This window comes from Ammodytes marinus (genome assembly GCF_949987685.1).
Source record: "Ammodytes marinus genome assembly, chromosome: 2".
NCBI lineage: Eukaryota > Metazoa > Chordata > Actinopteri > Uranoscopiformes > Ammodytidae > Ammodytes > Ammodytes marinus.
In genome coordinates, this window is record NC_137231.1 from 9680161 (window position 1) to 9800039 (window position 119879).

The window sequence follows — 119879 nt, forward strand, 5'->3', positions numbered from 1 at the left end:
AGCCAACCCAAACATTACATCTGGTGATTTGCAGACCTCTCTTGCAGCATCTGGGACAGATGTGCATGGTTCCACAATAAGAAGAAAACTCAGTCAACATGGCTTTCATGGGATGGTTGCTGAAGAAGCCTCTGCTCTCAAAAAAGAACAAAACTGCTTGTCACAACTTTGCCAGAGAGCACCTGGAGATACCTGAAGTCTTATTCTGTGGACAGATTAGTCAAAAATTGAACTGTTTGGTCATAACCAAAACCGCCATGTTTGGGCAAAAACGCAATTCTGCCTACCACCTAGAGAACCTTCTCCCAAGTGAATAATGGTGGTTTCAAATTGTCTGCAAATCTCCAGGTGTAATGTTTGGGTTGGCTTTTACCTGAAAAATCACTTTTCTTGTGGCGCTTGAGGATATTTTTGAAGGAAGTCCACTTCTAGGCAGATGTTAAGTCACTCTTAAAGCTCTCCATTTGTAGATGATTTGCCTCACGGTGGACCGATTGAGCTCAAAATTTTTTTTATGAATTTATAACTGTCCCCAGACAAATGTGTAACATCAAAACTCTATTCCTGAGATCCTCTGAGATTTGTTTCCCTTTTAGCATGTCTGACCTGTATGGGTTCACTTTGGTGAGCCTAAACTGACCTGGTTTTATCTCTGTTTTATCTAGTGCCACCCAATTTCTTTCCTAAAGATCTCTCATTACATTGGTCTATTTCATCAACCAATTTGGCCAACCTGATTGTGTCAACCTGCTCGATTTAAGCAATGCAGCTCAGGGTTCACAAACTTTTGCACATACAACATTCGTCAAATAATTTGTTTTATCTGTTTTAACAATTGATTTCTGGAAAATAAAAATGTTGAATTGATAAACAAACATCTGTTATTTCATATAAAAAATACTGGTATTGATAAAAATGAATTAATAATGGTTAAAATAAATAAAATTCCAAAAGGCTCAAGGGGTTCACAAACTTTCGCACTTGACTGTATATATATATATATATATATATATGGGCCACCCAAAGGCGCTATATTGTGTATATATTTATATATATTAACAGTATGTCTCGCAAATTTACATTCTACATATTGTCGCTTTCTCATAATAACCTTTTCTGTGATTTATTTTCTTTTTTTGTCTGTTTTGTACAAACGACATCTATTGTCTGACTTTCTATTGCTCTTCCTGAGGTTCCGCTATATCTTTGTGTGAAATATTCCATATCTGAATTGAGGCTCTGAGGACAGATGGTGTCGTATGCAGTGCAGATTGTAAAGCCCCCTGAAGCAAATGGTCATTTCTATTGTGCTACATAAATAATATTGATGCTCTGCACACAATCTATCCTCAGTTCCTGTTTCAAAGCTGTTTTTTCCTTTGAGCTTGTAAAACACTTGCTCAGTTGGAAAATAATAGTTTGGTTATAAAATAAAATCTTTTGTAGCTTTGGTTTTATTTTTGAATCAATGTCCTGCTGCATAAGGTGACTGTGTGCAAAGGACTAAGAGTCCCACACTGTTTAGGAGGGACATAACAAAATGAGAAGGCTGAATATTTGCAGTCCAAAACCATTACAGAGCTCAAAGGAAAATGGATCCCATTGTCAGCTACTATCAATCGTATCATCTGGCAGAGAGGGCAGAACACTGTGGAGTGTTTTTATATATTTTTTAGTCAGAGTATCCGTGTTCCATTTGACTTCAAGATAACGAGCCAGCTGAATCCAGATAAAATGACAGGAATGTACATCTCACTGTGATACTGTGTGTGGTATAGGGTTGTTTTGTTTTTTTCATTTTGTGACCTTTTGCTGCAGGCAGTCAAAAAGCGAGCTCCCTGACTGACGTCTGCTGAGACAACAAGCAGCGACTGAGTGACTTTGAAACTAAGCAGGGACTCTGCTGTCTCTTTCTATTATCAGCTATCTCTCTGTAGTCTGAAAACTATTTGTTCAAGCATTCTAAAGAGACACATTTCACTACATACGGTGGCACGGCACATACACTGTCATCCAAAATTAGCTATACTTGAAGAACAAAGAATACATGTATCAGTCCAGGTGCTGTATAGTCCCATGGCACACAGCTGGATGTGTAGCATCAGCTGCTGCTGTAGCTGAGGTTGTTATAGTCCTAGAACACTCAGGATCACTGGAGCTTTATTTCAGGGCCAGGAGTCTTTTCTTATTTTTATTTTACTTGGATAGGCAATTATAGAATGCTCACAAAAAATAACAATCCCTTGCTGAGGCTTTGGGAAATCTATGTGATATACCAAGCGCCCAAAACAGTGGGGGGAGTCCTTTTTTTTATTTTCTAAGTAATAAGTGTCATAAATAAATAAAAATAAAGTGAATACATCAGATGAATGACTTTTTTTTTATAGTGAAGACTCTCCGCTCTCACCCCTTTCGAAATGCATAACATGGGTTTCTCCAGTCAAGCGCTAAGACTCCTATCTGAACAGCTGAGTGATGAGCTCTAAAGTGCACGAAATAAAAATGAGCACAACGTATACAGTTAAGCATGGTCTTAACTATTGTTACCTGTTGTTCGGATTGAAGGCAGTCAGCCATTAAATGTATTTTGAAACATTTTTGCATTATTTATCCCGAATTTATCATAAATAAATCAGCATCATCATAGCTACGTAACGCACGGTTTAAGCCTTCCTAACGGCAGTATATTACTGTGCATTGGAGTGGCAATATTCATAAGTAGGCCTATGCAGCATTCTAAACAGCATTTGAGTGATTTCTATCAACCGATGTTGTGTGGCCGATCAAATTTGTGTTTTAAGACATTGTCGACTCGACATTCGATACTGGTTGTCATAGTAACAGTGCAGACGAGTGTTCAGCGACATAAAGCATGAGCCATGTCCAACACCTCTGGATGCAGATAGAAGCCAGAAACATACAGTATAGACATCTGGACCATTCTCTGGTGGATTCCAGATCAGAGCTGATTGTAAGAGAAAGAAAGCAGGAAACAATATTTTCTATACAGTATCAATTCAAAAGTGACAATGTTGTTTCTGTGTTTATCTGTATATATATTCTTACATCCATAACAGAACAGAGAAAAAGTATTTCATATATGCATCTGATTTATACTTTACTATTCTTTCAGAAAACTATACAAATCAAATGACAGTCTCAAAGAAGCCGAGTGCAGATAACGAAATATATAGGGGAGAGTGGCCTAAGTTGTGCAACTTTTCACTCAAAGTGACTTTAAAGTAAGGCCTTGACAGTAAAGTCTCCAACTCAAATATGTACATATATCTCAGGGTGTTGTGCATCCCTGGCAATAAAAACTTTGGATCTGGAATAAACTGTTGAAGAAATATAGCTTTCGGAAAAAAAGTTGTCTTGATGCACAACTTGCCCCCGGTGTGGTGTAAATTGTGCGGTTGGAGAGAATACCATGGGGTGAATTGTGCCATTGATATATATCTCATAAACTGTAATGCAAGACAAATCCATTAGACAATCACTTATTTAAGGTGTATTTAAAGTAAATAAAATAAATAGTTGACAAAGATTGAAGGACAATTTTCTTAAACAAGGCCTAGCAGATCTAATGGTTTTACCTGCAAAGCTCACAATGACAAAGTCACCATCATCATCTTTCTGGCCATCTGAACTCTCATCAGTGGTGTCGTTAAGTGGAATTGAGATGTCACTCTCTTCTGAGTTACTGTAGACAATCACTTTCTTTTGGTGACCAGCGTATACAGCCATGCCACTGGCACAACTCTCAGAAATGTACTTTGCACTAGTTGCTCCGTGCTTGTGGAACCAACTGCCACCTGACAAATGTGATTCCCTCTACATTTCTGCCTTTAAATCAAGGCTCAAAACCCATATGTACACCCTGGTGTTTCCTCCCCATTAACTATCTTACCTCTGCACTACTATCTGTGTTTATGTGGATGTATGGGCTTTACGTCTTTTATTTTGGTTATTGTTATTTTACCTTCATTGTTTACCTACTGAATGCACTATGTACAGCACTTTGGACAGTGCAAACTGTCATAAATGTGCTTTTATAAATATATTTTACTTACTTACTTACTTACTTACATACTTACTTATAACTCACCCAGGCCCTTTGGCACAAATCACCCCAATCCCAGACATTTGGATAATAAGCATGATGCAGCAATTTAGGGCTGGCATCGTGCTAACTGTATATGTTAGGAAAAATAACTCTAATTTTAATGATATTATGCCCCCCCCCCTCATTTAATTTGCATTTACCAATATATAATCATTTAAACAATTGATATATTCTTCACATTTGACTTTAATAAATGTTCTCACTCCATTCTTGGTGCTTTGGAGACGAGGAAGTAGAACAGCAATAAATCTTGTTGTAAAACTTTACGATGTTTTCCCCATAAGATAAGCCTAGAGGGCAAGGCGATGTATCTGTTTAATAACAACGGCCTTCTCCAGTCAAGCTTTGGATACATTCAAGGCTGGGAAGCTTGACTCTACTTTCGCATAGGTTCATGAAGAGGACAGCCAGGATGTACAAGGGGATGATCCCTGAAACCAGATGACAGCAATAAAAACCAATCATTGTCCTTTGTTTAGGGAGGTTAAAATGCCTTGCTGTCGAGAAGGACTTCACTTTTTTCACTCTTTGCTGTCTCTGAAACCTGCATAAGCTGTCCTGTGATATCACTTCATTAAAACATCCTCTGAGAACTTGGAAACTTTTCTCCAGTCATCCTTTATTTTTGCCTTCCATATTTCCGAATAAACGAACACGTAATTTAACTTGCTGTTATATAGACTCAAAATGTAGCATACCAAAGCACTAAAACATGTGTCAAATGTTTTCAAACTTGTCTATAATTGTTCAGACACAATAATCAAAAAAACTTGATCATGGACATTTTACTTTGAAAGGCAAAATGCAGTTTTTTGAGCTTAAATGTGCTTATATCTTATTCCTTGTGTCTCCCTTCTTTACAGGATGAGTCAAATGGATGTCTCTTCTTAAATATGTGGTCACATTTCCAATTTCTTCCACGGTTTTCTAGAAACAAGGGGTGGCACAACTTCCAAAATGCACAACTTAGGCCACTCTCCCCTACTGTATATATATATATATATATATATATATATATATATATATATATATATATGTATACTGTGACTTTATTTCTGTGTGAAGAGATGTTCCTTAACATGTTTAAAATGTGATGCATGGCCATGATGCATGACTCAGTGCGTTTACATGCAGACTCATAATCGGGTAACTAAACGAATAAGACTTCAACAGGACTTTTAAACTGCATGTAAACACCTTTATCCGATCTACTTCGCACACAAATCGGCACGATAACGGACAAGAGATGTCGGATAAGAACACCTAGATAAGTCGTTCGTTGTCGGCATTCTCTCTGCATGTAAACAGGGATCGGACATCTCATATCGGACTTCTCGTTCTGTGCTTGTGTGCCTGCGCGTAATAGGCTACACCATGGGTTGTTGCCGGAAGAGAACCGGACGTGGCTCTTTCAACACTTGTTGAAAGCATGGTTGAAAGGGCTACAGCGCCACCTAGCATAGTGGAGACAGCCATGCATTGGACTTTTATCCGATATCTTAAAGGCCATGTATACTCAGACAAGTGACACGGTCCGTTCGAGTGTCTTGTTCGATATATGTGATAATCCAATCTAGTTGTGCCATGTAACCGCACTGACTGTTATCGTTGCCCAATCTCCAAGTTTGGTGATCTTGAATTTTTCAGATGCATGGATTTGAAAGCCCACTGGATTACCAAGAACAATGCATTGTCGCAAAGCCAAAAGCAGTGCTGTTTCGCTTGGTTTATGAAAAGTTGTTTTTTTAGAGATAGTTGATTTTTCATTGGAGAGGGAAGCTGTACACGTACTGTTTTAGAAGTCCCATGAGGCAAATTTGTGATATGTGATACTGGGCTGTATAAATAAAATTGACCTAGTTTGGTTTAATTAGACTTGGCAGTATGCAGGTATAATCTCTACAAAAAATAATGAAGTTTTTCGCCAGACTGTGTCAAATGGGATATAAAACTGTATCTTTTTAATAAATCAACAGCACCCACTTAAGTCTACAGCTGTAAATCACCTGCGCAACACTTCAAGTTACCAAGGTGGTTATACACCCAGTAAGTACAATTTGAGGTGTCCGAGATGTGTGGAGTGCAGCAGTATCGTTGTTTGAGGACAATACATGTGTTGATGGGGTTTCTAAAAAAAACATATTATGTAGGGGAGAACGGGGTAATCTGAGCCACTTTTTTCATTTGCTCCCCTCTAAGCAAGCTAAAATGATTTATCACTCAAATGTACACATTTCCCATTAATTCAGGATGTTTCCTAGAAATGGGCATTAGCAGAATTTTTAGCAGAAAAGACTAAGGGCAGTGAAAATATGATTGTTTTAAAAAAAGTTGTCATGTGGCTCACTTTACCCCAGCTGTGGGGTAAACTGATCCACTTACTTTTTCCACTCTGAAACTACCATAACAACACATATTGTAACAGTAAGAATCCTGAAAGCTAGCCACACATTCCAGAACTAATGTCGGACTAGTAAAAGAATGATGGGGTGTGGTCAATTAAGCAAAGCAAATTTTCTAAACACTTGAAAGTAACTCTGAACAAAATCAAATACAACATATTATAATTCAAAAGGTTTTAATAAGATTCAAATGAAAGATAGAACCAGTTAGATTAGAACACAGTCTGGGGGACAGAACACATGACCCTTAGAGCCAGCTAGTGTCTGGGGGTCAAAGCATAGGAAAATCAGAACCAGCGAGAAGACCAAACTGGATTATAACATCAGCATACTCTACAACTAGGCCTACTCTACATTCCAGCCCTGAAGGTTACAGGGAAAGATGAGAAGGTGCTCTTTCCGTGTGGTTGCCCCAGGTCGTCTTCCTGGTGTATTTCCTTGGTATGATGGCTTTTCTACAATGTGTATGACATTAAAATAAAACATATGTCATGTAATATTACATTAAAATATGTTTTAGACTAAACTTAACTTGTGCCTCATGGTCGGGGAAAGTGAGACAGTGACTCACTTCCCCCCACAGCATTTGGCTCACCTTCCCCCACCACCACAATTTGAGAAAAAACTACCTCTCTTAGCATTTCAGGCTAATCTTCAGTTATCAGCGTCACATGGTTTCATATGTTGGTAGTTCATCAACACGTATGATAGAAGTTTTTCTACGTGAATACATTTGCTTTGGCACAACAATCGATTAAGTTGACAGCAAGAAAATTTACTTTTACATGCAAAATACCTATTTTGGTGAACAAAACATGCTTACGACAGCACCATGAGGTCCTCTCTTTCAGGGCCATGGGGAAATGAGAGGGGCTTGAAAACATATATCTTACATGACCACAAATGTTTTCCGTTGCCTAGATACAGGGGGTGGCTCACATTACCCGATGCCTCAGATTCCCCCGTTCTCCCCTATTACTATAAATGATATTGATTAATAAACTGCAGGGGGAAAAAATGCATTATCGTAAAAAACAAAACAAAAAAAGATTCACACTGTATTGCTGATGATAACAGGCCACAGCTCTATTGATTTTGAGATAGACTAGGCCTTCTGTGTAAGAAACGCTGTCACCTTGCAGGTTGTGTGATGCACCGTAATGTGGAGGCGGCCAGTTATTTTGGGTCATGGCTGTGAATCAGTGACCAACTGAGTCATTTTACAAAAAAGGAAAAATTTAAAAAGTAAAGTAGTAAAAGTAAAAGTTTGGTTTAATTGAACCATAAATCCTATTCATTACTATGACTGGATCCTCCATGGTTTCAAATCAATAATCATGGACCAGCTGACGTATGAGAGATGCCACACGAAGGCGGAAAGAAAACAGGAGGAATGGGGTCTTGTGTCAGTGAGCATTGAAATCTCAAGATGGAAGAGGCAAGCAACGCCGTCCTTTGAAGCTCCTGTCCCGAAGGTCATTGGGCTGCGTGAGTCGTGTTCAGCCTCTACAAAGCACCACTGCCCATGCAAAGGTCCTATATGCTATAAGACTACCACAAAGCCAGTGTGTCATCGTCCTTTAATTGCAATGACACATCTGGTCCGGGAGAGTTTTTAAAGCAGTTATCCTCAAATGATTTGAATCGTTTTATTTAAGTTTGAGGTTACACCGTCACTTGTCAAACAGAGTTAATGGTTATTTCTGAGGATGGTCCATATCTATGTGGTGAATGGCACAGTTTGAGGTAAAAATAGGCCTACCTGTTTCTTGTGCCATGATGATAAAGTGACTCAACGGATGATAAAGTCAGCCTGCCAGTCAGTCCATCATCTTGGTGCAAACTGAAATACCTCCAATACTTCCATCCTGCGGGATAAATTGAGAATAATATTTTGGACGGACAATCATGGTCTGAAGAGGATGATCCCTGAACCTTTCCCCTAGCGCCACCGTGAGCTCAAATTACATTTTCTTTATTCATATACTATAGGTTTATGAACAAATACCTACAAACTAATGGTGTTCGCTTAAGCTCCAGCTGTGTTTTGCATATTTTTAATTAGCAAATGTTAGCTTTCTCACATGCTGACCATGGTAATCCTAACATGCCATATTAACATTGTCATTGGAAGGATGCTGACGAAGCATTTTGCTCAAAGCACCATGTTCAACAGCCTGTCTACACAGAAAACGTTCCATAGCATCATTTTAGACACCTAGTCCTGTTATCGAACCAGAAACTGAGATCTAAGTGTTTAAAACTGCAAATATACACTCAAACACAATGCTACAATCATGACTGCATTTTTTTTAAGAACCATAGGCAATCAGGGGGTTATTTCTTCAAGCTTTAAATGTACTATTCAGCACATACTGTAATCAGAGGTTTGATGTAGAGGAGGTCCTTTTACAAAGTTGTTGTTCATCATCCCTGGCACCACAGCTGGGTGACTGTGAGACTGTGCACCAGTGGGAGTCGACAGGAGCAAACAGAGCTGAGATTTGAGAGCAGTCGGACAAGATGTCAGGATGACAAATCCTTGCACCGGCTCATCCTTACAGATCAGCAACAATGTGCAGTGACAAGAGGCGGCGGCAGATTGACTGCTGCTGTAACTGGCTCAGACAGTGCAGGAACACCTGAGTGTACTTGAGTCTAAACTCACAGACCAATTCCTGTCAGTCCTCACTCGGCACCCTGCTGCACTGCCAGAGCCCTAACAAACGGACATAGGCAAGCTGTGCCATTTAGTTCTTGCCTCACCCACGCTTCATCACTTTACTCAAGTCTCAGGCTGCCTTTGCACACACACACACACATGCATGCACACACACACACACACACACACACACACACACACACGCACACGCACACGCACACGCACACACACACACACACACACATAAACATAAATAGAGTAAAGTAAGTAAGTATGTACTGTTGTGCAGTTAGTGGCCGTTGAAGATTTTCGATTAATATTGTTTCGGACTTAAAGAGGAGACTGAAGAGAGTAATCCCCAAAAACAAACAACAACTGAAAGAGGGTGTGGTGAGAGCCTGATAAAGCATCACAAAAGAAGAATGCAAAAGTTGTGTGATGTCAATGGGTCACAGGCTTGATGCAGTTATTGCAAGCGAAGGATTTGCAACAACATATTAAGTATTATTCACTTTAATTTATTTTAAGTGTATCTGTTCCAATACTTTTGCTCACCTAAAAATGTGATGTTCCTTTACAAATAATGCTATGTTCTCAGTTATGTTTCAGATCCAGATGTAAATACCTGGAAATGAAAGCTGAAATGTTGATATATTGTCTCATATTCATCATTTAGTGTGAAACCCAAATGTTTCCAGTCCACAGTAACCTACCAAATAAAATAATTGGTCTCACTGTTCCAATACTTTTGGAGGGGACTGTAGGTATACAAGTTTGCTGGTTGGGTATGACAAAACAAAATTATGTTATGTTTATCATTACACAGTACATTGCGGTCTGTTCATATGAACTTGCTTTGAAAAGTCTTTGAGAAGTATACAAATTGTAACAAGAAAATAGGTTAGTTAAACTTCACAGCAACGTACAAACTTTCTCCTCAATTTATGCTACTTTAGTTCAAATAATTCCCACTGTCCTCCTTTGTGAGGTTGTCGGCAGTGGCTTTAAAGTGACTACATAATATTGTAGTTTAAAGTATTAACAATTAAGTTAACTGAATCTCGCAAATAGGAATGTCAAATTAGTTCGAAGGAACAAAATCACATAATAGTGGAACACCACATAGCTTTCACAAAACTAATCTTTTGTACATTGTTATTCCTTGCTTCTTAACGTCCCTCCACATGATAAATGGTTTTTCTTTTTAACTCTTGTCTCTGGCAGACAATTGCTGACAAAGAATTCAATGACGTCAAATTATGTTCAGGTCGAAGCATTTACTTTCATGTCACACGCAGCGCATTGGAGGCTGCTGGGTGCAAAGGACAGTCCGTTATCTTCAATCTCTCTAAACAGTTGTTATCTTTTATTGTTCTCTTAAGGCAAGAAAACAGGCAATCAAGGTAGTTGAGCAGATAACAAGTAGATGGCCACAACTGACAACTAATGTCTACTGCAGTGCACAAGTTGTAAGGGAGCTCTCCACCAATTCTCTAAAATGAAGTTTAGACACATGAAGCTTGTGGAAAAACGTCGTAGAATGTCTTCTGTGGCTCTGGAGGGAGATTTCAAAATAATAAGAAAAAATTATATCATCCATGTTTTTGACTAGGGAATGAAAATCCAGATGACCTCTAATTGCTCTTTATTTTGACCAGTATTTTTTATAATTGGTCTCTGAGTAGTCCTGCAATAAGAGCAATGCTTTATTGCTCCAGTTCCCCTTCATGTCAGTTTGAAAAAAGGAAACACTAATTGGAATATTACTCAGAAACATCAGGAACAATGCTGCTTTGAATTTAGTTCGGATAAGCATCTATACAATCCTGAAATAATGGATGACAATACCTGTAAATCATAATTAATTGGTATGTGTTATGGAAGGAAGTGTGGATTATCCATCCTAGGTTTCTAGAAATATGGGCAGATTATATTTGAAGCAACCCTTATCAACCTCAACAGCTGGGCAGTTCCATCAAGTGTTTTTCAGACCAGTTCAGCGGCAGGAAGTGACTATGAATCCGTCTGACAAATAGGCTTAACAAGATGTCTTACATGCATTATTGAAATGGAAATAATGAAAACAGATCAGCGACACGGAGGGAGGATTTAAGAAGTGCAACTTCTTTGATATACCAAACGTTTATTAAGTGAATATGGCAAGAGCAGTAAGTAGAACATATGGGTGGCATTCCATCACACACTCCACGCACACACACACACACACACACACATGCGGATACACACACATTCACAGATCCGTATCAAAGATGCAGTGCAAAACAATGGAAGGACTCATCCCAAACACGTGTAGGAGGGCTTGGGTTCTTGGCAGTCTGCGCTGTGAACGTGGGAAAATACAAAGGGAGTAAACACGCAGATACTCCACAGAGGAAAAACACAAGCAGACATGGCTATGTAAATCAATAAAAGATATCTCCCTTGCTCACTTTGAAGCGGGCAGGGGCTTGTGGGCCCTGGTGTACACTTCCTTTGATGCCGGCAACCTTAAAAAGCATGCATTTACCTTGCAGCGTTATGATCAAACCTAATTATAGAATGCTGCCTCCAGAAAACTAGGGGGGAAAGACACTGTTTTGGCCCGTCACGTTGACACTTTGCAGATCATTTCTCTGCTGGCCCATCCCCTCAGGATGTGGCTTAGGCTAATAGCAGTTTCTCGCGTTGCCAGTGGTGACCGTGGGAGGAAGTTTATATCTGAGGACACACCAAATAAATAGGATTAACACATAATTGGCGTGTTTACTGGAGTATTTATAGCTTCCATCTGATTGTAAAGTGGGGTACAAGGCTAAATTCACGGTCCAATTACATTTGAGGATATAACTGCTTGGTACACATGTGCCCACGCTACCAAACAAATCTGATTTTAAGTCGGTCTGTGCTGGAAATTAGTAGATATATTTATCGCAGCCGCGGTTAGATGAATGACACATTTTATGTTATATGTAAAAATGGTGAAAGATTATAAAATAAAATAAATTACAATTATGTAAATATACAATCACAAAGTCACATGGTGGGGCTACGAGAGAAGAGCATTTGATTCAAATGAGACACTGATGGAGAGTCATGTAAGCCTAATTTACATTTTGTGTGTCAGTGCACGCAACAAATCAAAGACTTTACAGTAAAATACTAATGAACTACTCATAAAATACTACTAAGGACAGTCTCTGTGCTTTCTCTCTGTCTTTAGCCTCTGTCTTCCCTTTGGTATGAGGTGTCACGTACCAGCCTCATAGTTATGATCATATGCTATCTATGCTCAAAAGTTCCAAACAGCTCCTTACTGCTGCCATTCTCAGGCAGCTGTTGTGACATCTGATTCGCTAAGTGGTCGTTGTTTGTGTGCAGTCACTTGTCAGTTGCACAGTGTGGGATGGGTGGACAGTAATTTCATTTTGCCCAGATTTTCCGTATGTGTTCGGTGATTGTGTCCTGCCAGGGTGTCTTTGTACTTCCCAGTTGTTCTCCTACTTCTTTCCAGGCAATTAATTCAAACGGGGCACAAGAACTGACTTCCTGTTGTGCAAAGAAAATGGAAAAGCTTTTAGCCATTGTGGAATCTCCTTAAGGTTTCTACATTGAGTTAGACCAGCAGTGCTGTGGAGGAAAATTGTGTTTGTACGAAGCAGTGCTCAACTCTGTAACTCCTTTCATGCTATTCGACTGCTAGTGTCACTAGCTAAACCTTTGCAAAGGAAGGAAGGAAATCCATTCAACCCGTGTATTAGATCCCAAGGATACACAATGCATTTTGTAAGAAACACTGCATTTACACATAATATTTGTGCATTTGCTGGAAATCTCTTACATTTATATACAATAAGATATGTTATTGCATCCCCTCATCATGGGTTGCATACTTACACGTTGTGAGGTGTCCAACCACTGAGATTTCTCTCTCAAACTGTTTCTGAATTTTTAGGACGCCTAAAAAAGATTCAACTACAGTTTTACACACACTGTAAAATTTGATAAGTTGACCTTACTAAAACTCGGAAACAGATTGCCTTGGAAAAGTTAAGTAAATATATTAGTATTAGCAGGGCTGTACAGTGCGACAGTTTTGATCGCATTTGCCACTGAAATTGATCACGTGCGATGATGAATACAATTCCTCTCGCACGAGTGCTAATGAGGAGAGGCTGTCTTTGAAACACAGAGGAGTGATGCACAACACTGCTTAGAGGGCTCTACATTAACACTCGCCAAATGCGGGTGAATGTAGTCTTAGGCGAGTAAGTTATTAAGTCTACCCTCCACTTTGGCTGGTGGAAGATGTGTGCTCGGGATCTGTGCTCGGCGATTATAGCGTCTAACTTCACCAACGGTAAAAACCGGAAGGACACGGCTCTTAACGCAGTTAAGTTAGCGCGTGTGGAAACGGAACATTTCCTGTGCCCCTTCACAATAAAAGCCTGTTACTAGCCAAATGCGAGTTGACTTTTATTTTGAAGCAGGTAAGAACAGGAAGTTAGCGCTTCACAGCCCTGCAGTGCGCTAGCAAGAAAATCAACTGCTTCAGCTGCAGAGAGCAGTCAACAGTAGTCTATTTAAACAAAGTTTGACACAACCTATTTAACTTGGCCTAAATTGTATAAATATGTTTACTAATTTATTTAATAGGCTATTATGTTCAATGTTTTAAAGTTTGGTTTTCATTAAAAGAATGAAATGTTCTAAAAATGTTTGTTATTATTAGCCTACTATAATAATTATATTTTTATTTAAAAAATATATAGATATAGACATTATTTTTATAGTTCTATTGGGGGAAATAATTCTGAATCAGCAAACAAATTGCCATTGGCAGGTTAGACTCTTTTGTCTAAATTCCAATCAGTGCACCCCTATTCATTCTTCTATAAGTATTACTGCACACACTAGGATATTCATTGAGAATCTCAAATAAAACCAAGATGACATGCTCAAAGGTAAGTAGAGCGAAATGCAAGGGTTAGGGTCATGCAAATTTTCGATCATACTTTGTGTGCTACCAAATTTATTTTTGTGCTACTGAATTTTTTTGCTTGCTAGCACCAGTGCTACGACTTTAAAAAATAAGCGTACAGCCCTGATTAGGTTTGTTTACTTTATATCCTCTAGTTAAGTTTACTAGAGGGTATAGTTGAGTTATATTTACTTGGAAATGGAAAGTGCGATTTACTTGTCTCTAAGGGATGGCTACTTAATTAAACCAAATTAGTCTGACTTAACTGAATAGTTGTGTTTACTCAGTATAATTAAGGAAACGGATTGCCTTAGATGAATCAAGTAAGCACAACAAAGTATATTGTAGAGACGCCCCCTTTCCCACAATGCGTTGCACATGGACTAAGCGTTAGTTATGTTGCTGTTTGCTGTGTGAACTAACCATCAGTTCTCTATCGTGTCAAGACTATCTCTCCACCCTACATATTCCATATGTACGGGGACTGCCCCCGTGGGGGTCAGTCCCCGTACATATGGAATATGTAGGGTGGAGAGATAGTCTCTCCACTCAGAGAACCTGGGTTACAACGTAACCAACCGTTCACACAGTAATTTTTTCTTTGAACAAAATGTATAGTGGACAAAGCCAAATCCCCAGTTCAACGTTGAGAACATTTACAAGACAAATTAAACATTCCATTGAACTAAATATATTGTTACCAACAGAGGCTGCTCTCAATGTCTAGCCTTTTATTTGAACAAATAGGGGACATAGTGAACTTATAAATGCAAAGAAACACATCTGGCCCAATAAAATGGAACATTCTCTTCACTCACAGTGCAAACAGCAACATATCAAACATATAATCCAGTGCAAGGCATTTGCCCTCCTGAAGGCCTATTGCTCTACTGCGCATGCTTAGGGCCGTTTACTTCACTTCCACTCCATGAACTAAAAGTTACAAGTAAAGCTTAGTCGGTTGATCTTAGTTTTATACCTCTTGCGGGCGAAACAGGTACATACTAACATTGCATGAGTTGAATCAATAGGATTGTGAGAAATGAGTAAAGTACACTGAATGTTAAAACAAAAAAGGTTAAAACATAATTCTTATTTTCTTTCATTTGAAAAAAAATTGCCATGACCCATCCTCTGCCGATATCCAGGTTCAAAACCACTACTCTATGCTACAAAATAAGTAATATACACAGACTCTCTCATACACATTGCAAACAAGATCAGACTTACAAATGTTTTGTATGAATATCTCATGATTTGTGGGGGGTTTTTACGCCTGCCATCTAATGTTAAACATGGTCCATTTGTGTTGTTTGTGCCGTATGCAATACACACAGGAAATTAAAGCAAGCAAGTGTGAATTTGAACGAAAGCTGTATCATATATGCAAGATAGACAAATAGTGTGCTCCCATAAGCCAACTTTATAAATTATTCAGATTACAGCGTATGGTTTGTCCATATGAGGAGATTGTTCAATACTCTATACTAGTCTAGAGGAGAGATTCAGATTATGGAAAATCATTTGTATATTGTATTCTTTCCTTCAGTTTCCGGTCATTATCTCACTGCTGTCGGGACAGGCAAAGTCTTTACATACTGTAAGGTGGTGTAAGGACACTTTGCCAGATAGCAAAATTGTGCCTCTTCTGATTTCTTTCTCCATACATAAAACAACTTCAAAGCTTCCACACTTAATTACTGGGGCAGATTAAAATAGCAATGCCTTCTTGTATCTTCCCCCATCCGCTCCAACGTCTGGGTTGGCAACTGAGCCCGTGGGCAGCATGTGTGAAAGAATCATCTGCTACTATCCTTTCCCCCTTTCATAAATATACTACATTCGACGTAAACATTTCACCCTCTCCTCTCGCTCACTGACTGCAATGACACACATCGGGAGCCTGCGCAGGAGGCAGAGAGAGCAGGCAAAACGCTGCTCATTACCCGAGAGTAACGCCTGTTGACATGGCTGCTGGGAGAGTGGACAGCTCAGGGGTGACACGTTAAGTCCACAAGCGCTGCCTGCTATTTCTCGTGCTGAAACAAAATGTCAACATGCTGGCCGGGGCCATCTTCCTGCTCTTTATTCAGGTAGTTTTTAAACATATTTTATGTCGCACTGCCCCAAATTAGGCAACTAAGCCCTATCTAAATAGATCTTCGACTCTGCCATGGGTTTTTTCTTAATGTTGAGTGAGTGCTGAATTATGTTAACAGTGGATTTGGAGAGATATACATGGTGTAAATAAAAAGTATGGTAAGGAAATGCTCTAGGAACAGTCACATCCAATTATTTGACAGACGGCAACATGCAAGAATTGGCCAAATGTACTGCCAACCCAAATAAGCAGATGCTTTTTTGGAATATTATTTTATGACACATTAAAAAAATATTAAAACACCAGTGGATATTTGAACTTTTTTCAAATTTTGACCCTATTTAACAGGATAAAAGTTGGTTTGGTCCATTGCATTGATTACCATATAAAGAAATATTCTCGGCCCCCAGGGTTTAAATAGTAATCACTTCGGTGGTGCCTCAAGCAACATGTGCTGGATAAAAAATTGACTTTGACCAAATCCCCTCAAAACTAATGACACTCCCGTTGCCCTCAGCTGTACTTTGTGTTTAGTGCACTACCTGCCAAGCGGTAGACAAAAAAAGACAGCTACTAACCTGTGAACCTAATGGAGCGTTTGCTTCAGTCAGATAGTTCACTCAGTACCAAAACAGAGCTTAAAGGTGAGTCAAAATTGGACTGTTTGTTACCCACTTGGACCGGAAGTTGACTCCGGCCCAGCTTACGTCCAGGACATGTTTAAACTTTACAAATTAGCCCATCCATTCCACCTTGCATCTGCCAATTGGTTAACTGCTCCATCATTGCGAGGGACACCTAATCACTCAACAAAATTACAACTGTCTGCTGTCCTGGCTTCCAAATGGTGGAACGAGTTCCCCATTGACATCAGGACAGCAGAAAGTCTACACTTATCTTCCACCGCAGGCTAAAAACAAATCTCTACCGAGTGAACCTTGGCTATGAAGATAGTGATGGTTTAAAAAGATTTAAAAAAAATAGCACCTAAGTGTTGCACTTCGCAGTTTTGCATATTTTGCTGTTCTGGGTTTGTATCCTCATGGTTGAATTACTTATTAGAAGACGCTTTGCATAAAAGTGTTAGCCAAATGAAATGTAATGTTATATATTGTGTAATATATTTACACCTGAATTCAGTCGTATTTTTGCTTCTAAAGACCAAATGTAACTTATTACTTATGGTTTCTAGTATTTGAACTATACACCTTCTGTCCACAAGACTCAACACAGTAACACTCTGCCTCGGCCTTGTGTCTGTAAAGGACTGTTCCAGTCATTAAAGCAAGCAGACAGCCTGTAACCCAGAGTCTGAATAAAAGATGTTGCTCCACTTTACAGAGAATAAAGGCGTCTTTTTTTGGATCAATATCCTAGTACTTGCAATAACATGACAGCCATGCTATGAATGTTTTAAAGGCCTGTAAAAGGTGTGTTTTTATTCCTCAAGAGATGGACCTATTAATCTGGTCAGGGAGGATAATGAAATTTTGTCTGACAACTTGTGCTTGCATCAGGCCTTTGATGAGGAAATGCTCTCTAGGGCTAGAAAGCAAGGACACCGGTGTGGATTCTCTTCTGTTTGAAAATAAAACATGAAAGTCTCAGTGCGAAGGAGAAGAACTTAACCCATAGATGTGTAAGTGAACATATATCATCTGAGGTTACCGATGTACGGCCACGGTGACATTTTAACCAAGTGTTTTTTATTTACAAAGTGATGAAATGCTTTGCCACCTCCCCAGCTCGTTTCTGAAGGTATTGACAAAGCAGTCTGACAGAGCAATCACAGCAGTTGAAGACAGGTCAATATAACACCATATAAAATAGTTAATTTACAAAATGATGCAAGACAGCGGTACATCTGTTATCTGGAAATGTACAGCAGTCTCAAAAATTGAGGTAGAAAAACGCACACATTGTTTTACTGATGACATTTGACACAGGTTCATGAAGGCAAAATAACAAGAGTGAAAGAAGTCCGAAGCGTCCTGGTTTTCTGACACAAAGAATGGAGTACATTTCAACATGTTTGGGTGAAAAATTGAAAAGCCATGCCAAACTGTCTTCCACTATTCAAAATCTCTCCATATACTGTACACAGTGGCATGAAGGAGAAATGTGTTTAATGCAGACACTAAAAAAAATACTTTCAAGTTTCTTTTTTAGCAACGTAACACTGAGATTTCATGAATGGAAAATGTTCCCTTCATCTTGCATTTTAACAGCATTTTCCTTCCACCTCCTTTCCCTTGACATCGCCACATTTAAAACACGTGTGAAACATTTAAGGTGACCCTGTTAAATTTATTCAGAACACCAAACTGAAAGATGTGACTGGGGACGAGGTGATATAAATAATATATTAATATACTGGCACAATATATCTCTAAGTGACTGTCTGTTTGGTATAATTCTCAAATATCCTCAAGTGCATGTTTAGATGAAGATGTTCAGAAGACACTTTGCCACAAAACAAATGTTTTTCCTGCGAACATCAATTTTGTTAATGTACAGAAATCTGTTTGCTTTCTGTTCCCTTCAAAAGCCCTCGGATAATTGATTGTGTTTACATGTCATTCCCTCTGTCACTGAAATATCCTACCATAAATCCGGAGCCAGGTCGGAATTGTGGCATATGCACAAAAGCAGTGTCGACTTGAATAGCTCATCAAGTACGCTCTATGATTTCCTTTCCCAAAATAGAATCACTGAGTCACACATACAGTGAAGCAATCGTGCCGTCTCTTTGCATTTGCGGTGGGGCCGGTGACTCCCATCTTGTCAGTCGTTGTCTTATCTACAGGCCTGCTGTGTACATATCACCCGTTAAGCACCAAGTGTACAAGCACATGCCACCCTACCCCACCATTTGAGAGTCAATGCTTTTAAAATACCCTCCATTAAACCTTGAGCGCCTCGTGCACGCCCACAGCAGACAGTCGGCGGTTGATGTTGCGATAACGACAGCGGAGGAGGTCACGATAGGTGGAGCGCAGGTCTCGGTTGAAGAAGGCGTAGATGAAGGGGTTCATTAAGGAGTTGGCGTAGCCTAACCAGAGCAGCGTGCGCTCCAGCCAGATGGGCACACAGCTACACTCCCGCCCACAGATAAAGGGTCTGGCAGTGGACAGGATGAAGAACGGCAGCCAGCACACCGCAAAGACCCCCACGATCACCCCCAGTGTCGTCGCTGCTTTCTGCTCTCGTTTGAAGATGGAGATGTTTCTGCGCTCACGGTTCAGGAGGCGGGACAAGGCGGCACACTCCTCGGCCACACCGGGAGGCTTAAGGCCGTGCATTCGCAGCGCCTCATTAGCCACAGTATCCAGGCGCTCACGGCGCGAATGGTCGGTGAAACGGTGCTTGGCGCAGCTCTTGCGAGCTGCCCTGAAGATCTTGTAGTACATGACCAGCATGACCAACATAGGGATGTAGAAGGCGACAGCTGTGGAGTAGATGGTGTAGCCAAAGTCTTGGCTAATGAGGCACACGCCGGCTGTGTGGACGTTCTTGGCCCACCCGCAGAAAGGTGGCAGGGTGATGGATGCCGACACCAGCCACACTCCCAGGATCATCTTTGCCATCAGCTCACCATTCTGGCGGGCGGGGTAGGTTAGGGGCCGAGTGATCCCCAGGTATCTGTGAGGAAATGGAACAAAATAAGTATCAGTACTAGCCTCCAGGCAGCTTTTCAACATAGGACTAAGGGCAGTTTCAGCTACCTTGATATTTGCTCAGAAAATCTTTAATATCTTGTGCTGTACAGTAGCTTTCCCTTAGCAGAAACATGGATGGTGTTTCACTGAATCAAACTACAGCGTAGTAGCATCAAAGATATATGTCCACTCATTTCAAAGACAGACATTTCAATGAGAGGTCATAAGCTCTGTTATTGCCTGGAGGGCCATTAGCTGCTTTTCTTTGGCTTTGGAGGAGCTTAGCAGGTGGAGAGGGAGCTATCCATCAGACAGGCAGCTCAGTGCTTTCAAATAGCAGCTGGTGGTGTCAGAAGAATAAAGTGAGGTGTGAAAGTCTTGAGTTTGTACAAAAATGGGGAAATAGCAGCTATTCTCCCAAAATGATAAATCTGTGTTGTTTTTTTGTCTGTATGCCCACAGCCATCATCAGCATCAAGTGCGTCATTGATGAAAGCTGTATATTTGACACTCCCCGGCTGTTTTTCTGGTTTCCGCATCATGATTGTTAATCAAGATAAAAAGCTTTAGGGAGCACCGGCCAATTCGTCCACCGGTGATGCTATCAGCAGCACTGTGGACATCAAATTCAGCTCTGTCAGCCTTGGCGGGATTGTTCACTTTATCAGCGCGGTGAGTCATATAAGTCAGGTCCGTTCTAAAAGTGTTACTTTATCCTTTCAAATCAGCCTTAGCGTTTCTAAAGCACTGTTACTTTGCTTGTTAAACTTGCCATGGCACTGTGTACAAATCTGCCCTTAATATTCTGTTGCATTCCAATCTGAGGACAGGCATTAATTAAACAACTACACAGAAGCTTGCAACATCACAACACACAGCGCAAGTGGTAAGCCTATCGGTCTAGATCAGAACCACTTGGAAAGGACGATAAGGCTACAACCGCACTGCGCCTGAAAGCACTCAATTATCTACACCCACACACACACACACACACACACACACGCACACACACACTCATATCTGACACATCTGATGTTTTTTAATCAGCTTAAAACCGCTTTCACCACAAATATAATTTGACGGGTACACAAGGCATGCGAACTGCACACAACTCAAATCAGGATTTGTCAGCGTTGCCATGACAGCGAATGTAACGTCTATCATTCATCTAAGACAGGTGTCATTATTTTGTTGCCCGTGGCAGCTCGAGTGGACAGCTGGCGGCATAGACGACCACGAGACACAAGAACGGGAAAGAAAAGCCAAACACACAAGTTTCCCTCGTGTCAGTCAAACAAAAACTCACAATTTTTTGTTGCTTTGCCGTGATAACATTTGTCATTGTGTATGAGGTACGTCAACATTGGAATAAAGGCCATTCCTGAAAAGTCATGTATCAGAAGCCTAGCCAGTAACTTTAATGGTAATATTTAAACACTGGTGCAACATGTTACTACAGTGTAGCTGTGCTCATTCATCCAACAATCACTCCAACCATTGCTCTGCCTATCTCACACAACCCTCACTAAAAAATGTATTAAAGCTTTACAGGGGGGACCGAACACATCCAGGCGAGCATTGTCAAATAGACACAACACGGATCCAGAGACGGGTAGGCTACACTCCATGCTGAGGGAACTTCTTACAATGCATAATGGAAAGCCCACTAATGCAACACTCCTCTCTAAATGCATTATTCATTAATGATGAATAGGGGTGGGCTTATTTTGATGGTGGTTATTTGTGAGTCATTGAGGGGTATGGAGGACAGTTCTTCACAGAGCTAAGACTCTTCTTCAGCCCTTAAGACGGCAGAGCAGTTTTCAGAAAGAAAAAAAACATAGAATCCTCCCACCATCCTTTCAGTGACAAACTAGTGCCAGGTTGGATAAAATAGAGCGCATTTTAACACATCATTACACGGCTTCCTGCATGTCTTTTTTGCAGGATGAGCTGATGCAAATAGCTGTGGGACTCAGGTGGATTGTATCTAGTGTGTTCTGACATAAATGGATTAAACGTGGATTAAAGACAGTGACAAGATACAGCATACGTGAATGTGATATAATAAGGATTATTACATTTAAATGAGGGTTTTATAGACAGAGACAGCCATTAAGGACATCACTACAACCAAGTACCAAGTAAACACATCATTTGTACTATATGCAAATGAAAATGTAACATAATCATGTATAGTAAATGTAACATGCAAGCTAAATCAGCGAAGAATTATTGAAACTGCAAATAACTGATTTATGTGTGGAGGCAGTGAAGTCGAGCCATAGATGCAACGTTGACCTCACATTGCTAATATAAGAACATTGTTGACAGCGGCTTTTAAGGAACATTACTTTACAATATGGTATCTGCAATTTGTAACTACAGTCAAATGCCAAAAAATATTTTTGAAATTGTATCAAATTATACAAAATGCATAACATATTTAAAACCATATGGGATTGGTTAGGCTCACACCTCAGGGGAAGTACATAAACATGTTTTTAAAAAAAACAGTGGCATCAGGTTGTGAACACATCCCTAAAATCACCATATGATAAACAGTACACAGTCACACATACACTGTTACTGGAGTTTTTTTTTTTTTGTTTTTTATCTCTGGAGGATTTGGAACAGCGGCAGTGGCCCTCTAGGGATTACCCGGGCAAACAGTGTGCCTGAGCTAATGGACAGTTCCATTACTTCCGCTAGGCTACTAGCTAGGGCACACTCAAGTGAACTATATTCTGCACAGAAACACTGAAACAGGCCCTAGGTAGAAGTCGTCGGTCATCTCCAGGAGCACCGTTCAAACCATTTTATGTCTGAGAGAAGGGATACACGGTGAAATATTTACTAAGCTGCAGTTGGTTTGGGCGATGGGATGAGGAGTGGTACATTTAGAGCTGGTTCTCCTAGAAAGTAAGTAACAGGATAGCGAAGAAGTCTGTCAAAATCCATTCACATGCTTACTGTGCCAAGTAGCAAGTTTTAATTTGCTGCCTGTTTTATTGAAAAAAACATCTGTCTCTGTCAAGTATGAGAACAAAGATGCGGATGGCGCCCAAAAATCCAAGCATGGTTAAGAACTGGTTCTCTAAGAGCTGAACAGTGCAGTGCCTACTTTCTATCCTGCAGTCAGTAGCGTGTGTTCACTGCTTCCATGCTTGGTTTGTTTGAAGTGAATGAAAGTGCCGAAGAAGAGGGGGGGGGGGGGGTATCTGAAAACATACAATCGTTAATTCTGAAAATCAGATATCTGCAAAACATTTCAATGAAAATCTTGTTTTCTTATTGATTCATTTTGGTGTACACTTTTCTAATAATAGGAATTCTCAGCTGGAACAATAAGGGTTATGTTTAGGTAAGAAAATAAACCAGAACAAAAATAAAAACCTATTTATAAAAAAAAAAGGATCATCACATAGTATATTCTGAGCTGCCCCAGACTGAAGACCACTGAATCTGTCTGTGAGAGTACTGGGATTATTCTGACATCAGACAGAAACCTCAGTCCTCGAGGAATGCTTCAGCTCTCCTATTCTATTTGAGGAACTTCCATCAGACAGAAATTGAGCTACTTTTCTCGCAGAGCACACTGCATAAAATGAATAGAGCTGTAATTTAAAAGCGGCGAACCCATCTGTTTCATTCTTCGGACCCACTCTTTTTAGTTTGAATGTACCTTCACCTCAGTGTTCTTTTCAGGTGAAGGTAAAGCGAGGAAAATAGCAGCAGTATTTTTTCTAATCTCATTTATACTCTTACATAAACTAAAATGAGTCATCCCTGGACAGACGTGCTTTTTCACTCACATTTATTTCTTAGCTCCAGCCACAAGGCTGCCAGCTTAGGTCAGACTGGTGTCAAATACTCTGTGAATAACTATTGGCGCTTATTGTAGCCTTTGTGTAGAAGAACATGCGCTGGAATTGAGACAAAAGAAATGTCTTTTAGATAGTGTCTAGGTCGGGGGGGGGCGGTCGTGGTGTAGTGGTTGGAGCTAGGTCAGAATTGTCTAATGCTTGACAAATCTCTATGATAAATAACATCATCACACACCAAGAGTGTCTGATGTTGAAGACGTGAAGTGACAGGATTTTGGGTGAGGGACTGCTCTTGCCTGAGGAAACTATGACATTAAAAAAGTTCAGTCCACCCAAATTACGAAAACATATTTGGCCACTCATCATTAGTAACATGTAGCCATGGAGTTAGCTGCTAATTTTACCCTTTAATATCTTTATCATCAGAGCAATCGCGTGACATAATGTTGTATGGGCTGCTAATTCCAAGGTTTATATATAATTATATAATGTATATATGTATATAATGTACATATAATTACATATGTTTGTGAAGGTACTGTATTTTAGCTGCTAAAGTATTTTAGTATGTGGTTACAGTTTTGGACTGATAACAGCAACTATTAAGGGGAACGTCGTCTGCATAAAAATTATCTACAACTCTTAGGATGTTCCAGGATCCCTGGCCAGCTGTGGGCTCCTTAAATAATCTTGATACTGACTACTCTTTAAGCATTACCAAGCTTTGCTTTAGACTGTTAATTATGTTGCACTCGTAAGCTTTCCTCATTGATGTGCTATTAAGAGGATCGGTGTGTGTACTTTGGAGACACACCTTGAAACGCTTCCACTCCCCGCAATTTAAGTGGTGACACCTTTACGATGTGTGTTTTACTTCCTCCTAATTGTTGTAAAGCAGCGTTGTGGATATTTTATGGCCTTCAGCGTGCAGCATACCACCTGTCCCTATCGGAGGTTTACTGGCTCTCACAGCAATAGGGATGATGGGCAGCTATTAGTGCCACAGTGATAAATGGATTATCCTTCCCACAGTCAGCGTGTCCATCCCTGTCAGTGCTGGGTGTCCTTGGACTACAAAGCAAATAACTTACAGGCTCCACAGAGCAGGGTAGAGTGTGGTAGAGAATATAGTGGTCTGGTAGAGGTAGGGCAGCTAACAAACTAGACAGAAACTCAGCAACACGCCAAAAGGTGATTCAGTTACTCCAAATAGGGGTACATTACAGACGCTTGCAACAGTTAAAGGTGAAGTTAGCGATGCTGGACCACACTTGTCGAAAACATTACTTTTCTGTCAAAATCAGTGAATATTTCCTCCGGATCCACTGATTTTGACATATATTGATTTTGACAACAGGCATTCTCCAGAATTGATGACTCCACCTTTAAAGGGGATTCATCTAGCAAGGTAAGGTAAGGTAACTTTATTTGTACCCGAGGGTAGATTTGGTTGCAGTTAAAAATAATTGGCTGCTTACACACACACGCAGACAACATTAACAACATCGACAAACAGTGACATAAAAGCGACAACAGTGCTCCAGACATAGGAACACAGATTAAAAGCATACAAAAAGGTATTACTATCAAAAGATAAATAAATACTGAATACAAGCCATCATGGCAGATACAAAAAACAAGGTCAGAATAAATAAATAAATAAATAAATATAAATAAATATGCTAGACAAGAGAATAGCATTCTCTCGTCTAGCATATCAGATGCAGCAAGGCAACTTAACAGAGGTAAATAAATATTTGAAATAAACTGGTTATGAGTGGCATTCAAAGTGACCCCTGATTACTTGCACTTCCACACACCTGGCCAATCTCTGACTGACGTGGGCCTGATTGACGGTTTCGGGAATTACAAAAATGTTCCGATTCAGTTTGGTGGAGGTAGACAGCCAGACATAGAAAGGCCCCCAGTTTCAAGTCTTTATGCTAAGCTAAGCTAACCAACTTCTGGAATTACAGTAGGTTTGTATTTACCTCTATAGACTTTATATTTATCTTTGTGTAATTTTTGTTAAACAAAATTTTTTTAAGGTCACAGATTAACCCTTTTGCTCATCATTAATATGCCCTAAAGTAGTCGTATTTTTACTCTCTTGTTGTCTTATCTTTTCACTGGCCAGTGGCTGTCATGCTCTACGAGGCTAACCTAAACCCCCAAACCTTCGATGTTAAGCTACTGATGCAGCTATTTTATATTGGTGCTGAGTGCAGTTTGGCGGTAGAACAGAAGTCACTGATGCATTACATGCTGATACACACTACTGACATCCTGCCTTTATCTATACATTACTTAATTCCACTGCAAAGCTCTGCAGTTAATTTTAAGTTTTGAGGGGGGAAAAAATACAACGGAGCAATTCCTATTACACACATAATTAAACATCTTTTTTTCCCTTTTTTGGCTCTCTCTCCGGGGCTCCCTGTCCCTCTGACAACATTATCTGGTCCTGATCTTTTACTCGAGTTTCGATCTGTTCATTCTGATAAGTGAGATTTTCTTCCAGCTATTACGTGCCTAAAGATTCTTCAAAAGCATTCACACATATCTCCTGATCTGTGATTCACAGCTGATTGGTAATTCTATCGTGCATTGGACAGCCGTGGCATGTATGGCTCCACTCATTCCAGCACTCATTCTTAATGTTTTTTTTTCTTTTTCTCTTCTTCCCCAGTATTGGACGGATTTAGGATCGGATGAGGAAAGCTGCCAGTAAACAGAATCCTTATACTATATTGTCTATAATCAGCATGACGATGATGTTTCTGACTCAAGATTAAGGTTAAGCTGTGAAGTATTTGGTGAAGGTTAAGCAAGGCTTTGGTTTCATCGTGAATAAATGAGAACATGATAAACGAAAAATACTCTTTTTTTCCCTCTTTGTTTTCCTCCCTCTTTCACAAATGCCAACCCATATTGTGGCAGAGAAAAAGGAAATACGCTGTCAGGAAATATGTAACTCATGAGTTCAGTATCAACATTTTGTGACTTGCTAGATATGTTTCCTGCTAAAGGTATTTGCTATTGCAAATACCTTATATATCAACATAATTTCTATGACAGGGTTGCTCTGAACAAGTTAAAGTGAAGTTGACACACTGGCAAGCATTACCTTATAGTCAGCATTGAGGAATAATACCCAGTTTATTAACTTAAAAATATTTCTGCAGGAAACGGGGTTAATACCGCAATAAAAGGTTACCATTTCTTATTGAACCACCTGTTTTATTTTCTGTCTTTCTATGTCTTGCAGTCGATATTCTGGAGCAGAAGCAAATTGGTACCAAACCCTAATATGCATGGCCTCACCTAAAAATAGCTATTATGTACGCCTAAGCAAAATAACGAGGTTAACAGGAGAAGAAAAAAATGAACATATGCATAAGAATAAGGAGGCTTTTCTTTTCAACCCGCACAGTCCAAAAAAACTTGTAGTGTTACATTTTGCCTCTGGTCCTCTACTGCTGTAGCATGTGGTCTTTTGAATCTGGGACATCATTTTTTTCAGTAGCGATGAGACAATAAGATGAACAAGACAGTTTCCTGTGGTCTAATCAGTCCGACTCGTCACATCATTTACTTTGACTTTTCCGGATGTTGTTTTTCTTGCCTGCTTGTTATGCTATCACCTATTAACTTGTTTGTTCCCTGTCAATTATTTAATGGATTTCCATTATGAGTGCAGACATGGTGACCAGATTTGTGTTACTCCATGGACCTCTCTCCTCTTACCAAGAAAATTGAACATGTACATGTACAATTACACATGTACAGTACATACATGCCTACTGCCTCGGTGGGATATGCAGAGACAGTATTTTTAATGTGTCATGTGAAATGCTATTACTGCCGGCAACAAATGTACATTCACTGCATTCCACCAACGGCCACAAATCTTGCCACCTTAGCGAGATACAAAAATGCTATCTCTCTCTCCATTAACCATAGACCATGAATAAACGTAAGTCTGCTAGTAGAAGGTTTGAATGAGTATGTGCCAGCTAGTTCAGCTTCCCCCCTTTCATGATGATATAAGAGAGTGAGTGTGAAGAGCACCTCCGTCACCTTCCCTTTGGTTCTGCCACTCACCCCCTCAAAGGACACATCTCCTAAACTAAATAAGCTTGGAGGAAGACTCAGATGTGGGGGAGGAATCTAATTCTCTGCCCCCTCCCGGTGTACGGCTGACCTTTTTCAAGGAAAAAAAAGGGAAAACATTTTTTAACACTTTTAGTTACCAAGGATACCACAGCTCCTCTTTTGAGCTGACTCACTTTCTCCCCAATTTGGCATCTCGCCAGCGGTTCGTATAGCTGAAGTAGCTGCGCTGGCCCATTACATGTCATCACTTTAGTGGCTCGGTGAGGAGGAGTTGCATCCAACCTTCTCTACTACCGCCACTAGACGCTACCATGTCATGTAAAGGCAAATGTTAAGGACTGTGCGCTTTTTCCACCTCCTAGTCTCAAACCGACTTTTTTTTTTGAGACATGAAAATATGCCAGATATAAAAAAAACTCAGCTCAGAGCAAGAGGATACTACCCATACCGCTAGGCCTACTATTCCCAATGCTGGCATTTTATCCCCCAGATTTCTTTTGCACACACGTTGAAAACATGAGTCTCTTTGATGTGGCTCTTCAGATACATTTCCGTTCAAGGACCATGTCGTCTTTCAGGAATTGTTAAAGGGCAAACGTCATATTTTCAATTTCATATCAACCATATAATCTTTTTTGAAGAGGCAAAATTCAAGTGCCAAGTTTCATTACAAAGCACTTCTTTTGAACCTCTCTTCAAATAGGAGGTAAAACATGGCGTACTCTTTAGCACTTTCCTGCACTTATAGCATTTATCTTATGGTGATGTCAAATACTTTGAATTGTCTTGTTTTTTCTTGGCTTGCCTTACCTAAGGCCTCTCCCTTTAGATTAACCTACAGTTAAAGGGCAAGATTTGCCTCATCACTGTGTTTAAATAGTAGGTCGTACATCATTGTCAATGATCATCTCCTCTAGACATTTTGTAGACTTTTTAAGTTTTTGTTCATATTAAATACTCTCCTGTATTCTCAGCCTTCTTAATGATTAATTGGATGTGCCGTCAGGTTTCAGCCAGATGTTGTTTGTGACATTTCAATGGAAAATATGTGCCCCATAAATCAATCAGTGAGGTAGCATTCTATTAAGAAACAAATGAAAAAAGGAAATCCTGTATGTACTGTGGTGTATGACATAACCATTCAAGGGAAAATAATTGATATATGCTTATACCAAGACTAATATCAGTGTTTTTCAGTAAATTGAATATAATTTGATTTTGCACCAGATGATAAGATCAGCACGCAAGATACAGAGATGAACTATATGTTTGTGTCTGAGTACAGTGGGCACTAACCAGATCAAACTATGACTGATGACAGGAAAATTCATTACAAGAGCAATTTTACTGTTTATCTCGCCTACGAGCAGTGAGAAAGGGGAAATAATTCTATGTTATTCAGCCTCTTGCTACTGGCAGAGCACATTTACATGTACAGTATCACATCTGTACATTTCCAGGAGACATCTTCACGCAGGCTAATCTGAATAGACAAACAAAATACCATTAAAGGTGAGCAAACACAGCTGTGTTCTACTGATCCAGTGAAACCAGAGTCACTGGTGTGTTGCCAGAACAGTGCACATAATGATGGGTAAGTCCATCTGGTAATAATGCCTTATCAGCTAAATGCCCTTATTATGAACAAAGAACATGAAGGTGTGTAATTCTTAACAGCTCCAGGGTATTTAGTCTACTGTGGACTTAATATCATCAGCCAAGTGGCTCAGAAACACAAAAGCATTCATCTGAGAGTGTTTACACCAGGTGTTGGAGGGGATACGTGATACTTAAGTCATCCATCTGTGCCTCCTGCCAGATCACTGGCTCCACATTCACATAGCCTACACAAGATTATGTTGAGCACATTGCTTTATCAGGTAAGCTAAAAATAAAAAATACACACAACTCTTTTTAAGAGGTGTCTCAAATTGACACAAAAAAACCCACACAGTTTTGAATTTGCACGGAAAGTTAAATATAATACACACACTCGTCTCACTGCGGCTAATCATCTGTGTACATCTTGACAGACACACAATACACCAACACACAGGCAAACTGTTATATTTGCTTACTTTGATGGCAATGTCAATTAAAGTTGGATCATCTGATTGCCTGTGTGTTCACAGTGACTGTAACAGGTTAACTGACCAACATGCAAGTGTCCCTAAAACTCGCTGTGGTTTTCAGATGGTCAGCATATGTGCATTGGGTTCAAAGATGCCGATACAACTCATCACAAGGTCCATTCGCAGCTGTACAAATCCATAATCACCTTGTGGTGACACAATTTTAATTTTTTATGTTCTATGTTAATGCATTGGATTACACTGTATGCTGCTTGTGACTGGAATTTTGCGATATTCCCAACATGTCACAGGCGTACACACTTAAAGGCATTTCAAGCATGAAGGCTGCCTACGGTGACCCAGTTAGTGCTTATTTCTGGTGTTCAGTGTTACTCAAGGGCAGTGTGGCAGTGATTGGTTGCCATCACATTTTCTATTCCATGGCTGCAATAGAGTTTGTGATCCAGCTGTTCAGTGCTGGGTGTGAAATCACAAACTTCTCAGCATGTACCTGACCTCAAAAGGGTACGAATTTATATGGTACAATACTCTGTATAATGACTTCAAAATTAACTACAACAAATTCATGCACAGCAGTGAACAAATATGAAGAGTGAAGTGTCAGCCAGAAAAAGATAGGCTAAATAATTAATGTCTGCATGTCTAAAGGGATTGCCTTTGGTAGAATTACAGAATATTTTAAAATAGGTACTCTTATGTGTTATATTCTCAGTCAGAGCATAAATACATATGAATGCACAAGATTGGTCACTGGTTTAAAAAAGGTTATTTTCCCAGTAATTATACATTGGATCATTCACACTGCCAGGTTAAATAGACCATATAAATATTCAGTTCATGTGCACTGATGAAGCGAATGCCAAAACTTGAGCTGCAGAGTTATTCTGCAACAGCAGCAATATGCTAAATACTCCAAACATATTATCTGCAATCACAGCGTGATGGTGTGTGTTTGTGTGTTTGTGTGTGTGTGTGTGTGTGTGTGTGTGTGTGTGTGTGTGTGTGTGTGTGTGTGTGTGTGTGTGTGTGTGTGTGTGTGTGTGTGTGTGTGTGTGTGTGTGTGTTCTGGAGTGTCTGCAGTCTCTCAGCTCCATCAACAGTGATATTCATTATCTCACTGCCTAGTAAATGCTTGTTGGACCCTTGTTCAATGTTGATGAATAATGGACCCCACCCTTGTTATGCCAAACTTAAGTCACTCAGCACTTTGCCCTTTTCTTCTTCCTGCCCTCAGTTATTGCTGGGTAAATAGGGTGACAAGCTGGGAGTAGCAAAATAGAACTTGGATCTCTATCTGAGAACTGTTTGCCTATCTATCATGCTCCTTGTTAAATTGGACAGGGAGGGGACACATGCCAGTAGTGCTGCTGACGTATGCAAGTTAGATATGCACAGCATTTTAGGAAATAAGACTATACCAGTTGTAATCAAGTTTTATAGGGTCATAACAATCCCCAAAAATATCAATCATTGTGAACAATATCAGCACAAGGAAGTAAAACAGAAACATTAGAATGGAGTCAGAGGTTTGTTGCCCAAAAGAAGCGTCAAACAGCCTAAAACAACCCCCTTAATAACGTTATATTAACTTGTGAAAGTACGTTGGATATTTTCTTTCTAGTCTTCGATCCATCAATACCATTTCTTCTACAATTCTAATATGATACAGGGGATCTGATTCAAGAGCTTACTTAATGTAGGCACATCTGATCTGAAGTTTACAGATACAACCCATAAATTCCATGCGTCAGTGAAACGTTAATATCTGCGCCATTTAAAATGTGTAGCGTTTCCTTTTTTATTAAAAAAATATCTTTCTCTAACAAGATTCTCAACCAAGTCCCTAGTAAGGGCAAGGCCTGCATAAGCCTTTGTCTTAATTCTGCCCGCTAACCCCTTCCTCTTACTTTTAAGTGCCCTAATTAAAGCTATACTCTCTAAGATTCTCCACAGAGCTGCAAGGGCAGAAGTCAAACTAAAAAACTATTCTTTGAACTGCAATATTTATCAAAACTCGAAGCCCACAACAGGGCAAAAACTGTGGTCCAGTCTAGTGCAATATTCAAACAACTGTTGCTAAAACTAATGTTAACAGACTAACACGCTTAACTAAGATGAACATGGCACACACTATACCTGCTACACAACAGCATGTTGCTATGTCATTGCGTGCGTGTTAGCATGCTGACGTTAGCATTCAGCTCAAAACACTTCTTTAAAGGTGCTATGAGGAACTTTTCAATATTTCTTAACCAATCTAATTTTTCCTCTGATGATCATAAATTACATTAAACAGCAAACGAGGCCATCAGTGCAAAGAATGCTATTTTTATATAGTTTGTCCAAATGCGGTGCAAGAATGAACAAAAACTGAAAGTTCCTCGGAGCACCTTTGAGTACAGCCCAACAGAGCCTCTCTGTCTTTAGACTCTCAGACTTGTTTTCTTTCTCGTTTTCTTGTTGTTGTGTTGTTCATTGAATCACATTCAATTTAATGTTGCATTATTGCCCCTTCACTGAACATTACTTTTCTGGAGTAATTCCCAAATTAGGGGGGTCACTTCACAGAGAGCAAGCCAGAATGCAACAAGAACAAGGGTGAGATAAAGGTCAACGGAAAAATGGGGTGAACGATAACCCTACCACGCACAGTGTCCACTATGTTAACATTTAGTTTATAGTTTAGTTTAGTTTAGTTTAGTTTAGTTTAGTTTAGTTTAGTTTAGTTTAGTTTAGTTTAGTTTAGTTTAGTTTAGTTTAGTTTAGTTTAGTTTAGTTTAGTTTATAGTTTAGTTTAGTTTACCTCTAGGAGCTTTACCATACCTGTTATCAATTATAAAGGAAATATGATCAAATATGTTGGCTAAGCAAAATCAAATGTCCTATGGGAAGCAGGGACGGGGAATATTTGGTTATGATGTGCAGACGTTATGCCATTTGACAGCTCAAGACAGTGATTAAGAGTGTCCTATACACAGAGGTGGAAAGAGTACAAAAATATTCTACTCAAGTAAAAGTATGATTACTTGGATGAAATTTTACTTAAAGGCCTACTTCACCGGTTTGAATATGAAGGTGTATTGAATTCTGAGATCCTATGTAGTATAAATGTGCAAAAAAAATTAAAATCGGTTCATCCTAGCCTGAGAAAAGGCAGAACGAGTGTTTTTTTAACCCTATATTTCTCTTTCTCGTGACATCACAGAAAGATAAATATAGGGTTAAAAAAAAACGTACTTTGTAAATATTACTGTGATGTCACAGTAAAAGACATCATATTTACAAAGTAAGTTTTTTTTCAGTCGGTGTATTTTGGAACAAACCTTCAAATCCCCCCTTTTTCGAAATAAGTGTCCCAGAAGAAACTGACATATTTGTCTTTTTGAAGCTTGTGTGTGCTGGTAGGGACGCCAATAACCTAAACAGTGTGCCCAAACACCGGCAATGTTTGGTTTTTCATAATATGTCCCCTTTAAGTATCACGTATCCCCTCCAACACCTGGTGTAAACACTCTCAGATGAATGCTTTAGTGTTTCTGAGCCACTTGGCTGGTGATATTAAGTCCACAGTAGACTAAATACCCTGGAGCTGTTAAGAATTACACACCTTCATGTTCTTTGTTCATAATAAGGGCATTTAGCTGATAAGGCATTATTACCAGATGGACTTACCCATCATTATGTGCACTGCTCTGGCAACACACCAGTGACTCTGGTTTCACTGGATCAGTAGAACACAGCTGTGTTTGCTCACCTTTAATGGTATTTTGTTTGTCTATTCAGATTAGCCTGCGTGAAGATGTCTCCTGGAAATGTACAGATGTGATACTGTACATGTAAATGTGCTCTGCCAGTAGCAAGAGGCTGAATAACATAGAATTATTTCCCCTTTCTCACTGCTCGTAGGCGAGATAAACAGTAAAATTGCTCTTGTAATGAATTTACCTGTCATCAGTCATAGTTTGATCTGGTTAGTGCCCACTGTACTCAGACACAAACATATAGTTCATCTCTGTATCTTGCGTGCTGATCTTATCATCTGGTGCGAAATCTAATTATATTCAATTTACTGAAAAACACTGATATTAGTCTTGGTATAAGCATATATCAATTATTTTCCCTTGAATGGTTATGTCATACACCACAGTACATACAGGATTTCCTTTTTTCATTTGTTTCTTAATAGAATGCTACCTCACTGATTGATTTATGGGGCACATATTTTCCATTGAAATGTCACAAACAACATCTGGCTGAAACCTGACGGCACATCCAATTAATCATTAAGAAGGCTGAGAATACAGGATTAATATGAACAAAAACTTCAAAAGTCTACAAAATGTTTAGAGGAGATGATCATTGACAATGATGTACGACCTACTATTTAAACACAGTGATGAGGCAAATCTAATGATAATGAAAACCGACCGATTTCGTCATCAGTCGGTGTATTTTGGAACAAACCTTCAAATCCCCCCTTTTTCGAAATAAGTGTCCCAGAAGAAACTGACATATTTGTCTTTTTGAAGCTTGTGTGTGCTGGTAGGGACGCCAATAACCTAAACAGTGTGCCCAAACATCGGCAATGTTTGGTTTTTCATGATATGTCCCCTTTAACTATCAGGTGAGGGAGGGGCCGATCGCATGGCTGGATGAAAGGTTTGCTGCATTTAAAAGCCTTCACGTGCGGTACAATGATAGTTTAACTGGGATTATTTTGTTTTAATGATAGAGGGAAGCAATGTTTGTTGTTATCATTTAGTCGCAATGTGTTCTCCTCCTGTCGATCATTCACTGTGTTAGTTAGTTTCCGGTATTGTGCCGTAAAAATATCTATTTTTTTTACTCAGTAACGCAGGTGATATAAAATGTAGCGAAGTACAATACTTCAAAATAAACATACTCAAAGTAAAAGTAAAAGTATAGGTTTTAAAGGTCACATATTATGCTAAATGCACTTTTTAAATGTGTTCTATATCCATGGGTCCACGGTGTGCCTAGAGACTGCCAAAATATTTTAAAAAATAACAATCTCTCCTTTTCTCACTCTCCCCCTTTCTGAAACCCCCACCCCTCCCCCCCAATATACTCCAGTCAGAATTCTCCTCGTTTCTGACCTCAAAAACTGGAAAGCCAGAAGCTTCCACTGTGCAGCCCACACCCCTATTTCTTATTGGTCCACGGCCCTGACAGACAGAGGGCGAGGCGTATCTGGCTTCGCTTCCGGACAGGGGGCGGGGGGAGCTCAAAGATTGTATATTTACGAGGGGAGCTGCAGCTCTTTTTAAAAAATAGGCCATTGTGAGATTAGCTGAACATCAGCATAGTACAATAAATTATCTGAAAGTTTTTTTCAGCAAACAATTAAAGAAAAACGTATTAGGGACCACTAAGACCATATAATATGGTGTATAATAGAACCGAAAAGTGTATAATATGGGAGCTTTAAAAATCACTTAAAAAATTACAAGTACACGAAAAAACTACTCAATTACAGGAACGCGAGTAAATGTAATTCGCTACTTTACACCCCTGCCTATACATTATTAATGAGTGCTGCCCATTTACTCAATAATGTTCCCTTTTCCAAATGAGTACTCTATCAGGGTCCACTTTTCTCAAATAATGGGTTGCTTTATGATTCTGCGCAAAGTCAAAGATGATGAAGTATGATATCTCAAAAATAAATTCCATTTAATTATACACGCTTTGTTGTCCTAAGTGTTTTTTGTGTCTTTTTTATTCTATTTCTTGTCTCATCAGGAGGTAGCAGAAAACAAGCAGTCTCTTATTCATTGCAATGCAAAGTTGAAATCGCAAGTGAACTGTCACTTACAAACCTTTGTATGCTCTCATGACTTTGGTGTCACTCTGGTAAAGAACACTAAAAAAGGAACTGTTTTCAGATAGCACTGCACTCTCGCTTCATGTGCTCCCGAAACAAAAGTCAAGCTGACAGCAGAACAGGAAGGAAACCGAGCTGTGGTTAATAATACAAACAACACATTTAAATGATTCACTTGCCCAGATGCCTTCTTCCAGCATTTTTATTTCATGCTGTTTGAAATATTTCCTGTAGAAGTGCATTTTTTACAGGACGTGGGCAGTATTCAAATAATGTTTCCTCTTTAAAGATGAGAGTGATTTGTCTTATTCCCATGAACCGTTGTGTGGTGGGTGTAACAATACATGTGTCTCTTGTGGTTTATAAAACCTCCTAAACGTAGTGATCCCTCTAAACTGGTTGTGATCACAGAATTTAGGAATTCAGAGTAACAGCCTATAGCACAGCCACAAGCTCTCCATCTCTCCTTTTATACGCAAAAATGTAGTAGCATGATGAACAGCAGGAGATGTCCAATCCTCCGCATTTCAACTTTCGGTGACCGACAAATGGAAAGTGAATAGTGCCAGAGAGAGCAGATCTCAGGCGTCACATCACATTACCTGAGGACGCGTCAGTCAGGTCAAGCCATCTGTGTCTGCCGCTGCGGGTTGATGTTCCCCGCCTAGAGTCCCATCTCCTGGGATGAACTAAGGCGCAGCACATCAAAGAAATATTATCGAATTCGGAGGGCTGGTTCCACTCGGGAGCTAGGTGCGAACTCTCCTCATCATTGACACACCAGTGGGCAGAGAGAGGATGTGAAGGCTGTGGCTTGTCTTGCTGTCATCTAAGAGCCCTGGCCATATAGCGTGATATCCTCCTTTCAAATCCTCTGCAGAAGCTTACAGGTGTGATCACACCTTCAGTGTATGTTCTTTAGACTGACCCGTGCTGGGAAAGTTTACCTTTTTGCAGTTATGTGATAGGTTGCCTCGGCCTACATCGTGTCCAGCTCCCACAAGTTCACTGATGGTTAAACCGGGTTGTATTTTGACTTGCTGCAAATTTAACTAGCGTCTGTCTCTTGCTATACCATTGCACACTGCCAAAAGAGATACTAATGCTTAGCGAAGTGGGCACACCAAAGCAACTTATCCTCTGCTGAAAGTGCATGCTGTGATATTGTGTATGAGAGTAGAACTACATTAACTACATCAAGGCCTTAGGTATAGTATAACTTAATTCATGTCACAGCACTCAGACTGTGGTGTGTTAAGTGCAACTTGCAAGGTTGGATCTCCACTTAAAGAGTCTGTAGGTGATTAATGTGTACTCATCCTTAAGCATGGCTTTCACAGCCATAAATCAGCAATTGCACATACAGACTAAAATCAATACTGCTGAAGAGTGTTCTGCAGGTATTTTGATTTGACCACAGGACCGGTAAGCTTTTCTTCAAATATTCAGAAAGCTTGCGATTATTGGTGAAGGAAGTTTACTTATCTATGTTTTATAAGGACAATTATTGCTATAGAAGGTGAGATAGAAGTTGCAGATAGCACTCACTCCCCTAATATGGCTGATACCTCTTCACACCCAAACCACAGTAGGAATGTTATTTTCGCAAGGTGTTTTCTGAGACCGGAAATATGACTTTGCTCATATAACCACTGTTACCTTTAGACTCATCAGAGAGCATACACTTTCTTTTTAAAGGTATCTAAACATTTGTTTGAATATTTCAAATGTACAACTTAATTACTGTGCAAATTTAACCACAATGAGACTTTAAAATGAAACCACTTATCATCACAGTAAGTCCTAATTTAGTATGTGAAAAAAAGTATGTTTTAGTGCTATAGGGCAGCTTTCTAAAGGCATGAAGTTTGAAAGATTTTAGGCATATACCAAACAGGGGGGTTTAACAAAAGTAATCTTAAGAGAATTTCTTGTAAATTATAAAGGGTTAGGGTTAAATAGATAAATGTGCCACATATATTTTTAATCTATAGGACCTCTGACCCAAACATGGCGGAATCCTTAGCTGGGCTTGTGCGGATGGTGAATGTCAGAGATACCCTCGCCCACCACTATGACAGCTGTCTGTTTCACAGCATCCATCCAAGCCTGACAAGTCCCTGCAGGATTATAAATTCAATGGCCTCCATAAACTAGGGACCTGTCCTCTAGTACCACATTGCCCATATTGGCATATACAATGCAGCATCTCCCCCTGATAACCTAAAGCAGCTCTGAGAGGTAATCGATCGCCCTCTGTGCATTAGAGCACAGAGTATTCAGAGACTATAGAACTCCCACAAATAAACCTGTCCAGTCCTGAGCCTATACTCTTCAGCTTCACTTTACAGTGCATGCCTTGTGAAATCCTAAATGACAGCCAGAGTGCCCTAATTACCGCTAATCATGTGTCTAACTGGCAATTCCCCTTTTAATGAATTACCTCTGTGATTCCCATTGTGAATCGTGTGCCAAACACACTCTGCAGTGTTACATTAAAAACAGAACCGACATCCCATTTTCGTCATTTCTAAGTTCATCTTTTGGCCGAGAGAGGCAGGAAGACATGGAAAAGATCCACTGGAATGGTGCGGTTTGGCAGCTGTGTGCACTTTCAATTTCATAGTAAGAGATTTCAACTACTCTACTCTATCTGTTCTTTAGACATGCTCTCTCACAGGTTGGTCCATTTGTCCTTTCTAAGTATATACACTATGAGCAATTCCCCTCTCTAATCACTGAGCAATAGCCATGAGACCAGACAGCTCCGGTTTGCCACACTCCCACTCCTCCTCCTCCACCGGAATGCAAAGAGAGGGCCTGGTGTAACACGTTAACCGTCTTTGTTTCTTGACGCAGGTTGGCTGTATTGAATGATGTCGTCCTTGTATATCTGCTGGGTTCAAGATGGGCGTGATGATTATTCATAGTGTAGTGTTATGTTGTGTTACTGGTTGCATGCTGACTGAAAAGGACCAGCAGCGCATGACCTGCCTGGTGAGAGTGAGTGGCCCCAGATTGCAAATCACACACTTGTCCATCCATCTTCCATGTACCCTTTGTGACCTGTGTGTGACCTCTTCTAAGCCCCTACCCAACTCATCCTGTCATAAGTCCCAGCACACAGGACACTTATACATCTGTCGGCATTACCACAGCTGAATGGAGCGAACACACTGTATGGTAGAGCATGGTATCTGTCATCCAATTCCTCCGTTTATATTGTTAGCTCTCTGCATATTCACTTCTGTTGTGCTCAGCGCATCCACAATAAAGAAACATGCTTAATAATTGGCCTTAATGCACTGAGGTGATAACCCCAGATAGGCAAGCGGGAGGAAGAAGTCAGATAGTCAATACCACAATGAGCTTCCGTCTTCATTATGGTTATAGGGTCACAGCAGTGACGCAGATCACTTGACTTTTATTTCATTGTGTGGGTTATAGTTGGAGTAGAGGACATGTCTCATTTGTCACAAGCTATCAGGCTCAGCTCCGAAGATATGAGCAGCGACTCCAAAGGGCTGCAGTAGCCTATAGCTGAGACGCAGAGTGGATCTTGATGGATCTTGATTGGTGGGAATGAGTGCTCCGGCTTTACTGTTGCCCATTTTGAATGTGGAATTTTAAGCATCTCACGGAGGGGCATTTGGGGACTCACTTACATGAATAATGGAACAATGTGTTGATGCAAAACACCAGCCTCATAATTATGCATGTCGTGAGAAACAGTATGTGTAGTAGATGTAGTTGTGGTTGTGTCATGTTGTTGTTGTTGTTTTTCACCAACTGCACTATTTGTGTGATGATGGTACAGGCGTGTAAAAACAGAGAGCACGTTTGACCTATACGTATATGTGCCCTTAAGCGAAAATAAGACCATGGTTAAACACACCTTTAAGACATAACAGCTTATCATTTAATGAGTAATTAGCCTACGGGAAATACTGCACATGGTCGGCTCAAGCTAATTAATTAAGCGTCCTATAAATGAATCCCACTCTGCCTGTTGTACATTTTTTGATTCAGTGGGTTTCACCACACACATAGGCTACGGTGCAATTTGTCTGGAATTGGGCACTGGCGCAAAAACGCTCAATTATTTCTTGCTTTTAGCCCTACGGTGCATTACTTCATTTGGCACTTGCCCCTCTCCTGCTGTCCCCAGAGTGGTTTCGAGCAGCGTATGAAAAGCCTTATGTTCTTCCCGTCATTTTAGTCGCAGGGCGCACAGCATGCGTAATTTTGGTGCCAGTGAAAAAAAAAAGTAGATACTCTAAAATAACAGCGGCTGTAGTTGCTATAACTTTGTAAACTTAACTTACCTATCGACGCTGATCACACACAGGGTCATGATGGAGGCAGTGCAGCACATTACATCCATGCCGATGAAGATGTTACAGAACACCTCCCCAAAGAGCCACTTGCCCCCGGTGAGGTCCGTCACTATTACGAACGGCATCACAACTATGGCCACGGACAGGTCGGCCACGGCCAGGGACACCAGCAGGTAGTTGGACGGCTGCCTCAGCTTCTTCACCACGCACACCGCGATCACCACCAGCGTGTTCCCCATGACGGTGACCGCTGTGATGATCGCCAACATCACGCCGATGATGATCTTCTCCGGCCGGCCGAAATCCTGCAGCTGCTCACCGCACGACTCGTTCCACATGGTGGTGGGACTGATGTTGACGAAGACGAGGTTGTACAGCAGCTGCAGGGTGCCATTGATAACTTCGGAAACATCCTCATTCCTGTTGAAAGTGATGGGCTCAATTCCCGAAGTATTGAACATCACGACGACGTTATCTCGACAGGGGTGCAAGGGACGCCTCGCCAGTGCACTCCAATTACGCGCATAGTTGGATGTGTGCGTCCTGCTCTCGGCTCCTGTCCAGCGGTTTTAGGTCGAGGCAGTTGCAGCAGCTGCACCGCATCACACAGCTGACAACAGCCCACTCACTATAAGGTTCTTGACTGGTTTCCGTTTAAATATGATCCGTCTGAGGAAGTGCTCTACGTGCGCGTTCCATCCCTGGAAGGAAAAAAAGAACTTCTACTCTGAAAATAGTAAATGGAAAGAAAATAAAAGTTACAGACTCTAAACATAGCTGCTCCCGAAGTGCTCAGTGTACTAACAGGACAGATCTGTACCACTCGGGGAGTTGTGCTGCGTAAACCGCACCTATTCTTATGACGCATCACTTTGGACGCACAGAGAGCTCAGTAACTCAATTGGGAACATAAAGGGATACGGCATCTGTTTCGAAGTAGATTGAGAGAGATTCGACCGTGAAAAATCATGAATACTTTAGTGGCTTTTTGAGAACATGGTGCCCTCTCCATACTGTATAACACCACGACAGTCCATGTATATTATACTGATCAAAACCTAGGCTAAATATCTGCTCTATCATTATAATTAAATGGCTTTCTTATATCTGTCTGACATCATTTAATATCTCTCCATCAGTTCACATCTATTTACTGTATTTATTGTTAGAATGGTCAGAATGAGCTGCTAGTTCCCAGATCATTAAAACAATAGTGCGTAACTTCTGTCGCCACCATGAATAATTCTGAGTAATTAAAACAACACTGTGAGGTAAACCTTCGGTCATCGCACATGGATTTATATCTTCTGCTGTACGTCCAGGTTTTTTCTTACCAGTAGAATCAACATCTGAAACATTTCTTGGGTGCTTTTTTCGGAATTTAATGAGTTCCTGCTCTAGTGGCAGGGGGTGAAACCAGTTTTTAAACGCTCCCATACTGAGAAATAGAGAGTTTCGTAGAGTTAATAGGGTTAATCAACTTTGTGTCAACACTTTTGGCCATGGCTTGAATGTAACCGAGATTAATTTTTATGAAAAATGTACGCACTATAGCTTTAAAGGACATTTGAACCTTCTTTTACACAGTAAAATTTGCTTTAACAAATCCCTGCTTTTCCCACATGCTTTTTGAATTTGAAGAAGAGACTGTGAAGGAACCTAATGGCATTTTGCCAGTGCCCCCAACAAGCAAAAAATCAGCTGTTTATAAATAGAACATCTCAAACTCTCAAAATCAAATCCACTTCACGGAGGGCACATTTTCTCTTGTGCACAATGTGCTGGTGTTTTTTTGGCTGCCTCAGCTCCTAGAATTCAAGAACTGACGACAAATCAAGATGGGAAAGTCCATCCTCTTATGATGCTGGACGACAGTGCGGGAAAGCTTCCCAGGACTTTGGCTGCTAAACATCATCCGGCCGCAACATCTGTGCTGTGTCTGTGCCTCCAACTCTGGAGGGGCCAGCACTTGTTCCCACAATTCCCTCACAGCCCGTCATCACTGTGCCACTTGGATGCAAGCTGCCACAGCCACTAACCATGAACTACTACTCGAACCGACAGACAGGTTAGCAGTGATTGTCACATCGGATTATTCCCAGTGACCATTGCCCCATTTCTGCCAGACCTCTGTCTGCTGTCAAGTAAAATTAGCCCATGTATGCTAAGGATTGTAAGGCTTGTACAGATGCCTGGATGTCAGAGGAGATGGGTCATGTATTCAGGGTGGAAAGCCTCTGAGGCGAGTTCTCGGGGATTATGCAAAGCAACCTGTCCGAGGGTCTTGCTATGAGAGGGGCTAAATAGTTATGGATTACACCTGCTTAGGGAGCAATAATTAGAGCTATTAAGAAGAAAGCAATGCAAGAGAAATTCCAATTAAACAGCAGCAAATTGTAAAAAGTTAATGGAGCTGTTTCATGTTTGTGGAAGTGACCACACAGACCAGCATTCAAACATAGTACTTTGTGTCTCTTTCTGATAGTTGTATCTCCTTATTGTGTATTTTTCTTCATTTTGTGTTAATTATATATCTCTGCTGTCATTATGCCTCTTTGTGTGAGCATACAGACATTCAACAATTCCAAATACACAGTCCTCTACACTCAGTTACCCTTTTAAAGCTCTTGCACAATAGCTAAGTTTAACAGTTAATCTCACATGCAAAATGCAGAAATGCAACTAAAATACTTTTGATTCACACATCAGCATCCAGAGTCCTTCCTGCAGTCCAGATCAGTTATCTTGAATGCAGTAAAAAAAAACTTATATGTAAATATTGGCTAAATGGAGTGTAAATACACTGAGGTGTTATGACGGTTGAGTTTTTAAGTGAGAAATACATTTCATACAATTCACAAATATGTGTGTAAATTGAACTTTGAGTAGAGGCAGTACTGTGGAATGCCTTTAACCACTAGTAAACATCTAAGTAAGTAGTTTGTAATTTGAACCAATTTCAGGTAAATTACCTCAAAATGCAAAACTTGTTTTGTTTTGATGCCCCTTGCTGACAAAAGCAAGTTGGCCTGTTTGGATGTCAGGTTACTTAAGACTCTGTCCAATAAACCAGCCCCATGTGGCTCCACCTGACTCTTGCTCACAAGCCCCGGATTCCTTTTTAATTGGGCAGTAAGCACCTTAATGAAACCAAAATATAAAGCAGACGAGTCCTTTCAGGATGCAGGCTGCCATCCCAATTTGACCTGTAATTACACCGACATGCCAATCATTTCCTGGTGTTTAAATGTCAGCCCACACTGCCAAAAGCAGCCCTTCAGGGCTTATCTAAGTCCTGTTGCATTTGCCGTGTCAGGTAGGGCTTTTGAAGATGCCGGCTTGGAGCCCATCTGTGCCTCTGACATGAACAGGCATAATGTTATCAGCCAGTCAGTTGTAGTCAAAAAACTCTCTTCTTTAGATAGGTGTAGATCACAGCTTAAAGGCAGACAGGTGGACATCCTCCCTCTTCGTCGGCCAGTGGGAGAGGTAAACATTGATTATCTTGTTTTCATTGGCAGTAAATTGAGGATTTGCTGACATGCCCTTAATACAGTGACACATTCGGGCACAGAGTGGGAGATGTGCAACAAACATGTCAATTCATTATGGCAACAAAATGTAAGAGAGGAGCACAATGGAAAAAGGCATATGTTTAAGAAGTACCTGGCCATAGAAATGTTATGTTTGTCTTTGATCCAGTGCTGAGCACAGAAGGACGATCACTTCCAAATGACAATCATACAATGTTATGAAACCACAAGTATGTTGGGGGCAAGTCATTCTGTCCTTAGTTCATATAATTCATGTGACTTCAAATTCAAGCTCATGTCAATCATACCGTATAGTGTTGCCTGGAGGAGAAAAAAATATCTGAGAAGAATGTCTTCAAAAGCCCCCTCTCTGCTTGTTTTTGATTATTCCTCACAAATACTAAAAGAGGTCAGTCATGGCTTGGAGTGTAAAGATGCATATTCAAAACACACAGTGCAATGGAACAAAGAGAGAGTTCATGTCACCTTGTAAAAACACACACCAATAAGTCCAGAAGAATTTTTTTTGAAATACATTTGATAAAACGATGTGCTAAATCATTGCCATTGCGGAAAAATGTCTCAAAGTTGTGTATTAATAAATGTGTACTGGTTTTTCTCTCTTTCTCATAGCAGGTACCGGCAGGCAGCTTCCCTTGTGATGGAGACTTGGAGAATCCCAGCAAGGGTTTGCCCAGGTCTTCATTTTTCCTGCTTTTAAAAAATGAACTTGAAGCCAGTCACATGTTAGTCCTCACAGAGCTGCCAGCGTTGATATGAGTCAAAGTCATATGGACAGTTATATACACCTCCGGAAAAAAATTAAGAGACCACTCCAAATGTTCAGTGTATCTTGTTTTACTCTTTAGAGGCATATGTTTAGGTAAAATGACCATTTTGTTTTTTATAATATAAACTACTGACAACATTTCTACCAAATTCACAATGTAAATATTGTCATTAAGAGCATTTTCAATAAGTGATGTAGAGATGAAGATTTAAGAAAAATCCAGACTTGGTCTCCTAATTTTTTCCGGGGCTGTATAAAAAAATGAAAAGGTAAAGAACTAAAATCTTTTCAGCAGCTCACAATAACATATTCCGAGGCTCCTCTCTCCATGTTGGAGTGACCTTCGCCCAAGAACCACAAACGGAAATGAGTTTCAGATTCCTATATCGGGCGGCAATGAATGTATTGCATTGTCATCGTCTCTGTTCAACTATAAAATACAAATACATATGAGTATATACGGCCATTAACATTCATAATTATTTAAGTGACATCTTGGATGATTCAATTTATGATGTGTACATGAATTTTTACTTTCCTTTTTAAAAGTTTGATCCCTTTGCTTTTCTTGTCCACATATCGATACCCTGAGGTGCCTTATTAGATGTAAGAAACACAGCTTCAGAAAAACATTTGAGAACAGAACAACCACAGTGCATTTGATTTGAGTATTCTCAGAAAAAAAAGAAGGTTTCCATAGTGACGGAAACAGTAAAGTTGAAAGGGGGCCACCACTGATAATCCTACCTTAACCAAATTACTCCAGTTACAGGGAGTCTTAATACAACGCACCTCAAACAACTCTGGATCAATAAGTTCATTCTCAACAGGTAAAACTGATTGCTGATTAGCCCCTCATGAATCAGAAGCAATTGGCTTGCTCTAATCAAAACAAAATAAAACCTACTGTTAGTGTACAGAGCCCCAAGTCATGAGTACATTTACGGCATTAAAAAGTTCGTACTACCTGACATAAGTTACTGTAACATCTCACATGTATTGTTGTGATTGCTGAAGACAGATTGTGATTTTGGTGTGGCCTGATGGAGAAAGATTATGAGGTCAGTGTTTATGGAGGCCAATGGGATTGTGATATCAGTGGCAGTTTCCATTATATGTCAGTAGATGGCGTAAGCCTATGCAAGCCTCAGCAGAGTCCCTTTTACTTTGTGTGATTTTATCCTCCAAGGTCTAAGGATGAAATAGAATCAGTTTGAAAGTGACTTTTTAGCAATAGAAAAAAAGTGGGTACACGTTTGTTAATCTTAAAAAATAAATGTCTGTTCATAATAGTTCTTAAAAGTTGACTCTGTGAGAGTTTATCTGACAGTACAATCCCGTCTGGTCACTCCTCCCTAGTTAATAGAAAAGGGCCAGTGGTTACTCTCTGGAACAGTGATTAATTATCCCGGCAGAGACCAGCGGTGAGGTGAGCACCAAGTCATCACCTCAATACCTCTAGGGAGTATTTTTGTGATTATTTGAAAGAGTCTAAGACTAATTGCCAATATGCCTGACCGCTGACCTGAAAACCAAAGCTCTGTGGGCTTCTGGACTTAGGGGAATGTTTGTCCAACTCCTGACGGCATTGGTAGGCCTATTAAAAAAAAGGGGTTTCTGAATCACAAAGATACTCATATCTGCAAGCACGCATGTCAGCAGCTGGCCTTGAGTATGGGACACGAAGCATCTTTTCATCATGAGTATCTTAGCTGTGCCTTAAATAAATGCTTGTACAAGCCCAATTCTGAAAAAAGTGGGACGTTATGTATATGAAATAGAATGTGATATGTGTTAATTCTTTTTCACATACAATCAAGTTGATAACAATACAAAGGCAATATATTTTGTGTTTTACCCTATCTATTTGTCAATAAATGCTTATTCTGAATTTGATGCCAGCAACCCATTTAAAAAAAGTTGGGACAGGGGCATTAAAAGATTGGAAAAAGCTGTAGAATGATAATATAAATAGCTGTGTGGAACATTACTCACATAAACATGTTAACTGGTAACAGGTGATATTATCATGAATGGATATAAAGGGGCATCCCGTAAAGATTCAGTCTTCACAAGCAATAATGGAGTGAGGCTCACCACTTTGTGGAGAACTGCAGAGTAAAACAGTCCAACAGTTTAAAAACAACATTCCTGCAAATAATGTAAGGATTACACCATCTACAATCCATAATATAATTCAATTATTTAAAGAATCCACATAAATCTCTGCACATAAGAGGTAAATTCCTGAATTAAAATTAAATGCCCATGACCTCAGGTGGTCAACACTTCAGAAAATTATAGTGGGAGACACAGTTTGTCGCTACATCCACATGTAAGTTAAGACTCTAACATGCAAAATGAAAGCCATATATCAACAACATCCACAAATGCTGCAGACTTCTCCGGGCCTGGGCTAATCTGAGATGGACTGACCCAAAGTGGAACAGTGTGCTGTGGACTGATTAGTCTACATTTCAAATAGTTTTTGTAAATCATGGATGTTGTGTTCTCCAGACTGCAGAGGAAAAGGACCGTCCAGATTGTTACCAAAGTTGAAAAGCCAGCGTTTGTGTGGTATGGGGGTGAGTTAGTGCCCATGGTATGGGTAACTTGGACATCTGTGAAGGCATCATTAATGCTGAAAAGTACATGCAGCTATTGGAACAACATGCTGCTATCCAGACAATGTCTATTTCAGGGACGTCCCTCCTTATTTAAGCAAGACAATACCGAGCCACATTCTGCATGCCATTAAACAGCTTGGCTTCGTAGGAACAGAGTGCAGGTATAGTCTGCAGTCCATACTTGTCTCCCATTGAAAACAATTGGTGCAATATGAAGCACAAATTATCACAATGGAGACCCCGGAATGTTATACATCTGAAGTTGTATTTCAAGCTAGAATGGGAAATTATTTTGCTTTCAAAATGTCAACAATTAATGTCCTCAGTTCCCAAGCGCTTACTCAGTGTTGTTAAAAGAAAGGGTGATGTAAAACAATGGTAAACATGCCACTGTCCCAACTTTTTTGGAACGTGTTGCAGGCACCAAATTTAAAATGTGTGTAAATTTTCAAAAAACAATAAAGTTGATCAGTTTCAACAAATACATATGATGTGTTTGTACTGTTTTATATTGAATACACGGCGAAAAGGATTTGAAAATGATCACATTCTGTTTTATTCACATTTTATAACGTCCCAACATTTTTGGAATTGGGGTTGTAGATGACTGTAAATCGAGATTGATAAGACATTATTACTACTACCCCTTGATAGCATATAGCCTGAGCCAATTACAGAGTTTGGGTCATTTCCCAAAAGACAAGAAAACTGTTATGGCCTACATTTTCTGCAATTTTCAAGCATTTTACATATAGGCTAGACATTGTTCATGATTGATGCTTTTACATGTAGGTTCGAGTCAAAGCTTTTTTAAAGAAAAAAAGTCTTTAAGTGGGCACACTAATTGCCTATTGCAAACAGAGATCTGAGTAGTTGGTCAGTGATTGACCAGCCGCATAATTGGCTTAATTTTTGACAATAACAAAACAAAAAAAATCAAATGCAATTTTTAATGCTAGACAATCCATACAGCAGATGCAGTAGTTACAGAATATCATTTGACAGCAATCTGCTTAATCTGAGTTTGATAATCTGGACTGGCACCATTTTGCACGATAAATTGCATAATAGGCTATCATCAGGTGGTACAGCACCTGTCCACCAGAGGGCGGCAAATTAATATTCCACAGTGTTATGTACATTGACAATAAAAGATTGACAGGTCTAGTAAACCAATGCCGCGCTGTAGAATCTACTGGTTATCCAATAAGAGCGTCTGAGGGGATATGCCCCCCGTCGGTGCTTTGAATCCCTCTGGCGGACAAATTCTGTGAGGATTTGACAGCGTGCAAGGTTAGAGACTGGTTGGTGAGTCTTCGTGTTGTAGTGTTAATAACTAACAGTGCATTTTGGTTTGTTAAAAAATAAAAACGACGTAACACAGCGCTGAATTTGCTGGAAGTATTTCGCTTGCATTGAATATCTAGAGTTGGTCGCCGTCGTCAGTGTAATTTTCTTCAACACGTGTTTCATTTGGCTAGCTCTCGGTAATTTTTAGCTAACCGTTTGCCATGTTAAGACCAGAATTGTTCATTGATAGTTTCAGACAGCGAAGTAAACTACTTAATAGTAAGATAAGGGCAAGCTGGTCTAGTTAAGGCACCCTGTTGTCTAGCCAAATTAGTTGGTATAAGCATTTTTTATTTTCCAGACAACCCAATATTTAAAAAGCTAGCCGTCAATACTTACTAAAGTTTAGCTAGCGTATAAACCATGCGGTGTCATTAGCATTGTCTTTTTATATTTCTCCTACTCAACTATAGACCGTAGTGTACATAAAGTATGCCTACCCAGTTGTTTCTTATACATCAGCTGTTATAGACTAATTTCCTATCAATACATGTTTGTTTCATGTCTGTTCCTAAAGTGCAATAAGTTTGACATTTAAATTTACGCTCCTTTTCCCATCCACTTAAATATGATTAAACAAATTTTTTCTCACGCTTTGGTTATCTTTACTTCCAACAAAAACGGTGCCAGATTGAGCAGCAGGTTAGTAAAATCCATTTGGCGCCTTTCTAATAGTAGCCTATAGGCTATAGCCATGGACCTATTATAAGAGGCTATAGCCTACATATTAGATGGAGTAGGCCTACCTTGGGTGGGGTCATCCCATACACAGTCTAGGGGTCAAAGTTCCCATATTCAATGGCATCAAATGGGACGTTTATGTAGCCTACTAATCTAGTGGAATATGGTTTTGTGGATAAAATACAGTTTAAAGTATTCAACACTGACTTAATATACATGATACATTCATGATATGTTAAACTTCTCCTGAGTGAAAACTCTGTACCGCTGAGCTGAGGTGCAGAAGAGTATTAAGCCAAGATTTTTTCCTGGATATATTATCTGTGAGGTAATATGTCCCCAGTTTCTGCATACATTGATCTTCATGCTGTATGCTGAAACTTATTGTGAAGTCCACTTCCTTTTTGGTTGTCTGTACAATGTTCTCAATGAAAAATAAGAGATTAATGATGGTGTCATTTGTCAGTTTAAGTTAAGTTCCAACAACATCTTATGCTGCTTATGAACAGACTCACGTTTTTTTAATCTTGTTTCATCCTGCAGCTCACCCGTTACCCTGTCAACAAAATGGATCCAAACACGCCTCCTGACCTCAGCAGTATGACGGGTGTTCCGTATTTAGGACGCGGCAGAGCAATGCTGCAGCCTGAGGAGCTGGCTATAGGACGTAGTAGAGGGCTGTTGTTCTCTACAGAAGGGCCTGGTCTCGGACGAGCCAGAGGTTTCCCCCTTCCTGGCGATACCCTACATGGACGAGGAGTAACTCTACCCATGTCTGGACCTGTGGTGGGACGAGCTAGAGGGCTGCTGATGCAGCCAGAGGATGGAGTGTTTGGGCGAGCCAGAGGGCTTCTCTTCCCTTCAGCAGAACCAAAGGTAGGGGTGGCAAGAGGTGCTGTGCTGCCCTGCCTGGAGCCACCACACGGACAGACGCCTCCACGGGACGTAGCAGAGGAGACCTCTGCTCTGACAACAAAAGAGGTTGGAAAAAGAAATGTGTGGAAATGCATTTATATACTAACTATGTAAAAGTACCTCATAAGACCCCACTTCAAAAATACTGAACTACCTCTTTAAGAACTGCTTACGGTTTTTTCTGCTTACAGGTTGACGTGCCTGCCCCTGGTCAAACATCAGTCCTGGTCTCGATGTTTAGAGGAATGGGCATTGAGCCCTCAATGACTTCATGGGGAAGAGGAGCACCACCAGTTGGTCTGTATTAAAATCTTGTTATTATTATTTTTATTATTTATTATTCTTTCGGACAATTCCACACAATACACAATTTTCTCTTGCAAATATTCATACATCATACTTTGTGTTGTCCGAAGGGAGACGGAAGAAGCCAAAGGCTTATCAGGTCCCGCCCCCATTTTCATCAAATTCGGATTCAGATACACAGATTACTGTTACAGAAAATAAAAATAAAACAAACAAAAAACATTTTTATATATATATATATATATATATACATACACACCAGGGTTGCCGCGGATCTTGAAAAGCATTAAAAGTCATTAAATTTAAGTTTCAATATTCAAGGCCTTAAATGTCTTGAAAAGTCTGGAATTATTGGGTGGGCGGCATTAAATTTAATCAGGGGCAGAATTAATGAGCTTGCCTTATTTGTTTCTTTCTAGTTTTCTAGTTTAATTGTTAGATTTCTATGTTTTTATTTTATCGGTGTTTTATATACTTCAAAGATATTCGGCAAGTCCGACACCTACGCTAGAGGCAGTACGGCCGTGTTAGGCTGGGTACCGCGTTCAAAACGTAGAAGAAGAATGTGTGTTCCCTGCTTTCGAATTTGAAGTCGGCCGCGGTAGAGCAAAAAAGGAGAGAACGACGCGGCGAAATGCATGCCAAGCTATTATAAATTCAGTGAGAGGTGGAGGGAGGACGACAAATACCGTGGCTGGCTTTCACCCCGCGACCGCGACCACACGCTGCTTGTAGGTGCGCAACCACCCGCCCGCTGATGATATAGGTAGGCTACTGACGCAACTCACACAACACGTTGATTGTGTTTAGTAAACATTTTATTTATCTATATTTATAAATAGCTGCTCATCAGACGTTCATTCAACTCATTCAGGTCACTTTGACTTGGCGTGAGCTCATGGAGTGAGACGCGGGTCTCTATCTCACTGCTTTCTGTCACTTTCTTTCTCTCCACTCAGCACTCCCTTTCTGACAGCTAGATAAAAACTATTGCCGATCCTCCCATCAATCGCAGATAGTAGCCTACGTTTCCTTTGCCAATCGGTACAACCCTATTACCCGCGCTTTATTAACCTGAATGCCTGAAACAGTACTGTATGAAGAAAAAATTACTTTGCGCAAATTACCGCAGGTCTCGTGAGCATAGATGTAAATCTACATACAGGTGGCTAGGCCAACATACGATTTTGAAATTGCAAAAACCTCCCTTTACCTGTGGAACCAATTTTTAAATAGTTTCTCATAAGTTCTGAAAAAGAAAGTTAATGGACTAAGTTTGTTATTTATTGAATACGGAATTAAAATATGAACATTCGGATTATTCTTCCCCAAAAAATATCCCATTTTTAATTTAGCCTAATTAAAATATTGTATGCTGCACCTAACATATTTTCTAAATTGATTAAACTCTTCTTGTTACTCGATTAATCAGAAAATGTAAACCAATTGATACAGTTCTATAATTGGTTGAAAAGGTGGTAATGATGGGTTTTCAGGTTGCCTTTACAGTGATCTCTTAAGGTGAGAAGACACACCGGGCGCGTTGGCGCTTTGGGCCAAGGCGCCAACGCGCCCGATCTGGCGCTTGGTCATTTTGTGTCAAAAAGTGGTTCAACGCGTCGCTTCGCAGCTAGTCTCCCCCCCATATATTTATTCCCCTAATCAACCATGGCTGCGATCAGAACCGACCCGACACAACAGCGATCATGTCCGCACAAAAACAACAACAACACGGCCAACAATTGTGCCAAAAGACAAATAAACAGCAACTGAACGGAAAAAATAGCCTTAAAACAGATTCACGCCACTCGGAAATGAACACAAACAGCAAGGCAGCACCATACCAAACACATTTACAGCAGCATTGTGTGCAGGGCAGTAGAAAATAAAGGCAACTAGCCTACATTACCCTACCTGGCTGTGACAGGGGACCGTGGCTGGCGTAGATATAAACACCGGTGCTTCGCTGTACTCGTTGTGAAAGTTCCCCGGACTAAGCCGTTATGTTTGGCTTCATTATATGGAGGTGGTGGCCGCACACAACCGGGTGAGTTAACTAATGCTATCCGACCGGCGCTAACTTGGTTTATCGGCTAATGCACAGCCGCACATATTCACTGAATTAACCAGGAAGCCCATTCTCCTGGTTCACTTTACCCACTTTCCCCACGTCTTGTAACCCCGAGCTGCTTCATACAGCACCAGGCAGCCAGCCGTAAATACATTCCCTCCTCGGTGTTTGCCTGTGTTGTCCTCCGCCTCCGGTCCTCGTGTCTGTGACGTCGGGTCAAGCTCACCGCTGATTGGCCAACGCGGCTAAACGTCACGCAACGGAGCGTTGAAAGTTCAATTTTTTCATCTTTTTTCATGGCACGTTGACGCTTTGCTGGCGCGTTGACGCTTTGGTAACGCTTCCAAAGCGCCGCTTTGCCGTGGCCAACGGATCCTCGCGCCTAAACCAATGGTTCCCTATGCAAAAATAGGATTTTTCAACGCCGCCACCACACCCAACGCGCCCGGTGTGTTCTCACCTTTATACTATGTATTTGATGGTAAATGCAGGAGGACATTGTCTTCATTCAGACTGCTGAACATTTTTTATTTTCTGTAATTAGACAGCAGTTGTTAGCTAAAGTGCATTGAATATTTGTTAGTCAGATTTAATGCAACCCTTTACGGAGTATACTGTAGTTTAGTTTGTCGATTTCTGTTACCGCGGTATTGGTATTATTTTTTCATTTTAGAGGTCTTAAAAAGGTATTAAATGTCTTTAAATTTGAACTTTAAAAATGTGCAGATACCATGATACACACATACATACACATACACATATATATATACATACATATATATACATATACATACACACATATATACACATACACACACACATAAATTTTTTTTAATTTTTTTATTTTTAAGAATCTGCAGTCCAATACACAGTCAATTTTATGAGAATAAATTACTTGTAGGTAAGGTTGGGATCAATTATTGATTTTTAGTTAGTTGCATTACATAAACCTAGTTTAAACACAAAAAATAACATTGTGAAAGCTGCTCTGACAATGTATAAAACAAAAGTGTTATAACTATCATTTTAAGATGTACAGGTAGAATGATGTAGAGGTTAGATCCTCTGCCCGACCCAGAGCTGGGTAGTAACATGTTAAAAACAATTTGCAGGAAGAGGAGCGGCTGGAGATATGGGAGATGTCAAGCTGCAAGGTGCCCCTGTAGGTGTATTCAGCAGCCCGGAAAGCCAACCTGAAGACGTGATGGGCAGAGGCAGCAGGTAGATGGCAGAGGAGATCCACTGTATTGACTTACACACTTTAAATATGAGAAACATCTGTCAGTTTAACACAATAGGATACAACAGCACCACAAACGACAGTACTTGCTCCAACATCTCCCCATAAAACAGTTTGAAAAGAACTCAACATTGTAGGGTAGTTGTACTTAAGTGCATTATTTCTAGGTAAACAAATTTTACATGGAAAAGATGCATTCAAATATAATCAAACTGCTTGTTACATATACTGCAGCAATGAGTAGCTATGATTTGAAGCCTTTGCCTTGTCAATTGCCTTTAAACCCGTAAAAAATATTATGCATCAAAGGATTTCCTTATTTACTCAAAGCTGAATTTTAGAGCTATTGTTGATACAGCAATGCTGCAACCGACAAACTGATTTGCAACCCTCGCCTGTTATAGTTTCCAAGGCCGGGGTTTGTCCCCACAGACGATGTTGGGGCTTGGAAGAGCAGCGATGCCACAGCTTGGAGCAGGGAGAGGACGCGCTGCACTTCCCTCTTACCCTCCAGGTCCTGTCCAGTCCTTTTCTCCATCCTCTGAGCTACACTCTCAGGAGGCCCACACAGGTATTACTGAAATATTGGAGATAAAATTAAATATCCTCTTCAGAAAGGTTGAAATGGACATTTGGCCTTCATGAATGTTATAAAGTATTCATATTAAATTATTGACTGAAAATCTATGATTCAAACATTTTTGAATGCAGTACATTATGATTAATGACCACATGATTAATGTGGAAGTACTTATACATGAAAATGAGTGACAAGGACTTATGTAAAAGAACTACATTTAAAAGTGCCATTCATGTGAAGGAACCGTGACCCCAGTGCCCATCACTCAAGAGGTGCTGGAGCTGTCTGCTGTTGCAAAGCTGGAGCTGAAAATGGAGTCAGCCCAGTAAGTATACTTATCTTCTTTATAGTTGCGTCTTGTGGCTTTGACACAACAAGCTGACCTCCAGCTGACAGTATGTGTCTGTGGCAAATTATCAGCAGCTTAATTTGTGAACCACTACTTACATAAGCTTAACTGAAATCTAAAACTCATCATAGAAAAGTGTAACAGTCTGTATCTTGTGCTGAAATTAACTTTTTGTATTTATGTTCTCTTGTGGTCAGCGAACCACTTAAAAAGGTTGGAACAAAAGGAGCACCTATAAATATTGGCTCAAACCACATTGCCATTTGCTGCAAGAATGAAGCTGTTTATCAGTACCATGTAACATTCACGTAAGTAGTTTATATCCTTGTTTGTTCTTTTTAGCAACCATTCAACAGAACATACTGGTGTAAAGAAAATCGATCAAATGTGTGAAGATTTAGCCACATTTTTCAGTGTAACATGCATTGTTCTAATGTTTAGGTATTTGAGAAACTAAAGTGGACAAAGACAACCAAAGTTAAAATTACAGTAAAGCACGGCTGTTGATCAAATCTCAGAGGTGGCACGCTTGGTGCCACAAAGTCTTAAGGAACTGTTTTAGATCAATAATGTCAGTGGATTCTGGTGATCATGAAATGCTGTATAATGTCTCATACAAGTCATGTTTTTTTTTACATTATCTTTCAGTCCAAATGTTGAATCAATGGGAATGCGTTTTGGCATGATGAAAGATCACCGCCCGACCACAGGGGAAGTGGTAGCTTTTGATGGCTCCATACTCTACCTGCCTGTTAAGATGAATGACGTAGGTACCACAGTTATTAGTTGTGTGGCCAATTGACTGAATTGTGTTAACTGTTGTAGCACAGGTCCTGCCAGAAACGTTGCTTTGAAACCTTCCAAATTATTGTATTTTTGTAGTTAATGTTTAATGAAAGAGGTTGGTAATTTTTAATTGATTTAAATTAAATGATTGTGTTCATACAACGGTTTTAACTACCAAGAAGGAGCTGTTCGACAGTTATACATATATCGGACTTCACATTGACAAATCTGTCACAGTGCTGAACGTAACTTTTGGTTCCTCTTTTTGCTTTTTCTCATAATCTTTTGATGACTTACAGGTGGTTCTCCTCAAGAGTGAGAGACGGACCGATAATGCAGAAATACAAATCAAAATCCAGATGACGAAGGTTTTGCCACCCAATTCAGATCTATGCATCCCATTCTACAATGTGGTGCTCCGGAGGTATTTTTAAAAAGGCGCCTGCACTGAACACATTACATTGTTGACATGGAAAATTGTTTTATTGGAATTTAGAACGTTTTTAATCCAGTGTTGGATATTGTACACTTTTAAGCCATTATGCTACCATCATTTTACTATTACGATGTCAAATGACAGGACATGACCTTGTGGTGTTCTCCTTTATAAGGGTAATGAAAATCATTGGACTGAAGCTGGTGGGTCGGAATCACTACGATCCAGAAAGCGCAGTCATTCTTGGAAAACATCGGTTAGTACTAATTTAAAGCATCAGAGGGCAGACGCCAGCTACTATCAGGGCAATTATTGTCCATTAATTTTCTTATTTTTCTGTTCTTGTAGGTTGCAAGTGTGGCCGGGCTATTCAACCTGTATCAAGCGCACGGATGGAGGCATGTTCTTGTGTGTGGATGTGTCCCACAAAGTGTTGCGCAATGACTCCGTACTGAATGTTATGTGAGTTCACAAAGAAAATCAATAGTATGAATTTCACAGATACATTCATATTCAGATGACGTTTCAGTTATATGTATTTTTTTAAGCATACATAGCTGGATATTACTAAAATATGTCCGGCCTTTAAATTGTATTTTTCATAAAGCATTACATACTAGAGTTGCTGCAATATGGGGAAAGGAATAATTTCTTCTGTCCTTTTCTTACATATTTCTATCTTTGTTTTGAACCAAGAGCTTATTTTTATTCCATGTCTTCTGTATGTCTACTCAGACATGCGCATACAAGTTAAAAAAAATGTCATGACTGAGACGCACGGAGCTATGTAAAGTTCATACTCAGTGATATATTCATACATATTTAAATAGTAGTTGGAAAGATGTGGTGTTCTTAGTGCATCTGTCCTCTGAGACACAACTGTAAATACCATCAACCACTATAACCCTTCCCTCTGGGAATATGGTTGGATTAAGAGGTTAGATGGAGGGCAGTGAATTCCCAAATGAAACCGTTTTATTTCGTCTACAGATATTGTATAAATAGAAATATTCTTGCAGCTTTGCCCCATCAGTTAAAACAGAAAATGCCAAAATCAGGCACAGGGCTTTTCTGTTTAGACAAAAAGGGAATTAACAATGTCCTTTGACCCCTGCTCTCTGCCAGGAATGCACTGTACCAACAGACCAAAGAGAACTTCCAAGACGAATGCACCAAAGAACTCATTGGCAGCATTGTCATCACCCGCTACAACAACCGCACCTACCGCATTGACGCTATTGAGTGGAACAAGTCACCCAAAGACACCTTCACTTTGATGGATGGCACACAAACCACATTTGTGGAATACTACAGGTGAGGCTGCTCTGTCCACTAACTCTGAAACTGAGCATGGAAGGAAGAATAGCAAGTGTTTCTGTGTATTTAGGCATTGGAATAGTGTCAGCTATTTAATTCTGCAAAGAACTGCAAGTCTTTGTTTTATCAGGCCGTTTGCATCTTCTGTTTGTTTTACACCAGTAACACTTATTTTTGCATTGCATGGGCTTCCGCATTTTAACAGCAAGAACTATGGGATTACAATCAAAGAGATGGACCAACCTCTGCTCATGCATCGGCCGAAGGAGAGGGCCAAGCCAGGGGGCAAGGTAAAACCTCTCTTCAGCATTAGTTATTTTAAATAAATGACAAATACTCAAGACAGGGAAGGCAGCTGTATTTCTTTTTTAATAAAGTGAATTGACCTGAATTCTTGTCTAATAATGCCCCCTTGTGGTAAAAATGATGTCTTAAAATCTACACAATTTGTAAAACCGGAAAAATTAAGACAATTCATTCATAACAAAGGAATTATGTTCATCCAATCAAAATGTGCCATGTGAGAGACTTTCCGCTTTTGCCTGAACTTACTACTCAGGCATCAGTAATACCATATGTACCAATATACAGTATATACCTGTCCGTAATACAATTTGTATCAGAAAGGATGTGAGCGGTAAATGCATAACTGAGTAGATAATATTGTAGTGCTGATTTTATTTCAGCAAATCATTACCGGGGAGATCCTTCTGGTACCAGAGCTTTCCTTCATGACTGGAATCCCTGATAAAATGAGGAAGGACTTCAGAGCTATGAAGGTAAGAGTGTCGATCAGAGTTTAAACAAGACTTCTTCCACAGAGAATATATCTGCTTTTTTTTCCAGCATCATTAATTAAATTAAATTCCATTCATACAAAAAAGTACCGGACATGTTTGAAATATCTATACATTTAATCGAGTGCAAACTTCGTAGTTTTTTCACATGCTGTTGCTATAACTAGTAACGTTAGATAAACTACAACACCACACCGGATCTAGCGAGACCTGCAATAAAACAGGTACACCGCACACACTTCTTTGGGCTAGCGAGCCGGCCAAAGAGTAGGCTAACGTTACATTCCCCTTCGCCACTGTAGTCTACCGTTTATGCTCCGCTCAGAACGGGAGACGACAAAGTGCGCGCGTATGTTTGATAGTATCCAGCTCTATTTTTGTAAACGTTCACACCCCTAGTAGGCAAAAGCCCCTACTTTAAGGGAAATTAGGAAAAGTTTTTACAAATGTTCGGGATAAACCCCAAGATACATGACATTAAATGCAAAATGTAAGTGGTTCCTAAGATTGAAAAGTGTGTGACAATGATATGCTTCAACTTAGGTCTGAAAACATCTGTGTAAAAGTTAGTAATGAAATGACTTGTGGAAACAGATTGTGACTACATTTTACATATTGTAGGACCTGACCATGCACATCAATGTGAGCGGTGAGCAACACACCCACTCAATCAAACAGCTTCTGAAGAACATCGGTGGCAACCCTGAGAGTCTGAAGGAGATCAGCCGATGGGGACTGGAGCTTGGCTCAGAGATTGTGATGGTAAGAATGTGACACTCTTGGACACTTATTTACTCTACAGGTATGTAGGAAGGCCATTTGTTTTCTTGAAATCAGACTTCTGTACATTTTGACAGTGTATTGTGTATTGATATGTTCGTTTGCAGATTAAAGGTAGAGTTCTGCCTGCGGAAACCATCTGTCTGCAGTCTTCATCTTTTCCCACCGGTGCTGATGTGTCCTGGTCCAGAGAGGTTATCAGGGATGCTTCCATCAGCTGTGTGAGTGTTGCAGAGGAGTCTCTGCTGATGTTCCTCATTTAAAAAAATATTTAGTTTAGGTGAATTTCAACATGTAAAGGTTGAGACAGCCACATTGTCCAGCCTATGACATTTATTTCACAGTAAATAACCTGCATAGGCTTAATTCCCAAACTGTATCAAGTTTCTGCCAGCCTCAAACATTTAATTTTTCACATAATTTTTGGCATCAGCTTCAAGAATGGCTGCTATATTCCTTTGTATCTTACTCCTAGGTCCCAATGAACGTCTGGGCCATCTTCTACCCTCGCCGCTGTGCAGAGCAGGCTGAAGAGCTGGTTTCTACCTTTAACAAGGTGGCCGGGCCTCTTGGGATGCGCCTGGAGCGCCCCATTCGTGTGGAACTGAGAGATGATCGTACTGAAACCTACGTCAAGAGCATCCACTCACAGCTCACCAGTGAGGTATGACCTAATCAGGGTCGGTCCCGGGGTGTTTAAAAATTGCAATGGTATTCCTTAAATTTACCGTCATGATAAAATCTGCTGTGTAATGTGCAGCAGGAAGGGGACTTGATTAATATATAAGTGGTATGCATTTATAGATTTCGTTTAAGACTGTCCTGTGTAAGTCTTTGTTTCTTATGTTCACAGCCCAAGATGCAACTGGTAGTTTGCATCATGGTCGGCAACAGAGATGATCTCTACAGTGCCATCAAGAAGCTCTGCTGTGTCAAAAGTCCCATACCATCCCAGGTGTGTCACTTGTTTGTGCATGGCTGGTGTAGAAGTAGAGGAAAAGTTTCCCTGGAAATATTTTTAGTATGAAAAAAATTGGATTATGTATTTTATTTTGTCTTTTATCTGTTAATAGGCCATCAATGTCCGGACAATTTCCCAGCAACAGAAGTTGAGAAGTGTTGCCCAAAAGATACTGTTGCAGATGAACAGCAAGTTAGGAGGAGAGCTTTGGACTGTCAATGTCCCACTGGTGAGTCTAAAGTCTTACAAGAGCGGGAAGATAATGCTTCATGTACTATGTTTAACACTTGGGGAAAAACATCTAAAATGTGTTTTTTCTGACCAATAATGTGATATGTAGTGTGAATTAAGCATTGCATTGCTTGTGAAAACAATGCATCATACCGTAAGGAAAAATGGATACCACAATACCAGTTGAACAGCAGTACACCGATGATGTGATTCATGTGAAAATGATGAGAGGTTTTAAAATGATTGTAGTATACAGGCAAATAATAAACCTCTGTCACTTGAATAGAAACACTTAATGGTGATTGGAGTAGATGTCCACCATGACACCAGCAAGTCACATCAGTCGGTCATGGGCTTTGTCGCAAGTGTGAACAGGTAACTTTTTTTTTTTCTGTTTGGATTCAATATTCTCAATGAAAACTGAAACCAGGTGCAGCACAATGTTAACACCTACTAGTATGACTTCGACATTGTTGCGACACATACAAAGTTTAAGGTTTATCTATAAGAACATCACCAAAAATAAACATTCATTCTACAGTTTAGTGCTAGAAACTTTTTTTAAATTCTGTATGTTTTAGACGGACTATTTGACTTTTGCAGGTAAACAACCCACCACACATTCTCGTCAGGCAGAAGTGATAATTGAGTAGGATTACTTGTGTGTGACTTTATAAATACCTTTTTTAAGGTACAACTGTAATAAAAATTCAACTTTTCCCTCTCCAGCTCACTGACCCGCTGGTACTCCAGAGTGACTTTTCAGACACCCACTGAAGAGCTGATCAATGGCTTCAGAGTGTGCTTACTGGCCGCGTTGCAGAAGTACTGGGAGGTAAATACTGCAAACATGCATTGGAAAAAGTATTTTGTAATCTAGTCCCTCTTCTCTATCTTTAACACACCAACCCCTTTGGCCTTTGCGGCTTTGTTCCTCTCAGTTTGTTCAGTTTCTTAATAACATATCCAATGGGAGGCAGGAGTGACCCTGAAAATAACAACCTTCTGATTAGTCACCGGTGTGATAATTATGAGCTTTTTATATTATGTTAGTTGCCGCAATAACCATCTACTTGACTCCCTTCTGTGATGGGAAAGGAGACTTTCAGGGTTTCCTACGCAGTGTGGAATTTAATTTTAGTAATTTCCAGGTCTGGATAAGTATGGAAAATATAAAACAGAGTATGGAAAATGATTTGTGTTTCCAGACTATTGCCCCAACTCTCCAAAAAATACTTATCAGACCAGCCAGTTGACACTATATACAGATCGGATGATATGCAACCAAACAGGGGCCGGTTTCCCAAAGCCTTCTTAGAGCCTTCTTAACGCTACGTCATTCGTAACCCCTACGTAGAGTTCCTACTTAACGTTTCGCCTGTTTCCCGAAACGTTCTTTGCTACGAATCTCTTTCGTACGTCATACGTTGGTAAGGTTGGTCTGGAGCGCCCTCAGAGCCTTCTTAGCTCTACCGTAGGGATGTTTCAGCTCTCACTTGTGTCATTTAACTAATAAATCTGACTGTATTTCATATCAAACGGACACAGCGATGACTGTATTTAATAACAAACTGTTCAAAACGATCCAACTGTATAGTGTATATCACGTAGCCTATATTTAAAGTAGGCTTAGGCTATTATATATTTTAGCAGAATACTATTAACTCTGATTCACAAAGTGTTCAAACTATATGAACAAGTAGCCTACTTTTTAGTCATCTAACTGACTTGACAATCAGCATTAACTGAATGGATGCGATGTCCCTCAATATGAAAATACTGTATACGTGATACACTATAGCCTACAGTCGGATCGTTTTTATCAGTTTGTTATTAAATACAGTCATCGCTGTGTCCCTGTGATATGAAATACAGTCAGATGTATAAGTTTAATGACACAAGTGAAAGTCCCTGCGATCCCAGAGATACAAACCCCCACATTTCCTTCCGTAAAGCACCATGCGTAAAACGGACACGAGTGACATCCCTGTTGCGCATGGAACTGCCACAAGTCATTCATGATGAAAATAATTGCTGTAAACAATCTTCATCTCCTCCGCTGTTTCTATATTTTCTATATCTTTTTTTAAATTAGTATAGGCTATGGTAGTATGTTCGACATGGTTAACACTAGAACCTCCGCACTGTGTTCCACACCGGCTCAGCCCGGGCAGAGTGCGTCGGATCCTCCGCCTCAAAACATGTAAACGTGCGAAAAAATTTATGAATAATCAATTAAAGCTTACCTTAAAATAAGTGTGCCATGTTACTGTTTATTGTATTTAGGATTTTAGCTCATTTGGATGCTGTTTGGGCCGTCTGTTTATTTATATAGGCTATTGGCGATATTATATCTACTTTCAGTTTCATTACTGACCCACCAAGTAACGTGATTAGTGTTCTTAAAGATACTTTGATTATAAAACAAGAGTTCCAAAACACAGATGATTATTCAACAAACTAATTTATGACTTTATATTACACTAGAAATGCACGGGTAGATTTGATTAGACAGCATACAGATGCAGCTGCGCATGAAATGAGCAGGAAATGGATAATCGAACTCGGAGCAACCGATTTCAGCAGTGTACGAACGACGTAAGGAGTGTTTCTCCTAAGACACCGTTCAGGAACCACGACTACAGAGGTAAACAACTTTGGTAAGTCATAACGTAGGAGTCTTCGTAGCTCGCTAAGAGAGGACGTTATCGGGAAACCGGGCCCAGGTGGCTAGAGGCTGGTGTGATGACACATCATGTCTGGTTTAGGTGGATGTCCATGCCTGACAAGTCCCACACATTGTGGAAAACTCTCCAGTAGAGTGATAGCGGACATGGAACTCGAAAGTGGGTGTTTGTTTGAATGTTTCACGTGAAAAATCCAAAGCCGACTGTCATTTACTTTGGTTGGCTTTAAACTAGTGCTGTCAGTTTAACGCGTTATTAACGGCGTTAAGGCAAACCCATTTTAACGGCGATAATTTCATCGCGCGATTAACGCTCGTCATGGCCTAGCAAACGTTGTGGTTTTTTCACATGCTGTTGAATCAACTAGTAATGTTTGAACACCACAAACTATACATATGGCTCGCAGTTAAGTTACTGTTAATTCAAACGGAACATGTCCTACAGCGTAATTTCACATTAAAATCATTTAACTGGCAAAACGGCTAAACGTCCAGTCAATTCTGACTTATTTTGAAGCAGAAACCGGAACCTAGCACTTCCTAGCTCAGCTGCGCGACCTTCACAAGTCTTCTGTGTTGTGACTAGGACTACGCGGAAAAAGAACAGAAAAGAAAGCTTGTCGTTTGCAGAAGTCTTACTTATAACCCTGCGCGCACACCAAAACCTCCATTAATGTTAGTGGCAGCCGGCAGTCATTCATTTTCACTTTAATTTTCGCTATCAATGGTGACTGAAGCCTCGGCCTCAGCAGAGCCATAGCAACCACCCCACATACACAAGCGTATAGTGTGTCCACTCCACACAGTCTGAAATAAGCCGTGGATGAAAGACTCCCAAAACATTTAGGCCTACAACAACCAGTTTAATTTAGCCTGAATACTTATTTGTTTTATAAAGCCTATGTTGTTTTATGGTTTGGTTTTTAAATAAAGTTCCAATTATGTTTGTCTATGCTGTTTTGTTTTTTTTTGGGGGGGGGGGGGGGTCTAGGCCTAGCCTGGCGCTACCAGACCATCGTACTTCATTTCATTTGTACAGGAGGTCTGGAAGTGCTGTAATTGGCAAACGTTCACTCACTTGGAGGCGGGTGTCTGTTGAAGTTTAAAACTATTGGATCTGCGCAGTGCCACTCTGGATTATCCAACCAATCGCATAACGTTTGGTCGTGAGCCGGCTGTTGACGGTGCGTTCAGGGAACTCGGAAATTTCCGACTTCACTACATATTATAGTCTATGGATCTACCGGTACCTGGCAACGGTAACTTGCTAGAGCCTAACGTTTAGTTATTTGGATGAGAAAGGTTGTAGGCGTCCATACTTTCCCGAGCAGATGCACTGGAACACAGACAGGTCGGAACTCGGAACTAACAAGTCGGAAGTTTCCGAGTTCCGAGCGTAAGGGAACGCAGCATTCAACTGAAACTGGAGCGCGACTTCGACCCTCATCGTTCTCAGCCACTTCCTCTGTTCGCTGATTGGATACTCAGAAATCTGTTCGGAAAAATCTCACTAATACGCCCCACCACCAGACTGACTACTGAAGGGAAAATGAAATTTGGGCGGAAGTAGGTAGGCGGGCGGAGCCAGGCTAGTCTAGGCCTACATTGTGGGCTATTTGCACTGAATTGCAAATTATGATATTTTAGAAGAAATACACTGAATTACAAGGGTGTAGAGAATGGGTGTGATAAGAGCATTCAAATTAGAAAAAATAATGGGACAAAAAGAAATCAAGGGACATTTAGGCTAGAATAGATAAAAATGTGATTAATCGCGATTAATCTATGACATTAATGCGATTAATCGCGATTAAATATTTTATTCGTTTGACAGCACTACTTTAAACGCTAAGCTAACACCCTCATGTAGTCGTTTAGCTGCTGGATTCAGTAATGATTGGAAGATAAATTTAGTTTATTGGAAAATACACTGCGGACTACAGTTGCCCTCAACAGAAATTCCCTTCACAGAAATGCATTGCATGTAAGCATAAAGAGACACTCAAGTTTAAATAGATATGAGAGGTTACTATTAAAAATGGCTCTGAATTAGTCAACCACTTCCTCTGTATGAAATTACAGAATATATACCCATAATTTTGGTTATTTTTCCTTGGCCAGACAATTATCAAACCACATGTTAAAGGGCACCAGATTACAGGAAATTATGTCTACTCATTTAAGGCCTGACCTAACACTCGTGTCCTTTCCTTTGTACAGGTGAACCACAACTTGCCAGAGAAGATTGTGGTGTATCGGGATGGAGTGTCAGACGGTCAGTTGAGAATGCTGGAGCAATATGAGATCCCACAGTTGATCAAATGCTTCGAGACATTCCCCAGCTATGAGCCCAAGCTGGTCTTCATTGTGGTCCTGAAGCGCATCAGCACCACTCTTTACTCCGGTCCTTCAAACAACTATGGCGCACCCCCGCCTGGAACTGTTCTGGATCACACCCTCACTCACAAAGACTGGTGAGTCTTAGTCTATCCAAGTTAAGGAATCATCTATTGATGCTCCTTTAAGCCCCAGTCTGCTTCATGGAGTTGAAGCTGTAAAGCAGTTTTTATTGATATTTTTGAGAAACCTGCACCTTTTTTACTCAAAAAATTTAATTGGCATGATGGTGTCAATGTTGCATGTGTTTCAATATCGTTTTCACCTGTGTTAGAGGTCTGCGTCCTGATTTCTTCAACCCGCAACCACCCGCTCCCTTCCTCTCTGCCTGCCTGTCAGAGAGAGAGAGAGACAAGCAGGCAGTCACACTCACTAGGCTTTACTTGTTGATCGTCTCTTAAATTGCTGATAGACCTTTGCTATCGCCAATCTGCACACCCATAGGACCCGCAGTTTATTTACCTGACTACTGGCAACAATATAAAAATCACCCGTGCTGCAAGCAACTATAAGGGGACCCGCAGATCCCGTAGGCATGCTGCTAAATTTAAACCTCTAACCTGTGTACATCAAAAAGGCTACAACAGCATCTCCTGGCAACAGAAGTAAATATGTGCACTTTGATGAAAAAACCATCAAAGACTCAGTGTTTCTGCTTTTGGCAGTTTAACATTTTCTAACACCAGTGAACTTTTGTTTGTTTTGGGGATTTTTTCCCATCCAGGGTGGACTTCTATCTGATGGCGCATAGCATTCGCCAGGGCTGTGGACTTCCTACACACTACATCTCTCTGTACAACACGGCAAGCCTCACCCCAGACCATTTGCAAAGGTATTGATAACCACTTAACATTGTTCAAGTTACTAGTACACATGTAAAACATGTTGGTACTTCTTTGTATGATATCTGAATGAGTGACTTATAGTGGAGATACCCTTTTTATATATTTTTTTTTTTACCAGAGTACACACATAATTAAGTCAGTATTTGTTATAAGATAAGTCGCACCGAAAGTTTTATATTGTCATATATGCATACATGTCTGAATACTGTAATGGTTACATGTCTAAATATTGTTGTGGGGGCGACCGTGCCTCAGGTGATGGAGCGGGTTAGCCAATGATCTAAAAGTTGGTGGTTCGATTCCCGCCCTGCCACCTGTGTCATGATTTTTGTTTCCTTGGGCAAGACACTTCACCCACCTTGCCTCGTGTGAATGTGTATGACTTCTGTATGCTTGAGGTGGTGGTCGGAGGGGCCGTTGGCGCAGAATGGCAGCCAGGCTTCCGTCAGTCTGCCCCAGGGCAGCTGTGGCTACTATCGTAGTTTACCACCACCGGTATGACTGTGAATTAATGGAACCTGGAACCCTGTAAAGCGCTTTGAGTTCCTAGGAAATAATGCGCTATATAAATCCATTATTATTAATATTTACCATTTAGAGAAATATAAACTTCTGAGAGGGGAAGCAACAACTTGGCACGCTTTAGTTTGAAAAACTATGAAGATATTCATGTTCGCAAATGTAAGAGGATGTTTACCATCTAAACACGAAGCTAAACCCTTATGCACACATTAAAACAAAAGCCACTTGATTCTTTACTGTACATGTTTTTTCTTAATAGTACAGCAATAAGGTAGCCTGGAAATCCAGACCTGCCACTTACAAATTTAAATTTGCTCAGCCTGTTGTTCTGGACACGATCCATTGGAGCTCATTAACTATGTCGGGAAATTCTGACTTGCCAATCAAATCGGTCGATCTGATATGGGCGGGCCAGAGCCCTATGTATGGAGCTCTGGGTCAGACGTAACCGGATGACGGCAGTGCTGGGCCGAAGCCATTCTAGTAAACAACAAAGAAGGCTGCGGATACGTTGTTTGAGTTTGAAACAGCTTTGGCCTCGATACTCAACGATTTGGAAGACGGGACAAGAATTTTCTGTTTTGCCGACCGAACACGCTGAAAGTTTAATTTACCAGTTAATCCCGCTGTTCGCTAAATGAACAGGGCTTAATACGCCACCTTGTTCAGTGTTTTGATTGATCGTAGTGCTATCCAATTGCATGCAGTGTTATTCGAAATGAACGCGTAGAGTTCCCATGAGTTGGGAAGGTACGTATATTGATCGTGGCCAGACCCTATATCATTCTAGATGTGTGTCTGGATTTCCAGGCTACCAATAAGGCACAACCAAGGAAACATTGCAGTGTTTCCCCCAGGTTCACACAGCAGCGGCACGCTATATTTTTCCCGCCGCTGCTATAAAAATCATTTGCATATCAATTTAGTTTAATTCTTTTTATTTTTTGCTTCATACGGAGCCTGTGTCATATCCGCACATCGCCCACGCTCCCAACGGGTGGACACTCGCGCAGTTTACCGCTAGGAATGTCTGCTGAAGGTTCTACAGCTCAGGATTTTAAGCCATGAATTGATGAACTTGCATCAATGAAAAAGATGTCAGTTTTCTAAAGGGCTTTAAAGGCCAATCTATGTGGCTAAATAGCATGGTAATATTGATGTTTAAGTCAAGTGAAGTGTCTAAGGATGAATGCTAACATTATCTGGTTATGTGTTATGTAGCTAACGTTAGCTAGCTGCTGATGGCCCATCCCTTTTGTTTCCAGTAGTGGCTTTGCATTTCATTACCAATGTAAACTGTCATACATAATTTACACCGGTGCTGGGTCATGATTTCTAAAAAAAAAAATGATATTCCATAATAGCTCTTTCTCAATGAACCTGAATGTTGTCTCTCCTTCACAGAAAAAAAATAAATTTCCACTTAATTGATTCAAGAAAAGGCACAGATCGGTGGATTTTTCTTCACCAGAATGCAGGAAATTAAGTGTTAAATTCCAAATTTTCTGGAGGATGCCCCCATACCCCCACCTATAATTTGTACACACAAATGTTGAAATAAAACCTAGCCTATATGCCCTGTACGCAGGTTGTTTTATAATACAGTATATTCATTGGTATGTTGTTTTTACTTTTTGGATTAAAAAGAAGGCATGTCGGTAAACTACCCCTGCGTTCCGAATCGTATACTTTCTACTATATAGTATGTAGAAAAAAGATTTAGGATGTCCCAATTCTTGTGGCCAGATTTAGGATGGTTGAAAGTATACGGATGTCCTACTTCATCCGGCCAAGATTGTTAGTGTTGAAAAAAGCATCCCATTTAGGCGATTCTGACCCACAATCCGGTGCGCATGTGAAGTGACGTCACATCGACGAAGCCTCCATATGAAAACAAACGGGGATGCGACGGATATAAAAACAAAAGACAAGATCAAGGCGCAATGTTATGATGAAATAAGAGTAAAAGTATGTCCCAATAGTATGTAGGGGTGGGAAAAATAATCGATTTTCCAATTAATCGCGATTCTCTCTCGAACAATTCCGAATCGATTCATAAAAGTTAATTGATTTTTAATTTATTTTTTTATATAAATATATATACTATTATTTAATATTAGTATTTCCTGCGCCACTGCTGAGTTGTTAAAAGTGGCGACAAAAGGGCAGAGAGCAGCAAACCATATAACCTGCACTGGCTTTGTGTCCGTTTACTTTTTTGTATGAGAGCTGAATTCCAAGCCAAACTTTTTGCACAATGTGTTGAAATGACATAGAAAATAATAGAATAGAAATCCTATAGAAACATGATTCACAAGAGTAGAAAGAAAATTAAACTGAATCGGTTTAGTTTTTACATACTTCCATATTGTGTTGAAAGCTGCATTGATTATTGCACTGTTCATAGAAAGTCATATTTGTGACAAGAAAAGCTTTTTCTCTAATACAATATTAGAGAAGGTAATTCATCTGTTGATTGTATTTCATGATCATCACAAAAGTAGGAAGTGATTAGCAAACTCTGAGTAGCAAACTCAGATGTGTATATAAATATATTTTTGAAAATCACACATAGGTATGTACGTAAAAAAAAATTGCATTGAGAATCGAATCGTGAGGTGCCAAGAGATTCCCACCCCTAATAGTATGCCTACTGCAACATAACTAGATTATTTTTATCGTCGGATGTAGTATGTAGAATAGAAAAAAGAAAGAGTATGAGATTCGGAACGCAGGGTGTACCCTTAGTCTGGCCCTTAGTGTGATTAGCATATCGTAGAGTGGCCCTTTGTGAAAATGAGTTTGATACCCTTGGTCTAATAGATATTTCCTACATTCAAACAACATCAGTGCAGCACATATTCTTACAGTCCAGGTTGTGGCCCAAATAAATGATGTTCATAGCTTGACTGCTTTGCGTTAAAGGGGCGATGACTGCAATCTTAATAAGATAATAAATCCAGGCTAACCAAAACATCTCAAAAATAACTTAGGGGCAAGGGTTAATAGGGTTAAACTTTAAGAGTCAGCATCAATTATCCTATCTATAGTAATACACAAGAGTCCTTGAATGGTATTTAAGTGCATATTCTCCTCTCAAAGTGCACCAGATTCATGCATTCAAATGTAAAGGGTACAAAAAACTTTGGCCGGGGGGGGCATGCCGGGGTCCGGGGACCACACCACCGCTGCTGAAAAAAATCCTGCGGGAAACACTGCATTGGATTAAAGGGGAAAATCATGCACGTACAATACAAGTGTTACTTATCAAATCCTTTTTATCAGAGCAGAACATTCGTTTTCCAAAAGTCACAGGCTGGAATTGAACCAGACACATCATAATTATACAGCATGTGCAGAAACCACTAGGCTACTAAAGTGCACTGAAGTATTGCTTTTTTTTCACATATCTTTGTGTCTTCAAGCCTATGAACATTAGATGATTAAATGTGAATGTTTGGTCAGTCCCCAAACACATCTAACACTGTTGCTTTGGTCCCACACCAGGCTGACATATAAGATGTGCCATCTGTACTGGAACTGGCCAGGCACCATTCGCGTACCAGCACCATGCAAGTATGCCCACAAACTGGCTTTCCTGGCCGGCATGTACCTGCACTCTGAGCCGGCCATCCAGCTATCAGACAAGCTCTTCTTCCTTTGAGCTGCCATGAGAAAACTGCTGAGGTCACAGCAACACCAGCTGTGATTAAAAAATATATGGTGAAAGACTGGATGACAACCAACTCATTTAAAATAATGAATGATTCATGACTGACATGTCGCACTTTAGACTTATCTATTGTGTAGATTTCCTCGCAGGATTATCATATGGATCAATCCTTTTGATATTACTGATCTTTCTAAGACTCAGTTGCCCCTTTTTGTGAAGGCAGCACTGTATTGCATTACTGCAAAAATGTTTTGTAGTTTTGATTTGAGTTTTTAGTATATTTGAGCCACTGTTCCTGTGGTATAATTATTGGTCAGTGTTGTGTTAATGTTCAAACCCTCACATGTGAAATATTTTTATTTACAATTCTGTACTTTGTAAACCGATTTTTACACGCAAAATCCCAGCATGTATCCATACAGCTTTCCACTTTACATGCCCATAACAGTAATGTGCATTATGTTCAAAAAGCTTGTAAAACTGGGAAGACTTCAATAAAAGTTTTTTTTCTTCCTCGTGCACTTTATACTACACTATCATAATCACTCCATAGTGTCTCCATAATCATTTTGCTAAAGAAAGTGGTGCACTCGGTTTCCTGTAATCATACTTTCCCCCCCAAGTCTAGGGCTGTTTGTGTTAATGGCACAGGGAAGAGATTTCTATTCTAATAGGGTGTGGCCAACATTGACTGCCAAGGAATGGGGACACAAGTTGTTGTCCATGTTGAAATGATATGTTAATTTTTTTTACACCTCCATGATGTGCTGCCAGCTGTAACTCAAATAATTTGTTACCCCATTCCTAGGTCCCATTTCACTCTCCACAGTTCCCTTGCCCACCAGGATCATAGAAGAAAAACTATATGCGAGAATGCTGTTCTTTGACTACAGTTCAGCATTCAACCATTGTGCTCGTCATGAGTCTAACGGCCTCCACACACATCCTGCGTCTACCTCTGGAGCGCGTCGCGTTACCTTACTGCTGCCTCTCTCGGACTTTTCTCGGACACACATGCAACGTCTCAGCAGCTGCTGCTGCTGCAGCGCTGCTTCTAAAAGCCCTATCTTTCTACATAGAGTTTTCATAGATAATTCCCATTAAAAATTAAGTTATTTCATGTCATCTATGATGCATATGATTTATATTGAGTCTGGACAGTAATCCGTGCGCCCCATTGCCATTTTTTTTCTTTTTTTTGCCATATTTTCGCTTGTTGGAAGTTTTATTTTGAAGGGGACACACCAGGAACTTTATTTCACAATTAAATCGTGAAATAAAGGGATTATTCGCGTATACGACTGAAGGATGTTTTATTTTGAAATAAACACACCGGGTAAACGTGTAACTAGAGTGAATGCTGCTGGTATGACTGTCAGCAGAGTATTTCTCTATCAGTTAAAGCACAGACGCGAGAGAGACGCGCTGCTCTCAGAAAAAAAATAGGCGAGCCTCCTGAGGTGAAGGGGAGCGTCGCTGCAGACGTGCCTCCGACGCGCCTCAGCAGTGCGTCTGAGGTTGGATGTGTGCTCGCTCTACGTTGATTTCACAGTCTGTGACAAAAAGTCAGACGCAGACGCGAGGTAGACGCGCAGTAGAGGTAGGATGTGTGTGGGGGCCGTAAGAGACTGGATCATGACGGGATGACCACAGGAAGTCCAGCTATAGGCACCACCACTTAATCCACTCTGACTGTTAAATCCGGCGCCCCTCAGGGCTGCGCGTTCAGCCCTCTCCGGTATTCCTTGTTAAGGGAAAAATGTGTGGTCACCCACTGCTCTAACGCCATCAAATATTAAGGCTGCTGATGATGAGACGCATGCATAGAATAGGTCAGAGCCCTGGCTATTTTGGTGCCAGGACAAAGACCTCCATGCAAGTGTCAGCAAAACTTAAAAGCTGATTATCAAGTCCAATTAAAGTACAGATCCAGTTAGGAACAGGTGAGGACCCGACCTTGAAGTGACACCAAAACCATGCAGCAAGTTTTCTAACTCTTCATTATAATTTAGTGACCTAATAAGTTTATTACCTGTTCCCAGTCAAATTTAGGTTTACCTAATATTCGAGCATATATACTAACATATGATCGGCTGCATTTTGGGAGTGGGAATGGGGTGGTTTTTGTACTGAAACTTGATGATTTGTGAGAACCACCAACTGATAGCAAAGGCAGCTCTTCAACTTCTTTGTATCCAGTCTATGGTTCCTATATATCTTTAGCAGAGATTGGGGAGGTCTTGAATATGTTCTTGAATCTTTTGAACTGCAGAACATCCCAGAAGAAGAATATGGTTGCCATGACAGTGCATTCTTGTTTGAATTTAGCCAGATTGAATCTGTTATTTAAATGTACATTTCCACTGCCAACATTTGTCAGTATCTTTACACTATTTCATAATGGTGAGTATACTTATAGTATATATTTGCCAACATATTATTTATCCCAATATTGGTGTGTATGACTTCGCATACCAGGTAGCTACTGAGCATGCCATTCTTAATTTTTTTTTTTTTCTTCCGTCCAGCCACCCAAGTCTAAGGCCAAAGGCAAAGGCGAGAAAAAGAAAAAGGATGATCAGCCAAAAGAGGCTCAGGTCAGAGCTGATAACTAACAAAGCTAGAAAAGGGCACAGTATAGATAATGCTTGTTAATGCATACAACTGCTGATGTGAAGGTTGCAAACAAGTTTAAATATGGAGAAAATGTTAATTGTTTGAATTTTAAATATAGTAATGTTGCATTGACAGCAAATTACGCCATGGTACGTAACATTATCTTAGTTTCAACCAGACATTTGGTTACAGTTAGGAAACAAGTTAAGCTAAGGCTAAGGGGTTTTACACTTGTAAAGTAAATGTTTTGTCTTTTCTTGTTTAGAAGGAAGGGATCACTGAGGAGAAGGGTCCTGCGGTGGTCGGGTCTTCAATGTCAGGAAAGACCCAGGACGAGGTCAGAGCTGATGACTAACTTCACTAACTAGTTTAAGTGTGTCACTGAAAGAACATTTACAGTTTTGAACTAAGCCGTATGGTATAGGCAGTTCAATTCACAGTCTATGTAAACATCTCCGTTGAACAAAGTTTAGAGAAAGCTATGACCGGTTTAGTGGTTATAACCTAGTCAGCAGCTCCTGGAAAGAAATGTTATTCTTCAACTCACACACTGGAACAAACCTATTTTACCTGCAGCTGTGGGACGAATGTGAGAGTCTCCAAGTGGAACTCGACGGAGAGGGGAAGCCGAAGAAGTATTTTATGATGGAGAGGGACAAGGCCAACAGATCCTGGGACAACTCCAAGAGAAGACTGGACGAGGCCAAGGCCAAGATGATAGAAAAGCAAAGGATGAAACAAGAGGCACACAAATGCAGCACAGCAGCCGTTGAGGTAAGCTTTGCACACACACAGGTTAATTCAGTCAGAAGAAGTCATTCTGATGAAAAGAAATGGCCACTGGGGTGTATTATATGTGAAATTTTTTGATTATTAATTGTTAACTGATGCTTCAATTTGTGAATAGGGAAGCACCAAACCAACTTTTAAAATGTTCCCTAATCTCAGCTTTTTGGGGAAAGTCTGTCAATTTTACCATTTTGGGAACAGTTATTTAAATGAAACCATCTGAGAGGTGTAGAGGCACAATATCTATTTGAAGGAACAACACATCGAAATCTAAAATGTGACAAGGGCCCCAACCAGACACTGCACATAGGTCTGGAAATATGTAGTATTTTTTATGCTTATTATTTCATATATACATTTTTTTTTTATCGTAATCTTGCCAGTTTTCTTTTTCAGAGACAAATTACTGTGCCATTTGTGTAATAATTGTCTTAAAACTGATCTGGATCTTAAATATGTATTTCATCGTCATACAATCCTACTCTGTTATTGACTCGAGTCGAAGTCTCCAGGAGTTGAACAAAGTCTTCAAATGCTACTTCACAAGTTGCCACAGATATGTAAAAACAATAACAACATATGACCACATCATAACAAGGCTCTTCCATTGAACGTCCAGTTAGCTCTCATGCTTATATGCGTTGAACAAGAGCACCAGATGAATGTATTGTGATTGAATTGAATGTAGCCTTCTATCAATATACTTGCCGTTAGTAAAATGTAATTGGTGTATGGGACATCTCATGATTCGATCATTGATTCCAGGAGCACCAAATGAAGCTGAAGCAACTGGAGACCGCACACCACGATGAGATCTGTGAGCTGAAGATGGCCACCGTCGCCAAAACCTCAAACTCCTGCAACCAGAACATGGAGGTAGAGGTGGAGCTTCAGAAGATAATATTCAGTTTACAGGCGGACATGGGAGAGAAGGAGTCCCACATCAGAGTCTATATTAGGAAGCATGAGCAGGTGAGCATGCACCAAATCCACAACTTGTTTTTACACTTTGGGTCCTCCAGTTGTCTCTTGTCTGATTGCTACGAGTAAGCATCTGCACTACCAAACCTGTCACCTTTTTTATTCTTAACAGAAACAACGGGGTGAACTACTGCAACTCAACTTGAGCTACGAAAAGCGAGCCAGAGGTAAATATAACTGAGTTGAAGTTAAAAATCCATAGTCTCTGTTTGTTAACTGATTTATCGGTGTTGTTATTCAAATAGAGGTGGAGGTCAAATACAAGAGGAAAATGGAAATCAAGTTTGAAGAGAATAACATATTGGCAAAAGTCGAGCTCGGTGAGATCGATATGACGATGAAAGAACACACGGAAAATGCTCTAGTGGAGCATGAGACAGTTTGGAGAGATCTCAACAAGTTCCTCAAAGATAAACATCATGTGGCCTTGGAGAACGAGACGCTACGCGTAAGAGAAGTTTAAAGACTCACCACAGTCCTGTCACACTAACGCGAAAGAAAATACACACACCTGACATGCATAAGAGGTGAATTCAACCACCAATAGCTTTGTGCCAGTGAGTCTACTCCGGCCCAAATGTTCAGTTTGACAGGAAACAAACTTCCACAAATAACAAAAGTGCTTGTAAAACGTAAAAGGTGGAGTCAGCCATTCTGGAGAATGCTTTTTGATAAAATCACTTTTGTAGCTAACTACATGTTGTTGATCCCGGTGGCTCTTGCTTGATATGCTCTTGTCTTTTTGTAGCTAGAATTTGATGCTTTGACGAAAAAGGACTGTCAATTTGACAGGAGGGAGGCATCATTTGTGATACAAAACAAAAGCCTGTCAAAGTCTCTCCAGGAAACTGAGCCCCACCTGTGCGAGAGCCGCCAGCAGCTCACCGTCCAGAGGAAAGACATGGCCAAGACTTTGAAGGTGCACTCACTGCTCTGCTTTGCTTCAGCCTTCAGAAGTCTTCACTTTGCCTTGCACATCCTTGTCATTGCTTAAGTTTGATTATACTGTACACAAATTAAGCAAGTTGGACGTTATCATTATTTTGAATTGAAAAGTAAAATCAACTGTCTCAATCTTCAAAAAAGGCTTACATTTAGTCTCTTATCTTCAAAACGTCTTTGGCAGGTCAAACAGAAAATGTTCAAGGTTTAACCCAAACTATGCGCTGTAACTGTCCACCTGCAGCACTTGCCAAAGCTAGAGACATTTTGAACATTTCAAAACACGATGACATTGTTCAACAATCTGGTCAGAAATCACAGTAAGAGTGGTGAGGACATTTCTATACTGACTGGACCTACAACAGTAAGTAAACTCCTGATGATGTCTCCAACAGAGGGTCAACAAAATTACTGAACAAATTCTCACGGAAAGACGTGACCTGAGTTTGAAGTACCAGCAGCTGGAGCTGCAACACGAACAGGTAAATAGTTTTAACTGGATCTATTCCCTCAGTCACTGAATGCCGAATGTCGTAGTTGATGTTAATTTGTGGGTGTGTCCCTCAGGCTCAGCAGGAATATGAGCAGCTGCAGAACAGGCAGGCTGAGGCCATCCTGGATGTGCAGCAGCTGAGCGGCCTGAAGGTCTTGATGTTGGAGAAGAAGATAAATGCCATGACAGAAATTCAGGAGAGAGAGCAGCTTCAGCTACGAGTGGCACTCACCTTTGGACAGGGAGAGCCATCGGCTGCAAAGAACATTGAAGTAGGATTTTATATCTGCAGTCAACAGTCTTAAATGGTCCTCTCACCTTTCCTCTAGGGCCAAACATGTCTGAATGGATCTGGCACCAGTTAGCTGAACCATTTGTACACATCTAAAACAGGCTCTTAAGGAGCTTTCTTCTTGCTTTATTCATTGTTTGAGATTTTTGTGAGTCGCAGTGTTTGAGCGGCAGTTGTTGTTGCACAAGAACCAATCAGAACGTTTGTTTTTTTCTCCATCAGGAACAATTTAAGTCCAAAGACGCTACCATCAAGGGCTTGAGGGACGACTTGTCTAGAGATTTAAAGGTTGGTCACTGGTCAAAGCGGTTTTCATGTATCTCGTTCATTGATATGAGAGGAATTGTTGGTGTGCAGCTTTGTTTGGTAATTGTTCTCTGGTCGTGATATTTCTATAATATAAACATGTGATCGGCAGAAAAACGAAGACCTGGTTGAGAGAGCTGATTTAGACATCTCTATAGACAAGTGGCTCCCAAGGGCTGACATAAGAAAATGCATCAGGAAGGCCTCTGAGGGTATTGTTCCTCATGCTCGCAAGGTTAGTGAAGATGTCTCTATGCAGCTGTTTTTATCACTTCGAGAGAAGTTGTTGCTGTGCAGTGTTGTCTGATGTGTTTTCAGTCAGTTCATGTTTTAACGAAATACATTTCATTGGCAGAACGTTGATGACCTGATGCAGGAACTGACGTCTTTGCGGCTCTCTGAGGAGAGCTCCGTCTAAAAGTACCAGTAAAGACAGCGAACCCCTGCAGCTCTCAGGTTTGCACTCATATTAATATCTACTGCGTAAAGGTTGCTTATCATTCATTACAACTTTGCTCTTATTTTTATGGTGTTGACCATTATTTCCATCAGTTTTGTTGTTTCCAGCTTGTTTGATCATCCAACTGCTCATGTTTCTTGACCTACGTGATTCTTACCACTGAGTAAGGCCTTAGTAAACTGCAACCCATTTTTATCATTAAAGCTAATCAGTTTAAACATTTTTAATTGTTTTATATTATTTCCAGTTTTGTCATTGTGTCACTGTAATGTGTTTGTGTAAGCAAAGTGCTGTGGTTACATTTTTTGACCTTACTTTTTTTACCTCGGACTGTAGTCTATCTTCAATTCAGTTTTTAGGTCAAGTGTCTCTGCTAATTGTATCCATCCCAACATGCTTTGCTGCTGGTGGTGGAGAGCTGTTGTCATCTTTCCCATGTTCCCCAATGCCTCACTTATGTCCTCTCTCAAGGTAGCACACCATTGTTTGACCTCTAGTTACAATTTAGCTAACTCATTATGTTAAGCTGATATGATTTATTTTATTAATCGGGGTCAGTTTTTTTTTATAGTTGTAATTAATGTAACAAATACTTGCCAACAGAATCCGATAGTGACCTAACCACTATCCCTATCCAACCTCCTCTGCATCCCTCTGATAGACACATATAATGTTTTTCAAAAGATTAATAAAATATGAAAAGAAAACTCTCATTTACTCTCAAACTCAGTTGTGACTTGTGAGACCATTTTGTCTCATTGTATTCATTGTATAGCATATGTCCCTTTATGTAACCAGCTAAAGAAGCCTGAAGTTGACCTTGAACTTACTAGCAGCTTCTCAGTGGCCTCCGATGTCTGATGGCTGTACTGCATCATTTTAAAAAGTTTTACACTTTCAATCCCTTTATCTGCTCCATGGCCACTGCAGACATCAGCAGCAGCACCACGATATTTACCTCAAATGTGGCCGTGGTCGACCATGTATTGATTTATTTCGCTTTTGAATCTCATCCTTTTTAGCTTTGTTGAAGATTTCAGATCGCTATGAAAGATGTGGTATTACTTACTATACAGTGGAGGAAATAAGTATTTGATCCCCCACTGATTTTGTAAGTTTGCCCTCTTACAATGAAATGAGCAGTCTGTAATTTGAATGATAGGTTTATTTTAACAGTGCAAGACAGAATATCAAAAAGAAAATCCAGAAAATCACGCTAAATAAAATATATAATTTTTTTTCCATTTCATTGAGGGAAATAAGTATTTGATCCCCTATCAAAACATTGCTTAGTACTTGGTGGAGAAACCCTTGTTGGCAAGTACAGAGGTCGGACGTTTCTTGTAGTTGATGACCAGGTTTGCACACATCTCAGGAGGAATTTTGGACCACTCCTCTTTGCAGATCCTCTCCAAATCTTTGAGGTTTTGAGGCTGTCGCTTGGCAACTCGAAGCTTCAGTTCCCTCCACAGATTTTCGATGGGATTTAGGTCTGGAGACTGGCTAGGCCACTCCATGACCTTAATGTGCTTCTTCTTGAGCCACTCCTTTGTTGACTTTGCTGTATGTTTTGGGTCATTGTCGTGCTGGAAGACCCATCCACGACCCATTTTTAGTGACCTGGCTGAGGGAAGGAGGTTGTCAGCCAGGATTTCACGGTACATGGCCCCATCCATCTTTCCCTCGATGCGGTGAAGTCGACCTGTCCCCTTAGCACAGAAACACCCCCAAAGCATAATGCTTCCTCCTCCATGCTTGACGGTGGGGATGGTGTTCTTGGGGTTATACTCAGCATTCCTCTTCCTCCAAACACGGCGTGTTGAATTAATACCAAATAGCTCAATCTTGGTTTCATCTGACCACATCACCTTCTCCCAAGCATTCTCTGAGTCGTTCAGGTGTTCATTGCCAAATTTCAGACGGGCCTGGACATGTGCCTTTTTGAGCAGGGGGACCTTACGGGCGCTGCAGGATCTTAAGCCATTACGGCGCAGTGTGTTACCAATTGTTTTCTTGGTGACTGTGGTCCCAGCTGCCTTGAGATCATTAACAAGCACCTGCCTTGTAGTTCTGGGCTGATCCCTCACCGTTCTCATTATCATTGAGACCCCACGAGGTGAGATCTTGCCTGGAGCCCCAGATCGAGGGAGATTGATGGTCATTTTGTGCTTCTTCCATTTTCTAATAATCGCACCAACAGTTGTCTCTTTCTCACCCAGCTTCTTGCCAATGGTCTTGTAGCCCATTCCGGCCTTGTGCAGGTCCACAATCTTGTCCCTGATGTCCTTAGACAGCTCTTTAGTCTTGCCCATGATTGAGAGGTTGTAGTCTGATTTATTCTGTGGACAGGTGTCTTTTATAGAGTTAACGACAGGTGTCTTTAATACAGGTAACGAGTTGAGATCAGGAGAACTTTCTTAAAGTGAAAGGACTGTTCTGTGGGAGCCAGCATCCTTTATGTTGATAGGGGATCAAATACTTATTTCCCTCAATGAAATGGAAAATAATTTATATCTTTTTTTTTATGTGATTTTCTGGATTTTCTTTTTGATATTCTGTCTATCACTGTTAAAATAAACCTACCATTAAAGTTATAGACCGCTCATGTCATTGTAAGTGGGCAAACTTACAAAGTCAGTGGGGGATCAAATACTTATTTCCTCCACTGTATGTTCATGGTTTACTTTGTTTTGTATTGACTGCACTCCTCTCTATTTGTCTGTTGGTTTTCAGTGATACTCATCTCTGAAGGACCCATAAAATGTAATGATGTCAATTTACTGGAGTCTTGGTCTTGTACAGCCAGTGGAACCGTGAACCTACATCAAAAGCCACCAGGACAGGGTCATCAGTGCTGAGATCACTAAGGGCTCCAGCAACACTGTCAGAATCACATTTAAATATAAACTCAGATGTCAATAAATACAAAAACACCAATTCCCTAAACAAAACTGAAGAAAGGATTTGGTGCTCATATCTTCTGAACAGGGTTGGGTCAAGGTTTAATTCCAGTTTATTATGTGAGGTGAATATGCTTTAGAATCAGTCATAGTTAATTGAGCTCTCTAGATTATACAAAGCCAATCACAAAAGTAACCCAGTACAGAGAAGAACAGGCATTTTATATGGTATGAAATTGTGCTTAAATCCAGAAAATCCTAGCACTGATTATTGTGATCACATATCACTTTAACAACATGTATTCATAGTGGCCCAAGGCCTTTCATAGTTCTCTAAACCACATGCCAAAAACATATTATGGTGCAGTTCATGAATCAATCAGCTACATCGCTCAATGTGAATTTTTATAAATTGATTTGCGTGTAAACAAATTGCTGACATTACAGAAGTAATATGGAGGGGATGAAAGTGTTAGCACTAGAAGAGTACTACACGTGTTTAAATAACAACCTGCTAAGTACAACTTAATGTTTTGAGTGCAGTGATTCATCAGTGTACAAATACTGCCTTTATTTCACAGTACAGTCATATGAAAAAAGGCTTACGGCAAATATAGAATAAAATAGGAACGACTGTACCATAACAAATAGTTTTGTATATTCTAGAAAGTCATATCAAAATGAAGCACGATTCAGGGTTTCACATGCTGAAAGAAGACTATTGATTCAGGTGCCTACTGCATTTAACAGCAACTTTACAGTTGTATTATTAATTTGCTACACATAAAAAATTAATCAACCAAAAACAAATCAATTCATAATCCTGGACACAATACATAACAGATATATGTTGTTTCATCATACTGCTATTCTTCATGTGTCAAAACCAACTATTCAGCACTACTTAAAGTTTCTACTGTGAATCCAACCTAGCACAGTTTAATTGTTTTTGATGTGGAACAAAATAAGTATATTATACATTACATAAGTGAAGCAACGTCCGCTTGTCTCTAGGCCAATAGTGGACGTCAGTCAGCTCTATTGGTTGAATGCACTAATTGGGTATAGGTAGTAGATGCTCTTGGTCCAAAGACTGCTCAAGGACAACACTACCTGCAGGCAGATGCAGGGATTTTGTGGCATTGCCACACAGTCGAGTGATGGTGAATCTGCCTCTGGTAGATTACAGGTCTGACCAAAAGCCTCCCCGAACAGATTCAGAGAACAAGCAGCCAATTTGAGCACTAAGAATTCTAGTGTGTGGGCTTGACATGATTGGGTTTTAGCTTTGGCATGTCGAGGCTTCCTCTCACACTAGATCTCTGGGCAAAAAGAGGATTGCTGATGCAGGATTATATCCCTCAAGGAACTGCTGACTACAGCAACCATTCAAAGGACTGACTTTATTTTGGAAAAATCATTTACATTTGAGATTTAAAACATTTAGATTTGACATTTAAATTTTCGATTGACATTTATATTTAACATTTATAGCATGTTCTAACAAAAATAAGTTTTTACATTTGGCACCCCATAGGCCTTAGAAGCACTGTTGATGAGTAGTTGAAGACTGATCTGGCCAAAAGTATGTAAAGTTGAGGGAGGCATAGACTTGTCACAAATGGGTCACAAATAGTTTTTATGCTGAATGTATAAATAAATGCAGTTTTGGATGGCGTTGATATGACAGATATGCAGTTATGATTATTGGGGCAGCCCTTGCTCCTGAGAAGGATATCCAGACTCAAAAATATTACAATCCTGGGAGTATGATGACCTGACAGGGATTAATTGCCAATTTTGCTGTCTAGAATGGTTCAATACACACACGGTAATCCTACTACACCAGTACGAGAAGGTTTTTTCTAAATCACAGATTAGAACATGTATGCCTATGCTACCAGGAAACATGATTGGCTGATGGGTCTTGTTGATTTCCAAAAAAGACGGGAAAAATTAACATTTCTGAGAGGTGGTACATGAATAGCTGTTCTTATAAACCAAATCGCCTAGAAGGCTATTTATTACTTGTGATGCGTTAGTGTACCTCAATACATTATAATGGAACTCAACGGTCTCACCACAGCCAGCCAGTAAACAGCTGACAGGAAACACGACCACTTTCACCGGAAAGGAGGAGCATCAGCTTTATTGTCGCCAGAGAGCTGCTGTAATGGCGGTGCCTCGTCGATCCTCGCAGCAGCAACAACAGCAAACTACAATACAGTCTCCGCCACGAAACGGCTCCATTTCGGGCGCTCCTCCGGCATCTCCGCCGATGGCTATGATGAGCGCGGCCGTCGGAGCCCCGGAGGGTGAGCGGGAGTGCAGCGGAGGGATCGAGATGGCTGTGGCCTCCCCGGATCAACCCGCCCCGGTCTTGGCGAGCAGTACGAGCTTCACCACCACAACCTCCGGCGGCGGCAGCAGCAGTGTATCCAGCCCTGGCTCCGGATCTAGCAGTCCTACCGACGGCAGCAGTGGCATCGGAGGGGCGTTCAGAGAGCTGTTCGAGGCCTGTCGCAACGGAGATGTATCCAGAGTGAAGAGGCTTGTCGACTCGGTGAACGTAAACGCGAAGGACATGGCTGGTCGGAAATCGACTCCCCTTCATTTCGCTGCGGGTAATGATGAGCTAAGCTAATAATAAAGCAGCCGCGTTATGTTTTGCAACATCAGCTAACGTGCTAAGACAGCTAGCTAATGTTGTTGTGTTTTGGTCGACGTGTTTACTGATAACCTGACGTTTGTCAATTGTCCCTCTCATAACAGTCCATTTAACTGCAGTTTATCACGTAGGCCTATATTATAAATAGCCATGTTTTGCTAACAGGCTAATTTGATATTCTAACTAAACCGATTTGACACAGGCATACCGTTATCGTACGTAGGCTACCCCTTCATAACATAAAGCTAGGATACATATTAAACTAATTTAGCAGCTTGAAGGAAATTGTTATTTAATGTGCCGTATTAACAAAAACGTATACACTAAAAAAATATTTATTTTAATTTTTTTTTAAGCAATAGATGGTATAGTCGAGTTATTCTAGTGTATTTGCAACAATAATAGTAACCTTGTATTGAGAAAAAGTTACATTTGAATATATTATCATCCCCATTCAGGTTTTGGCAGAAAAGATGTGGTAGAGCATCTTTTGCAGACAGGGGCCAATGTTCACGCCAGAGATGATGGAGGACTTATCCCCCTGCATAACGCCTGCTCCTTCGGCCACGCAGAGGTTGTCAGCCTCCTCTTGTGTCAGGGCGCTGACCCCAACGCCAGAGATAACTGGAACTACACTCCACTGCATGAGGCGGCCATCAAGGGAAAAATTGATGTTTGCATTGGTAAGGGTCCCTGTCATATATCCAATCCAAGGCATTTTTGCAAATCTGTGCTAAATGTTTCATGTGTCAATAGTTACAATTTAACGTAGGTTCTTATAGGTGAGATGAATCTATATTCAATTGTGAATCTTTTTCTTTTGCTCTGTTGTCAGTTTTGTGTGGTCTACCAGTTGCTTTTAAGTATGATCTGGATAACGGGTGACAGTGGGCAAATTGAATGATTTAATGACTAAATGAAAGTCTTGTCTTCCTCTCTCTGCACTTCTGTCATTTAGTGTTACTCCAACACGGAGCTGATCCAAACATCCGCAACACCGATGGCAAATCTGCTTTGGATCTAGCTGACCCTTCAGCCAAGGCCGTGCTCACTGGTCAGTCCCTCTCAGCAGCTTATCTCTCACATTTACATTGTAGACATTTGACCAGCAATATATCAACATGTGTTGTATACTCACCGAACTGAATATTTGACTTGCAAAGCTGTAATTTGAACGTTTATTTTAATACAGGGGAATACAAGAAGGATGAACTTCTGGAAGCAGCAAGGTGAGTATCAGCCTCACTTAATGTTGTATATCTCCTGTAGGAATGAAATTGACATTATGGCAAAGTGATTTTGATGGTGAAATGGTGAATACTTTGTGACTCCAGTCTTTTTCAACCATGTAATTATAGGAGTGGAAATGAAGAAAAGCTGATGGCACTGCTGACTCCATTAAATGTCAACTGCCATGCCAGTGATGGCCGCAAGGTAAATAATCCACTTGTGCCGCACCATATCACACCTGACAGACTGCTGTCAGAAAATCTCTTTGATACAGGGTTACAATATCGTTAAGCTTTTTGTTTTAACATTTCTTGACAGTTTCTGACAGTGAGAAAGGGAACTGACCCAGCAGCCTGGGTATGGTTGGATTAGTTTGTGTGGTGCACATATTAACAGGATTTGTTGGAAGGTTTTAATAGGGACCACCTTACCTTGGACCAACCACGGTGTAAAATACATACTATAGATTTATTTTTCAAGTTATGCATTAGACCTTAGTTGAAATCCAATCATAGATGACATTACATCTCGACTTTCACTTTCTTAGCCTCATTAGTCCTCTTGGTTCAGCTTTAAATGTCAAGATAGGTTTAGTGTTGTCAGGTGTTTTCTCACCATTAAAAAAACACATCTGATGCAGTTATGGTAGATGGTTTCTTTGTTAATCATCTGCAGCTAAATTAGACAGATGATTCCATTATTTACAGTTGAGTGGTTTTGTTCATAAATCTTTTCTTCTATTCATGGCGTTGACTTGAAGTAAAATGGTGCAAAGGCGCACTTTTAATGAACGCAATGTATGTGTAGGGAAGTTTTTCCATTTCATTCCCAAGTCACCGATGTATTTACGCGCTTTTATCTGGCACAATTTCCACCTTAATTTTGTAAATGACTCTCAAAAAGCATAATCATGAAATCCAGTAGGCCAAACAAATCTATTTTTGCTAACGGTATATATTTGCTTATTATATTCATTCTTACCTGCATTTTCTTCCACAGCAGTTAAAAATTATTATTCCTTCCGTGCCTCCTTTGCTGTATATTTAGACTTTGCTTGGTCTGAGTCAGTGTGTGCCAGTATAGATTCGGTCTGGGGTTTCAACCAGCGGGCATCATTAACCAGTTCTTGCCTTTTTGACGAAACCACAGAGAAAAGCGAGGAGGACAAAGTCACACTTACCCTCCAGCTATTTACCCTCATTGGCCTGGTGTCACATTTAATCTCAAAGCATGTTTGATGGCTCAAACATTTTGATTCATAACTAGGGCTTGTGTTCCATTGACTTAAGAAGGGAGAAAAGAATTGCTGTGAAAAGATACTGTCACTTTGTAATTTTTGTTTCGTTTTGTTTTCCGTGTGACTCTGGCAACATTTGTCGATCAGTCAACATCCCAAAAAATGCTGGTAAGTTGACCTTGATAACGGCCACTTGATTGATGCACTGTTGTGATCTCTTTTTTTGTTTTTGTTTTATTTTTATTTTTTTAATCCATTGTTTTTATTTGACCAATAAGCTGGCTGTCACTTGTTAATTGCACATCATGGCCCTGGGTGTAACGGGTCACTCATGTATCCTACCCTGATGCTCCTCCTATGTCTGTATGTACTGTATGTGTGCTCGTGACATGTATGTGAGTGAGTGAGTGCGTGTCTTGGGTTGGTGTCATGGTGACGACTCATCTCTTTTGGATTTGGAGAGGAGCTCAAAATGTCCACTGCCTGCTTTCTTCTGGCGTCTGTCCTCTCCTTGCACACTCACCCCACACTTCTCCGACTTTCAATCACTTGCTCTTCAATCAGTCTTGATTTTGTTTTTATCCATTAATTCTATTTTTGGATGTTCACTCATGCATGCCCGAAGGCCTGCCCCTCTGCATTCTCTCAAGCGAATCCTGAATACGTGTCTGTGTAATTTGTGTCTACTTCACGTTCCCTGTCGGATCAGTTGCTATGCAGTAATGAATGGACTACATTTTCCACCTGTCAGTCTAGTGCTATGTTACCCTCCATGGTAATGACTTTTGATTGCTTTTTATTGCTCGTGTCATCCCACTCTGAATGATGCCTCCATGACTCGTCTCTCGTCCATCTAATTGGAGCACTGTGACTTGAGATCTAACAGTTGGCTTTCTGGGTTTTTCATATTGACATCACTGCATGGAAAGTTAACTGAATGACACCTCTGATTGTAAGCTTGACCTGAGTTAGACTTTTCAACAACAAATGCCACTGAAGTTGAATTTGCAGCTTTGGCTAGACTAACCCCTCTTTTTCTTGGCTGAAGTAAAGCCATTTGATTTTATCTTGTAAATGCTTGCAAAGATTCTTTCTCAAACACTCAGCCTGCTTATGGTAGCTTCTTTGCATCCTGCTACGGTTGGGGTTTCGATGGCATTTATTCAAATCTGAATCCACTCAATCTTTTTAATTAGCTTTTTCAAGTAACCATGTTTATAAATTATTTAATATTTACCAAAAATGTAAATATATAACATCCACAGTACTACAGTTCCACCTTATGTTTTATTTTTGCTAATTTGATGTCCTATTCTCGTAATAAATCCAGGGACCAGCTATCATCACCTAACCGTAATTCCTACAGCGCCATTTTGAATTGAATAGTCTTAACAGTTGCGCTAGCACATCTTTCTCGTCATCTAACCGCAGAAAACTTAATTTTAAACTCCCAGGACCTTGATATCTTATTTTGTTGACATTGTCAAATGGGATTGGAGGTAGATGAGTAAATGGGCTCGAAAGTTGCTTGTTGTCACTCACTCAGGTTAGACACGGTATCGTCAGCAGATGAATTTTGTCGCTGGTTTTGCCCACACACTCTTATTGACCTTGCATCATCATTATCATATTCGCCCCTTCATCTGCAACTCACAGAGCATAGCCTGCCGTAGCACATTGCTTCTGGCCCTAATCAGCCGCTTGCTCCTGTGGCCATCGAAAGGCAGTGCGCACGTGAAGCGGCCAGCGATCTGTGTCTGCTAAACTCTGTCCTTTTCTTCCAGTCGACGCCCCTCCACCTGGCTGCAGGCTACAACAGGGTCCGCATAGTTCAGCTGCTCCTCCAGCACGGAGCCGATGTTCACGCCAAGGACAAAGGGTGAGATGCCTTTCCAGGGCGAAAAGACTGACATTTCATTTTGCCGTTCAGTCATAATGTGTGACCCTAACCTGAGTGTCTCTTGTCTCTGCAGTGGTCTGGTTCCTCTTCACAATGCCTGCTCCTACGGTCACTTTGAGGTCACTGAGCTTCTGCTTAAAGTAAGACTCTCAAAACAAGTTTTAGTTTTTAAGTTCCAGGTTTGATGAATGCAGTCAAATCTGCATGTGTTAGTAACACATGACAGCATATGAAATTGATGTATACTACCATAACTTTCAAATGTAGCTTGCCTGGCCATGTAAGAGATAACTTTGTAATTTGGAAATCCTGTTCTGTTTGCATGTTGTTAATGTGTTCTGTAAAAAAAGATACGTATTCTCCAGCTTCACCCCTTTCACCAGAAATCATAATTAAGAACTAATTAATAGCTCAGGTCAAAGTTTTGAATATGTTCAGATGTTTTGAGAGACTAAGAATTGGAAAGCAAAATCTATGTTGTGCCTTGTACTGTAGACGTTCAGTGCGCTGATGTTCCGTATCCCTCCTCAGCATGGAGCCTGTGTGAACGCCATGGACTTGTGGCAGTTCACTCCTCTGCACGAGGCCGCGTCTAAGAACCGAGTGGAGGTGTGTTCTCTGCTGCTGAGCCACGGGGCAGACCCCACACTGCTCAACTGTCACAGCAAGAGCGCCGTGGACATGGCCCCCACTCCAGAGCTTAAAGAAAGGCTCACCTGTGAGTTCTCACACTGCACACACATACACAACCTATATACAGAATGAGCGCTGCCAAAAATACTCTCAAAGACACTGTATACATTTTAGGTTCCAGTGCATAGGCAATAGCTTTTGTCTTGGATGTTGGCACTTAAAAAAAACAAATCAATTTAAGCCTTTCTTTGCTAAATGCGTCAATACATGAAATCACTCAAGCTGCATTTAAAAAAAATCAATGATCATGGACCACACCTCCTTTCTCATTAACTTCTCCTTTCTTTTCCCTTTTAGATGAGTTCAAAGGTCACTCACTGCTGCAGGCCGCCCGGGAGGCAGACATGGCCAAAGTGAAGAAGACCCTGGCTCTGGAGATCATCAGCTTCAAACATCCTCAGACCAACGAGACGGCTCTGGTTAGAACCAATTCTTACTATTACTAGTTCGACTAGTACTTCTACCACAACCCTTATTACTGCTATTTAAATGCAGCATGGTAGTTAGACTCACTGCTTGAACATTGCGGACAGAGCTCCTTTTCTTATAGTCCCTCATTGATTACAAATGCTATTGTGAAGTAAAGTTTAATTAGGAAAAAAGTCCCCTCGGGAATTTAAGTGTTATTAAATGCAGCCAGTCAGTTGGATTTAGGTTGAGCAGACTTGCATTTCCTCTTAACATTTACCCTGTCTTGCCAGGTCTTTGTCTGACAATCCAGTACACTAATCTAATGTTGATTTGTATTTTAGCACTGCGCAGTGGCTTCCCCCCACCCCAAGAGGAAGCAGGTGACTGAGCTGTTGCTGCGTAAAGGTGCCAACATCAATGAGAAGAACAAAGAGTAAGTACATTTTATCTTGATTTCAAACTAAACGGTTGATAAGTTGATGTCTGTCACACAGAGAACACTGGCCTGGATTGTAACTTCCTCTCCATTGTGTCTTTTTAGCTTCATGACCCCCTTGCATGTTGCTGCTGAGAGAGCTCACAACGATATCCTGGAGGTGCTGCAGAAACATGGAGCAAAGGTGTGTTGTTGTTTTTTTTGACGTTTTTCATTCTGCCGTATTCTGATGTAAACCGATATTGGAAAATGGAAAAAGTACATGTTACTAAAGCTTGACTTGACCTCGTCTGACTCCAGGTAAACGCGGCAGACACACTGGGTCAGACAGCCCTCCACAGAGCGGCGCTGGCTGGACACATCCAGACCTGTAAGCTGCTGCTGAGCTACGGGGCCGACCCCTCCATCGTGTCCCTGCAGGGCTTCACCGCGGCTCAGATGGGGAACGAGGCCGTGCAGCAGATTCTTAATGGTAAGTTTAAATGTTTTTAAAGTGTGACAATAAAAATGGACTCCCGACAATATTACACTCCTTCTTATGTATGCATATCTGTCTAATGAATTCTAGTGCTAAGTGCTCAAGTTGATCTCTTTTTGAAACATTTTGAGATTCAAAATCCTTATAATGGGGATTTTAAAAAGATTTATAGTAGTCCTACTTGTATTGATTTCTTTCGTTTGACTTCTTCAGAAAATGTTCCTACACGTAACTCTGATGTGGACTACCGATTTCTGGAGGCAGCCAAAGCAGGGGATCTGGACACAGTGCAAGTAAGTCTTTTGTAGTTTTTGTACCATAAGTGGTTATGGTTTGGTTCCATTTTTTTAATTGTGGTACTTTTCTCACTTGCTGATATGGCAGCAAAACTAATAGCATGGTATGCATCATTGTAATAAGTGACTGTGAAGGCCCCATTAAAATTGCATTCTACGTCTGTCATCATAGCACTGTTGAGTTTCTAACTATTGTCTTCCTCTGTGTTTGGCAGCAACTTTGCACGCCCCAGAATGTAAACTGCCGGGACTTGGAGGGTCGCCACTCCACTCCTCTCCACTTTGCTGCTGGTTACAACCGAGTGGCTGTGGTAGAATACCTCCTACACCATGGAGCTGATGTCCATGCCAAAGACAAGGGGTGAGTTCCGATAAAATCATATAAATTAAAAAAAAATAGGATTTTAAGACCTTATAATGATTTTATTTTAATTCTGTATGCCGTGCATTTAAATACTGTGGCAATGCATTTTTCTATGCTGAAATGTTTTGCTACTGGTGTGAAGATTCTTACTGGTCTGTTTCCTCCTCCAGCGGTCTGGTTCCACTCCACAACGCGTGTTCCTACGGTCACTATGAAGTGGCTGAGCTGCTGGTCAGACATGGAGCTTCAGTCAACGTGGCCGACCTGTGGAAGTTCACCCCGCTTCACGAGGCCGCGGCCAAAGGCAAATATGAGATCTGCAAACTGCTGCTCAAAGTAAGGGTGCATTGTGTTCTTCTGTCACAATTTATGTTCTACACTCATGTGTGTGCTGTGTTAGCAAAAATCAATATGAAATGGAAGACGATAATAAAAAAAATATATAAAAACACTTTTTTCCAGCACGGAGCCGACCCATCCAAGAAGAACCGTGACGGCAACATGCCTCTGGACATGGTGAAGGATGGAGACACAGACATCCAGGACCTGCTGAGGGGAGACGCCGCTCTGCTGGACGCTGCCAAGAAGGGCTGCCTGGCCCGGGTCCAGAAACTCTGCTCACCGGAGAATATCAACTGCAGAGACACACAGGGACGCAACTCCACACCACTCCACCTCGCAGGTAATCAATAGTAGCTATGGAAAAGTGTTTAGAAAGACTATTTTTTTAATGCTGTACTCATCCATAAAGTTAAATAAAGATTGTAATGCTCCGAGTCCCTGTTCCTTCTCTTCAGCTGGCTACAACAACCTTGAGGTGGCAGAGTATCTTCTGGAGCATGGGGCTGATGTCAATGCCCAGGACAAAGGAGGCCTTATCCCTCTTCATAACGCTGCTTCTTATGGGGTCAGTCTCAACAACATTAACACAAACATATTACTTAAACAAATAGATATTTTATCGTCTTTTGTACTTGCCTTCAGCTCCAGTAATTGCTATCACTTACTGTTCATTTGTCTTGTTATTTTATTGAACTTCATAACTCATCCTCTGTTGTATCTCTTCCTCACAGCATGTGGACATTGCAGCCCTCCTGATCAAGTACAATACGTGTGTGAATGCTACAGACAAGTGGGCTTTCACACCCCTCCACGAGGCAGCGCAGAAGGGCCGCACACAGCTCTGTGCTCTGCTGCTGGCTCACGGAGCCGACCCCACCATGAAGAACCAAGAAGTCCAGACTGCCCTGGACCTGGCCACGGTAGCGGCTTCTTTCTTTGACTATTATATTTACAGTATAGTCAGGTTTTCAGGCCTTGATTAGTGGGTCCCCAGTTTGAGAGCCCCAAAATTATCAGTGGAATATTAGAGAGTATGTGCAGCAAATGAATTGCTTTAAATCGAGTTTTTCTATGCAGGCTGATGATATCCGGGCCCTGCTGATGGACGCCATGCCACCAGACGCCCTGCCCAGCTGCTTTAAGCCCCAGGCCACAGTGGTCAGCGCCTCGGTCATTTCCCCGGCCTCCACGCCGTCCTGTCTGTCAGCCGCCAGCAGCATAGACAACCTGGCCGGACCGCTCACTGACCTGGCTGCTGCTGCTTCTGCCTCCGGGGGCTCAGGGGTGGCTGACGGAGCCGCCGGCACGGACCGCAAGGATGGAGAACGTAAGTCTGTTGCATTTATCTAGTCAAATACTGCTCAGCTGGTCATATGAATAATGGACATGGAAAATGTATGAAATGCATGAACCCTGTTTGACATTCTACTCTTAACCCTCCCCCCTCTCTTTTCTAGTGGCAATGCTGGACATGAATATAAGTCAATTCATGAAGAGCCTGGGTCTGGAGCACCTGAGGGACATCTTTGAAAGGGAGCAGGTATTTCAAAAATGCCTAATATACTTGACATTAAAGTGCAGTGGATTTAGAGAAACGAGTAGAAACTGGTTTCTGTGTGTCAATATTATATAAACAGATCTGTGGGGGCTGGTGGTTGGAGCAAAGAGACATCCAGCACAAGATTTGATTTGATTTAATATTATTTTTCTATTTTCCAGATCACCCTGGATGTGTTGGCCGACATGGGTCACGAGGAGTTGAAGGAGATTGGAATTAATGCCTACGGCCACCGACACAAGCTAATCAAGGGTGTTGAGAGGCTGCTGGGCGGCTCGCAAGGTGAGGACGCATCTTTTTGTTTTTGTGGTCAGGATCACCATGGAATGATAGCATACTGGGCAGTCACCAAAGCCAAACCATTTCAAACACAATATAGTAACTTTTGTTTCCACAAACTCAGGAAAAAGTGCGGTACTCCACATGCTGCATGCTTGTGATGTCCTTCAACAAAAACAGTAACTTTTTTCAATGTCTTTCAGGTGGCAACCCCTACCTGGCATTCCATTGTGCCAGCCAGGGCACCATCCTGATAGACCTCGCCCCAGACGACAAAGAGTATCAGTCAGTGGAGGAGGAGGTGAGTTGAGCTTGTGATATTTTAAATGCCATTGTTTTTTGTGATCAATATGTTAATATTAATATCTATACTAATTTAATTGTGTGCTGCAATTTGCCAATAATTAAGGCTACATGTCCTACATAAAGGCATTTTTGACAATTGCACCATAGCTAAATGTTTAGATTCAAACAGGGTACTTTAAGCAGCAACTGTTCATCCCAGATAAAAGAAAATGCTTGTTTGATAAAATGAGAAGCAACAGCAGAAATGTGCAGACCATTTGCTGGTGTCTGGTTGAAAGTCTGAGTTATAGAAATGTTTTTTTCTTGTGTCTCTCAGTTGCAGAGCACCATCAGAGAGCACAGAGACGGGGGCAACGCAGGTGGCGTGTTCAGCAAATACAACATCCTCAAGGTCTGAACCAGGAGTCACTCTGTACTGCTGTTCTCTTTAATAATCCACTGAACAGTTTTGTAGAGACAATTTCGTTGGTGGATGGTATTAATGAAAACTGATCTGACCTGATGGATATGAGTCTACATTGAATTATTGGTTTAAAGCAAACATGACGCCTTGTTTGATTTTTTTTTTTTTGTCCTACTGTGACCCACAGATTCAGAAAGTAGTAAACAAGAAGCTGAGGGAACGTTACGCCCACCGACAAAAGGAGATAGCAGACGAAAACCACAACCATCACAACGAGCGGATGTTGTTTCACGGTAAGGCCATCTGTTAGTTTTAGTGTGTAGACATCATTCATTGTTGACTCACTATTAGAGCTTTGTTCTTCAAAAACTAACTTTCTTGAATATTTTGGTTTGGGGTTCTAATTGTAATCGTGTCATTTATTCCCTACAGGTTCCCCGTTCATCAACGCCATCATCCACAAAGGCTTCGATGAGCGCCACGCCTACATAGGAGGGATGTTCGGAGCAGGGATCTACTTTGCAGAGAACTCTTCAAAGAGCAATCAGTACGTCTACGGCATCGGTGGAGGCACAGGCTGCCCCACACACAAAGACCGCTCCTGCTACCTGTGTCACAGGTAACCATGAATGTCAAGGGTTGACTACAACTAAACTTCAATACTAAAATGTGTTTTTAGCTGTAACACAACTTTGCAAAGTCAAGCTTTTATATGCAATACTGTGGGAAAAGACTCATCTGATATTTTTTTTCCTCATCCGATCTCTCAGGCAGATGCTGTTCTGCAGAGTGACCCTGGGGAAGTCTTTCTTACAGTTCAGTGCCATGAAGATGGCCCACGCGCCCCCAGGACACCACTCGGTGATCGGGCGGCCCAGTGTCAATGGCCTGGCCTACGCTGAGTACGTCATCTACAGAGGAGAGCAGGTAAACACAGACTCCAGCATGTGAAGGCTTTATTTGCCTAAGTATTGTTCAGGTTATAACATTATCACTAAAAACATTGAACACCTGCCATGTAGTGTTGGCTAATGTATTGCTTTGTTTTCCCTTCAGGCCTACCCCGAGTACCTCATAACCTACCAGATCCTTAAACCAGACAGCACAGCCCAGGCTGCAGCAGGAGCTGAGCAGAAGTCGTAGTTGCATAGCGTCAAACACACGGACTCAATGCTTGTTATTTTCTCCTTTGTATTGCAAAATGCCTAAACTCCTTTTTATTTACCAAACACATTTCCAGTCTCCTGTCCAGTAGAACCCATGGTGACCAGTGCTGTATAATACTCTCTCTACTCATGGTGATGACACACATTTTATTATTTTTTTATTTTTTTGCATCGGCTGCATGTTAACACAGAAGCATGTAAGGCCCAATAGCGTGCGTGGGTTAGTTCTCTTCTCCCCTCCCCCCTCCCCTCCTCACCAATCAGGAGGATGCTTGTAGAGACTTTGAAGTATCAGAATTAACAGTTTGCCACTCATTGTCGCCTCATGCCTTGTGACCGTGCAGAATCACCAACCACCTCATCTCCATATACACACACATACTGGTTCACTGTCAACGCCTGAAGCCTGTGGACTACTACTGCCCCACCGTATCTGGGATCATCCTGTATAGAATGGACTCTGGTTACTGTGATTGTAATGCTTACCCATAACACTACAGGTAACAGCGCATTGTCGCTATGCTGGAATGCTGATTTTCCTACCCTTCGACCCAGAAACACTATTAAGACTGAACTGAAATGTTTTGAGTGGTTTGATTCAGGGCTGGACATGCTCGAATGAGAAGAGGCTCTCTGTCAAATCACAGAAGTCGAGACAAAATATCGATAGAAGTAACAAAGCTAAAATGCAATGTAAGGCATCAGAATAACACAAGGGTATAATCAAGTTTTGGATGTTGTATATTAAAAGCATTATGTATAAATATATGACTGTGCTTAATGACAGTCGGTAAATGTTCACAGTGTTGAAATGTGCTTGTGATGCCTTACAAGTTAACAGCCAGTGAACTCATCAAAGCACCCTTTCCATCGCCATGGTCTTACTCGCAGACATCCCACGCATCAGGATTTGCACTTTTACATAGAAAACCTATTTAAGTTATTTTGAATTTAAATTGCAAGTTTGCGGGGAAAAACATATTTGTACAGGTTGTGTAAATGGTTGTGTATAACTGTTGCTGTTAAACAGTATCTTTTGAGTTGAAATGTAAATGACATGATTTTTTTTTCGTTTTATTGCATTCTTGATTATCCCAACTTTTCTTTTTTTAAATAAATGTCCCATTAACAGCTCCTTGTTGTTGAATGTTTATTTCAGAATGATCACTAAGAATATCGCTGTAGAACATTTTTAGTTTGTGTTTTCATCGTAACACAAGTATCTCACATTAAAATGCAAAGCCTCTGGTGATGCAGTGGTAGCACAGCAGATTCATTTTAACATATTTTATCAAGTTACTGCCAGTTTATCCAACTGGTTCTGTAGACTAGAGGATTTGACTATATTAAATAATTGTAACCGATTGGTTGTAAGATGCCAGTGGTGGTGGTCCTGTTTATTTTGGTTGATAAACTGTTGCATTTACATTTGAAACAATTACATCTACATGGTAGGCCTATATTAATATATCAAGTGAATCAGTATTAGTATTGAACGGTGTGTCTACAACAATAAGTTACAAGTCTTAATTTTGTTTACGTGCAATGAATTATGAAAACACGACATTTCCCTAAAAGACTACAACGAAGTCGCACGCATTGTGCGTCATCACCCTCAGCTGACTGCGACTGAAGCTCATTCCTGTAGTGGAGAGAGATGCGTTTGTGTTGTCGTGTTGCATCCCCTTCGTGAGGTTTTGAGAAAGGTCTTTCGGGGTGAGGTGTAGTCCTCCTCGGTGACTTATTTCACATCGCTTTGTGTCACCATTAAAGCTACAGTGGACATGCTCGTCCGCAGACATGTGGTGGAAAACTCTCTCCGTCTTTGCGTTTCTCCTCAACATAATCGAAACTTCAACAAGTTCATATGTCATCACAGTTGATGTGGGGGAACCAGCAGGAGATCTCAAACACTTCTGGAGAAGCACTGGTTTCTGGTAGGTCACATAGGCCTATTGTTAGTCAACAGCGAACAGTGAGAAAGTTGCAGGTTTTATTGAAATAAATAGCCCAAATGTTGGCTTATTTTCTCACCGAATCTACCAGAAGACCTCTGCGTCTTTTCTTTCCCTGGAGATTGGCATAGTTTACTGAGACTGTCACATGGCTCAGTCCTTGAAGTCTACTGGTTAATACCCTTTTCATTTTAGGTATTTAAACTGGTCAATGTAAATCTATTGTAACGCTACCAATCAATATATTTCTGTGTCACTGGTGCATCACGTATTTAAATTGTGTCCAGCCCCCCACTCCCTCACACCCAGGCCCACCTGTTTGACCTGAGCCTGGACCAGCAGCTGAACCTGGCCTATGTGGGCTCAGTGCCCCATGGAGGGATCCAGCAGGTCAGGATACACTGGATGCTGGAGCTGCTCACTGCACAGTAAGGATGCCTATAGTCTCCTGTCATGTTTACCATAACATACCTAAGTGAAAGAAATCAGGCAAATCAGTGCAGCTTACATTTGTCTAGTTCCAAGATATACATCAGGCTATTTGTTTCAGTTGCTGGTTTTAAATGCAATCAATCCTATGGGTGTTCTTCTTCATAATACATTACAGCTGTCTGTCTGAATATGTTGTAGAGATATTGGAGGACAGCCCCAGTACAACTTCACTAAACTGGACCAGCTGATAGAACTCTTGTGGATCAATGGACTCCAACCAGGTATTTTTGCCACAAGGGCCTTCATCAACAATACCAAGCAGGGTTCTTTTAATAGCCCATTCAAAACTACACGCAAGTGCAACTGCAAGACGTATGAATGAATACAAGGAAACTGGACTGGTCGGATGAGATTTTGCTCTAAATATTTGTGATTATTTCCTGTCCTCAGGTTTTGAACTGATGGGGAGTGTCTCTGGCTATTTTACGGACTTTGAGGACAAGTCACAAGTGGTAAAGTGGAGGAATCTGGTTCATCTTATAGCCAAGAGGTACATCGGTGAGTGAGTGTAGAGTCATCATTGTATTGTGCAGGATGTTTGCATTCAATGCTGTGTAATCATGGTCAATAGTTTAAGGTGTTGACAAAAACTGTCTGAATAATAATTTTAAAATGTATTCTTGCCAGTTTGACTTGCTTTGACAATATGTTGAATGAATGTATAGTTTGCATTGTGTAATTTAACACAACTTATACCAGTAAGTAGCCTTAAAAAAACACGAAATCCTAATACGACATGTGTGACCCTTATTTCTTTTGTACTGTTGAAATGTTCATTTTTGTTTGTAAACCACAGACAAGTATGGCATGGGAACTGTTTCTCAGTGGAACTTTGAAACATGGAACGAGCCCAACAACCATGACTTTGATAACGTCACCGTGTCAATACAAGGTAAACCCATAATGCATTTGTGCATGACATTTTTTGTGTCACACCAGTTATTTTTAAGTTGAAATGGTCGCCAAACGTAACCATTGTATCAGGAAATAGGCATTTGCGTTTTTCGCTTTATCAGACATACTTGAGAGTCAGAGTTAAAATGGGGCAAAGAGGGGAAGACATGCAGAGAACTGACGTCAGATTCGGATCCGGGTCTGCTGTGAGGCCTGAGCCTCTAGGGGGACGTTCTAACCACCACACCACGAGTGTCGTCCCCCCCCCCCCCCCCCCATAAATATTATTTTAAATAAAATAATTGGGACTTCAGCTAAGAACTCTTGTCCACCTGTGATATCCTTTATCTTTTGTTTGTACCTCAAGCACACAGATCTTTATGAATACTTTAAAAGTAGGAATAGTCTTGTTTCAGTGGAGAGTTCAGTGCTGTGTAATTAACATATTCATTATTATCTTTAGGGTTTCTGAACTACTACGATGCGTGTTCGGAGGGTCTGCGTGCTGCCAGTAGCCTCCTGAGGTTTGGGGGTCCGGGAGACTCCTGCCATTCTCCCCCTCACTCCCCGTACTGCTGGGCCATGCTGCAGCACTGCTACAATGGAACCAACTACTTCACTGGAGAGACAGGGGTCCGGATAGACTACATCGCCCTGCATAAGAAGGTGGGCTTTTCCTGGATACAAAGCTATACTGTATATTTATCTACAAGCAATGTTGGTTTGACAATTATGGATATGTTAAAATATTTATATTAAAATGATTAGTGTTGATATTTTAAAAAAGCCTTATACATATTGATACATATACATTGTTTCAGGTTTCAGGTCATGAAAATTTGAACAGAAAAATGATGTGTTGTATTTGTCCTATTCGTTCATTGTTAAGTCGGGTGACATGGCCTTTATACATACTTCATTTTGAAATACCGAAAATACCACAACTCTAGTACAAACACCCGTCCATGTTTATCAATATATCCATGTACGTATGTGCTTAATTCATTGTAGAACTGAGAATGACTTTTTTCCAGTGAAAATCAATATTTCATTTATTAAAACACAATAGTTTCAATATAGAATCTGAGTCAGGCAGATTCAAAGTCTGTTAGATTTTTACTTGCCAGCAAAGCAAGGAATCAATACAAGCATCACAAGTGTTACAAGATTGAGCAAAAAGGACGAGGTTGGTGTGCTTTGCTCCAAGGTATATGTGTGTAACTGTGTGGATTCCATCAGAGGAGGTTCTCACAGGATACAGGTGCAATAGATAGTTCATAGATTGTTCCAGAGAAAAATGCGTAGGGAGTATTTTTCCTCCTTTCCTCCAAGGACTTTTCTCTAATTAACTTTTTAGCATGTTCTCACTCACCTTGAGTGTGTTACATTTACTGGGACAAAGTTCACAGCAAACATGTAAGCATGAATGTTTCAGCAACAAATGTTATAAAATGAATGAGGAGAATATATTCTCTGACAACTTTATGTATCCGTCTTGCAGGGCGGAGGTTACTCCATGCCCATCCTCCAGCAGGAGATGCAGACAGTGGGGGAGATCCAGGAGCGTTTCCCTCTGTTCCGCGGCCTCCCTGTTTACAACGATGAGGCCGACCCCCTGGTGGGCTGGTCCAGGCCTCAGGAGTGGAGGGCTGATGTCACCTATGCTGCCATGGTGGTGAAGGTGAGGGGTAGAAGTAATATTTCAAGTCTGGACTGTGACGATCAGAACGGGGGGAGTCTTTTATGGGCTGAACATATTCTAATGGTGTCAATAAACTAAACTTTTAAAGTATTTGTCAACTTTTAACGAACCTAAACTGACACACTCTTCACTGTGCAGTGTTTCACCCTGACTTGTATTCTTTACAGGGTTGAATACACCATTAAAACCCCCCATTTCCAATTTTGTTAAAAGGCGATTTAATAGCCAGCCAGTGAAATATAACACAACCGATCCTCTGTCGTGCTCCCTCCTGTGGTGGAAATGACTCTGAGGTAAGAGGTCATGACAGGATGACTTATGCAGCAGTATTTATTGTAGCTCCATCAAGGAGAACAGGACAACAGCACAAGTGTACTGCCATTCACACATGACAGGCAATAAGTGTAATATTTGTCAATAATATAATTAATTATAAACTGTCCGAAATTCTCTCACATCATTCACCAGGTAATAAAGCAGCACCAGGATCTGCTGCTGGCCGACTCCAACAGCACCATCAACTACACTTTGTTGAGCAACGACAATGCCTTCCTCAGCTACCACCCTCACCCCTTCACCCAGCGCACGCTGACCGCACGCTTCCAGGTCAACAACACCCAGCCTCCTCACGTGCAGCTCATCAGGAAGCCTGTCCTCACCGTCATGGGCCTGCTGGCTTTGCTAGGTGAATGCCTCTTTACTCTAGAATAGTGCCTCAGTGGACACGTGTAATTGACTTATATGGATTTAATTCATGTGTGCATTTTCTAGAGTAGCTCCATCTAAAAAAGCAGCAGCTCAGATGTCAATAGTGTTGCTGTTTCTTTCTCTTTTTTTGGATGGAGACTCCATCCTCCAACATTCACCACCTTAAATGAAAACTAAAGCTACAAGGTTGAACACGTAAACTCCAGCAATTTGTTATTCCGACACCGGATTCCTCTTCTGGGCAGGAGTGATTGTGCTGTTTCATGTGCCCCAGTCCTATGTGTATGTATTCACCATGTGGTCTGTGGCCTCTCCTGTGTGTGTTTCAACTTGAAGGGGAGACCCAGGTCCTGGCTCAGGTTTTGAACTCAGCAGGAACCAACAACAGCATGCTAGGTGTTCTTGCCAGCAGCCACAAGCCTGTAATGCCAGGCGGCTCAGACAGCTGGCAGGCAGCAGTGCTGGTCTACAACAGTGACGACAACAGCTCCTCCGCCTACACAGATGACGTCAGCATCTCACTGAGAGGACTGGCAGCACAGAAGGGTGGGTTTAATGAACACCGTTAGAGACTTACTGTTGGGTTCTGTGTTCTTTTTTTAATAGAAAATGTAGGAACTTGTTATATTCTCCAACAGTCCTTTTTATTTCTGTGAGTGAGTGGTTCATTTCAGTCCTGCCTGTTGCCCGTCTGTCTGCTCCAGGTCTTGTGTATGTCACATATTACATGGACAACAATGTAACCAACCCGTACCAGCTGTGGCAGAGCATGGGCAGCCCAGACTACCCCACAGCACAACAGTTTAGACGCCTCAGGAGTGCGGAGGTAAACAGCAACCCTGAGCACTATAGTAAAAATGTGCATTATTTTTTTTATTCTTAAAATGATTTAATGCCTGTATAAAAATGATATTTTGTATTCTTTTTAAGGATTGGAAAGTAATTGTTATATTAAATTTTTTATTTCAAACGAAGAGATTAATTGTGATGGTCATGCTCTCTGCAGATTGAGTGTTCAAACCTAAAAATCTATTTTTATCAACTTGAATTAAGTGGTCTTCTTTAGGAACTCTCCTATCCATCAGTACAATGGCAATAGTATAGCCTACTGTGGTGGGAACTTGGCTATCACATCCCTATACACTGACTATTCTATTTAATAGTGTACATACTAAAACAATATATTGCTTGCGCCTGATAAACAACAATATGAAAATAAACACAATTGTGTAGGTTCTGTTTGGTAGACTGCAGTCCACATGGGATCCATCTTTCTCAGATTTCCTGATGGTGTTCATATCTGATGACAGGAATTCCTGCTTAGCAATGCACATTGTTGTTATATTAGCGTGGATGGGATGTTCTTCTTGCAGTACATCCTATCAACACAGTGATTTGAAATGAGGAGTTTTCCAGAACAAAACATCTAGTCCAGGGCAATCTTTCCTTTGCTAACATGCTTTTGAGACATGCTTTGACCCTATCTGTGCTGTGTCTTTGCGTCAGGGTCCTCGTGTGGACGGACCCTGGGAAGTTCCTGCAGGAGACACACTGACTCTGAAAGCCAGGCTGTCTGTGCCCTCTGTCCTGCTCTTACATGTCTGTGCCCAGCCCGAAGCCGCGCCCGACCAGGTCAGTACCCAACACATGACGGCAAGTGTTTAAGACAGACTTTCTCCCCCTCACTAAACTCTACAAAGCTTGATTGATTGGATGTAAGTGAACCACAGCCATCAGGAAAATAACCTGTATGGGTGGACAACGTGTTCCTTCAATTAACTCCCAACTGTGTTTGACTTTTTGATTAGGTGAATGGATTACGCTTCATCAGGATTACCAAAGGCCAAGTCCTGATCGTCTGGTCAGATCACTGTGTTGATTCCAAGTAGGGGCAATTGATTATTGCTTTATTGTTTTGCCTTTGTTACTTAAAGCTGGGGTGGAGGATTTGGGGAGAAAATGGCAGTTGGGATAGAGATTTGAATCCAAATACCTCAACCGCTCCACTTGTTCTCTTTGGTCCCTCCCCTATGGTCCCTCCCTGACACACTCTACATCAACACAGTCGTGCCAAAGTGAATGGACAGTCCCAACAGCCAATAAGAACAGAGAATAGGAGCCTCGCTCTGATTGGTCAAAGTGTACAGCTCATGTTAACTTTGACCAATCAGAAATCACATACCCCAGCTTTAAAGGACGAAAATGAAAATACAGTTTATCTAACCAATGTTTCCTTATATTGAGTTTAGCAGCACAGTGGATTTGTCTGACAAGGATTATTTTTATTAATTTTTTTGCAGATGCATCAAGACATTTGAAGTGGAATTCTCCACAGGCGGCAACCAATTCAGAAGAGTTAATCCTCAAGACACCGTTTTTACCTCTTACGTTTATTCCCCCGGTAAGAATTCCCAGTTCATTCTCCCAAGTCGTTCAGTGATGGCGATGAGCAGCAACACAGTTTCCTTCACATGTCAGTTAAAATAATCCCATGTTGCCCCCCCCTGTCGTGTTCTATAGTGGAGCAGGAGGTGGACGGGCTGTACAGAGTTCGAGCTGTGGACTACTGGGGAAGGCCTGGCCCCTACTCACTGCCAGAGAGGTATCCAGGAGAGTACTAGACCAAAGTCAAGTGCTGAAGAATTCATATCATGTTTATAAATAGTTTTGTACGATGTTAATATATTTTAATACAGATGAATGTGCTGATTGTATGTTATTCAGTATGGGAGATCATTTTTCATCTGCACAATGACATTTGGAGTATATATTATTACTACTCATGCTCTATTCCATGCAGGCAACATATTTTCACAAAGAGCGGTTGTAGTTTCAAAGACCGTGTCATTTCATTTAGTTAAGCAGAAAACTTTGAGAATATCAGATGAATGTGACTGAAAACTATAATCAAGCAAACGTTAGCGGCTTAAATACATTCATTTCTGAAGCTGATTGCTCGTGGAGGCAGATGAAAGCGATTGAACACATCTTGTCTTAAATTGAGGTTTAAGAAGAATGGCTTGCAATATTCTTTGGTTTTGAATTCTTAAACAAATCCCTTGAAAAGACCACTACAACTTCTCTACGCCACCTGTGGCTCTCGGAAAGATCCCTGCTGGTTTCTACCAAAGACGTAAAACTGGTCAAGTTTATTTTGATTCATTCATTTTAAACAAAAGGTCAAATACATTTTAACCACCAATTTTGCATAACAACAGATCAATAACATATTACTTTTTTGGACAAATTCAATATTGATTTTGGTCAAAAGAATAGAGTGTATGCCTACTTTATTTACACATGAATAGGCCGGCTGTGTAACACATCCTTCAGGAGAACATAGGCAACCACTGTTGCACATCATGTGCTGTTATCGGTAGAATAAGTAAAATACATAATGTGACTGGTGAGAGATTGTATGAGATTAGTATTTGACTCAATTGATACTGTTTTTAAATTAGTTCTATTTTTTATACTCGAAGTGTCTTGATTTATATACAATTTAGTTTTATACAATGGTTTTTGTATGTGTTATATTTGTGCTAATGAAGTAAAAGTCGGATCTCCAACCTAAGTTGTTTTTACAAAGATGACCACAAGCAAATTCTTTATAAAATTTTATTGTCACCAATACAGAATGATTCCACAGTGCAGATGTTACCCCTCAGTGTGACAACACAGAACAGTTGGTTATATCTTCACATTCACATAACCGGTAAAGGTTTTCATTGGATTTGGTCTGGATGGATATTTAAATCTTGATTGAATTTCTTCAGGGGGCATTGGTTGAATTGAATTCATCAATAATTCTCTCCTATGAATCTTGGGTAAATCATACGCTGAACAGGTTCATTCTCCAATCTGCCTGTTCGAGACAGGCACTGTCTTCATTATGGGCACGGTCATAGGTCCAGTATGTTGAATCAAAAAACTCCAGTTTAGCGGTGGTTTAGCAAGCTCCTGTTAGGAATAAAAAATAAGATGGATTATCACTTTGAATGTAACATTGACTTTTAATATACAGACTTATAGTTAGTATAGTATAGTTAAGATACAGAGACAAATCCCTTTCAACAAAGTGAGATTTTTATTAGCTTTTTCCTTTTAAATAATTATTTGTACTCCCCATGTCCCAAATGTCTTGTTTTTTTTTGGCATCGGAGCATACAAGTAAATCCTAAAAATACAAAACAAGCTAGAGGTGAATTAAGACTTGAGTACATACCGGTCTGCAGAACAGGCGCGAACTCTCCGGCCAAGCAGATTTCCTCCTGTTTCTGGCGCACAATCTTCTGGATGGCTGGGGGCAGGCCACGGGGGTTGCGGGAGAAGAGCAGGGAGTAGCCGTCCTCACAGCTTCCATCGTCCTTCAGGGTACGGCAGGCGTAGGTCAGGGCGTAGTTGGTGTAGTCTGTGTCAATCACCCAGTAGTTGTCACCTGTAGGAGCAGAGGGCAAAACAGTTAGTCTCAGTTGTGTGAGAGAGAGAGAGATAAAGGGAGAGGCTGCATTCCAATCCCCACACTTCCCTGCTATTTAGTATGCTAGAAAAAGATCTAGGATGTCTCAATACATTTAGTCATGCTGAAAAACACGTTATGATATCTAAGAAAGAGGGCAAGTTCAAGGTGTTAAGTAAAAAATATCTCCCAATTGTGTGCCTACTGCATGCCACCTACATACTTTTAATGATCAGCTGTAGTATGATCAGCTATAATATGTAGAAAAAAAAAGAGTATGCGATTTGAAACGCAGGGAAAGATTTTGAGGATAACATCTGAGGAAAGCTTACCGCCGCTGGACAGATAGCTGGCCAGTCCCTGGTAGTTCATGAACATCTTGCCGGGGGTTTCCACGTCGGGTGTTGAGTACTGGGCAGCCATGTCAGCGCACACAACCCAGAATCTGAGAGTCAAGTAGAGGAGGGGGAGGGGAGGGGGAAATGTCACTTTTTGCATGAAGTGTAACCTTTAGTTAGAGACATGACAGACATTCACACTGCAACATAATTAGCAGATTAGAGTCCCTAAAAGCTCCAAACACCCACCCAAAGAGAGTGACCCTGCCCCTGGAGGAGGCCACCATGGCACCATCGTCATCAATAGTGTATTCAGCAGAGATGTTGTCCTGCAGGAACAAACCCTCTGGATCCTTCTTCTGCAGGGCGTACCACTTTCCTGCATACTGTTGGGGATCAAAACAATGAATAGGATTAATGGGATTCTGTTAAGAGGCATTCCAACTGTAAAGTATGGATTTGCACATTAACCGTACACTGACTGAGGAAAATGTTACTTTGATTACATTGACGTTACAGCCATTTACTGACTATCTACAGTCATACTTAAAGCTTAATTGTTTTTATTGATATCTTCTACTCTTTGATTTCTAAAAGACGTATGTCTGTATTCACCCTTTTGGGTTCGAAGTCCTCTTTGACGGTGAAGCTGTCCACCACGCAGGAGGCAGCCAGGCTCTGCTCAACACAGGCCAGGAGCAACAGCGCCACGGCAAACATTTGAGAGTCCATTCTAGAAGAAAACGATCCAAGTCAAGCAAATGTTAATTTGTGACAGGGTGATTAAATCCACTATTATAAAATCTCCTGTAATTTAAAGGTGCCGTTTTCAGCACAGTTTCTGTATCTGACAAGAGAAAGAAAGACCCTCTCGTAACTGCATATTTCATCTCACCCCCACAAAGCAGTATCTTCTTACCTTAAGAGTGGAATGAAGCCGTGTGAAGTTTTCAGTGCGGAGTTTTCTCTGTGTGTCTCTCTGAGTGTGTGAGCTGTGGTGAGACGGCGGCGTGTGAGACCTTTTATACCTGACACAGCGACAGGCTCACTGATTATTTTCACCTCTTCAACCTAAATGCAGAGTTTAAATCTACGGCTTATCCAGTTAACAAAATCCCCCCCTGATGTAAGCTGATGAAAGCCTTCCATTCAGCAGTGTTTGGGGCTTTATGTAATTGTTATTGCAGAGCCCTCTTAATACATAACAGTAAATGCCCCCGGTTGACACAGACGGCTTGAGCCTCAGCCACACGTCATGTGGCAGTTGTTTACATGAGCAAAGGAGTTTATAACAGGTTTATTTTAAAGGCCTCCAATGAAAGTGAGTGCAAATATGAGCACGTGTTTAGTCATTGAGTCACTTGCTGAGAAACTGAAGTGAATGAAAGAATATAATATCAGAGGATTTTATTATGATTCAGCTTTATTTGATATATATATGAAATGTTCATGCGACCAGTCATTTTCCTTTTTGTTTGTTAATGTCTTTTTCTTTTCATGAAGTGTTCCTAAATCTGTTGTTCCAAAAAAGAACAATCTGTAACGTTGATGACCGGATCTGTTGTGCCTTTTTTACATACACACATAATGTCACTCAACAAACAACAGCACTTTAGGAAGGAAAAGGGATTCTTGATCATCACTCAAAACTTTTTATTTTACATGTACGAGCTGCATATATGGTGTGGACGCAGTTTTTTTTTAATATCGTTTAGTTTTATTGAACTCTTCTCCTTTTTATTTTTGATAATAATCTGTTGTGTATTCCTAATCTGTTGTGTATTCCCTCTCCTCTTTATAACTGGGGGGGTGGGGGGAGTGACACCTTAATCCTCCTCAGATTCAAAGTCACAACAACATATAATTGCACCATCCTGGCAACCCACAGACTCAAATTAGCATTGAGTCCTCAAGAGCCATATGTGTATTGACCTTATAGCACCATTTGATCATGTCTACCTTGGAATATACAACTCAGACAAGACCCTGGCATTACTCTGGGGCAGGATGCAGTGGTCTTCTCTCCATGCACGAAAGCTGACCATAATCATCTGTATTGTCTTTTGAAACTAAGTAAAGATTTGCTTTTTTTATATTGGACCTGAGTGAGGTATCTCTTCAATAAAAAGTATTCTTCTACAATGGTACAAATAGTAACAGAACAGCCTGGACAGAAGTACTGTCATGTTATGTCAGCAGAGGCTCAGGTGTTCCCGTCTGCTGGCTCGCGCTCATTACATTTACATACGTGTCATCTTGTTTTGTAAATGACCTGTAATCCAGGACCAGACATGTCGTATAGGAAACAGCTGAGGTGTGTTACAGCGCTTTGGCACCACTTGTGTACCAGCACATGTGCTTGCAAAAACACACTGTACAGACCAGAGTGGGGTGATTTGGGGCTTAAAGGTGCACTATGCAGCTTCAGTGGAGGAGGATTTGTTTACATGTGCAGAGCCTGCAGTGAGTTTACAAAAACAATTTTCTCTACATGTGATTCTTAGTATTGAATAATTCTATCATCATAAATCAAAACTAAATTATTTTGAGGCACCTGGAACCAAACATGAGACTAGAATGTTTGTAAACAAAACTGTGGGCCCTGCTTCTGTAAACAACAACAGTGAAACAGTAACTTTTCAGGTAGCTTTCTAACTTCAGTGTTCCACGGGTCAGCTTTCCAGTGAAGAAAGTTTGTTTATTCCAGTTTATAAGAATTTACCTTAGAAAATGTTCCCTGCTCTCACACACAAAAAGTTACATAGTGCACCTTTAAAACGCAATACTTGTTTAATTCATTTCGGGGGGGATTAATTTTCTTTTTTATATTTGTTCAAGTCCATCTGTTTTGTAGTAAAGGGGAAATTTAAATAGATTACTGTTGCCACCCTCATGTTCTCCTCAGCGGGCATGAGGAGGTATTTTTGTGAACTACAGCAGGTGACGGCTAAGTAAAAGTAGAATGCCAGTCAGTCCAACAGTATTTATAGTGGGCCCTGGCACTGCTGTTCCAACACACTTTTGTGAAAAGCTAACCTTGAGGATAGCCTATTAGGTAAGGCCTGTGTGCGTTGCCATGTAAGCAGCATTAACCCTGCATCTCTAAATCTGAAAACACAAGCTAGTTTTAAGTGATCCTGTTGTGTAGACAGACACACTTACTTAACAGGTGAACTGGATTTGGAACATGTGAACTTGAGCCACGTCAGGCCACTGGCTAATGGAAATGAGCAAGTTGCATAAAAGGGGGATATATATAAAGAACACACAAACTGTTCAACATTTTAAAAGCCCTATTTTTTTTCTCCTTTGCAATACAGCCACAGGATTTGATAGTTTAGTGGGTTCTCTGTTAGATGGTTGTTGATAACATCTGAGATGACCATGAAGGGACAGCAGGACTGTTAATGTTTGATTTTCCCCAGAATTCTTTTTAGTCAGATTTGAATAAAAATAAAAAAAGATCACTTTCCTTAGAAAATTGTATCAAACTTATCTACTGTGGAAATAATTAAAATCAAAGGGGGCGCCCTTAGCTCAGTTGGTAGGGCGTCCCCCCCATGAGCCTCGGCCACTAGCGGACCGGGGTTCGATTCCAGCCCGCAGTCGTTCTCTGCATGTCACTCCCCTCTCTGACCCATTTCAACTCTGTCTCTACACTATCAATAAAGCATAAAAATAAATAAAAACAAGTTTGTAAACCTACTGAAACTGATTGTACCGAGTTTATGAATATAATCAAGTATACACTTAAACAAAAAAATTTAACATTCCCTACTTCCAACTTTGAGAAATTGGTTGCCTTTGTCTTGAATTTTCCTTGAGCTTCAGGAAGTTATGGGACTGACATTGTATAGACCATACAATTAAGAAAATGAGTCAGATAAACTGCTAATATTGAACCCCGCCAACCAAACCGTATCACTAAAACTGAAAAATATCTAATGCAAATACAACTATGTGAAATGGTAGTTCTTAAATAAGATCAACACCATAAGCCCCATCATGTCTCTAATGCTAAATTAAAAACGACACAAGAGATCATAATCCTTCAGAGACAAATGAGCAAAATGATCTTATAATTTTATTATTTTGGCTGTCATACATGCAACAGTGGCTTAACACAGGACAATTAAAAGGTCAGAAGCAAGTAAACAATGCCAAACACTACAGTGATCCTTAATTTCTGTATTTATAACAATGTTTCATTACAAATATGAACTTTATAACTTAGTGTGGCTGCATGTGGGTACTAAAATCCTGAGTTCAGGACCTTTATTTCAAATCATTTAACTAACTTAAAATCATTGTATGGTCCAGAGAGGTGGTGTATTATTCAAGGTTACAGTGAACACATCCGCAACGCAGGGCGTGTGACTGGTTCTGTCCCGACTGCCATGGTTGTTCTGGAAAGAGTGAGGAAGGTTGGAAATTGCACCTGGACATCTTCACACAGCACGCAGGCTTTACTTCAGAATGGTGTCTTCAGATGCTGCAAGGGGAGAGGAGAGATGGGATTGGTGTTAGGTTGTGCACTAGTGTTGATATTGTTTCCAATAAAAAAAAGAAACTGGAGACTGAACAATTAACAAGACGCTACCTTCTGCTAGCTGCTTGGCGATGCGCTCGTTCTCCTCACGGATCTTTTTCTCTGCCTCCTCGATCTTCCTCTCCTCAGCTGCAATAGGCTTCAGGTGATCTGAGAAAATGAGGTGTTTATTTCCAAAGAGCCACAATCGTTATGGATAAATGCCACCCCATGAATGTATTTCATTTCTAGAAAAGACACTGGGTAGAGCAATCTTATTAAGATGCACCAAGTAAGATTGGTATACCATGTGTATATGTATATAAGCCCAAACCACAAATAAGTGTAAAATAATTCATTTATAAGATGCAGCAGGAATACAATTCAGTTGTGTTGGCAGATATTGTAATCTAAATTGTGACGTTGTTGCTTTAAATACAGTTTTTAAAAAAAGGCTCAGGTTTTAAACCTGTGTAACGTGTCTCGAACAGCTAACATGATGGTTATAGTCAGTGTATTACAGTGGGTTTATCTTGTTACACTGTTCCGGCAAAGTGCACTATGCAGGATGATGACTATTAAAAGAGATCGACTCACCATATCTCCTTTTGCCATAGATGATGCCAGCAATCAGAGCTGAATACCTTGCTGTCTGTAAAGGAGAAAACAAAGCAAATTAATCCCATTGGTGAAGTCCCAGCAAAGCTTTAGCACCTGCTCAATCTGGATATTTGTGAGTATCATCACTTGGCATAGACATGACAACGTCATCAGCTATAGGCCTACATCAATAGAAACGACTACCCCCAAGGGTTTTTGGATTAGAAGTTGTAGACATTAGACATCCTTTCTTAAATTATTTGTGGTGCTGCATACTTAATTAAGAGACAACATAGGCACCTGACAAAGGGACCACTCTTTATAACAATATAATTGTTATTAAAATCTCCTATATACTTTCAACAGCCTGTCGGTCTGTTGATTGAGGCCTGTCAATGCCAAACGTGAACAGCAGGGGGCGACAAATACTTAGAAACACGAGCTAAAATATAAATACATAACTGTAGGTCAACTTAATTTGGACGAGATGAAGATCACACAATTAAAAATTAAAATATATTTGATAAATATACACTATTTCCAATGGCATTCTATTTAAAGCAAGTGAGAGCTGCGTCGTTTTAATATTGACACCTCCGAAGTGTGATTGTTTCAGCTGTTAGCAACGTCAAGGCTAATTTTCCATCAATGCACGAGGCACCAAACAGTAACATTAAACAGATGCGTTGTTTCAATCATATTGCAGCACTGACTCGGCCCTAGTTTGACTACAAACCTCGGTATCGCGGCCAAGTTACAACTAGCGCTAGCTTCCCAGCTACTGGCTGACATGTTAGCGTGCTCCGTGTGGCTTGTGAGCTAAAATACGACCGCGAAGGTAATTTTGCAGTCAGACACGAGTAAACATGTTTCAGAGCATATTATTCGACACGAACCTTGATCAAAGGCGACACTGCAACTGGAGGAGCCATGGTTTTCAGCAGTCTAACAGCTAGCAACAGAGGTCACTTTACTTTACCACAGCAGAGCAGAGGACTGTGGGAGGAGACTCTTCTTCTCTGGTGGTTTTAAGTGCTTTCTCTGTTGAACTACTGCCACCTCTGGGGCTAAACTGTCTCTATCAGCTGGCAGTTTAGTAGTTTTCTCTTTTTGCTCTTTACAGTAGGCTATATGACGACTTAGCCAAATAAATTGAGAAGGCAGGTCTAGCCATATCCGTTGATAATATGAACTTTAGTTGTAGAGATGTATGCTGGAGATATTGTTTTGGTTGCTGAGAAAGAAAGAAATGTACAAGAAATTATATTATGAGTTTATGTTGTAGTAGTAGAAATGTCCTATTGCTATAGCCTAGGTTTTTGTGGTTGCAAAAGCAAAACTATTCTTGCAAAACTATTAATTATAAGTCTTTGAAACATGTGTGTTTGCATAAACCCAGTACACACAAATAAACATTAAGACCAGCAAAGTAAGCAACAACTAAGCACTGACCGTATTAATAAACTAAAAACCCGTGTGGCTTTTGCTTCTTCAAAATGTTCTTACTAAACAGCAACAAAAAAATTGTTGTAGAAATATTTCCTTTTTTGGTCTGATGCAATGTTGTCTTGAGCATGGAGACGCATAGAAAGAATCGCTTGCAGTGGCATATCCAGGCTTTATATTTGCCACTAAGTCGAATGCAGTTATTATTTGTAAGTGAGCTAATGACCTAAAAGGAATTTTAACACGTGTCTACAGTATGTGGGAAAGCAGTTGGCAAAATGATTTACACTGCAGAGAAAAATGCATACAACCTTTGCTAGGTGTGCGTTCTTTAATGGCGAACTGAAAATTGTGTAAATGGTTTGAGAAAATGCGCTCCAGAAATCGCTTATAGTGTTTCAGCATAGGCCTACATAAAAAAAACTGTAACAGTGGAAAAACACGGATTTATAGAAAGCAATGTGAACAAAAGGACCACCATATATTTCCATTTGTACCAATGCCCTTAAAGTACACCAACTCTTATAAATATCTTGGATTTTCCCTAATGAAAAGGGAAGAAAAGCAAATTGCATAATTATACTGCTGAGTGGGCTTTTGAAGGGGACATTGGGTAGGTGTCTAATCTTGTAAAGCAGAGATGTGAACTATTTTGATTGTGGAGCATCCTGGCTACATCTTTAACTTGGACAGATAAGATAAGATCAGAGGACAGTTATCGTTGCAGATTAGAGCTTTCTGCAATACTAATTCATTGTAATATGAATGTAGTCAATAACTACTAAAGATCCACATGGGTCTATGGAAGGGTGAGTATTAAGGAGCCAAAGCTCAGAAATGAAGTTCAAATCAAAGAGGATTACTACACAGAACCTTACATAACAGTTCATTGAAAGAGAGGTCAGAGATCCATGTGTGAGAACGATAGTTACGTATGTAACTACGGTTCTATGAATTCCGGAAAAACGTACTTTGTAAATATTACTGTGATGTCTTTTACTGTGACATCACAGTAATATTTACAAAGTACGTTTTTTTTTAACCCTATATTTCTCTTTCTGTGATGTCACGAGAAAGAAAAATATAGGGTTAAAAAAAAACACTTTTTCTGCCTTTTCTCAGGCTAGGATGAACCGATTTAAATTTTTTTTGCACATTTATACTACATAGGATCTCAGAATTCAATACACCTTCATATTCAAACCGGTGAAGTAGGCCTTTAAATATTATTTTTCACTGGCATTTTGTCCTCAATAACAATTTGACTTAAATTTGACTGTGACTAGACTTCTCCTGTAAATACTATTTTGAGTCTCTACTGTCCCATACATTTCACATTTTTGTCTTGTAATTTCATGGCAACCAAGCCAGAGAAAACTTTGCCCTACATTATGATTACCCTATACGTTTTTGATATGGAAATTGAATGTTTCCTTGAAAAGTTTCCTTTTGAATTGGTGGAACTGCTTATTAGAGTTTGTCTTGTGGCCATCTTGTTTACTGTTGCTGTTCATTTTCTTGTCAGACTGTATGACAGGGCACTTAAATAGATATTCAAAATATCATCATCATAGTAATCTGCAAATCCTAATCACTTACTAATAGAGATCTCACCATATCTTATGTTGTATGTATACAGAATGCTATGTAGCCTTTATAATAAAAATGAAATTAGTATTCATGTGTTTTTATCTTACCTTAATGATGATTATTATATTTAGTTTTTGTTGAAACTGTGTCACCCAGTTTTTCATAATATTGTATTCTCCCCTTTTGATGAATGGGGCTGAACACTATTCGGTGTGTGGATTGTGGATGTTTTATTGTTAGTTCTGGTCATTTTGAAGCACTGCATTGTCTTTATTAATGATATTAATTTATTTAAGAATTGTGGTGAGCATTATATTTACCACCACGCTGATTTAAAAAAAAAATTCAAAAAAAGTTGAACATCTCAACGCTATATTGTTTTGTTTTCTCTGTAATTAGAAAGTTGTTTTTTGTAATAGCAACAGTTCTGCAGCAGAGGTCAGTAAGTAGAGATGTAGGATGCAAGAGAACAGGTCTGAGTAGCTGACATTTCATATGATGATTTAACATTCAGTCAATGAAGAACATATTTTCATGAGCACTGAGGTGTTTATTGAAAACAGAGCATCAGACTGCATTGTATCATGCTGCATATATTGGGTGAAACCACTGAATATGGCAAACTGTTGAAAGAAGCACCAGTCTACAAAAGGTTAAGTCCTGCTGGTCACCTGTTTGAGCACACACAACGCTGTATTTACAGAGACATCAGTATTTGGTGCGCAGGTCAATGCTGATTCCTAGTTAAGCTGTCTCTCAAAAGTACATTTTCCAAAATCAGTGAGGAATAGAGCTGTGAAAATAGAGCATTTAGGTTATTTCATAATCTTGTGTTTCTATTTTGTATTATGGATTTCCGAAAAATACTTAAAAGCATTGGCTTTATATGGATTTTATTCTTATGCTTCTGACTATTTAGTATAACAAATACGGTTTTCTGTATACAAAAGCAAATATTTAAAGTGCTTTATTTTATTCCTTGCATTCTCCCTGGTACAGCTCCCCTAAAATGGTGTAGATAGCCATGGTCCTGCACCAGCTTCCCAACAAAAGCTGCCAATTTCCTGTAGTGCACTGCCAGATGTGCCACTAATCGGGATCGAACTCTTGTCACCTGTACGTGTTCCATTTTATAGTCCCCTTTGTGATACAATTTCTTACAGTTTTACAGTCAAGCATAACATTTCTTTATAATAGGAAAACAAGTCTAATTAGAAATCAATGTGGTCAAATCAACGCTGGTTTCCTAAGCAAAGGTTAAGCCGTTTTAACGTCCTATCTGCAAATCTCACTTTCCCTCGTTTTTTCTGGGAGGCTGTGTACTGATTGGACTTGAGCTTAGCGTAGTAGTCTGAGAACTTGTTGAAGAGGATGGAGATGGGTAGGCCGTTCAGGATGATTCCAAAGGAGATGCAGATGAAAGCGAAAAGACGGCCCAGTATGGTCTCTGGGTAGATGTCTCCGTAGCCGACAGTCGAGATGCTGACCTGCAGAGGAGTGAGCACAGGCTTAGCATATGAAAAAATCATTAAGTAAGTAAAGTTTTAGGATTATACCTGGTTACATGATGTTGGGTTAACCGCTCATTAGGGTTCCCCAACCCCAACAACGCTATTCAACTGCTGAACTTTTGTGGCCAGAGTGTGAATGTCAATCACTCAAAGATGGCAGCGATTCTTCTGATTTGGTAATACAACAGTAATAAACAGCTGTGAGTAGTGATCTCAGTTCTTTTTACTATAAGCATCTCTTTCATTCAAAGGATTATTGTTTTACTTCCACTGGATTAGATGTTCGATTCTACCACTTTGTCAAGACAGAGGGGAGGGAACTGTTTGTGGGTTTAATCGTAGCAACAGGAATAATGTGAATCAAAGTTAATGGTTTATCTGAAGTTAAGACTTCGACTTAATGGTTTATCTGAAGTTAAGACTTCGACTTTGCTACGGATGTTTACCAGGTCATTCAGCCTCTTGACACCAACCAGGAGCCCAAAATAAATCTTTAAATATGCCATATACACAATCTGTGGCAGAATTAGATCACACAAGTCACACATACCAAAGCATGAGGTGACACACCATGCAGTGCTTTGTAAACCAAGTAGTGCTGGAGTATAATCTAATAGCATGATCAGTTCAGGGACTATATAAAAAGGTTACTTAAAAGTGGAGTCAGCGATTCTGGAGGCTTGTTGTCAAAATCAGTGAATATTTCCTCAAAGAAAACCCAGAGGAAACTGGTATGTAAACAAAGGGGCTCGGACCGACTCGCCTTAGTTAGCGACATGCCCATTTACAGAGCCTAGGCTGTGTATTAACACTGGATTTCACAAAATGTGACTTTGACAACAAGCTCTTTCCCAAATCCCTGACTCCACCTTCAAGTTTGTATCTCATGTGCGTGATTTATACAAGATTCCTAATTTAATACATTCCATTTTTTATTTAGTTAGTTAAAGTGCTGTATATCTTCCCTCCAGGTTGCTACTTTATAGTTTTGCCCCCTTCATCTTACAAACATGTACTCACTGCTGCCCACCACCATGCATGGGGAATACTGGTGAAGTTTGTCTGCGGCATGTCGTGCTCGACGGTGTAAACCATAGCGGAGAAGGTGAAGATGCCCATGGCAATGAAGAGGAAGAGGCAGCCCACCTGCTGGTAGCACTGACGCAGAGTGAAGCCAAATGCCTGCAGACCCGTGGAGTGCCTCGCCAGCTTCAAGATACGAAAGATTCTCATCAGTCTCATTATCCTTAGCACTTGGCCTAGCTTCCCCACCTGCCCCACCGCCTGCATGTCGGCCTCGTGCTTCATGTAGTTATCCTCGTTGTCGAAGAACTCCAGGATGACCTGCACATACTGGGGCAGGATGGCAACCAGGTCTACTGCGTTGAGCAAACTCCTGCTAAAGGATTTGAAGTCCGGAGTGGAAGCCAGGCGGAGTAGGTATTCCATGGCAAAGAAGGCAATGCACATGGACTCGACGTATTCCCAGTATGTCTTACCACTGAGCTGACCTGAAGGGCTTTTGTATTGCATCTCGTCCACTGTGTTGAGAGTCATGGCCACCAGGGAGACCAGGACAAACACGCTTGAGGCCAGTGCCATCAGCTTGGCCTTAACCGACGAAAAGGGCTTCTCCATCAAGTTCCAGATGGCCCGGCGCCTCTGGCCCATGAACATGTCTCTGAAGAGCTCCTCGTTCTCCTCGATCTCCACCTGTGCCTCCAGCTCCCTCTGGATCTTCAGCTGCTCGTTGAGCTCGTCCTGCCTCTCCTCGAAGGAGATGCGGCAGCAGCGGTGTGAGTGCTTGATCCTCACGCCCCAGTAATTGATCTCCTCCAGGAAGTTGCGCGGACACAACTCGTCCTTGATCCACAGAATGCCAGTCCTGTAGAAGTTGAAGATGCTGAAGAAGACGTCTGGATCCCTGTCAAAGAAGTACTCGTTGGTGATTACGGTGTAGTCATCGCACAGATCCAGCTTCATGTTATGGTCTGTGTAGGTGGCCAGTCGTCCTATTCTGGTCTTGGGATACCTGGCAGCCTTCCTGTAGGCTATCTGGTAGAGGTGGCCTCCTACGTTGACGTTGATCATGTAGTCCTTCTTGGAGGGTGAAATCTGCCTGTGAGCAACAATGTCATCCTCATCATCCTCATACTCTGCGTAAATATCGTAGATGTCCCGGCTCAGCTCCTGCATGGAGTTCCATGTCTTCACACAGCTTTCCTTGGCTTGTGGATAAGGAGTCTCCGAGGTTCTTCGATTAATATCCGAATCTGTGACTTTGTAGTTAGGGAAGAGACTCTGTCTCCTGCTCCACAAGTTGCCCAACTTTTTGTTGCTTCCCATGTCGATCCCCCAAGATTACACAGCCGATAGAACGCTCTGGCCAGCGGACATTACTGCAGTCTAATACCCCCTTTGCCTATGCATGGAGGACATCAGCAGGATGCCTCATGGCCCCATTAATGTTGCTGACTGAGAGGATCCACACGCTTACAGGACATCTAAATACCATTATCCCCTGCTGAGCTGCCTGGCTGACCAGACGTTGTCCGTGTGGCATATCTAACCAAATGCCCATCATGAAAACAACCCCTTTTGCTTTATAACTATTGGATATGAGCTTAGAGCACATAAAGCTGATGTCTGTCATTTAAAGACAGACTGGACATCAATCACTGTTTTACTCACATTTATGTCTGCAAAAGAACTGCAGCACATATGAATCTTTTTGCAATTCCAAAAGATTAATCAAGGAAGTCATATTGGAGGGCTTTGATTGGAAAAAAACATTGCGTGTCTTGTTTCTTTTGTGTCATTTTAGGAAAACTACAACCATCTGTACTGAAGGGAAACAAAGGCAGGCCGGTGGATACATAAAAGAGGATAAAGGCATTAAGCATTAGTCTACCTCATAATTGGGAGGGGCTGCAGGATTCCTCAGAACCGGAAATGTGTCAAGGCTCTTGGAAATAATATTTAGTTTTTAAATTAGACCCATATAGACGGATCAATCATTTTGTGACTTGTCATTAAATACATTATCAAAGCAATCAGGTAGTACTGATTTTGCACTTAACCCCAAAGATGTATCTAACAGAATGTTGCTTACACTTGAATCCTCTTATTGGATATCAGATTATTGTATTGCTGATCAACAATGTCGGCTGAGCAGAGACAGTCCGATGACATTATGAGCCATACAATACATTACCCATTATTTACCTTCCTGGTACCAACCACCGCCAAATAGTTAAAACAATTTAGGATTTAGGTAAGTGGTTAAAGCAGTGACATATAAATGAAGCTACCTGACTATACCTCATGCTAGACACACACAAGTAATGGCCTACAAGGTGTATATGGCATATCCAAACTGGAAAATTCTGCGGAAATTTCAGGTCCCCTGGCGCCGTCTGCCAGCCCCGCGCCTGGAACGAAACGCTTCGCAGAACTGCCTCGCGCTCTTTCTGAAGAAGAGTCCCAAGTTTGAGGATTGGACAGTTGGTGTCATGGCAAATTAGCAGCAAAGGCCCGCTCTTGTGAAGACGTTTTTGTCAACGGCAGATATGTGTCTTGAGATACCTCACTAAAACTGTATACACGTGTATGTTGGTCCCCCTAATACACGCTGCACAAGTGTTCTGCACATATCCAGCAAGTTTTATGATGATAGGACCTATGGTAAATGAGTTGTGGCCAATTAGCTGCTAAACCTCGCCCCTGAGTAAACGTTTTGGTCAATGGCGGCCATGTTCTTCAAGCTACTAATCTTTTAGGGACATCTTTGTCTCATTCCCCCGGTGCTTCGTGATAAATTTGGTGTTGATGCGTAACATTTGTGGTGAAAAACCTATTTTTCAGTTTATGCAAAAGAGAGAAAAATACCTGTATGAGAAATATCTAGTCAATCGAACTTACAGTGCGTGGCCTCTCATACTTTTTCATTCAGGGCTTAATACCAGTAGCCTGGCTCAGCCCGCCCACCTACTTCCGCCCAAATTTCATTTTCCTTTCAGTAGTCAAATGAAATAAAGTACGATGGTCTGGTAGCACCAGGCTATAATACCAGCGCTACCTTGTGGAAAATAAAAAATAAAAATTATAATAGCACACCCCGTGGAGTGTGGACGCATGTTCTGTGAAATGTTTGCATTTCTGTGCGTAAAGGAGATAGTGCTAGAAAAACGAAGGAAGAAAGAAGAAGAAGAAGTATGGTGGATAACAATAATTGATAACACTCAATAAGGTTATTATAAACATGTGTGAACATTTTAGTTATTATAAGTAAGTTACCTAAATCAAATTGGTGATTACCTAAATCAATTGGTGTAATCTTCTTGCTAGAAATTTTTTTTTATATTGGATTGGATTTATATAGTGCTTTTCAAGGCACTCAAAGACACTTTACAGGGTTCCAGGTTCCATTCATTCACACACAGTCATACTGGTGGTGGTAAACTACCATAGTAGCCACAGCTGCCCTGGGGCAGACTGACGGAAGTGTGGCTGCCATTCAGCGCCTACGGCCCCTCCGACCACCACCTCAAACATACAGCAGTCATACACATTCACACGAGGCAAGGTGGGTGAAGTGTCTTGCCCAAGGACACAACAACCATGACACTGGTGGCAGAGCGGGGATCGAACCGCCAACCCTTGGATCATTGGCCAACCCGCTTAACCACCTGAGCCACGGTTGCCCACATAATATAATATACAGTGGGTCAAAAAGATCCTTAAACTAAATAAAGGGATAACAAACTAATGCAGCGGTGGTATTCACCCTGTCTGTGGCTTTTGTTTTTGTTACCCATGGTAATTCCTTATACAGTATTACTTGAGGGACACCAAGTTTGTTTTGAACAAGTCAAACGATGCCACGAGAAACATGTTGGACCACAACATTACCTTTCCAGTTACCTCACAAAGGCAGGCGCCCCTGCAGTTCAGTGGGATCATATCAGTCTTACTCTCATTATCATTATGAAGAATTATAAAGTACATTTATATTTTGATTCAGCATTTACTTCCTTTATGATTTATTTATAGTCCGGGAAGTAGGATTAGCATGGAGATATATTTTCTTGCATTAGGAGTAATAATCATCTGTTCTCAAGGTCTGCGGTTTCCCGGCGTCAGCCACTACTTTCTGCAAGATTTACAGATCAAATTGAGTCCCTTCAAAGCTGCTTAAAACAAGAATGCAAGTTATAATCCCTATCGTAGGTTCATAAAGCCCCTTGTCACATACATTCATTTGTATTTTACAGCTGGAAAATCCATCATGGATTGTTCAGTAAACAAAAAAAATTGTGTTTAACCTGACCTCTGCTGATATGATTATGCACACACAGGCACATGCTCAAAATAAAAACACACTTGGTATCCTTTTGTTTTCTCAATGAAGTGTACTTTCCTAAAATGTACTTATTTTCAAATCGCAAGTACAAACAGCCCAGTTTGGACTATGTAACACCACACATATACACCACTATCTATGATATACACACATAAAGACCAATGTTAACTTGTTTGAACACAATGAGGTAGAATGTAATTTTACACAACTTTCTGCTGATCATAATTCATATAGGCATCTTTTTAGGTCTTACAAACAATTTGACAGTTATGGCAGATTTAAATCACCAAAGTGCACAAGATTGACACTCAAAGAAGCAGTTTTTCCCAGAAGACTTTGGTGATTTTAATCTGCCATTCATTAATTTTTTGAACTCAACAAATGATGAAAGATAGAGAGAGAGAGAGAGAGAGAGAGAGAGAGAGAGAGAGAGAGAGAGAGAGAGAGAGAGAGAGAGAGAGAGAGAGAGTTATGTTTATTCCCTCCAGCAGATGGTGATATCACAGTTACATGGAAAAAGATAATCTGGACCTTCCACAACACTTCACTGTCTTTATTGTGTGACATTAGACTACACAGACAGTGTAATATTGTTGCTAGATAGTGATAGAGCCAACTGTTAAACTACTGTTTGCAATAAAAGCTGAAGGTAAGGTGACATATGAGTCCCAATTGCATAATGTCCGTGCTGGGAAAGGGATCCCTTCCTCTGTCACTCTCCCTGAGATT

General features: G+C 40.6%; 7 protein-coding genes across 9 annotated transcripts; 4 read left to right on the forward strand and 3 right to left on the reverse strand.

Moving 5' to 3' along the window:
- Positions 1-19172: 19172 nt before the first annotated feature.
- htr7c (5-hydroxytryptamine (serotonin) receptor 7c) lies at positions 19173-40607 on the reverse strand (the record flags this gene model as incomplete). Its single annotated transcript, XM_080039288.1, has 2 exons — positions 19173-19911; positions 40135-40607. 2 exons carry the CDS (start codon positions 40605-40607, stop codon positions 19173-19175), a joined length of 1212 nt encoding a protein of 403 aa, XP_079895414.1.
- Positions 40608-49694: 9087 nt separating this feature from the next.
- On the forward strand, positions 49695-70010 carry piwil2 (piwi-like RNA-mediated gene silencing 2; the record flags this gene model as incomplete). The annotated part of the gene is made up of 23 exons (XM_080039730.1): positions 49695-50108; positions 50234-50343; positions 53536-53640; positions 54064-54230; positions 54480-54564; positions 54786-54896; positions 55237-55354; positions 55674-55798; positions 55986-56066; positions 56159-56272; positions 56936-57124; positions 57333-57417; positions 57814-57906; positions 58546-58686; positions 58812-58925; positions 59180-59368; positions 59558-59659; positions 59778-59894; positions 60183-60271; positions 60626-60731; positions 64803-65056; positions 65704-65811; positions 69854-70010. The coding sequence occupies 23 exons, from the start codon at positions 49695-49697 to the stop codon at positions 70008-70010; spliced, it is 3174 nt and encodes a 1057-aa protein (XP_079895856.1).
- A 1614-nt stretch (positions 70011-71624) lies between these two features.
- LOC307267934 (dynein regulatory complex subunit 4-like) lies at positions 71625-76856 on the forward strand (the record flags this gene model as incomplete). The annotated part of the gene is made up of 13 exons (XM_080050418.1): positions 71625-71639; positions 72548-72616; positions 72901-72972; positions 73212-73409; positions 74190-74396; positions 74518-74572; positions 74651-74853; positions 75154-75324; positions 75743-75829; positions 75915-76112; positions 76355-76420; positions 76551-76673; positions 76794-76856. 13 exons carry the CDS (start codon positions 71625-71627, stop codon positions 76854-76856), a joined length of 1527 nt encoding a protein of 508 aa, XP_079906544.1.
- A 5108-nt stretch (positions 76857-81964) lies between these two features.
- Positions 81965-94692, forward strand: LOC307268581 (poly [ADP-ribose] polymerase tankyrase-1). 2 transcript variants are annotated; one of them, XM_080051272.1, is made up of 28 exons: positions 81965-82422; positions 82925-83149; positions 83425-83520; positions 83659-83695; positions 83825-83900; positions 85081-85101; positions 86718-86812; positions 86907-86973; positions 87365-87551; positions 87824-87945; positions 88279-88370; positions 88479-88557; positions 88674-88845; positions 89065-89144; positions 89363-89508; positions 89682-89847; positions 89974-90193; positions 90309-90418; positions 90585-90773; positions 90931-91180; positions 91311-91393; positions 91573-91693; positions 91894-91991; positions 92313-92387; positions 92587-92692; positions 92832-93018; positions 93170-93326; positions 93456-94692. In XM_080051272.1, the coding sequence occupies exons 1-28, from the start codon at positions 81972-81974 to the stop codon at positions 93540-93542; spliced, it is 3795 nt and encodes a 1264-aa protein (XP_079907398.1). In that variant the 5' UTR covers positions 81965-81971; the 3' UTR covers positions 93543-94692. The 2 variants fall into 2 exon arrangements, with proteins under 2 accessions (XP_079907398.1, XP_079907399.1); XM_080051273.1 differs by lacking the exon at positions 85081-85101.
- Positions 94693-95205: 513 nt separating this feature from the next.
- idua (alpha-L-iduronidase) lies at positions 95206-102998 on the forward strand. Of its 2 annotated transcripts, none has more exons than XM_080050743.1 (14): positions 95206-95502; positions 95808-95948; positions 96151-96233; positions 96403-96510; positions 96809-96904; positions 97370-97572; positions 98408-98587; positions 99077-99293; positions 99653-99862; positions 100021-100142; positions 100823-100948; positions 101125-101201; positions 101617-101717; positions 101837-102998. In XM_080050743.1, exons 1-14 carry the CDS (start codon positions 95366-95368, stop codon positions 101935-101937), a joined length of 1902 nt encoding a protein of 633 aa, XP_079906869.1. In that variant the 5' UTR covers positions 95206-95365; the 3' UTR covers positions 101938-102998. The 2 variants fall into 2 exon arrangements, with proteins under 2 accessions (XP_079906869.1, XP_079906870.1); XM_080050744.1 differs by lacking the exon at positions 95206-95502 and adding an exon at positions 95576-95715.
- A 296-nt stretch (positions 102999-103294) lies between these two features.
- LOC307268215 (purpurin-like) lies at positions 103295-104883 on the reverse strand. The gene is made up of 4 exons (XM_080050762.1): positions 104729-104883; positions 104363-104499; positions 104108-104220; positions 103295-103754 (listed from the first exon to the last, which is right to left on the reverse strand). The coding sequence occupies exons 1-4, from the start codon at positions 104843-104845 to the stop codon at positions 103429-103431; spliced, it is 693 nt and encodes a 230-aa protein (XP_079906888.1). The 5' UTR covers positions 104846-104883; the 3' UTR covers positions 103295-103428.
- Positions 104884-108579: 3696 nt separating this feature from the next.
- LOC307267943 (potassium voltage-gated channel subfamily V member 2-like) lies at positions 108580-116134 on the reverse strand (the record flags this gene model as incomplete). The annotated part of the gene is made up of 4 exons (XM_080050430.1): positions 108580-108605; positions 108714-108812; positions 113515-113764; positions 114809-116134. 4 exons carry the CDS (start codon positions 116132-116134, stop codon positions 108580-108582), a joined length of 1701 nt encoding a protein of 566 aa, XP_079906556.1.
- Between the last annotated feature and the right edge of the window lie 3745 nt (positions 116135-119879).

Excerpts from the sequence above, each read along its gene's own strand:
- LOC307268581 (XM_080051272.1), top strand. The coding sequence starts at position 81,972 with ATGGCGGTGCCTCGTCGATCCTCGCAGCAGCAACAACAGCAAACTACA. Across the intron at positions 89,509-89,681 it reads GTCCATGCCAAAGACAAGGG|CGGTCTGGTTCCACTCCACA; the intron begins GTGAGTTCCGAT and ends TTCCTCCTCCAG. Across the intron at positions 91,694-91,893 it reads GCTGCTGGGCGGCTCGCAAG|GTGGCAACCCCTACCTGGCA; the intron begins GTGAGGACGCAT and ends AATGTCTTTCAG.
- idua (XM_080050743.1), top strand. The coding sequence starts at position 95,366 with ATGTGGTGGAAAACTCTCTCCGTCTTTGCGTTTCTCCTCAACATAATC. Across the intron at positions 97,573-98,407 it reads ACATCGCCCTGCATAAGAAG|GGCGGAGGTTACTCCATGCC; the intron begins GTGGGCTTTTCC and ends TCCGTCTTGCAG. Across the intron at positions 101,202-101,616 it reads GATCACTGTGTTGATTCCAA|ATGCATCAAGACATTTGAAG; the intron begins GTAGGGGCAATT and ends ATTTTTTTGCAG.
- LOC307268215 (XM_080050762.1), bottom strand. The coding sequence starts at position 104,845 with ATGGACTCTCAAATGTTTGCCGTGGCGCTGTTGCTCCTGGCCTGTGTT. Across the intron at positions 104,500-104,728 it reads AGGACTTCGAACCCAAAAGG|TATGCAGGAAAGTGGTACGC; the intron begins GTGAATACAGAC and ends GATCCCCAACAG. Across the intron at positions 104,221-104,362 it reads GGCAGGGTCACTCTCTTTGG|ATTCTGGGTTGTGTGCGCTG; the intron begins GTGGGTGTTTGG and ends CTTGACTCTCAG.